At 43.9% G+C, this 144179-nt stretch overlaps 4 protein-coding genes across 4 annotated transcripts; all 4 read left to right on the top strand.

Annotated features, from left to right (window-relative positions):
• Positions 1-49476: 49476 nt before the first annotated feature.
• On the top strand, positions 49477-113152 carry LOC107194143. Its single transcript, XM_015583709.1, has 6 exons — positions 49477-49500; positions 106562-106723; positions 108272-108312; positions 109868-109966; positions 112641-112715; positions 112870-113152. Exons 2-6 carry the CDS (start codon positions 106573-106575, stop codon positions 113074-113076), a joined length of 573 nt encoding a protein of 190 aa, XP_015439195.1. The 5' UTR covers positions 49477-49500; positions 106562-106572; the 3' UTR covers positions 113077-113152.
• Positions 113153-116750: 3598 nt separating this feature from the next.
• LOC107194048 (glycylpeptide N-tetradecanoyltransferase 1) lies at positions 116751-119962 on the top strand. The gene is made up of 8 exons (XM_015583613.1): positions 116751-116854; positions 117380-117615; positions 117693-117903; positions 118129-118245; positions 118307-118477; positions 118559-118739; positions 118822-119085; positions 119150-119962. Exons 1-8 carry the CDS (start codon positions 116751-116753, stop codon positions 119306-119308), a joined length of 1443 nt encoding a protein of 480 aa, XP_015439099.1. The 3' UTR covers positions 119309-119962.
• A 2127-nt stretch (positions 119963-122089) lies between these two features.
• Positions 122090-124325, top strand: LOC107193947 (hyaluronidase-like). The gene is made up of 5 exons (XM_015583487.1): positions 122090-122151; positions 122393-122613; positions 122694-123120; positions 123529-123733; positions 123842-124325. Exons 1-5 carry the CDS (start codon positions 122090-122092, stop codon positions 124073-124075), a joined length of 1149 nt encoding a protein of 382 aa, XP_015438973.1. The 3' UTR covers positions 124076-124325.
• Positions 124326-125203: 878 nt separating this feature from the next.
• Positions 125204-135518, top strand: LOC107194064 (cyclin-dependent kinase 8-like). The gene is made up of 4 exons (XM_015583629.1): positions 125204-125320; positions 134317-134404; positions 134497-134721; positions 134851-135518. The coding sequence occupies exons 2-4, from the start codon at positions 134324-134326 to the stop codon at positions 135511-135513; spliced, it is 969 nt and encodes a 322-aa protein (XP_015439115.1). The 5' UTR covers positions 125204-125320; positions 134317-134323; the 3' UTR covers positions 135514-135518.
• The last annotated feature ends 8661 nt before the right edge of the window (positions 135519-144179 follow it).

Genomic DNA, 144179 nt, shown 5'->3' with positions numbered 1-144179 from the left:
GCATCTGCAACGCAAATCCGGATTTGAAATTTCAAAAATCGCGCCCGCCCCTTCAGCTCCCCCGTCCTGCCCAACCGCCGCCTCCTCTCACTCCTCCCTCTACGCTTCCTCCGCCCCTCCCCCTCTGCTCTGTGGCCCGTACGGGGGTGCAAGATCGCGGATCGTGGTCAATTAGAGAAGGTGGAGGTGGCCGCCGGTGATACCGGTGGCCACCGGCCGATCCTGGAAACGAAAAGAAACCAGAATGATCGCGGGCCCGTTTGACGTTCGCAGCGTGCCCCGTTTAATGGATTTATTTAAATACCGATCGATCGATCGGGCCCGCTTCGTGATCGACCCAGAAGTAACTGACGGGAGAAATTTCCTTGGCCCTTGAAAATAGGATGAAGTTCAGGAAGGTTTTGTTAGTAGAACCGGCGATTAATTAAAGAGATGATTAACCCTTAAATCGTTGCTTCAAAATTATGAGACTGATATGTATGATTTTTCTTGTTATTCTGAAGTTGAAAATACGGATATTGAATCGATCTATTTTTTTCAATTTTGTATTTACTTTTGGAAGAAGTACTTGAATTTTCACAACTGAAATCAAGTTTGAATTCAATCATCCACTTAAAATTCTACTTAAAAATGTAAAATGTCGTACTTCAATTATGCTTCAAATTCCACTACGTCTCTTAAAATTTATTATAGAAGCTCCGATTTTCACTCAAAATACCTACCAACAACTGTGTCATCGTTCTGAATTAAAATACACGAAGAACACCGTTAGTTCACGTCAGAAAAATCCCGAGGAAACAACTATTTATCGTATTCGATGAAAGGAAAGACGCGTAACACTGATCAACAACAGTGATAATCGTTCCGTGATCGCAGTTTACTAGGATAAAAAGAGTCGCTTTCGGAGCGTGACACCGAACAGAGCCGTTTACACGTAGCTATATCACGCGCGCAGTCATGCATTTCGGAACTTTTGAAATGTAGTCATGATCTCCGCGTCGCGTTTACGGAGGAGCACGTACGTTCCTTGAATGGGCCACGGTTCGATTCGTAAACGTTATCCGACTCCCCCAACTCGATGTCCACCGACGAGAACCTTAAACAGTTCGGCCGCCGTGTAAACACACGATCAATTCTGCGTATCGATTGGTAAATCGTCGGCCGAAAATCGGGGGGCAAGGAAACGCGCTCGTGCTCATCGAGCGGAAAAATCGACGCTCGTGGAATGGATTAATAAAGAAATCATCGGTCGACCATAAGTAAACGACTGTACTCTACATTTTGTACGCAAGTGTCCAATTACTGGACGGTTTTTTTTAATGAGTTAATGAAATATTGTGGAGGTTACAGACTGAAGTGACTGCGAAATTGTTAAATTTGTTTCTAGTATTTCTTCAGATAAAAAGGGACTCTGTTCTTCAGAGGGAGAATGGGTGAAAAAATTTCCAAATTTTTGAACAGTGTAAGCTAAGAAATTATTTATTTTTCCAGCAGTGAAGATTCGGTGATTTTCCTATCAATTCTAAAATATCGCCTCGAATAGATTTCTGTTCCGAACGTCAGCCAGTCAAAAGTGCATTTCTTTTTAAAACACAAATAGCATTATTTCGCCGGGCCACGATGGGCCAAAGTCTACTGCATCGATAAGGTGTATACCCACCGGGGTCAAAGACAAACAAACGATTCCAATAAACGAAACAGGCGAACGGTCTCGTGAGTCGAAGCTCGCCGACGTGCTGTGACGTCACTTCCGTTTCCTGGTACGCCGGAGACCGCGTACACAGGGAACACTGTCGCTCATTTTAATCGTGAAAACGGGGCGCGATTCGACGAACCGTGCCGAGAAATATATATATATCGATATTTATCGGATCGGTGGATCGTTTCGATCGCGGCGGTTTGTGATCATGGAGCAATCGCCGCCGTCGAAATTAAAATTGTTACGAATTTATGCCACTACCATCGACTATGTTCGTGGTGGTTTATGATCGGTAATGCAGACCGTGGACCACCAATTTGTAGTCACTGATTCTCCGTGACCAGGAAAAATTGTAACACGAGGCGTTTTATCCAGACGTCCTGGGGATAGTTACGGGTTAATCGATCCTGTTAATTGATCGGTCGATCGTGAAACAGGTTGCTGTGTAGAACATGGTGAACGACTGACTAGATGCTCCAATGAACGGGCGAAGCGTTATAATTAATAGGAACACTGACTGGTCTATGAAGATAGTCTAGTATTATAGTAATATCAAATGAATGGGGTATTACGGAATGGGATGGTGGAATGTCGTTTGTGAATATGTATAGTAACGAAAATTGTGATTGTTAAGTGATTTACAACTCTTTATGATCGAACAGTTTTTGTACTGTCTGTGGTTGCAGAATATTCAAGTGTGGCGATATTTTATAATGTGTTGGACTGTTCTTGACTCTGTCATACACTGCGTGGCATAACTATAGAAGCACTCTGAAATTTTGTATTCTAATGTATTGTGGTTAATATGAAAACAAACCATTCTTTTTATAGGAAATAGAATCTATACTTTTTTGGAGAAACATTATTTCTCAACACGATTTCAGTCATGGCATACGTGGTTTTATAAAATTTAGGGTGGTTTTATAGTTATGCCACACAGTGTACTGTTTGATCTTGGAAAAGATGTACCGAAGAAGAAGATCTGAAAGTCTGTCGGGTGAAGAATTTACCTTGAAGAGAAGAATATATCCTAAAAGTCTTACGAAGAAAGAAAACAAGAAGAATATATTGGGAAAGAATTCTTGAAGGTGTTTCAAAAAGAAGAAAATTATACCAAAGAAGAATATCCCAAAGGTCTTTTATAAAAGAAAGAGGAGTATTCGATGGTGTTTCAAAAAGAGAAAAAGAATTCATCGGAATCGTCCCTACAAGAGTAAGAACACACTGTACCTTGATTTCAGTCATTACCACCGTCGATCGCGATCGTTCCTTGTACAATGTACAAGTTGACCGTATCCGAACCGTATCGCGGAGCAATGCATACATAACAGACTGTCATAATTAATGAGGCGGTCGATTAATCAAGGGGGTTGCAGAGGGGACGAGGCGGATATAAATAACAGAGTACCACGCTGGTGGTGGGGGAAAGTTGAGGATTTGCATTTTGCTCGCGGGCCACCGCAAAAATTCCGAGCATTGTTCGAGCAGCGAAGTTTTTAAAGCCGTCAAGGTCGCCGGTGAAAAACCATCCTGTTGGATATTACGTGGGTTAACTGAGATATACAGATATACGTCCGCGAGGATATTCAAAAACGGCTTGCACACGTGGATCGGAATGACGGATCGGTGGCCTCTCGTGATGAATCGCCCCGTTATAATTCCTGACTTGGACTGATGATGAATTCGCCCCCCCTACCCTCTTTCCCCACCCCCTCACCTCGCTCCCACCCTCCTACCTTTACTCCCGTGACCCCCTCCTTCTACTTCATCCTGGTGACCCTACCCTCCTCCCATTCGTGGCGGTCTGTTCGAGCACCTTTCGTGGTTTAACGTAATTCCCCCAGACGCTCGATGGTCCCACGAATATATGGGCACGTACGTTAAACAGAACGGAAATAATTGAGCTCTTTCAGAGGTGGATTCATATTAGCCTCGTTCTTGGTATCTGGTTGTTTTAACAATTTATGTATTACTTGAAAATTCTGCTGCTTGTCTACTACAACGGTCCTTTTAATTATGATAAAGTTCTCTAAAATTCCGCTTCCTGTCTACTTCACTTTCTTGCCGAAGCTCGAACATCGGTCGAAAGACGAATTTCCGAGGGTCTAAAGCATTTTCACCTACAAGATTATTGTTCCGGACGGTAGTCGAGAGGAGTCTGTAGTACATTCTAAAGAATACACAGTTACCTTCAAAATCACCCTAGTTGCCCCATCGTGACAAAATCGATACTAATAGAATCGTCCCAGTAAAAACAGTAAAATCTCAACCAGACAAGATGGTCCGCCTCGACTATAATACCAACCGCTCCACATATACGTATACACCATCGTACATTTGAATAAGCGAATAGCGAAGCTGTCGATCGAACCCTGAAGAAGCCGTCTCTCTAACGAACGCCGTTTTAATCCCCCTCCTCAGTTTCTTTGGCGCCGGCTATCTCCGCGGCGCGGATCGCGCGGTCTCGTGTAAAAAAATTTTATTGGCAGTTTCAAGGCGCACGACGTCCAGCCATACGGAGCTTGGGGGCGCAAGAAACAAGGTCGGGCGACTCCTAAATCGTCGCGTCGCGCTCGCGCGCACGCTGATCCGCGAGACGGGGCCCTTCTAACCCCCTCCCACCCCCGATGATCCACCCGCGCCTGTCAGCCGCGTCATTCACGGCGGAATATCGCCCGGCGTGTCGTGTTTCGTTCGATCGTCGTCTCGGATTGTTATTTGCGGTTATCGTTGCCCCCGATGGATTTTTAAACACGTCGAATTCCAGGCCTGGTTACGCTTATAAACACACCGAACGGCTCCGTTTTCTCTTCGTTCCGGACGAACAGAGAGGGCCGATATGGAAAGGGAGGATCGAGACGGGGGATCGACGAGGTTTATTATGCCAGTAAGCAAATTACGATCGAAACGAGTCGACCGAGTGGAGTGACTAATTGATTAAGCCCGTACACGTATATAGGTACACTTAGACTGCTCTCTATTTCGTGACCGTTGCAGCGGAACTAATCACTAGCCTGCGGAAGTTTATGCAAAATCGAAATTTTCGATAATTCTATCTAAACGTGGAGCTGAATTATTGAATTCTGTACTAGAGACGTTACTACGTCAATAATAATATATAAATAGTGTGGAATTGGATTGAAACGTTTATTTTGGTGAAAATTTACCGAGTTAAGAAATGCTAAATCGTATAAATATCTGCAGTGTATTATTGACCATGGGATTATTGGTACCTCGAGGATAATTTTTCTGATTTTACTATAAATATGGGTCTCGTGGGGATTTTTAGGAAATGATTGAAAAGTAACGGAAACGTTGAAATAGATGCAAGCTTTGGGTTTTTTTGAGGTGTGGGTAACTTACACGATATATCTGACTATGATGATCTGATCTACTAACCATTTACACTCGGGATCGCCTAATTCTCCCTACATTTTATTCCTTCAGACGGGACAATCGAGTGCAAAGAGTTAAAAACAGATGTTCTTCAGGATTTTTAATAAGATGATTGTTTGAAATAAAAAAAACGAAGTACCTATAGAATTTCCACAGGTACCGTAAGAAATGAAGATGTTACGAGAAACAAACGAACAAGGAAATAGAAACTGTGGTCGAAGACGAATGGCGAAACACGGATGATCGCCAGACACCTGGGACACCTGAAGAAAACGTCCACCTACGCGAACTCGGGACTCATTGTCCGCGGCCTGCCGGCTGTTGGCCGAGTCGGCGGAGTGACAACTAGAGAAATGATGAATGTTAGCCTCCGCGCCACAGAACAAGTGTGCGAACCCCGTCCCGTGGACGGTTTTCGTGGAACCGACTTCCCAGTACCGAAAAATTACATAATTATGTTACATTCTGAGTCGCGAATTCGGATGCAACACTTTTAAAAAAATCACACAATTAATACACGTAACAGAGTGTGGAAAGAATCTACAGTAAATCATCGATGAGTGTTTGAAGATTCTTCGGCACTTAACAATAAATATTTCATCAACCAATGGCCATATGAGCTTGAAAGAAATATCATTGGCTTCAGAATTCATTAAAAAGTGAACGTTAAAAAATGCCCAATTTCGCGTGGAATGTCCCAGAGTGAATCGAAGTCAATAGGTATCTACGTTGGTCATCCAACAATTACCCCAAATAACAAATGGATTCCACGGATCTCATGAAGCGATCACCAGATTTGACATCTCTAGGTCCAGCTGGAGATTGGACAGGCCCCGAAATATTTTTGAACGTCTCGCAATCAGGCGACGTGACCGAAGGGGACACAGGAGGAGTCAGCGGTCTCTATTTCCTCGCCGAGATCCGATCGATAAGACGGTGATCTCAGCCACGTAGAAATCGTGAGAATTTCCGGAGGGTCATCCGTTTCTGTTCGATGCATACCAGAAAGCGGAGATAACCGAAGTGGGATAGCCGTAGGATCGAATAAGAAGTCATTACAATGGCTGTCAGGGCAAAAGGGAAGACCCTGGTTATTAACATCGAAACTTCGACTCATCCTTCATTCCTTTTTTCGTTTTTCTCGAACACCATAGATCGAAGATTCAGAACAATAGTAATAACGTTTCGGAGAGGAAATATGGAGGACGATGGAACGAAGCGAAGCTTTGAATAATCTGGAATGAAAAATTGCCAATATGGTGTCTTTTGTAGCTTTCTGCTACCACAGGTTTTATACTCATAATCGAATTCTGATCATTCCTGTCTGAAACTGTGAATTCGCACAAACTTTCGTAGCCTACTGATCACCCTAAAACTCCATAGTATTACTACCATCTATGGTTTCCACTTGCTACATCCAACCTACACTAAGAACAAGTAAATCTGTATTTAATTCCAGCTTCCACGGATCACAAATCCCGTAAACACCCCTGTTCCATCGAGCCCTGCACCCATTTCACCGACTTCTCCAGACAGCCACCTTTCTCCCTCACACGTCCTCCCATCCTTCGAAACGCTTACGACGCGGATTCGGCGTGTCTACGGTTTAGAACAATGGTAATAACAACGCCAGGGCCCAGAAAATGAGAGGGATAGGAGTTGGAACGTCGGGATGATCCGGGCACGAAAAATTGGCAACTCGGTGGAACGAGGCGATACCGGAGACGGGGTGGGAGGGAGGAAGAACGAAAGCGGTTCCAAGAGGGAAACGGCGAAAGGGGTGATGGTGGTAGGAGGAACGGTTCGGCAGGGGGGGGGGAGGGGAGGCAAATTCGTAACGAATTCTTTTGTTTCGAGCACCCCGAAGAAAAGGAGCAACTGAAGAGTAAAACGATCCGGGACTGCTACTCGGTGGTGGTGGTGTACGGGCCCACGATGAGAAAGAGGGAGAGGGAACGTTAGTTCGGGGGCCCTCGGTTAGCCGCGTCTGCGAAAGCCTTTTGCTGCAGCCGTGCATGCAGCCTCTTGCCAAGAGTCACAAACCCGTGGCGGCGGCGGCCCGCACACCTGTGTTAAACCCACGTGAATCGCTTTCGTTCGCGGTGTGTATGTGTATGTGCACAAACGCCTCCACGTGTATAGAGAAACAGCGCACGGGCGCGCGCGCGAGCCCTCGCGCTCGCGTCTCGGGAATATAAGGTTTTATTTTCGAAATTTATGATTGTCAATAAATTTTAAAAGCGTTCCGTCTGGAGCCCTAAGGGCTGGCAGGGCTGGCCAGACCGAAAGTAGTCGTCGAGAGGGCCAGATCCCTGTCTCCCTTTCTCTCTTTATTCCTTTCTCTTTCTTCTTTCTCCTCGGTCCCCCCCTCACCGTCACTGTGCGACGATGCTCTCTTTCCTCTTTCTTCGTTTCTTCTTTTACTTCGTCTGCCGTCCTTACTCCACCGTTGTTCCCTTCTTCTTCTTCTTCTTCGAGCGGTCCTCTCCACCTATATTCTCGAGCGTATCCCGGGCCCCTATGGGGATTCGGGTTTAGCGGTTAATTGCGTTTGGTGCAACCCGCGTGGATTTTACAACCGCGATTTTCATCCTCTTTTTTTTTCTTCTTTCTCTATCCCACTCTGGAGACTTTCGGTTGGTCTGCAACCTCCTACTATTACCCTTCGTTTCTTCTGCTTCGTCCAGAGGTACGCGCTTTATATTCCCTCTTTCCTACCCTCTTGACTTCCATTTCACCTCCTACGGTTCCGTTTTCGACCGAGGCGATGTTTAATTGTTCCCGAGTTCGTCTCTCGAAATCGCTTTCTTTCTCACCGTCTAAGTTATTTTTCGGCCATTCCCACTGGTATTACCCAGATCCGTGAAGAATTTTCTTCTTGCGCACGCGCGAGGCTCGATCGAGATTCCCCGCGAAAAATGAATCCGCCCCGGAGATGAATTAATGAGCGTAGATTAGCGGCCAGGCGGTTATTTATGGGCGGCTGGCTGGAAGCCCGAACGATGCGAATCCGAGGTTTTATATTCCGTGGCGTGCGATCCACCGATGCCCACGGACGGTCTTGCTCCATTTTTCGTCGCGGGGATCCGCTCGCTGCTTGGATCCTGCCCCGTTCGGCGCGTGTAATTTCTTCGTATACGAAAACCGATATTTCACGGCTAATCACCAACATTTCGGAGGCGTGGAAAAGACGTTCGTTATTCATCGGGTGTCCCCCCGGGACATGCGTGTGAACCAGGGGGTGGAGGGGGGAGTATCGGGGATCCAGGATCGAGGGTGGACTGGAGAACTCCTCGATTTTGATTGCTCTTTCTTTTGTTTTCGGAGATTATGAATAGTAATTAACGATCTGTTCGTGCCTGGACCGGGACAGATTTGGATTTCGATTTTGACTCTTTGTTGCATATAACTGGACTGCGGATTGTTGCGCATTTATAGCATCCCTTGACTCGATGAACGCATTAAATTTTGGATATTAACACCTTGCTTTATAACAACGAGTCAGACACGTGGTGACGATTTCAATCTGGATTTAATAAACATGCATACCATTCATTTTCTTTGAGTCGAAGTGAAAGTCTGTTTCATTGGTATTAATATTTAAGATTTAAAGTAAACGATACACTTGCCCTAAGAATAAAATTCTTTTTGTATCCAGGTGCTATGATTTTGAAGCAGAATTTCAGTTGTTCCTTAAGTTCTCTAATATCTCCAGTTGTTTAGAGTGCAGATTATTCTATACTTTACGTTGCAATTTAATTAACAATCGTAAATGATGCGAATCTTCACTGCGACTTTAAACAATTTCAACCTAAGCATTATCGGAACCCCCGTTCCATAATTTCACATTACTATGCCTCTCTGTCGCTATATCTATCGCTATAACTCTTTACTACCGAGCCTCCATAATCATAATTGAATTCCGCCATATTACTCTGTTGCTATAACACGGCATCGCTGTATCCTCCTCCCACTATAACTCCTTAGTATCATACCTCTATCATCATAATTGAATTCCGCCGTAGTGCGCCTAGAGCAACCGCTTCCGATTCTTTTATCTTTCCGCTGTAACAAATCGCGTGAGCCTGTGCGTCAGTTTCTCTATCTTTTAATCGCTACAATTTTTCACTAATTTATCTATCAAAATCTCTGCTCTATTACTTCCTTGTTTAGCAATCTTGTCTTTCTTCCTCCATCAATCTTTATTAGACATTTCTGCTCCAGTATATCTTCTTTTTCGTTGAATTCTTTCTCCTATGCAATCTTCTATTCTGAATTTTTTTGAATAATCGATTCTTATAGTATCACCCTATAGATTAAATTTCTAATCTTCCAACTATTACCTTCAAATTAATCTCTTCTACCACTTTCACCGAAATTACCTCATAGAAAACATTGCACAGCTCAATTGCTAGCATTTACACCCGTTCGTATGCAGATCTTTTCGAAAAGGTGGAGAAGATCGAGAGACAACTCCGATCAATCTCTGAGTTCGACGCGTTCGCCGTGCCGGCGATGTGTATCTCGATCGAGGCAATGATCAAAGATCGCCGGCCTCGTTACCAGACGTTATAAGGACGTACGAAACCGTGCAGTAAGAATAATTACTCGTAATCAAGCTCAATCTAATGCTTCGTAGGATGACTTACGTCATTTTTTTTCTCATCTCTCTCTCTCTCTCTTTCTCTCGTTCCACCCCACGTTTCCCTTTACTCCTAACACGCGCGCATTAATTACAAATCGTCTCTCCTCCCTTTGTCGATCTACTCGTTTACGTTCCTTTTTTAATTTCATCTCCATCTCAATAGCGTCGTTAATGCCTTTTGTCGGTAAAGGCGCAAACGTTCGCCAATCATCCCGTGAAAATGTTTGAAAGAAAACCGTCTTTGCTTCTCGCTGTTTAATCTTGATCGCGGCGTCCGTGCGCGGGAAACTCTACAGGGTGTCGTCGTGGAATTTCCAAACGAAAATGACATTCGATCTTTCAATTCTAGATGAAGTTGATAGAGTCTATCTTTCTAGGGGGTCATTTTTAACATCCTTAATCCCTTGCCTTACGATTTTTACGATTGCTTTATCGTTAATAATTTCCTAGATACAAAAGGAATTTTATTCTTAGGGCAAGTATAAGTGTGTTTATCAAATCCAGTTTGAAATCGTCATCACATGTCTGACTCAATGTTATAAAGCAAGAGGTTAAAATTCGTCAGATATTTGTGACGATTTGTAATTTTTCATTTCTATAAAAAAAACATAATGTTTAGATAATCAATGAGATCTCGTTGTTGCATAATTTTTTATTATTTCAGTGCCTCAAACGGACAACGGTAGCGAACCTGTTAAACAGAACTAATTTCAACGTCTCCAGATCTTCTGCCCCTTTCTCCGATTACAGAACCCAAGAGATTAATGTTCAATTCGATGGAATTTCAAGGAATCGACGAGCAAGTTGTTTGTTAAAGGTTTCTAAGAAAACACAAGCCCAGGTTTCAGGCCCACCATTTTCGGGTTCTCCGATTCTAGATAAAGGGAAGTCCCCATCATCTCCGCGCGCTCTATCTGTCTCTCCGCGGCGTGTAGATGAAGAAGACGAAGAGGACGAGAAAAGGAACAGGACGAGACCTGGTCCGACGTCTTCCTAACCGATTTTTGTTCCCACAATATTGAAAGGCGTCGAGTCATCATTTCGAGTTCAGAGAGATGAAAGAACATTATTATTCCAATTTTAAAGGATGCCCCGGACCCCGAGGACCTCAGCGCCCCGGGACGATGGATCTCTCGGTTCCATCTTGCCACCCCTTTAAGACTTCGATCTCCGTCGACTCCCCCCATCCTCGATCTCTTCTTCATGGTCCATCAGAACCGTTTAAAATTTCGAATGCGCGGTTACTTGACTTTTCTTCTCCCCTTCGCGGTTCTTCTTTTTATTTGTTCTTTTTTTTCTTTTCATACAGTTGTCATTCCATCGCTCGACGATCAGGGGTCTGCGGCTCTGACACAGCGGATTCGAGGATATCGGTATTGTTAATGGTCAATTAGATAAACGTTTCTGGCGAATCGCTTGTTTGCCTACTCGACGATGCTGACCTCGTGCATCGTTCGATGGAGTTTCTTAACTGGGGAATGGAAAATACTGTCCACATTGTTTTCGATTGCTTTTAATGAACAGGCCGATTAGGAATTAAGTTTCTTCTTGTTCGATAAAGTTTCCTAACCCTCTAAATAAGGTCTTGGACGTTTCCGACACAAATTATAGTTCTTCTTGTGCTGTCACCACTCTTTATTTAATATTTATTTATTACTCAATTATTATTACTTATTGTAGAAATATATAAAAATCAAAGTACAAGATTATAACTTTTTTTACCAATCTGAGAACAGCAGAAAAATGCTTATGTCGGATCCGACCTCATCTTAAAACTCATCTTACCATTCTAGGGTTAACTGGAGAAATAGAAAACACTGTCGACATTGTTTCAGATTTCTTCGAATGTTTAACACTAGCACTACCGATAATAAAAGCATATTTGCTTCGATCGATGGATAAACTTGAAAATTTAGAAATTTAAAAATTGACTAATTTCTTCACTTTCGTATCGTAATAAAAGGTGCAAAAAATCTGAGAAAATGTATTGTCACATTTTAATCGTCGTTGTAAGAGTGTACTCACAAATCATTTTGATTTGCTTGGTAGTTCTAGTGTTAAGTTTCTCCTTGTGGAACGGAGCATGTAATTGGCTCTTTGAACCGATACTGACTGAGCACGACTGTCAGAATATTTCCTAAAGATCTTCAGAATACAATAATGGAATTTCGAAAATGATCATTTCCCCCCAATAGTAAGCCAGAATGATAGTTTCACTTAATCTAAAAAAAAATCGTCTGTTCCCAGAAGAAAGTTCCTCCAGATGAAAGTAATCTTTCCGAAAGAGAAGGACATGTCTGGTGAACGAAAGGAGCAGATCGTCGAAGTGCGCGGAGCCATTCGGCCGTTTTTCTCTCGTCCCACACAGAGGCTCTCCTCGTTTCCTCCGCTCCCTCTTCTTCTTCATCTTCGGAGCGCTAGCAGCCGCGCGCGGTTGCTTATTAATTTCTCCCGATGGTTTGCTCTCTTTGTACGACGTTATGGAATCTTTCCGCTGCGTTTCTCGAATCGCTCGTCGATTCTCGATCCCTCCACCCCTCCTTTAGCTCCTCGATCCACCCCGTCCTCCCCTGCATCTGCCTTCCCTTTCTTCGTCTTCTTCTTCTTGATCTTCTTCTACTGCGTGGGCAGACTCGACACCGTGGCACAGAAAGGGAGCAGAGAAAGATGGACGAAGAGTGAGACAGAGAAGTCCAAGAACGAAGGGGAAGACGAACGAGAGAAGAGTTTTTGTATTCCAGGAACGCTCGTTCGAATATGAATATGCATTGATTGACTCGTAATTGCGAGCTACTTCTCCGGGGCTTGGCATTGTTCACCGGGTTATTTATTATCCGGATGGACATTGTTTAAACGCGGTAACGAAGTATTCAACGGGGCCCACGGATATTTATTCGTCGAAGAGCACCGCGAGAGCCGTTTGACAGCCCTTCCCCCCACCCTCCTCTTGGAGCCGCGCACCGATTTATCTTGCCGGTGCTTCGAGCTGCTCTCTTGAAAATCTGCTCGTTCGGTTTCTCGTGCATCGACACGAAATCTTCCAGTTATATTAACCCTTGCACGGCGGTGCTTGGATCTGTATGGACCTGAGTTCTTTATGGACTTTATTTTATGGACTGTATTTAAGCTATTCGTTGTTCAGATTAACCCTTTTGGTACCTTAGAGCCGATATATCGGTTTTGTAGGTTTCCGAAAAATACGTTGAGTCAACATACAGATACTTCTCGATTATCGTCTGACTTGTTCTACACGATTATTGTCCAGGCGTTATCCTCACCACTGGGAAAGAGGCCCTGGAACCTGTCAAGCGCATACTTTATTGCTCCTCCGCATACAGTTCATGTTTTCTTCTCCGACGACAATAGGAAGGACAATGTGGTCTAATTAAACTGTTAATAGAAATGTGTTACAGTTTTAATGTCTTCGTTTTTACGGTTCCTTGATAGTTCTGTCCCCTCCCAAGGGACATATTTGCGTCAGTTTTTACGACAAAACGACGGACCGGTTGGTATGCGTGTCTCGTCTAGGAGAACGAATACGAGACACAGGGGACGATCAATCATAGTCAGGTGGTTTCATCGAGAGCCTCGGTTCCGAACGGGGCAGAATGAACAGGGTGATTTCTCATAGGCCCAGCGAACGAATGATCCACCCTGCGGCCCCGTTCACGAAATCCACGAAAGGACACGTGAATTCGTACGTAATTGGGCTAATATACTGAATATGTAAATCTTCGTCTAATCTTCAGAAATTCCTCGAGTCAATCGGCTTCAATGGAAGCGGAGACTTTTTTAAACAAAACGGTCTTGTATTTAGGGTTGCCAACTTTTTCTGATACAATTCCTGGACATATCATTGTTTGGACACATTATGTACAAAAAATATGTAAAAAATTATAATACAGTTTTTTTTTATGTTTTTCTTTATTTTAATTATTTTGGAGTGTATGTGATATTGGTCGAAAGTTTTCTCTGAAATTCCGGGACATTTTGATATTCAATCTGGATTCTGTACAACAACCCTATCTGGCAACCCTATTTGTATTAGGGAATGATAATTATTCGAGTCTATCCACGGTGCTCCGTTTCGTGAATGTCTCGCGGCCACGATGAACGATGGGAACGGGTTCCAGTGACGTCAACCGGCTGGAAAGTAATATAGACAGTCGGTTTCACTTTCCCGTGTGTCATCAAGTTTGACGGCCGGGATGAAATCGGAGTTGATTCCCGGTAATCCGGCCGATAAATCGGCGGCCGGTTCGTCGTTCGATAAACCATCAGCCCCCTTGTATTTACTAAATACAAGGAGATACGAGCTCCTTTTATTTTAACAGCTCGGACACGCTTCCCCGTAACCGACTTGGCTTTGGGGTCGTACGGAAACTCCGGCTTCATTGCTCCGAATTCTTTGAATATCGTTTCATCGACGGATATCACGCTGATAAATAGTTGAAAATTCATAAACTATTGTAAGCATTTTTTTTGACATTGATTTCATATATTTTCGTTGACAAATACTGGGTTTTTGCAATTTAACTCACTGAGGATGGTTGGTTTTGTAATTCTTGAATGGTAACATGGATTTTAAGATCGTACTTGGTCAGGTGGGGTTGGATCCGACCCAAGCTCTTTTTCGCGATTTCGTATTAAATGTTTACTAATAAAAATAGAGTGGAGACAATATAAGGAACCGGAAAAATATAGGACCCGGAACTTATGCCACGCAGTAGATAGAAGTACCAAAATGTCCCTTTATCTCCGACAAATTGCTGAGAATCGTGTAGTCAACGAACCGGGTAATTAGTATCCTTAAATTTCCTTAGCCTTAATTTTCCAAAATAAATCATCACTCATTCAAATTATCAATATTCCAGTATCAACTAGAAATTTATCTTGTCCATCGTTCGCCGAGTTCCTCCGTCCACCATCTTCGCGGAGCAAACCTCGACGGTCGAAAACAACGGGAATGGATTACATCCCCCTCGATATCTGGCCCAAGAAGGAATAATTCACCTGGATGAAAAATTATCGACTCGCGCGGTTCCCGTGGCCGTGATGGAAAAGAAAAAAAAAAAACGTTCCCCCATTTTTTCGTTACTCGGTGAATAAACCGAGTTCGGGGCCCCACGGCTTCTCTTTTTGCCTGGGCCGTTGCCCGCCTCGAGGAGTCCTCTTTCATTGCTCGGTCCTCGGGGCATTATCGTGATTATGATTATTTAAATTTGTTCCTTTTTGCCGTGGCGGAGTCGAGAGCGGCGTTTGAGCGGCAGGGCCCATTGTTCGATTATTTGAATATCGAACGTACACGCGGACGGACGGGAATCGATTCGTGGGGCCTAATGGGGATTACACGGCCAATCAGCCTTTGCCGAGGCCCTTGCTCCTTCTCCCTCTTCATCTGGCCGCGCGCGTCTTTTATCCTTCTCTCACGTTCGATCTATTGCCATGCTTTTCTCTCTCTCTCTTTGTGTTCCACTCGCTTTCTAAAACATCTCTCTTTCTCCGTCTTGGTATTCACCGATTAACTCGCTCATGACTCTCTAACGACTGGTCGACGGAGAGAGATAAAAACTGGCCATTTGGAGCGGAAGAGATGTAACAAAAGTTAGAAAATGGAGTCTGTGGAATCTGATACGTGTTACTGTTGCGTTTTACTTTTTCCTTTTTTCGATTTAGCTGGATGGATATGTCGAGACCAGAGGAAGTATATTAACTGTAAATTGTCGATTTATCTTGCTCCTTCTTAGACGTGCTTTTATATAGTTCCTTGTACATCTCTTATTTGGGGTTAATTACTAGTTAACAAAGTAGTTACACCAGAATTGGACACAATGTTATTCGAATAATACATGGTATCTAAAATCATAATCCTGACTCTTTCACCCGTTAACAAGATTAAATAATCGTCTTGCCATGTGTCTACTCATTCTTGAAGAAATATTATTTGATTACAAAAATTAGAATTTCCACATTTAATCAATTAGAAATAGCGAAGTACTTGTTTTTATCTTTTAAACACAATCGTCAAAAAAAAAGTGTGATCTCCATCCACCAGCTAGCTCAAACCACAATTTTAACGACGACAATAGCTACAAGAATAATAATTAAACATTAATCTCATGTAGACCAGAATGGGCCCAACAGTAATTTCACGGTGTACGTTCCGCGGGAGCGTCTTATAAAACGCAGAAGACCAGAGGCACCAACGATTACTAATAACTTAATAACTCTCCTCGCCGGACACGGCCATAAAGTCCGAATAATAATAACAACTCGAGTGGTCCAAAGGGAGAGGAGGGGGGGGGGGGAGAGAAGATGTTCTCCGGGCACAGTCCGTGGGGCTTGTTTTCAAGGAAAATAAAAATCCAACGAAACCGAGTGATTTTCGGGGAACAGACGGGAAGAATAGGATACACACAGACGAAGGATTCCCTGTGGAATCGTGGCGCATAGGTGGAGGATTTCGAGCCTTCCAGGTCTCTGTCCCTCTCTCTATCTCTATCTCTCTCGTGCCTTACCGCCCACCGAAAAACCCGGGGCCCCCGTTCGGTTACACGTCAGTTTGAAGAATTCTTCACGAGTCAGAAAAATGAGCATCGTCATGATTTTTGAAAGTAAAAAATGAACGACTGCTGGAGCGAGAACGAAGCGTAGGCAGAGTGAGAGAGAACGCGATAAAGAGATAGAGAGAGAGATGCTCGGGGGCCCCTGGACCCTTTTTCGAGCTGGTCTCTCCCCCGTTTCCCTCCCCCTCCCCGCCACCCAGGCCCGTTCCATCGCTCCGTTGTTCACACACGCGGCCGATATGAGTACACGCACGTTGATTTAATCTCCTCGCGCGCGCACGTCCCTTATATGTATGTTAATGTAACATAGACGGGAATCGGGATTAGGTCGCCGTCAAGCTGGTCGGCCGGCCACGGGTAAAACGATATTTCGAATGAAAAGTGAGATCACCGGTGTGTTTTGTGGATTTCCAGACGCCGTGGAATTTCTGTTGCGGCCTCTGAAATAGATAGTAGCCGCACCCGGGGGACTTGTGATTTTCGTTCTTCTTTTTTACGTCCCTTTGAACAAAAAATCTCCATGGCAATTCTCTGGGCGACGAATCGTGAGTTGGAGAATATAGAATCTAGGAACTTAATCTGAATTTCCGTTCCGAGGCAATGAAAGTTGCGAAATTTCGTCTATTTCACGTTTAACAAATCGACCAAGGTGAGTGTCAACGATTATCCACTATCCATGCATCACATTTAAAAAAAACTTCGATTTGGGGAATATGGAAGCTACAAATTAAATAAGAATTTTTATTAAAATGCAATGGAGGTAGTAAAATTTCGTCTATTTCACGTTTAATAAACCGACCAAGATGCGTTTCAACGATTATCCACCGCCTATGCATCACAATTAAATCGTGAGTGTTCACAGACAACGATTAAATACCGCGCTAGCCGGGGGGTTGATGTAAGCCACACGAAAAAGTAATTCCCCGTGGAAGCACCGTGGCCGAATAAAGCGTAAAAGTCCCGTGGAATCCTTAATTTTCAATCTAAATTCTAATAACACCGACCATGGGGGGGTACACGCCTACCATCGGTACGCTTCATTCTCTCCGGTAGTATCGGTGAAATTACACCCGGCTCCCTCGGTTCTTGCAACAATAAGAAGGAATACCACTGCAACGCACGATCAGAATGTCGTTTCGAAGCTTCTCGCGGGGTAAAGTGATTACACACACCGGGGCCCTGGTAAGTCCCCGGGGGCCCACTGGCGGGCAGAGAGAGAGAGGGAGATAGGGAGGGGAGGCAGGGCCCATCGGCGCGGCGTTTTACGCGTGCACACGCGACCATCCGCGGAAAATAAAAGACGGGACCGTGCCGGCTGACGTTTATAGCTTGTAATACACGATCATCTATTATTATTATCTCGTCCAACGTCCCACGATCCTCTCTCTAGTCACTTTACGCCCCCACCCCACCCCACCCCGCTTTCCTCACGTCGCTGTCGCGCGCTTCTTGCAACATCCGTCCAATACATAAACGTCCCTTTGCTCTGGTTTATTGAACGGTTCAGGATCGATGTCGTCGCCATGGAATTCGACGGACGATTGCCCGCCATTCTGCGGGGATTTCGCGACGATTCTTCGAGGGGAATCTGATGTCTCTATTACTTGGTCCGGTCGACTGACTGAAATGATCTTATTTGGGAGGCTTGAATGTTTTTAATGGGAGTTTCTTTGGGTTCGTGTTTGGGAAATCGACTGACCAAGTTTTATAAAAGGGGGAGAGTTTAACCCTAGATTCATAAACTATAACTTTTTCCCTTTATTCCATTGCTACCTAGAATCATTTATAGATCTGGTTTGCGAATTAGAATTTACATCCTTTCAATTTGAAATATCTTGTAATTACGACAGGAATTTAGAGATTAGAGGTTTTTGAATTATTTCTTTACAATAGTCTCGGTATATCTTTCAATCCCTGATGAACCAACGGACAACCTCTTGGAACAGAACAAGAACAAAAAATGCATAGCATCGTTTCACATAAAATGTGCTCATCAGTATCATCAGAAAAGAAGCGACTGTTACGAAGGGGAGAGAAACACGTTGAAGCTGGAAACTCCAAGTGTTAATTAATCACACCTTTGGATCCTTCTGGGAGGACGGTCGAAACGGCAACGAAAATGGGGAGTGAGAGATGGAGTTGCTCTGTGGTAATGCTGGCATTCGGTTTGGCAGCAGGGTGAGCGAAGTGTGGGCTGGCGCGGAGGGGGGAATAAGAAGAAACGACCGGAGAAAGGAGTAAAAGAAGGGAACAGTGGGGGAGAGACTGGAGCAAAAGGCCGAACAGAGGGAACGAGAGGGAGAGAAACCAACGTCGGCCGCGCTTATAATATAATATTCATATTTCGAACGAAAGATCTTATCTCTTAAATGAATCGAACGCGCTCCGATTCGAGATATCTCGAACTGGAGAACTCCTCGACGCATTGTAATGGCCACGAGGCCGGAACGATTCTCTCTGTATGCGTTGAAACTAATACATCACGCCGCAGAAAGTCCCTCCGCACCCCTTTACCCTCTTGCACTCTTCGCTCCCCCTTTTTTTCGAATCACCCCCACCCCTCTGTAATCGTTGTTCTTATTTCTTGTTCCACCTTCTTTCTCTTTCCTACGACTTCGACATCCACTACACGCACGAAGTTATTGCCTTCTTCCTTGGTATTGGGCTTTCTATCCGAAGGTACACTCTCGATGACTTCTTCACTTTTGAAATGTTTTAGGTCAGAGGAAGACAAGTTACTTCTGAGTAAGAAGGTAATTTTCAATGTTTTAAGGGTAGTTTCATCGCTTGGGATTGGTACATCTCAAAAATGGAGTGATCATGGAGGGAAATATTAAAATGATCTAACGTCTGACAAGTTATCTTTATACCGAATTAATAGTTATAGAAATCACTACAAGCAAAGTTAAACTTCTTTTCCAAAGGGTGGAGAAGATAGTCACGTCAGGAAATGTCGATAATAACCTGCGAACGGAGGCAACAAATTATTAAAAGAATAACCCAGGAATTTGGAAACTCAATCGGCTGTGAAACTCAACCGGCTCGAAGGGTGAACTTATCATTTCTTTTCTTCTTCCCCCGTTCCCCAACCGAGACTCGGAATGTATTCAAGAAAAAAGAAAGGCGGGGCGAGGGGGTGGGGGAGGAAGAGAGACAGCGTCGAAAAAAACAGACGAAGGAGAAAGATTCCGTAGAGAGAAAGAGCTTTGCTCGGTCAAACACCCTGCGCGTATAGTGGCTCCCTATGACTCTGAAGTTTCGAGGAGCTCTCGGGGGCTCTATCTGCCCGGCCAGATCTCAGCGGCGGGAATGATTTTCGAAATATGATTAATTGCCCGGCCGTGGCATTTCTTCCAGAGCTGGACTTCTCAAAGCGCGGCCTCTCTCGCCCAGAGATTTTTCTGCCCGTAACGATCCACGTCTAGCGACGAACAAGATTACGAATTCCTGGTTTCTTCGACGACCGTTCCTTGGCCCTCGTCGTTTATTATTCTGGTCGTTCGATGAAACGTTCAGACCCATTTTCGAGATACTTTTGCCTTCGAATATTTATAACTTGTGTGATTGTAGAACTTAATTGTAACACTTGTATCTTTTTGCAATTCCAAGTCAAATTTAAAGCACCAATGGCTATGAGATTCGAAAGCATTTTGTGCTTTCTGGTTGATGGAGTTAATCGGTTTAACTTTTTCGGTGGTATAACAGACATCTGAACACTTAGAGGACGGTTAGATTTTTTCATTACTTTTTATGTTTCAGTTACAACTTTTATTTATTTGTCAGTGTTACACTACGGAAAATAAGTGACCTCTCTGGAGCCCAAAAATAGGCTTCCCGCCCTTACAGGCTAACAATCAGTAGCAAGAATCAATATTCAAAAATTCCAATTTCTCATTGTATCTACATTAGCCCAATTATTATCCCCCGATTCCCAAAGAATAACAATTTCCAATTCATAAAATCCAATCTACATCTCCGTTCATTGATCGCAAGAGGCTACATTGCATAAATGAGATCTACATCGAGAAAAGGAAAAAAAAAAACGACGACACCTCCGCGCGAGCGTAATAGTCACGCGACAAAATGGCGGACGCGGCGTGGCAAATAGGCCCCGTTGGGACCGCGGGGGGAGGGGAAAAAGGAAGGCGAGGCCGTTCGACGAACGTCAAAGGCGAGAGCGTGATGAGAGGACGAAAAAGGCGTACCTATGAATTCTGGAGACAAAGGAGGAATGTAATCAAGAAATCAGAGAACCAACTTGGCCAGGGGAGGGGTGGTACGGGTGAGGTGGGGTAGGATGGAGGGAAGGGAGAGAGGAGGACAAGATCGGCATTGGCAAAAGGCATAGGTACTGGTCGGCCGAGATCGCAACAAATGACTGTGTTTAAACTTGAACGTGACAAAATTTAAAAATCCCGCCCGAGGCTCGCAAGGACTTGGCGGAGGGGGTGGAGGGGGTAGACGGGGCCAGCACGGAGCATGGCGGGCCAGAGGGAGGGAAGATAAAGGTCTCTTCTCTTTCTCCTCTTCGTCCCGTTGCTCCGCTTTTACGTTGCTTCGCGTTTCTCTCCTTTTGTTCATCGGCAGACGCGCGTTCGTTCGCGATTCGAATTTCTTTCCTCTTGCTCGCGTGCTCATTGGAGACCTTCCTTCGTCGGTAATCGACGCCAAAGGGGGTTGGATTGGGGTGCGCGTCGATTCGTAACGCCTGGGGCCCTCGACTGAAATTCTAATCAATTCCGAGTAATCCACTCTGGCTATCGTTACTTTCTGTTTCCTTTCGATTCCGTTCGCGGATGCACCGGATCTTGCTGCTTGTTTCTTTATTACACGGTTTCTTTGTAATTGGTTCGGTAGAAATTAGACCCTCTGTGGAATTATGGCGACAAGTAATGAGAAACGGGGTCAGTTTATCGTTGCTTCGAGTTCGAATAATATAATCGACGATCGGGAACGGGGATTGGGTTGGACCGATACGGAATAGAGTGCTGGGGACTGATTAATTTAATTCAGCGAGCGTTCTGATTAACGGAACAGTGGTGGGAGGGGCGGATGACTCTAAACCGCGGAGGTCTTTCGTATTCCAACTACCAAGTTACTCATAATCCAACAAGATATTTAAAGAAAGAAATTCCTACTTTTGTTCTTGTCTTTATGAATCGCTTCACAAAATGTTATTTTGCATAAAAATCCGTAATCTATTCATGAATCGCACTGTCCAATAAGTAGACACATAAACGAGCAAATATTTGTTTTATAGAAAAAAACATCAATGTAAATATAATGTGGTCGTAGGATAAAGCTGTATTTCTCTCCGTTTTTAATTCTTCTCGTTTTATCGTCTATTGACGACAGCCGAAAAAATCGCTATCTTCCTCCATGTAAAGATAGACAGATAAAAACTAAGTAGTATTTTCTAAATATTTTTAGAACACCCAAAGTTGTATATTTGCAAAGCGGTAAAAACGAGAGAAAAAAATCTATAATAAATCTCTCTCCAATTCCTGGCCAACGTTGCTCCTTTACAATTGCCCCCTAATGAATCCTCATTTGCGTACGTTTTTCCCCCATAATGATAGACCGTTCCCGTTTCCGTCGCAATCTCCCTCTCCCGCCACGATCATTACAATTTCTCCGATTCTTGTCATTGGCCGGAACGCGATACCTGAGCCTCGATAACCCCTTTCCGTCCTTCCTGATCCTTCGTTTTTTCTCATTCGTTCCCCTCCCCGATTTAAAGTCGATCTTCTAGAGCGCTGATCCGGAGATTATGCTATTTCGAAATTATAACATCTGCAACCAGGGGCGGATGCAGCCGGGTCCGAGTCCGAATCAGAGGGGGAAGAGCATACCAATGGGGGGACCATTGTTTTTCTGGGCCGGGTAATGACGCTCGAATCGATCCCCGAAAATGCATTTCGTTCCCTGGCCCCGATCGTGAGCGAAGATTAGCTAATCGCAACTCGGGGAATCGCCACGCGTGGCCCCCGCCCAGATATTCGTTTCTATCGTGAACCATCGGACCAGATAAAGCTCTCGATTGTCAGGCGATAATTCGTAGGTATCTTCCGAAAATATGGCAAAAACTAACGGAGAAGATAATTAAAAAATATGTATGTGTTCTCATTCTCGATGACGTGTCAGTGATCTAATCTAATCTATCTTCTTTGGAACGATACGATTCAAGATCATCTATTTCTTTTCAATATAATGTAAATTCAAGCCTTCTTGTCTAATTAGTTCAAATATTGTAGAGGAAGGATTGTTATTAAATTAGGACATGTACCCCATTTTCTTAACCTGTAATAGGCACAATAATACGAATACGTAATCAGCAAAAATTTCAAGTTTTTAGTATTTCCAAAATTTTACTTTCGTTAATTAATATTTATGGATAATGTGAAAACTGCCACGGAATGTGAGTATCATTCTAAACGGTTATAAGTAGACTGAGGATGTTTATGCATTTATAGTGAATTATAATATACAAAATGCAGTAAAATATAGACTCTCATAAACTTAACGGTACAATAACTTCTTATCTCATATTTATACTCATAAATTAATGTGTAAAATTGTAAATTTGCATAAACATCAACAATCTAATTATAAGATATTAAAGTTTAAAAATCTCGATTTGCACCAGCACGCTGGAAAGAAGTGTGTCTACCACGAGTTAAGAATAAAATCTACTTTGAGTAAATATAGAGGAGAACGTGATAATAAATGAAACTAAATGAAAATTTTTGATTATTTCAAACCTAGTTTGAAACGTGGTCGATTCACCAGTTGAAAAACTGTAGTCGATTTTCAAAAGCTCGCTGGGTGCCCAGCTCGAAGGTGGCGAGGAGACTGCAAACCGAACAAAACGAGGCGGCGGATAAAAGAGCGGGATGGGGCAGAGAGGGAAGAAAAAGTCGTAAAAGAAGGGAGAAAAGGGATCGAAGGTTCGAGGAGGAGGAGGAATCGCGATACCATAATATCGCGGTTATACCAGGGTCTGTCTCTTTTCAAATAATTCAAAAACCGGCCGATCGAACATATATTCCTGGGCCGACTCGCAGCTCGCACCGTGTAATTATCGTAGAAGGGCCCCAACAGACCCTGAATCGCTGAATGCCCGCAGTGGTGGTCAACCTTCCGACAAATCGAGCATCGTTCGATCGCCTACGCCGCTGCTGAATTGCTTAAACGGCGAACCCAATTGTCTGTATCCGTGCTAATAGATCAATTATCCTGCCTGGAAACGAACGAATGAAAAGATTTTCCGCCATTTTCAATCGATTTCGAACTTCGAATCCGTACATTTCTACATTGCACGCGCAATTCAAAGTTCCGTCAGATAAAGTATCAAAACGTGAATTCCTTTAAAGGAAACCAATCACCATTTATCATTTTAATACAAATCCAGTTTAGTATCTCTCGTTCCAAACGAATATATTAATCGAACAATTTCGAATTTGTCATCTGGACTGTAAAAAGAGTTCCAGTGCAATTTCCAGAAGATGCAATTATTCCAAGGAAAAGAAATATTAAACAATATAACCGGCTTACGAAGCACAGAACAATGGAAGCCTAGGCGTGCAAGCGATAAAATTTCAAGATCAGCCCAGACTGTGAACGGTGGAGGGGGTAAGGTGGAACGAACCGGAGAGGATCTATGGATCGAGATTTCGCGATTCGCACGAGACCGCGCCGCTGCGATCTGTTAGATCATATTATACGTTTGTCCTTTACCTTCTCGACGGGGCGGTGCAAGGATGCAGCTGCGGCTCCCTTCAAGGTCCTCCACCGGCGATGTATACACGTGTAGCCGACTAGATTACCGGTTTACTCTCTCCCCCGAACGATCGATCGATCGATCGAATCGTACGGCGAACGACAAACTCCCGAATCTCGAGCCGGCGCGCACGATTCGCACGAAAACGAACGACGATTAAAGAGGTGGAGGCAAAGAATGTCCATGGAATGTTCATTCGACAAATGTCTTTTTAATTGAAACGATCGGGACGAACGATCTCGGAACGGGTTATCGATCGTCGCGGTGGAACGCGAGATATTAACATTTCTGGTAATGTCGTGTCTCCTTTTTCTGTTTTTCGTAATATTTTTTTCTTTCCTCGATATCTTATCGACAGGCGAATACTAATCTATGCTGCGGAAAGATACTTTGCGATTTCTTTTATCGTTTGTATCGATCGACCCAGTAGCGATTAGGATCAATCGTTTGCGATCAGATTCCATGAAGTATTTGGGGTACTTAGGATTTCTGATTGGAATAACAGATCCTTCGGTGTGTTACGATCATAATTAACTGGAATCATAATTCAGTGTACATTGAAGTGTATAATAAGTTTTATGTTTGTTCCGATGCTATTTACCGCAAGTTTTATAACATGCTTGTTTGTGCCATAAATTCTTTCTTTCTTCTTTTTTCTAGTTTTAATCTTAATTATGATTAAGTTCAGTTTTACTATAATATGTTCTTCCTGTTATTTGAATTTAGATGAATTTACGCCCGTTACAATAAATTGTCAGTACTATTTTTAATATAAATGAGCATAAAAAGCATATACTAGTGATAAAGTACAGGCGAAGGTAGCCTGAAATGTGAGGCATTAGAGTGAAAGGTATGGTTTTCGATGGGTTTCTTGTAAAAGCGTCTGCTTCCACCAGACGATATTTAAATATAGTCCACTAATCTTTACCGACCGGCATGGTTAGGTTGAATCACGACCACGGCTTTTCCGTCCCGTTCCCACGACAATATGGCGTGTATTTGGGAGAAAGACAAAAAAATCCGTGAAGGGTTACGGGCAGATCGTTCCTCGTGGGCTCGGGCAGAGTGGAGTCGGATCAGGACTTCCGGCGCGACAAAAACTGCCTTTCCTCGCGGGGATGCGTTTCCACGGGAAGGGAGGACGCCGAACAGGCAGATGGAATTAACACGAAATCAGGTACCGAATGTATGCGCCTCGTCATTGTGTAGTAAAAAAAGGCAGCGACTCCCCCGAAACGGGAATATTACGTGGGAAAGGAAAGAAAAAATATCGAAAGTGCACCAATTTGTCTTGTTCCTCGTGTACAGTGATCGACTGCATCCGAAATTGTGACGGCGAAAATATAGTTGCTTGGGATTTTATAGTGGGCTGAACTTTGGGCTGTACTTTGACCCATTACTTACTTAAGTGATAACAAATAACACGAATATCAAGAATAAACAGGGACCCTCTATATTCACAATTGCTCGTGGATATTCCCTCAGTCAGTTAAAATTACACGAGCAACGGTTTTCCAAGCGAATCGTCGATCAAAAACCGCGAGAATCCCGGAAACGATTAAGAACGTTCTCATGCCGTTCGATCATTAGAATTTTCACGCTGCCATGGAACTCTTTCACGTGTCCCTGATCGATTGATCTGGGCGTAAAAAAAAGAAGAAAGAGAGAAGGAGAGAAGGAAACCCCTTCACGATGAAAAATCTCGCGAGGGTGAGTGTAAAAAAAAACACGATCGAAGAATTTGTGAAACGAAGGAATCTTGAAAAGGGCGGTCGAGAGAAGAAGGAAGGGGGAAAAAAAACACGAAACGATCAGGTACGAAGGTAAATAGAAACGGGGGATGATTAATCGATCGGTGGATCGGCTGGCCCCCTGCAGTTTCCCCGATCTCGTCGGAACCCTCTTTCGTGCCCCATGCAGCCTGTTTGTCTTTTTTCTCCCTGTCTTTTCTGGATGCTGCCGCGACCACGGAAGTGCAGACGCAAATTACCAAAACAGAATTCCAAAAATATTCTCTCCGCCTCCCCTCGGTCCGGAAATTGGTACTCGCAACCCTTGAGAAGACTGTGACGCGCGGGTGGGTCGCACCAACGAAATTAGCCTGTTTCCCACAACCTGTCACGCCCTCGATTTCCAATTTCAGGGAGGACGGGGAGGAAAGAAACGTATTTGAACAAAAAATCCACCCCCCGAGGCGCGTTTGCTTATGGGAATCGGCTGGCTGACAAATAGAAGGAAATTCGGAATTTATTTTGACTCTCTGGTGCTGGATGTGGAACATCTACCAGTGGCGTGTATGTATAAATATGTACACAGTGAATATGACAAGTATTTGCACAGTTAAGTTCCTTTTTATAAATAAATCGAATGGGGGAGAAATATATAATGGTAAAGGAAACATTATTTGGAAACACTTCTAGCATTATATCAAGAGGGGAATTAATTATGTGCTCTAAGACTCGTGTAATCTGATATTTGCAACACTATATAATTCACATTAAATAATTTAACGCTTTAACTCCCAGTCATCGATGCAACACGCATTTTAAAAGTACGTGAAAGTCTGTCGTCTATTACCGTAGTTTCACTGATATGAATTAGATATCAACGTTTTCGAGTGAGAATATTCAAGTATTCCCTCCAATAATTAATAAAAAAAGAAAAGAAACGGGTCCATTTAATATCGACATTTTCGACTTCAAGATAAGAACTCAGAATTTTGAAATAACGATTTAAGTGTCTGGGCGTTGAAGGGTTAAGAACCTAATGTGTAAATTATTCCTAAATGCAATCGATATCGTGGAGTTACAAGAAGAATTCGAAGAACTCAAGTGTTACCCTCCCAAAAAAGTTGTTCGAGCTACAGAGCAAAAATATTCAATCTCCGGCAGATATTTAATCGCATCCGTCTCTTTTTGCCAGGCATCGACGTCATACCACGTCGAGCACGAATCACGGTGTATTCCGAAATCTAAAATTATAAAGGCGACCGATAAGTGGCGGCAAAGCGGGCCATGTGCGCGTTCCTTTCTTAGGAATCGACGCAGAGCCACCCGAGGGAAAAGGGGATGATGCTTCGTGTGTGCCTGCTGTTTCTCAACTCCCTATCTCATCGACTTTTCGTTTCTGTACGCCACCCAAAAATGACGAATACGACGATGAGGATGGTTCTGGTTTGATGATAATGGTCCCCGCACCAGCGTAGCCAGAATCACGTGTCCTCGACGACGGATATTTATAAACAGGCAAATTCACTTCCTAAATCAGTTCTCCACGAATTCCTCACTTATCTCTAACTATCCCCTAATCCTCAACAAAAATAGCGTACTTTCTAGAATACACGTGTACAGTAATAATTTCTTACAGGGCTCCTTCAGAAGTTCGCCAAAATGAGCATCGTATGACAGCAATTTCTGATTTTCAAAGTGTTCGAGATCCCACTGATGCTATATTTAAACCTACCAATTGCTTCACAAAACAACAGAACCTAAATTAATCCTGTTTCCCAGCGGCGAACCGCTAAACGAAACGTTCCAGGACGTCCCGCAACGTTAATTGAAGTCATCGAACAGGCTTCTACGCCATTGAACGTAGGCTTCGAGTGGCTCCGGATGAGAAACTTAGCGGGTGGATCGCACACGGCCGGTACGATTTCTCGAATCGAAAGAGCCACTAGACCGTACGAAGTGAGAAGTTGGGGGTGCTCGAGAGGGGCGACGCCTCGGCGTGGAATTTAAAGGGAGAGACGGGGTGCAACGAACTCTACGAAGGCTCGAGTGTGACTTTCGTACGAATTCGGGGGACGATCAATTTTCGTACCGTGAGACGATCTCGATGATCGGTTACGAACACTTCAACTCCACCTTGAAACCGATAAAACCATCAATATCTGGTGCAAAATCAAAGGAAAACTAAAACAGTCGCCTTGAGGATCACACGATTTAATAAAAATCATTGACGAGGAAAGAAATCCACGGAGATTTCTCCTCTTTCTATCCGCGAGAGACACGTGTATACATATATCCAGCATTCAACGGTTTCCATTATCTCGAGCTATTTTTACAGTGACTCCTTTCCTTTTAAAGCGGGCCGGATCCGTTCGTCGTTTCATACACGGTTAGATCCATAGACGACGCTAAGCCGATCCACGATCCCCGAAACAGGATTTTTTTTTTCTTTCATCTCCGACGTCCTCTCCTCTTTTCTCGGTCCGTGGGCCCCCGTAAGATCTGAAGAATTTCACGCGAGTCACGTTTCGAGCGGGGGATCACGCCTCGGGCAGCTCCGACTCGAGATTTTTCAGACGCCGTTCGGCGAGCAGCCCAGGTCTCGGCCACTCGAAGCTGTCCCGAATTCAATTACCCAAACAACAACAAGCCGACGAGTGGACACGGAACAGGCCGTCTTCTAAACAGTCACCCCCTCTGATAATTGTCGTCGCGTGAGAAATTTCGCGTGAGTACTCGCGGGAGACACTCGACGACCGAGGAGGATCCTGCGGGATCTCGTTTATTTAGAATATATCTTTCTTTACGAAGAGTCTTCTCGGGGGGAAAGTGTCGTGAGAATTGGAATTTTTCGAGGTCTCTGCTTCGAAACGATTTTTTTTTTGTGGTAATTGTCGTGTGAAGGCCTCTGAGTGATCTGAACGATCCCGAAGGATCATACTTCGAAGAGTCTATGGGGGATCTTGTGGAGAACTGTCCTGGGAAGTAGTTGGAAAATTGCAGAACAGTGTCTTCTAAACACGGTTATTATATACAAGTGGGTTTTTCTAAGATGTGATGAATGTACTTTGAAGGAACTATGAAGGCTCTTTTGGTGAACTGTGCTAGGAACTGTAAATTATAGGACAGTTTTATTTTAAACACGTTTCAAATGTCGTATTTAAATACAGGTGGTGTAAAAAGGTGTACAAAGTAAAAAAGAAAGTGTTCGTTAACCCCTTCGGCCGTGTCGAACAATAATTCTCCAGGCAATCAACCCTCCGTCCAAACATCCGATCTCGAAACATCAACGAACAATACACCCCGCCGAAATTCCATCCCCCTGATTCTCGAAAAACTACCAACCGAAACAGACTCGAAAAAATCCCATAAACCCGTACAATGGTAGCCGTAGCCACCCCCTTCCGCGGTGTTGAAAATCGTTGCTCGATGCGACCAGCGATAAGACGTCCTCTGCGCGGATAATATCGAGTGCCGAAGCAACGGAACGCACAGTTCACGCGTTGCGCGCACGTACAAGCGCGCAAACACACGTGCAAAGCGTACAAAGAGTAGGACTACTCGCTAGCGCACACACGAGGAGAGGACTCGGGGGCTTGGTCCCGGGCGTATACAGCTGTTGCGCGGCAGCTGACGGGAAAAAAAGGGGTTAAGAACCCCGGATAGCGGTGGAAGAAAGGAGAAAACGCGCCAAGAAGGAAGGGGCCCACACGACGAAGAAGGACCTTTGGGCTGGCACGTAAAAGGGGTGGAGAGTGGGAGAGATCGAGAGAAACGTACGATCAACAGAGAAAGATCAAACTACCACGTCGTCCATTGAATCGTTCCACGAGGGAGAGAAAAAGGTCTCTGGGCGCGCTTCGCGATTTCTGGATTTCCGCGTCTTTAGTAACCCGAGAAGCGAAAACAGTAGGGCAGGTAGCTGTTCCGTCAGAAAGGGGAAACACTGCGTAGAGGTGAGTTCAAGGAGGAGGAGGAAATCGAATACCCCTACGGTGAACCCTTTCAATCTCTCTTTCGTTTGAATGAGGGGCCAGTTTTAGGGAAGACGTGGCTGACAGAAAGAGACCCGAAATGACGACAGAGAGGAAGCAAAAAAAAAATTGCGCAAGATGTCATCTCTGGTCGTTCTTTTCTACGCAACGATTCTAGGTTCCCCGAACCTCTTGGTTCTTCCAGATTGACGGAACCCTCGCGCGTTACCTGCTCACCAGCTGTGTTTTCTCAAAGGATTTCGAATTTTTGGACATAGTCCTCTCCACCCCATTCTTGGATATGCTTCGATGTACCACCTTCGGTTCCTTTTTACCTCGTTCGCCCGAGCCGGTTCTTCTCGGCCGGCCTCGGGATCCCACCAGTGGCTTTTGATCGAGTTTGACGCTAGATCCTGATACTGTCTGCGCGAAACGGGGGATCCTGAGATCCCGCGGCCAGAGTGAGTATCCTGGACCTCGGGGCCGGTGTCGGTTTCGGTCGCGGTGATCGCGTTCCAGGAGATCGAGGGACCCGTACTCCCCTTTGTCCTTGTCCCTCCCCGATGAATAATCCGTTCCATTATTTCAGTCTCGGGAATTCCTTGCGGGAAGATTGTCTTGGGATTTTTGTTCCCTCGAAGATCGGAGATAGGCCGTACCAGCCGTGTTTCGTAGAAATTAACCAGCCTGATAGAAAGCAAATAAGTTCGTTCTGCCTCTTTTTGTTAATTTCGGAATAGGGGATGTTCAAGTAAGGATTCCCTATTATCGCGAACCCTCTACATACACGCTGCATTAAATCCCCATATGCTTGAGAATATATGTATAAAAAAAAAAAAAAACAGAGAAGAAACGATTGAAAAGTTGAAAAAGTCCTTTAGGCCTTTTTCCCATGACTCAGGTAGACGCGGTAGGTACTGGAGGATCCAAGGGGGGTTCTTTCCTCTCTCAAATCCAGGATCTTGTCTTTCTATTTGAATAAGATTCACCCTGTTTATCATTTTCTACGATTCTCACCCCTCTCGCCCGTTCTCTCATCACCCTTTCGCATTCGCCAGGATACCCCCGCGCATAATACGTAAAAATCCTTTCCCAAGGGGTGAAATGAGCCTCCCCGCTTTTTATTTTTCACCCCTTTTTGCTCGTCAGTTTCTAACGTCAAATTAGAATTTTGTACGGACCGGCTGGATCAAAAATTCGTTTTTCACCTGGGGCCCTTCTCCTTTTACCCTTTCACCGCCGCACTGTTCACCCTCCCGTTTCGACCCCCCGTTCACGATCTCGCGAATTTTAGGGCCTCTAATGGAGGCTTTAAAAACTGCTCTTCGACCTTGCTGACGGCCCCTGGAACTTACTTTTTGTATTCGTCTAAGAAGAAAACTGTAAGAAATTGTTGGTTTAATACGCGTCTGTCGCAACAATCCCAACTACTTTTCCAGCAGGTTATTAATGTTTAAAAATACAACTTCAGGCGTTCTAAAAATATTTAAAAATATTTATAAACTACTACTTAACTTTAATATTCTTCCCTATTTTCTACTATTCTATTTCCAATTTAAGAAATCCATACTACGAAGTCAACAGCTCTCAGCTTTTGTTTCCGAAAAGACGTGCTACTACATCACCCGACCTCGAGCTACTAAAACGAAACATTGAATATAAAAACAGTTGGCGGAAAACTCACCATCCAAGAAACGAAAAGGTGTTCATCCCCCTTCTCAATACCCAATCATTACCAGCCACCTTTCTCAGACACCAAATCGACAGTAGCAACGGATTCATCAATTTCCTCCAAAAAAAAAACGGCGAAAACACGAAGTAAAAAGCGTTAGAAGGGAGATTCTTGGCGCTGGAATCGCGTGAAAAAGGAAAAGGGTCGGTTTTCTCCCAAGGACCAGGCTAAAACCCTCCGGGCGATAGAATGACAAATGGTTCTCTGGACTCGATTATATCCGCTAAAAATCCACGTCCTGTAGATTTGATGGATGGAGAGGCGCGATCATGTGTGGAAAATTCGCGCCGCGAATCGTGCAATCGGCCCGAACGATCACGATGCTTTTCGAACGCGTTTAGAAACCGTGTCCGTAGACGAATCTGCGCGAATCGACGTCGACCAGAGCAAAGGAGCTACCCCTTTTTTCTTTCTCTCTCTCCTCTTGGCTCTCTCTTTGCACATCCTCTCTCTTTCTCTATTCCCTCTCTCGACGCTGTGTCTCTGTCCACTACGGTGTCTCGGATCGGCCGGACTATTTATTTTCGGCGTGTCAAAACGAGTGACTGATGACGGCACGATGCTAATTCCACCATGTGGGAACCGATCGTTACCAGATCTCACCGCGACCCGCGGAATAACAAAAAACTCCGGCCGATTCGGCCACGAGATACGGAATATAGGCCGGAAAAAAAGAGCTGCGTGTCGCCTCGCGAGGCCTACGACTTCTTCGAATGTATTGTTAAGCAGACCACTTTGGCGGCTCGCCGTCGATTAATTAGTAATGGTAATCAGGGTCTCTTATTCGGACGACTTTGAGGATGCAAAAGTAAATGAATTTTATTCTGGTAGCCTGTTAGTGAAGCGAAATACAGAATTTAAACTTTTAGCGATAAATTGTACTTCCGAATGGGTAGAATAAATATTGTGGACTACAGATGTTTATGCAAATATAGATTTTTATGGATTAGTTTGTGGAAATTGAAGTCAAGAAGTTTTCTTGTTATTAAATGTTTTGTTTTGTGGTTTAAGTCCCTGGTTTTTGGACACACGGTAGCTCGATCGCGTTTATCAGTTTTAAGGTCTTTAATGAGGCAGCGGATTGGTAATCCACCAAATCTGTGGCGGATAACATTCCAAATGGAACCGTTAACTTCCAACAATAATGAATATATCACAACTTTTATGCATTTATAAAAAGCTTAAAGAGTGTGTCAGACGTGCGGTAAAAAGACTCACCGAAGAAGAATCACGGCGTATAAGTACACGATGATAAACACATTGGCCGAAACCGACAAATTGGCCGACACGGCTGGGGCTCGTGTTCGAAGGAAACGTCCGAAGGGAGCGTGACCGGTCCCTCGGGAGCGTCGATCGCGTGGCGTCTGAAACAGAGAGGTAAAAAATAAAAGGAAAGGAAAGAAAGAACGAAACGGCCCGGTCAATTTCCCGGTGAGCAGTTAAAATACACGTTATTCTCGTAAAGTGGCGTCTATCCGCAAAAACATACCGATTCCATCCTGTTTACCAGTTGCGACCAACGGCGGGATAGAGAGAGAGAGGGACAGAGTATAAAGAGGAAAAAAAAATCACGACGGAGTGGAGGATGCGCGCGGCAGAAAGCTCGAAATCAAATATTGATTCTCAGTTATGCGCGTGTTGAGGGTCACGCGATGCCGGGCCGCCTTTATTAAGTGATTACTCTCATTAGCCTGCACGCGATGCGCTTTGTGCCGGTCGTTACAAGCCGATGAGACACAAAATGGCGTCCCCCCCTCCCCATCCCCGCCAAGTCACTGCTCTTTTCTGACAGAGATGGGCAAATTCATCATCTGGATATAAAGTTTCGAATAACGAATAAAAGATAGAAAAAAGTATTTCGCCGTGTTTAATTGATGAAACGTGGAAATTCCAGTTTCGATAACAAAAGTAATAGTTCTTGAACGAGTAGACGGCAAACAATTATGTACTTAATCTGATTAATTGTTTAAACATCAGTCTGACGATCTTAGATACTGTTATTATTTCACTGTGAATTTTTCGAATAAAATTTCGCCCAATTGTGATCGATTTGTATTTCCGAACCCTGGGATTTCAGTGAATCTTCTTCAGGTTGTGCGATACCGAAAATTAACCATCGTCGACAGTCAACCGTCGATCAAACGGAGCCCCGTGTGTTTGATATACGATCCCGGTTACGTTCTCATGAAAAGTAATTCACCCAACCCTTCAGAGAGCTATGCAAAATTGATCTTTCGAATGGAAGAACAGACGCTGGTTGCTGCAATTGCGGATCCCTTGTCACCCCGTGCGCGCGCACGCTCGCCAGGGACCTATGGGGCATCATTAATATTCCGATTTCGAACCGGGAGATTGCACTCGATGCTCTGTACCGTGAATTTGGTTCTTGGTGGGATGTAAGTATCGATAATTTAGAATAATAATAGTATTTTAATGGAAAATCCGTTGGACTGTATCGCACCCCGATGACAATACCGCCATAAATCAAACAATATGAATTTCTAGTTTTATGTGTGGATGGATTGTTAATACGGGCTTCTGCATGCTGCGAAACTGGCACAATTCTACTATCTATCTTTCTACAGTAGGAAGCTGTTGATTGACATTTGTTTCAGATGCTTTAATTTTGTGTTAAAACTTGGACAAGCTATAGAATCATCCATTTTTTATTTGTGGAGGTACTGCAACTGGTTATGAATTTAGGGGGTCTCTGAACCTATAAAACTTAGTGTGATGGAGGTTTTTAATAAACTAGATGTATCGTGTAACTTTGATTTCTCAACCACCTTTAGTTCACGTGTGAAAAACACCAAAATTAAAGAGCGAAATACAAACTAAACTCTTCTTTAGTCCTAACGTCACAGGATCACATAACAGACATCTTAAAATTCCTAAAGTACAAAAATCTATATCAAGAAATAACATAAACACCCAAGAAAAGAAGAGAGAAAAAAGCTTTGATTTCTGGACATTAGTGTGTAAACCTGAAGAATAAGAAATTGTTTCGATCACTTCTCAAAGAAACACGGACATAACGAATAAGAGTATGTTTATATTAATACTAAATAAAACGTTCTCCACTTTCCATCCACAGTAATCCATCTAATAAACGTCTCAAGCACCAACCGAACAATCCGATTCCCCCACCTCCGTCTAGCCACTGCGACGGGATCACCGTATTAAGACAAATTAGTCTATCCGACTGGACTGGTCTGGCCTATAAATAAACCGATTCCGATGGGTCCACGATCGAGCCACAGGGAGAAACCGAATTACGTAAGGACTATTAGCAGTTTCGCCCGCGGTGGAGACACAGCCGGCGGCCGGGGGTCGCGGTGTCCGCGTGCGCAACGACCAGAAAAGAGAGAAAAATAGGCACGGAAAGACAAACAAAATAAAAAAAAAAAAACAGTAGTAGTAGAAACGATGGGTATCGAGGAGGGTTCATCGATCGACCCGCGAACTGATTAGCCCGTGAGGTTCGATGTAGGCAAAAGAAGGGGGAGGGGGGGGGGGGGGGGGGGGGAGACAAGAGCCGATGACTCGCGATCGCCTTTTTGCGTCGCGATTTTCACCGCTGGTTATTTTGCCTGTCCCTTTCTTTCTCGGTTTCACGCAGCCCCACGGCGTCCACTACCCCTCCACTCTTTCTCTCTCTCGTCCCCCGCCGCGCCTTGTTCCACGATCGAGCGACGCACTCACGGGGCTCTCTTGTCCATTTGCTCGTCATGGTTTGAATTCTTACCGACCGTCCGACCGGACGACGAACCAGCCATTTGGAATTCGATCAGAAATACTTAAGGTGGCGTCTGCTCTCCACTGCGTCGTCTCTCTTTCTCTCTAACCCCTTCTTACTCCTCCATTCGTCTCCACCATCCCCCCTTTTCCACGGTCAGTCTCCGTCTCTCCTCTCCCCGTAAGTCCCCAATCAGCCCCCCTCCGCCCCTCCCCACTCATGGGGCCCCGCGGATCGTTCGACATCGGCGCGGAGACGACGACGACGCGGTTTTAGTCCTCGTCGTCCTCTCTATCGGCACCGAACCGATTCCCAAAGGCTTCCCGAAAGAATTTAAATTAAGCCGATGGGGCCCCACGGCACATATCGAACTGGGGCTAAAATTAATTGATTTATGGACAGCGCGCGGGTTGAGGCCCTCCGACTGGGACGTTCTAGCCGCGCGACGGACGGACGAGCGCCTCGACGGTTCCGGATGACGGCCAATTACCGGGGCCTCTCGAACTGCTACGGACCCACGCAAGAAAAATCGGACGGTCACGGTGAACGACGTGTCCTACCCGCTGACTGCTACCAATGACGCGCACGCGAGCGAGCCGAGGGGTGGACACGGTGATCGAGGGAATTCCTGTTTCTTGTCGCGATCGACTCTTTAATTCTTCCGTGGTCTCTGGTCGGTTTATTTACCGATGAATCGGATAGAATCGTTCACGGAGAAAATCAGTTTCTCTCCGTTTTCGAAGATCGATCTAGAAAAAACTCTATGTTCCCTAAAACTAGTATTATAGAATGTCTACACCTAAAAATGTGAATTTTCCTGAACATCCCCTATCTATTGATAACGGAGATATATTCCGTGCCGAAAGATTCAATGTGGAATTTACCAGTATTCTCAGTAGACGTGTTTGTCCTATAGAATTGTGAGATTATTATTTTTTTAAATCGACACGTAAAAATGTGAATTTTCGTTAGCATCCCCTATCTAATAATAACGGACATAATTAAAAGATTTAATGTGTAATTTACCAATATTCTCAGTAGACGTGTTTATCTTATAAAATTGTGAGATCATTGTCATTTGAATGGAATAAAGGTACTAAACACGCTTACAATGTCGTTAAGTGAAGATTCATTAAGCATACTGCTTTCTAATGACGAAGTGGCGGCTTAGACCGAAGGAGAACGCGATTTTAAGGTTCGTCCTGGAAACAAAGAGGCGACACGATGGAACGGAACGGATACTTTCGGTGAACCTCAACGAATACTGATTGTTTCTCGTCAAAAAGTACCCGTGAACTTTCAATGAAAGGTGGAAGCTCATCAATAAGTTATGCACGCGTGCACATTGCCCTTTGAAGTGCCGCTTGTCCGGGCTTTTAACCTCGCTCAATACAATTCGACGAGTTGAACGATCGTCGGAAGGGGAATCCATCGATACGAACGCCCAGAAATTCTCGATAAGCTTCGGCTGTCCTAACGTTTTACTGGCAATACGTGATTCTAGTTTATAATGGACAGACTCGAGATGAATGAATAACCGCATATTTGTGAAGCGGAAGCAGCGACCCAGAAACGTGAAAGAACTAAACATTCGATGAGACACGTACATTCTTATTTCATACGACAAATCATACCTATATTATGAAACTGTCCCAGAATATGCTTCCACGTTCTTAAATATTTTTTTTTGTATTAATAAGTTTTCGTATACATTAGAGGGATAAAATTGTTGCATAATGATAGGTGACTCTAAGTTAAGATGGAGTAAGTTTTCACAATTAAAATTTATCTTTCTTGCACTAATGATATAACGTTTTGAGTACGCCTTATTTTCTGGGGCACTTTATCAATAATTTTATGTTTCCTCTCATCGTTTAACATATTAACAATTTTTCATTCATTTGTGAATTAAAATGGAAAAGAAGCAGGCATGAATATGTAAAGACAATTTGTATGAGAATGCTTCAGTACTTACTAGTGACATCTAGACGATTGAAGCTCTCGGTTGAATTTCTGCTACATCGACGTACCACAGGCAAAATAGTTTACACTTCGTACATGTCACTTACAGAGTTTTACCGGTAAAACGTAACATTGGTTGGGTAGATATGATCACAGACGAGATACATATGTGTATGATAAATAAACTAATATTTTACAGGATTTAGAAGGAATTTATAGTACCGGCACAGCAATGTTTATATTCAACTCAACTCGAACTTACGTGGCAAAAATATGACATGAAATATCATGAAAACATGTATGGAAAAATAACCTATTAACACTCGACTCCATGTTGTACATGAACAAACATGAATTGTATTCATGCGCGTCTGGACAAATAAATATATTGCATGCTAGGTGTGTCCTGTATCTCGTCTGTGGTGGAAATCACAAATAACACGAATGTTCAGACAGTTTGCACTAAACAATACACTTCACTAGCCGGTTGTTGATTTACTGACCTTACACAGGTATTAAGCCATAAAACCCGCCGGAACCAAAATACTGAACGACTGCGCCATCTGATGGTTTAGTTCACCGGATGTCAGGAATTTCGCGCGAAATAGTGAATGGTGGCGCCACCACTAGTGAATTTCTGGTACTACTCTGCTGGTGCTTCAAATATTTCGACATATTATCTACATATTTTGCAAACAATAAATTTTTGTTTCATAAATAAATAACGATAAAAACAGAAGTGGCGAGGCTCCAGCATTTGGCGCGTAATTCAAATATTAAAATTAGTGAAATTGCATACGACAGGACGGTAGAGCGAACGATGGTGTTGCCATGTGTCGTCACTAAATAATGAATGGTAGCGCAATCTATCAGGAGACATTTGGTATTAATTGGCTAGCAGTTTCAGCATTTTGCCGTGGATGGCGCTATAACCCCTTCTCAGTACCAATTTTAAAAACGTAAGATTATTTGATTACTTTGCATTACCACGACTTTAAAAACTGAAACTATCACTCTAAAATATTAATTTAATTTCCTTTCTTTCCAAGTACATCATCGAACAGTATATAAAACAGTACAGAATAACAAGAATCATAACAGAACGACACGATACACTATTAATCTCACATACTTAATCAACCACTTAACACCAATGACCAATACAAATTTCCCAAAGAAACTCTATCAATCCAAACAAACAGACGCTACTAAACGGTACAAAGGTAGGTACTCTCGGAATTGTTCCAAAAACATAGGAGAGACGGATTAAGCCCATTTATCCGTATAATCCTCAGATCAACCCATTTGCAAACGTCTTGATTCCCCGTCCCACGAGACTCGGCCCATCTGGCAGGGAACTTGTCAGGGACAAGTTTGTCAGGGGACTTCAGCTCGCAGACTCCGCCCGGTAATTGCAGTTAACGCGATTCCCAAGATAGTTTGGACGTCTTCCGCGTAAGTTCGTCAACGAACGGGTTGAAACCAGACAGAGACCGGCAGGCAGACGGGTCCTTGAATAAACAAGACACGCCTGGAACACAAAAGATCACCGCCGTATACCGGGTCTCGAGAGCCCGTGATGTTCTGCGGGCTGAACAAGTTTCCGAGACGAGGGATCGGACCTCGGTGTGTGTCACGGTTTCACGCTGTCGTCGCGGCCCTCTGTGGCTGTCGAATGGGGAAAACACGAGAGGACAGCACGACGAAACTGTGATTTTATTTATGCAACTGGACAAAACAGAAACAGATTAATTTCGTATTAATTACTGGGATTCATTTAATCCTTCGTGTAAATAGAGAATGCATAGGTGATGAATGATTGGTAGATGGATGTCACATCATGATGATGGACAGATCGATAATATTTATATAGACGACAATGGTTAGAGATAAAGCAATTAATTATAGTAACGTGATTACGGTTGGGAAGTTAAACTCTCCTGTAATTGGATGTAAACATGGGAGGACAGGAAGGATGAAGGTATGTCCTGGAGAGCTTGCCTTCGAATATAAATGAACATTTATTTTTAAATAATAATAGTAAAGTAGTGTAGAATTCAGTGAAGCTCAAATCCTATTTAATGTTCCACGGTGAAACTACCGGTAACAACGACTTTATCAGGTATTATAAAGCCGGATCATCTCGAATGTCGTCTAAAACAAATGTATTATTCTTCCGAAACAATTTCTTATGCGATGCAGGTGTATCTATTCCACCTGTACAGAGCAGTCTGGATCCCCGCAATGAACAAAGCGTCGAGATACAGCGCCGCGGCACTCGTGGACGAATCCGAGGCTGCGAAATAGGGGGTGGATGGTGTGCGTGGGAGGGTAGCCTGGATAGCTTTCCCCGCGAATCGATTTGCTCCCACGCTCGAGCTAATTCGGCTCGTCCCGCCGATTCAAATTCTGTGTTCGATTCCCCAAAGTATCCAACACCGCGAAACATCGTGATAAACACGCGACCCCCTCCGATCGGTTTAATTTCATCTCATTCGAGGTGTGTTTGGTCGACCGTGACCGGGGGAGAACTCTGATAGGCTGCAATGGAGAACGCTCGGGCAGCGTAGGAACGGGCAATTGGATCCCGTTTCTGACATCGCTCATTTCTAGTGGCTTACTTTCGGACGTGATGATCTTTTCCGATCTGCGCTCGATCGGACGGACGAGAAATAGGGAACTGGCGAACGATCTGTCGGTGATGATTCGCGGCTGATTGGACTACGAGTCTTTGTAATTTGGTATCATTGAACCACGTTCGTTGCGATAGATCTTGAATGTTTTTTTCTTTTATTTGTCTTTAGTTGGTTTAACTTTTAAGGGGGTATTCTACTGTGATTATATTTAATCAAAATTTACGGAAGCCACCTTAAGGGCTCGACTAACACCAGTTAAACGATGAAAATAACAAAGATACCTTTTTGGTGCAGGAACTAAAGTGGAAGGTAATTTGGATCTCACAAGAATACGTGAAAATAGTGGAAATACCTTCGTCTAGCGTCGATCGAACGGAATTCCCGAAGAACTCAACGGTAGAAGAGATCAATCCTCTATCATGCTTGCGATTTCGGTTAAGTAAATATTCCCCGGATGGCTCTTTTTCCCACCGTTTCGAAGGAATCATCGAGCAAACGCTCCCTCGCTGCCGAGAAGAAAATAGCCGTGTTGTTTGGAATTCACGAGTCGTAAGAGGGAAGATCAAGGGCTGTTTGCTCTGAACGTAATAAAGGACTGTGTACATGTTGGCTGTCTACGTTCTCATACCTGCTCGCAGTTGCTTACAGAGTTTGCGCTTTGTAACACGAACACATCGAGTCTTGTGTTTTCCACAGAATAGTCGGGAACAAAAGGCAACGTTTATTTACAAAAGAAGAACTGTAATCGTACGAAACACATTGGTGCTCTGTAAATTGAACAGTGAGGAATACTCCCATATCCAAACATCTTGGTAATCCCAGTTAAAATTGACTAATTTCACAGTTCTAATTCGATCCACGATCATACTTTACTCGATGAACATTATTATATTAATCATTCCACGGATGCAGGCACATTTATAGACACCTTGTAGAAGGTATGAAGGAAAATGGGACAGCTTACAACCGGGACGCGATAATTGTATGCAACCGCCGGTTAAGATAGACGTCAGCAGTCGACGGTGGATACGGAACAACTGGTTAGCCGCATTATTCTCGAGGCAACGTGGAAATTATCGTTCTGGCACTTAACATACACACCTGTATATCACCGTCTGGCTATCAAGATCGAGCGGAGAGGGGCTGCAAGCCGTAAGTCACGGCCGTTCCTCGGGGATCCAGACGCCAACTAGGCATGATAAGGGGGTAGCTATAATGTCGGATGTTTTCGTCGACCGGGAAGGGAAAAAGAAGCTGCAGGTAATTTAAGTTTCTTGCGTCGAACCTCGCCCGACTCCAGATATCGGTGGCTGCGGAGAGTGATTGTGCACAGAGAGCTCGAAAGTATAAGTACTCGAAGAGCGTGACGACATATATCACGGGGCAAATAGTGACTTATCGAATGATAAGAAAAGGTCCTTTCGACACTCCACGTGGGGGTAGCGAAAGAGGAATAATCCTGAAATCAATTTCGCTCGAAACTAACACTTAAAGTGGATGAAAATAGGTCGTTACAGAGGGAATTTCTGGTTGTTGAAGATATTTTTATGAAGTGTATATTTCTAGGTATGGAATATTCCTCTCGCGTACCACGATTGATCGAGATTGTTATTTATCGAAGAACTCAATTTACTTTCTAGAATTAACTCGACTGAAGGGTGGCCACAGGATACGACGTTTCCGTCAGATGGAAAGAAACCGCAGGGAATTTCGTTTCAAAGGGCTCGCATCCACCTCGTAACTTCCCACGTCAAATGCGGTCTCTGGATCGTAACTTGTCCGCCCATTCTATTTTCCCGGATCCCCTTTTCTAGGTAGGAAACTTCCTAGGCGGGAGCAAATGTCTTCCAGTTGCGTCACAGATTATCGCTAAGCCAGGCACATACTTAGAAACAATGTTCGTGGAGGACATACGATAGCAAATTAGAAAACTGATCCTCTGAGGACGCTCAAATTCTATCGTAAAGTAATCTGGTTAAAGTATATACAAGTTTATATTTTATACTTATTCTTTATTAGTTATTTACTTGAATTATGATATGTTACATAACTGAATTATGATTCCTTACTATATAAATAAATAAATAAACAAAAATCCAAAGTCAAGATAATATTTTTAACTCGTCTGAAAATAGCAAAAAAGAGCTCGGGTCGAATCCGATTCCACCTTACCAAGTACGACCTTAAAACCGATCCTACTATTCGAAGTATAAAAATATTGAAATATTAAATAAAGCCAGGAGCGTTTCATTATTCGTATCAATAGAGGAAGAGCTGCCTGTTCGTTTAACTCATCATCAAGAACCTATCCAACGCGTCTTCATCCAAGGGAAGCTCCCCTGTTAAACACCTCTCCGGCGTTCAAGCTCTACCAGTGTAAATCGTGAAATCCGTTTACACGAAGTAATCGGTTAATTACTTTACAGCAGGTGCACGTTATGCTACAACCTAGTCCACGTGTGCAGCGTCCCCGTATCCGAAGCCCGTAACTGTAATGGCTTCGAATGTTATGGGACGTGATTGAATCGCGTGTGGCACGAGCAACGTATACGCAATGCCATACTATAACGCAAATCCGTACTGTACACAGATCTTCGGTAACCGTAAGTCTACCGTGGCCCGTTTCGTCCAACTTTCGCCATCCTCCCACGTCTCTTTCGCTGCCTCGAGCAAACCGAGCAATATGGGATGGGGCCACGCGAGTACTAGCGATGAACCGATACCAGTAAATACAAGTAAATAGTCGATATTTTCGTTTCGATGCCGAGTATTTTTAGTATCGATACTTTTGCTTGCGATATGTACTTGGTATCGAAATAAAGTACTTGTATCGAATGCAGCGAGTAATCGATACGAAAGCTAATGAACGTGAAGGTGGTTGTGAGCCAGCTACATTACTTAGTTAATAAACGTTCGTCGACAAAATATATCTTCGTTAAAAACCAGAGATGGGCAAATTCATTATCTGGATAAAGAGTTTCGAATAACGAATAAAAGATAGAAAAGTACTTCCTCATTTTTAATCGTTTAAACGTGGAAATTCCAATTTTTAGAACAAAATAATACTTCTTCCTGAATAAGTCGGCGAACAATTACTCGATCTCATTAACTGTTTAAAACACAGAATCATGTCCTTAGATACATCAACTCTTCACTATGTATTATTCCAAAAAAATTCTGTTCAACTCTGCTCAAAATGTATTATATTAAAAAAAAGAACTTTCCATTAATTCCCTTCGATACAAGTAGATATCGATACTTCTGATGCGATACTAAATAGATACTTCTTTCCGATACAAGTTATGAGTAAAAGTATCGTCACCCTGACGATGTCGGGTTATCCCTAGGGGCTGTCTTTATAGGGTTCCCATCGTAGGTCCAGGGTCACTAAATGGGACATGGGTATATTGATCTTCTTCGTTCTTCTTCGATGTTCCCTCGATCCCGGCCATCCTCTCGTCACCGACACCAGTCTTCTTTCCGATGGAATCGATCGGACCGGGGAGTTCCAGGAGTGTAGACCCGTCGACACGGGGAGGGCGAAATGTCGCCGGGTCGGAATACAATCTAGAAAATATGGAACACGAGTCGGTTGCCTCGAGACCCTGCATCGATCCGATCACTGTGATATTGCTCCTCGACGGAATCGCGGGAGATGCGTGTTTGTTTCGTCTCCGACGTTTGTAGCGTTGGGATTAATTCAATCACTGCTGCCCCTTTGTGGAGACGCAACGATCGGGAGTGGAGACGCGATTATAGGGAGCCGGGGGTCGCGATTCTGCAGTCGCGTTTCACGTTCGATTGCTTTTGACGTGTTCCTTGCTCGCTGTCGATAGATTCACCGCGTATCACGTTGTACGTTCGCTGCCAAACAGAGACAATGTCATCTCCAAAGTATCTGGACACTTGGGATGTTAGAGTACATAGTTTATTATCAGTGGACTGCAGATTTTTATGCAAAATAAAATTTTATAAAGTAATGCTCGAAGACAAGAACAGCAGTAGGAATTTAGAGCTCTGCTATTCGATAAATAAAATTTCCAAACAAATAATCAATGCATTGACTGACCTTCCACCAATGTTACGTCGAAGTTTCGAGTCGACACGTAGCACGAATGTTCCATGACTTATGAACGACACCGTCTACGAATTCCCTAGAAAGCCCACGATTCCAGATTTCTACTCTACCAATAGGAACCTTCCAGCCTAGGCCTCTCCTCTCATTTCCCTGAGTGGACAAGCAAGAAGCGTGGGGTTATCAACCGAAAACCCCGTTGTGCTTTCCCTAACATGTTATTCATATTATTCGAGTCACGTGGCGGGCATTCCGGGCCCGGGTCACGAAACACAATTCCCTCGGAATCGAACGATGCAACCGTAATAAAAATATCTTGATTACTGTTTGACAATCCCTTCTGAATAGAGCAGCGAGATTCTGTTCAGGGATGGACCGCTGTAAATCTCACTCGAGGCATTCGTCGAGCCAAGAAGGAGAGGTGCTCGAGATTTGTACCGTGGAGAGGTCGTCCGGTTGGGGTTAGACGCGTTCAAGCTCCTCCTCGCTCTGATTGGATTCCCTTGGGATATACTTCGTGGGGCAGTCTTTTCTACCCCGGTCGTTCCTGAGAGTTTCGGGTCCTCCCTCCCACCAACCCTCTTCCCTAGTGTCCAGTGGGTTGGGTGAACCGGGAGCTCGAGCTGTTTTGGTTCTCCGAATGGACGGAGACCGAACAGCCCCCAGACCATTGTTCCCCAATGTCAAAGCGACTTATAGGAGTCTTTCTTTTTTCCGGTGCGGCTCTTTTGGACGGAGTTCACCTGGTAATTAAGTCTCCTCGAGTTTCCCACCCCTACCCAGCGGAGTTTCCGAGCGACAAAGGGCGGACTGACAGCCCTACTACCGTCGCTTATCATAATTAGTTCTCGAGACGGAACGCTTCTGGGCCGCGTTAAAGGTCGATGATTGAACACCCAAGCCGAGGGAGGAATCCCATTGTTGTTTCGTTTCTACGCCGATTAATCTTCGATCCTATTGTACGCGCGTATTTAGTTCACCACTCGGAGACACTTGTCCTCTACGATGTTCCTCTTGGTCTTTGGCCATTGAAATCATTAGTGAGGTAGAGTAATGAGTTACCTTCGAAGATCCTTGGATAATTGTGCACGTTATCTCCTGACAGATAGTGATGATTTTTAAGGTAAATTTACAATTTTCGATAGTAGTGTACGAAGATCGAAATTACACGGTACAGTAAATCATCGATGAGTGTTCCCAAGGTGTAACGCTGACTTAGCACAGTGATAGAACTTGGAATCCTGAAGCCAATGATATTTGTTTCAGCCACATATGCCCATTAGTTTATGGTGAAAAATTCGTTGGAAGAATCGATGGTTGATCCGGATACACCAACAGAGGGGGTCGCGATTAAATATCAAGAATGGAATATCGAAGGGTTAAGGCGTGTCGACGGGAAGAATTAATATCGTATTCGCCGAAATCCGACGGTGGAATTCGCTGGGCGATAAATTCAATATCACGTCGGTGTCAGGGCATGTAGCGACATCGTGGGCGGTCGACATTTTGAAATGCAGATTCAGCTGCACACACACACACAATTTTGCTTCCTGTTCCCGCCCGTTTTCGTTACAACACTTCTCGAGAACGTAGCATTCGTCGAAACGTTCCCCCATCCATATTCCCCTCGATTATTTTATTTACGTTCTGACAAAAAAAGAGGCACAACCGTATTTCGTTTGGTACGTACGATCCCATCGATCTGAAAATTCTATATTAATCTGTTATGTTATATTCATGCGTGGGCAAAGGGACTGATATAAATTCCAAGCGCGCCCGATGACGCAGGTGGCACGTCCAAAGATCGAGGCTTCCTTAGAATATCCAAAGAGATTTGCATTACACAACTGTTACGTTATTTCGGCCAGATATTCGTGCGACATAAAATATCGACGTCTCGACAACGATAGAACGTTTTTACCTATAACCCCCGTCTAATAATTCATCCGTAATGTTTTAACGAACCGACGTTGCATTTCCTGACGCGTGGGGAAATATTCTCGGGAAGGCCCAGAACGTGAGTCTACTCCGATATATCCGTAAATAGTTGAATTTTTCTGCCCTAGAAATCATAAATCCGGGGAAATTGAATTTTTCAAACGTGTTTCCTTTGACGGCTATGCATTATCCACCGACGCGTTCACTTGTTTAGCACCCTGATTTTTCTATGAGCTTTCTGTAACGGCTTCGTTGCAACTTGCATACAGCCAACGTGATTTTGAGGGAAAAACAAACGTTTATTAGAGGTGTAACGAGCCGACGTTGAAAGATTTTCAGATCGTTTCTGGGGTTTCTTTGCAGCTGATTTACAGGAATTTCAGGTCTACGTGAATTGGGAAATTGAGTACCACGTTCTTCCTTTCATAATATAAAAATTTTCGGAAAGGTGTGTATAAATTTTGCTTCACTTTGTATTTAATGAAATCTTCAATAAAGGAAGGAAATTTATTACTAATTTCCAAGTGTTGATAGCATTAATTTGCTCTTCGGGGAACGTAATTCACGAGATACTCCAATTAATAATCCTAGTGAATATCATCGCAACAGGTTTAAGCAGATATCTCATTTCCAAATCGATCGATTGAATTTGTACCTACTCTGACTCACAAGTTTGTTCACGAAACGCTATTATTTGCACCAATGGGAATTCTACTTCAAAATTAAGAAAAATTGACCAGAAAAGGATGATAAAAGCAATGATAAGAAAAATATGTAAATGGAAGTTGCATAAAACCTTTTACACCTATTGTTGTTTCAAAAGTATGTGAACAAATGTGTAAGTCACTGCATTAAATTGCAACAGTATCTATTCTGTAGTTAAGATTCCAGTAATCTTCCATTTTATTTTTCGCTAATTTCTGAATATCTTGTTCCCGATGCGCGACACAACGGTGAGCAAGGATAGTCAAAATGGGAAAATTTAGATAATCCAGCGAGTTGGCGGCGTGCCTATTAAGTCTCCGCTTCCGCAATTTAACACCGAAGATCAGTGTCCGACTAAATCACGAAGATACACGGTTATGTTTGCTGAAAGGATTACTGCGAAGATCAAGAATCCAGTTGCTGGCTCGTGTTTGATCGTCTTAGCGGCGCGGATCTGAAGAGACGGGAGCATATTTGTGAATATCAGACGGCAAACAGCGGGAAACTGTTCCGTTGCATGCCACTGATTCGCGCGGGGGAACGATGTTTACGGAACGGAACGTTCAATTTTGTAGTAATGGAAAAAAGAGACTGTGGATTGTTGCGACTACGTTAACTTGATGTGTGCTCGATAAGATTAAAGTTAATGGCTATTAAAAAAGGTAAATCAAGATACAGAATGAATGGGATCTGGATAACATTACTCCAAATGGATCGGCCATTTCGTTGGCCTGTTTCCCTTGAACCATGAAACGAAGTAGATTCGTCCTGTCCATGGTCAGACGGGACGTCCAAGAAGGTAGACCGTTCTGCTTTGAGCGGTATCAATTATATTACCAGGGTAATTTTTAGAGTAAGAATCAATCTGTCATAAACTGATGACAATTTATTGTAAGTCAGAATCCTTCTTTTTACAATGGAAATTTTTCTTAAACTATTTTTCAATATAATCCCTGTTGACGTCCAAGCATTTTTGAGATTGAGAAAGAAACTAGACGATTTCTATATTGGAGAACTCTCCGTCTGTTCTTAACAGATTATCTATTCCAGAAATGATTAAAGGAATTTTTGAACGGAATTAAGTTAATAGTGATTTAAATGTCTGCCCAACAGACATTTGATTCCAGTTACTCCGAATATATTAATGCCACATTGTTGTTGTATCTGTAGTTCGTGAACTGTGGTTCGAAGTAGATTATCCTGTACACGGCCAGACAATTCGAGAGTGCACTTCAACGGCCACAAGTTTCTCGATTATCAAGCGTTCCGGGTAAACGTGAATTACCACTGCTCTATACACACCAAGAACATCCAAGTGACATTACCAGGGAGCAAAATTTTTCTTCGAAAACCATGCACCAAAACGGAAACCAAACGACAACCAAACCAAACGTGAATTAACACTATTCTGAACACACCAAGAACATCCAAGTGACATTACCAGAGAGTAAAATATTTCCCCAAAAATCTTACACCAAAACGATCATGTCCTACATTGTCAGGATACACCAGGAACTAGATTCATTAATCCACGATCAGAAATTAACTTCAACCATTCACTCTTCGAACAAAACCCCGGACATACGCGAACCGTAATCACCAAAAAACATATTAAAACCATTCGAGCAGGACAAACAAAAATGAACAACCAGACGCTACATCAGCACGCTGAAAAATCGGATAACGATTAAAATCTCCCCCCCTAAAAAAAAATAAAAATTTCCGACGAGTGACCAAAAAGATACGATCTCACGGAAACGGATTGGCCGTTTCAATTTCACGCATCGTTTCATCAAACCATACGGAAATGTATCTGTCCCTCTTTTTTTTCCCCCTCCTGGCTATATACAAAGTGTCCAGGCGGAAAGGGGTGTCTCGGCAGGCTCGACCGACGTCGACGGCCTCGAGGAAGGCTGAGGGGAAGTGGGAAAAGCGACCGTCTCTCGGCGGGTCGTGCACGACCCCCGAAGAGAGCGGTATCGAATCGAGGATCTTCGCAGATTTTCGGGGAGCTTCGTTCGCCCACGGGTTCTCCCGGGCAGCCGGCACGGCTCAGTATACTGCGTGGCAGCCTGGACCGCAGGCGCCTCCAGTCGAGGACACGTAGTCGCGTTAGTTGCGTGTCTGGCTGCGCGGACGCACATCGCTTCTGGTGTGTACCATTCCAGGCGATACTTGCGATTTTTTGAGACAACGTACTGTGACTGGGATCTTGGAAAATTACAACGTCGGACTAAATGAAAAGAAAAGAAAAAACAAACACGAGAAATTACCAGTTGAAACGAACATAATTATCGTTAATCCAGGAACATATTTGAACTTGGTATCACCTGCTACCCAGCAGCAGCTGATTCCTGACCTACTGGGACCAAGGTCCACAGGATTCTATCCGTAAATGGAATATCAACAAGATTCTGTTGTTAAACGACCTTCCACAGACTATAGTTCACGTTGAATCGATTAATAGGATCGATAGTGTTCAACAGGATCATGGTCGTAGCTGTTTAGCTCCGTCGAAACGTCCGGACTGATAGGTCCGGCCGTTTAAGCCTCGCACGTACCGTTTGCACGCGGCCTACTGGTGTGTGTGTCCACGGTGTTCGTGGTGCAGAACGCGCGTGGCTGTTCGTGTATGTGTTTGTGAAGATGCACGACGTCGACCACACACAAGGGTCGTCGCTGTGATCGTTCAGTGTCCCAGCGCGCGCGTTGCCTTTGCCACGAACGGTTCGGTACACACGTTGTTTGTGGCCGAAAGAGTACTAAACTTGCGTGTGTGTGTGGGTGATAGACGAGGGGATAGAGTGTGCGATATTTCGGGGGTGAGGGAACGGAAGAAAAGCCTTGAAAAGTGAGGGACAGAGTAATGATCGTGACGACGGTCGTGCGGACAAATGAACACCTCGGAACAGCGTTTGGGATATTCCAAGTGAGTACACGTCTACTATTACATTTCTTCCACGTTGAACTTCATTCTCCATCGAACCAATTTTACTTTTCTTTCTGATCGTATAAATCGTTTCTCAGAAATGATCACCTCAATACACTTTCCAGTTTACGCAGCATAGGGGGGCTAACCGAGGATCAAGATAGATCCTTTCCGGGTCTCGCCAAGTCGACTTCATTCGCAGACCCCTGTTCGTCGAGCAGAAAGGGATCATTCGAACCGAAAATTGAGATAGAGACCATTTGCTAAACTGCTTCCACCAATCCCCCAGGGAAATTCGATGAATTTTCCCAATGCTGTTTCTCACGCTGCGCGTTGGTGATCGTCGCGTAGCAATTTTCCTTTCGCTCGACTCCACCCCGTCTGTCGAGACCTCTTTGAATACGCGATAAGGAATCGGTCGTGGATAGCATGTAGATTCGGCTGGTTGGTTTGGCGCGAAATCCAACGTGTGGCACCGTGTGTGCACCGACCAATCGCCACGCACCCTCCCCGGCCTGGTTCGTGCTTAACGAGAATTTCACAGTGTCTAACCCACCTCCTCCAGTCGGAAAAATCTTTCTGCCACGGTTTACCCTTCCACCGACGAAACTTGGCCGCGTTTAGCCGCAACAACGCCGCGACCTTCCCGGCCGGGGGATCGAGCGACTCGTCGTTCCTTGAAATAGCTTCCAGACGGGTCGGGTAGAGCTTTTCGTCGAGCCATTTCGGCGTTTCGAAATGCTGCCCTCTAACCCCTTCCACCCCCGTTTCTCCTCTTCCACCGTTCGTGGATGATGCTCGGAGTATATAGCGTCGTTTCGCGGAAAGTTCGAAGGGAATTTCGGGGAGAAACAATCCCGATAGAAACTCGGAGATATCAACCTCCCACCCCATCCAGTCGGCGTTATCAGGCCGGAGGGAAAGCTGCTGGAAGATAGGAATTGAAAACCGGGGATGTGGGGATGCTGCGGCCTGGAGGGATGACGATGTACGATAAGACTGATTCCGGGGTTATACTAGCCTGTTTCTTTTTTATATTGTTGGGAATGTCTGGTGTGTTGTACTGAAAGCCATTTAGCTTTGGACTCTCAGGGTTTTGGGGGGTTATTTTGGGACACAGAATACGTTACATACTTTCAGTGTACCTGTACAAAGTTCTAACCTGACCTGTTACATTCGCTAAACCACCAACTAAAATTAGACTTCGATGAAATCTCATTGGACGCTTAATATCCGAGCGATAAATCCTGAGTCTCGATCACCGACGTCTCTCATCCACCGATAGTCGGTTGAAAAGGGTGAGGGAACAGGGTAGCGGCGAGTTTTTCCCTGATCCAACGGGGGATTCGTCTTACAGAAATGTGCACTTTAGAACGATGATAAAAACCAAGTCGGCTATCCTCGCCTCGTCCCGTTAGGAACCCACTTCCGTCGCATTTTCATCCTTTTTTTTGCTTTCCTCCGCCTCTGCTCGCGACACATCTCTCCATTTCGTATCGGATCGCCTGTCTGGATTTCGACGTCGACGTCCACTGGTCCCCCCTCTTCCGCCATATAAATGGTAATCTTACACGAGTTGCCACGGATAAAATTTCGTTCGGGGAAAACGAGCCTGCGGCTGCGAAATTCCAACCGTGTATCCGTTAACCGTGACCGCGCGAGGAAGAACAATTTCTCTTTAATCTATGTGATACTGATAACTCGAACAATTCCAGAGATACCAGCAGCAATCGGTTAACAATAGTATTGCATAGTCGGTTAAGTTCTGTCACAAATCGACGAATGGCTACAAAGATTAAGAGCTTGTATAAAAGGAGGTATAATTATTATATAAGTATAATTATTCATTTTGAATAATTTATATAAAGAAACATAAAGGAATTATAGAAAAGATGTAATTTCCGCACGTATCCAGACTTTAACCACCCCTGGTCACTATACGTCGTCCCCAGAAATCGTTTCTCGCGTTTTCCTCAAGTGGCTACCACGGCTTAAATGCTCAGCGGTCCGTCGATCGGGACTTATTTCTTTGGTTTACGAGGAAGTCTCCTTTCATACGGGACAAATTCTTGCGATCAGAAAGGACCAAAGGCCTTCTGCCCGAGGGTCGGTCTGTGCACGCCCGAGCGGAAACGGCATTAGCATTTAAATGGCGTCGGAAGAAGGAGCCGTAGAGGGTGGGTTCTAAGTTACTCGGCAGCGGTGTCGCGGATTTTACGCGAGGTCGTACGTGCGAACGAAATCCTAGACGGTTCAGGCGGGGGAGGAACGACAGGCACACGCTAAGTGGCCGACGTGGGAAAAAGATAGAGGTCGCAAAATAACCTTTACGACGTTTTTAGAGACGGCCGTTACGAGTATCCAGTTACACCGTTCCACGGGGATCGTTGTCGACCGTATTAGCATTTACAACGGAGTTAATTGGCATTATCGCGGGACGTGAGCGCGAAAGATAAAAAAAAAAATATACAGTGGGGGCCGGAAATCGTAGTACAACCGGGCAGGGGGTAATTCTGCGTTAAAAAAGAAGAAAATATGTTGGTATAACATTTTCTTATCTGGGGTTCCGTTTTCGAAGAATGGGACTCGATGCCAGGACCTCCGATTTACCAATCAAACAACCTTATACTTGGATAAGTTTGTCATAAATGCTGAAGAAGTTTGTAATAAATAGTCACTCGAAGGGCATGTTTTGTGGGAGTTGTTAAACACAACGTTTCAACTGCGATTTCTTAAAGTAAACTGACGTATTACCGACAGTGTTTAGGGTATATACCTAAGAAGGGTCGGGCTATTTAATAGTATAAAATAAATTTTTGGAAATTATATAACAACCTATATAAGTAGACAGAGAGGGATTCAGAGTTTACGAGCGATCGAAAAGAACATCGAGAATCACACTATCGGTGGCTCGTAATTTTCGGTGCTCATTGAACTTCCGGTCCCTCGATATCGTCATTTGGAGTCGAGTTACTGGCGCACCCCCCCCCCCCCCGTCGCGATTCGTGGTAACCTGGAAGGAGGTTAAAATGAAATCTAGATCCGGATAAGGGCGAATGACGGCGGGGGCACGGTGTCGAGTGGACGCTGAGGAAGCGAGGTTAGCGATGGGATCAACTTTAGTACGTGGCCCGGGGTATCAATCAATTCGAGACGATAACACGTGGAGGTGTGGTTTTCTATTTGCACATTATTCGATTTTAGAAGCTATTTTGCCGTGGATACAGAGACTTGCAGCATTAGATTTGGCCGTATCGAACGGGTTAAACTGTCTAATCCTCCGTCTATACTTACTTTAAAACAAGCTAAAGAAGGTTCCAATATAATCACACCTTGATCCATCGAAATGTCCTCCAAAATAATTCTCATCAAAGAACAAACTTCGAGTTGTTGCTCGTCTACTATCTCTACCCAATCCAAAACTCACATCCCTGAAACACTTTGTACCATTTCTTCACTATCCACCCCGTATTCGCGACACCACGAACCGAATTCCAGCATCTATTAAGAAAACCAGGTCTCGATCGCGTCACCGGAAGCTCCAATTACCACTTCCCGCAGGAGCCATCCAAACTTCAGCCCCTGTTCACCGGAGTTTCAATTACCCCTCCAAGCTCAATTCCTTACCGTGGTGTAGCGACCACGCCGTATTCCACGGTATCGAGAGCCTCGATGGCTCGCTGCTCGGTTGATCCCATCGCTGGGAAAAGTGGCGAACGGTAGGGGGTCACAAATGGTAGCCGAGAGGATCAGGTGGGGAAACACCGGATAAGACAAAAAGGAAAGCCGAAGGGGGGATGGGAAAGACATCAAGGATATATATGTGTGTGTAACTGGTCTTATTTCTTCCCGCTGCCACGATGGTCCTACCCAGGAACAAAAGGCGATCCGACATCAAACATTCAAATTAGAAAACTCTCCCCCCTCGGTCCACGTACGGATTACACCCCCCCCCTTTACAGTTACCCAAAGCATCAAGGCTCTTCTTCTCTTTTACCCCTTTCAGCCCCTGTCGACGCACCGTTAAATCCTCCGTTTCTACTTTCCACGAAGCCACATACGATTCCGCCGCCGGTTGTCGGAGTTGCTGGAGCCTCGCGTTTAAGCCCCCACAGCCTACTTTCGTAAACCCTCTCGCGATTTTCGGGGCTGGTGGATCGTCAGGAAGAGAAGGGAACTCGCTGTTTGACCTCGCTACACTGGGATACACAGTTTCGCTCGACACACACACACGGACACATATACATATTTGCCCGTGGTTGGTGGCGTGGGTGGCCGCGTTAAAGCAAGGAAACACCGGCGCAACCACCGCGGCCCCCAAACCACCCCCACGCGCGCGATCAAACACCGCCGAGGGGTATTAGCGGCGGGTATATCTTCGTTGAAATTGCAAACGGGGGCGGAAGAATGCGGTCCGATAACCACTCGGCCTGTTGGTCCAGGAGGGTCGTTCGAACGTTATTTCTTTGTATACCCAGCAACGCCAGAGAAGCTTATGTTCGGGGGATCTGTGAATAGGAAAGTTTGAGGGTGGTTTCTTGGTACTGTGGGAAAAGAAACGGAAGGGAGTCGAATTTTCTTTAGCTATGGATTTGTGTATGGGAACGATGAATTAAAGGGGTGTATCGTAATGCCAGGTGAATAGTTGTAATGAATATACAGGGTGTTAATTTTAACTCGAGCACCTAAATTATTTCCGCTACTGTTGAAAGTAAGAAAAAAACTCAACGAGATACTTAACGGAGGAAATAAGTATCAAATTTCGTTTTTATGTATATGAATTACTGCGTAAAATTTCAGTTTGCCAAAAAATCCGCAGTCTACTTACAATCCATCTGAACATAGGGGTGGTTTAAGTCTTCATTCCGCCGATTTTTACAATGTTTAAAAAATACAGAGCCTAAAAATTGACAATTTTTATTCAAATAAAAGGAAAACCAGTTTACAACAAAATGTAGAAGGAACGATGTTTGAGGGTCCAAAAGGACCCACTCCATAGCAATCTCCGGAGAATTAACGAAAGTCTTATGTTATCCGACTTTTGATATTCTTCGTTCGGTTCAAGTCATTAGTAGAGAAGAATAGATTGGGAAAGGGAAATGGAAGGTCAAGGGGGGGTAGGGTATAGGTCAATTTCTGGGACGACAAACCACGAGGAAATGATGCGCCGTCTATTCGAGGCAAGCACGGACGACAAGTGTGGTTTCCATCTTGGATTCCTTTTAATTACTGCCACCACGCCGGATATTTGTATCGCCGTGCGACGCTAGTCTTTGTCCGAGGCGTGCGCGCGAGAATGAAGCCTCGACCGAGGGTTGGAAACAATGGCGAGGTGGGGGACAGTGGAAGGAAGGGAGGGGGGTAAATGAAGGGTGGGAAAAATTGCGAGCAGACAACACACGCTTCCTTCTCGAATTTCGTCCGAAACTATGCGATTTCTCGCGTACAGTGAAACAGGATCGATCGCTAGAAACTGTTATCGAGCCGTGAATGGTCTGTTATTAGATAGACAATAATACCTTTGTCTCCATCCGTCAGTTTTTATCCTCTCCGAAACTTGATTTAAACCGGTCGTTAAGCGTTAAATGCGAGCGAACTTTGGAAATGGACAGAGAGAGGAAAGTAAAACAAATTTACAGACCTGATAGAGGAAACTTCTGAAAACCAACCGACTCCTTATCGTGGCACCGTGTACTCCCAGGTAACCCAAATATTTTTTTAACCGCGGATCATAGAGCCAATCTAAAAATATCGCCAGTGAACTTCTGCCCTGGAGTTTCGTTTAAGGGGTTAAATACCTTTGAGCTGTTAAATAAGTGGGAGAATTAAAAATTCATTTCTGAAAAATTGAGCTGTAGATGTACAGCTCAATGTTATATGTTGAACTTTAAATAAACAACAATTCTACATATACAATAATTTGAAAAAAATGTTTTCTCTTATTTAACAGCTCAACGGTGTGTAACCGTTTAAACTACGGGGAATGTAGGAACGCGTATCGAGTCGTCGAGTTTCTCGTTTTTTTTTCACGGGCTCTTCGTCACCGTCACCAGAAACGTGTCAGACTCAGCGGAACTAATTACCGACACGTCTCTGCGAAGTCGGGTTCGGTTTACACGTAACGTTCACGTTTTGCCCGAGGAATGGCTTTATTTTTTCTGTTTTCTTTTTATGTTTTCATTCTACATCTTGTTCCTCCTTGAAGGAATTCAAAGGTCCGTCGTGGAACCGCAACGTCGTACGCCCGACAAATTATCGACTGCAACCCACCGACGACGCCCCTGGCCGGGGCTCAAAAGTGAAACTGTATGAAGGGGGAATTCGAGCCGCGGAGAATTTATGGTGTGCCCCGGCCAAAAGTCGTTCCACTTTAACTGCCCGGGGTATTTCGAATTTCGGGTGAAACGAGGCCACCAGCGAGTAGTATGGCCCTGTGCACGGTCAGACAAGCGGTAATACCAGTCGCAAAGATGTACTGGTTTCCTTATTGATTTTTCGGGGAACGTTGTTACATTCTTTTGGTATGCTGTTTGTAGACTATAGATGGTGTACAAATTAATTCATGGATGTCATAATTAATTATTGACTGAAAACCACCATCGATTTTTCGACAGGGAATTCCTCAATTGTCCGAGAACTGTTCCAAGACTGGATTGAATCTTAGTTTTTTGTGAAAATGAAGAAATCTATGAACAGAGGGCCATGAATTAATTTGTACACCTAATATAAAGATTGCAGTTATATTTTTCGAAATGGAGAATTTAAATATGTAGCAGATTTTGAGGGACTTAATATGTGTAGGTAGAAAGCACCGAAACGTTGACGTGTTTAATCCTCATATGACCTGTTTTTTTTATCTAAACTCGCGATTGCAGTGAGATTAAGTTAAGCTTAAAATGCATGTGTTAATTATTTACGAATATATCCAATCATAATTAATCTGGCGAGATGGAACCCATGTTAAATAGCACGTCGTGTTCATCCAGAATTTATCTATGGTGTCCATTTATTATGGAAATTTTTTACCTTCTATACTTTCGATAGTCTTAACTTTTTAATGGCAACGCCCGGGCCGTATCCGATCTAAGTTATAATTCCTCTCGTGCTCTTCCTACTGCATATTCTTTATTAATTTTTTATTATTCGCGTTCTAAAATATTTTTTATTATTTGGTACACATTTAATATTTACATTATTGTAATCACTTTTTTTGCCTATATAAAAATGGCACATAGAGCACGGGTCGGATCCGACCACATCTTACCAAGTACGACCTTAAAACCCACCTTACCATTCGAAGGTTTAGTACTCTTAAAACCTCTACAAGTAGAACAGGTACGAACGTGGTCAGACGTTGGGATAAAATGTACGAATAAAAAAGTCTCCCCCATTTCTCATCAATTTTTAACAAATGTATTAAGAACTCAAAGACCATGGCCAATCTATCCCAGACCAATTTACCCATAATTCACCTATCCCCAACGTCCCCTTTTACGTGAAACATTCACCGGTACCGAGAATTTTGTATCGGTATACCCCTCCAGAATTCACACGGCTCTCTGAAACAAACATCAGCCTCGTTGCTCTCGTTCAGCGTAGAATTTACGAGTTCGTGGGGCTACTCATAAAACAGTGAACCGAGGAGGGAACGTGTTCATCGAGCAGTTTACCTGTGTGCACGAATTTGAAGAAACATTTCCTCGAAGGACCAAAGGGCCTAATAAAAAATTTCACGCCTGTTCATCGGGAAACGGAGGTCACCCAAGTGATAAATGAGAGTTACAGGACATCGTTAAATAACATATATATACATATACAAATTACGAACGTTTTTATTCGTGGTTCGAAAATCAGCAGACTATTCCGTTCACGTAGGCTTCTCTCAAAGGAGAGAACGACAGGGGAAAAGGTTTCACCGGGAACGGGTTCTTTTCCGCTGAAGACGCGAAAACTTTCCGTGGGACGCGTTGTCCCCGTATACGACGAGCATCTGGAACACACAGATTTATTTCTCATACGGGGATGATATACAGGGTGAGCCGGCTAAGCGACCCTGAATTCTGAAGCCTCCCTTTCGCGTCCTTAAAATATTCGTCCGGGTCGAAAGTTTTGCTATTTCGCAAGATGTAAAGTATTCACGAGCGTCTGATTTCTTTCCATCCCGCCCCATCCCATCGTTTTCCACGGGACACGCCAGGATCACTCGTATTTCTCTTTGTATTCAGGCACTACAGTTTATTGTTGTGAAGTTTCTGACTGCTACCGTTACTCGCTCCGCGGAAGAATATTTTATTCGGTCGAGTACTGAGACGAATGGATCGAAATAATTCGCAATTCTAACGTTGCGGAAGAATCTTGCGAAATATATTTCCTTGGAATTGATAGTGTCAAGGTAAATGATTCTCTGCTCTAGACTACGCTGTAAACTGTCCAAGTATACACAATGTTTTCGAAATCGTAGTACGACAAAAAAAGAAGTGATTCTGGAATGAAAAATAAGTAGAAAATATACAACATAATTTTTTCATATAGAGCTCTGTTTTCGAGAAAATTGAGTTTGAAGGTTCATTTAAAACGCGTGTATTCGTGCAGGAAATAAGTAGAAACAGAATATTATGAACAGACTTACCAGCCAGATTTTCTAATTCGATTATCTTGGAAACGAAGCATCACACGAAAAAAGTTTATTCTATATTTTTGACTTACTTTTACACGAGAAATCACCTCCTTTCCGGTTGTACCGTAATTTCGGAAATAATCTGTATGTAGTAAATTCTCACGACGTTAATTTCATATTATCCGATTTTACTTCAGCGAACGAAATTGACGCCCCAGTAACCGGGCACAGAAGAAACGAACACGGAGCCACGCTATCCAAAAAGCTCACACGAAGGTTTTTCCAACACGAAAAAGTGTGGGCATGAGGATTCCACGGTGACACCCTGTACGCATTCGGAGGGAAACAAAACCTGGGCTTCGGAGTCGCTCGAGTGAGTTATGCCCCACGATCGCCCGGCAAGACGCGTCTCTACGGCTGTCTGGAAGAGTAATGAAACTTTTTACGTGCTTATAAGCTTCTTATGAATGTTTCACTATCTCTGCTGCGCAACCACGATCGTTCGATGTGCCCTTCCATAGCTCATCCCCAGTTTCGAGGTTAAGAAATCGTACAGATTTCACGGCAAAAAGGATACTTACCATTGTATCCGTCCGATGGCGATTATTAACCGTACGAATAACATGATAAATTAACCGTACGAATAACGTGATAAATTAACCGTACGTATACCACGATAAATTAACCGTACACTGGTTTTTGCGGGGGTTTAACTACCGTCAGTTCGGAGAAAAACGCTGAGCCGGTCAGAGATTCACGTCGGTTCGGTTAAATTGCGTAGAATTATTTCCTGCTCGTCGATAATCCCGTGGCGCAGGGAATTTCTTTTTTTTTCTTGGTTCCTTTACACAACAACGGTGCGCTGGTCATTTCGCTGACGCTGTGACGGCCGAAAAAGTTTCCCAAAGTTCGAACGGTGGAGAGCGCGGAGGGTTGAACGTGATAATGAAGGGAAATGGAATTCAACAAAGAGGAAGTTGTAAGTAGATCGTTGGTGCTTATGCAGATTTAAATTTCTCTGGATTAAATAGAAATTTCCACGAGGACGGATTCTGAATCCTATTAAGACTCGTTAATTTCGTCGAATGAACTGAAAGGAAATTATGATCGCGTAAACAAGTGAGTCGGGAATCTAGGATGAAATTATTCATATTACCCGTTGGTTCGTATGATATGAATGTTTAGATGATTAAAATTTGGTATACACATGTGCACTTGAATTCCACTTAGTGTGTGATTATTTCGGGTTATTTCCAGTTACGTTAATGCTTCGAAACGTTTGGAATGTTATCCAGTTATTGGCTATCTGCAAGTAGTAATACTCAGTAATAGTCAGACACAGTCTGACCAGTATCCCAAATCACGAGTACTCGATGGAATTTCGAACTTAATCCTTTGGAGAAGGAATTTTTTTATCCAAAATTATTATTCTATGGCATCCTTTCATTTTTCATCTACGATCATCCCCTTTCGAGTTGTACCACCAGATCACTGCCTCCCTATATGTTTAATGTTGTTTAACATTATGACCTTCGCTTGAAGGTCAGATCAAATGATTAAATGACTAAATGTACTTTAAGGGACAATTTCGTAGGAACTTCTGTTACAATGTTTCTCCTCAAACACAGCCAGCAGGTTCCGTCCCCCATTTAAATTATCGCTCGTTCCCGTGAACTTTCGCTATTTTTGCGTCCCGCCCCCACAACCAGTCCCTTATTTTAAATTCGGTTTTTTTCCGACCCGAAGTTTCAAAGAACTCTCGCCTGACGAATATTCCTGCGCGTATATATATGTACGTCTGGCGAGGTTCAGAGCAGAGCGGCGACATTCAATATTTCGCACGTTTGATACCGTCGTGGAATTAATCGACGGGGCCAGAAATGAAAAATAAATAGATCACCGTGCTCGCTCGTTATTTCGGTGGGATCCACGATCGATCTTTTCCTCGACCAACACTTGTCTTCCTCGGTTATTTCGAATTCAATTTCATCCTAGCCGAGAGTCTGCTCCCGAGATAAATGCAATCAAATTCCAGACGAAGAAATATTACCAGCTAGTACATATGTATGTGTATATACAGGTATGTACATATAATATTCCGCAATGGTTACTTCGCTAATTCTGCTTCGGCGGTGGTTACGCCGCGATAGCGTGAAATATATTACAGGCACGAAGTAATGGAACGTAGAATTTAACGGTTTACCTGATTGGAATGAAAGATCTTAGGGAGGAGCGGTAGAAAAGTGGAGGAGCTGTTGGATCAGACTGGAGGACGAAACTTTTCCATCCTTCAGGCTCTTTGTAGCATTCGCTTGGACTTACTTAATGGTTTTTACATTCTTTGAGAGCCCTGATTTCCAATTCTATGCCCTCTGAGTGTATATAATTACGAAATTTATTAAGAGTACGGTACTTCTTTAATTACTGGAATGAGGGTTGAACTTGGAACTATCACCTGAAGGTCTTTGAAGATATCATTTAAGGTCCCTAGATTATTCTATCATAAGTTGAGTTTTTCTGAATAGAGTAATCAACAGATTACTAGAATACACTACTCAAAACAGTTATTTCGATCAGAGCAATTCGTGAAAAGCTCCACTCGCTCGATCAGTCATGACCAAGTGACAGCACAGAATTCACCCGCAAGGATATAATTCATCGCTCTAGTTCTTAATTGTTCTGTCTCCACGAGTTTCTAAATTGAGAAAACTGGGTTGCAAGTTTACGAAGTTCAGCATTATAGAAGCAGGAAAGTGGTGAAATAATCAAACACACTATAACATCATCAACTGAACAGCTATTTATTACAATATTTAACACAATCATACCTCATTTTCAACATAAAGTTTTAATTGTTGTTAGTATCAGGGGATACAATCATTAAAAGAAAAGAACTATCAAAGTTTCGTAGTTGGGACTTGAAACAATATTTATCGTTTTCTAGGTCGAATTTTCTATACGTTGAATTTTACTTTGGGCCAATGAAACGCACGTAGATTGATTAACCAAATTTACTTAAAAAACGGAGTTAGAACAATTAAGAACTGGGCGATGAATTATATCCTTAACGTTCATACTCCGTAAAAGGCTTACCCCAAGTACTACTTCGGTTTCACCTAATCTCTAACATCTCATAATAGCTTCTCTCTTGCTCTCGACTAGCCTAACTTGCATAGAGTCCCATGACGCTAAAACATTTCCGAAATTCCTATCCCCTTTAATACACACACACACACACACACAGACACTTTTCCCCCGCGAACAGAATATTTTATGCTACACGAAACATCTGCTGCGTGCGCGTGGATCTATCCCGTGGGGAGGAAACTCTGCTCCGACTGCGTTCTCTAAATAACAAGAACGCAGCCGGAAGTTGTCGGAACTTCGCGAATGAAAATTTCACCGGCGATTCCCGCGGAAAATGGTTCGATAGAGAGGATCGCAACCGAATAGTTCGCTTCTCTACACGAAATATTCCAGCAATGAGAAACGCGTATCTATTTTCGATCCTGGACGATGATTTGCTGTATCGTTAGTCTCCGGACGCGCCAGCCGCGTCAGCATCGCCGCGCGGCCCTTTAGTAGCGCTGATAAAGGGACGAAAAGCCAGGGAATTTCTCCGCGCAATTGAGATGCAGAGGAACGCCCGCGTAGCCGGAATCCTATCAGCCTGATTCCCTTCGCGACTCCATGGTTCCGTTTTAAATTATCTTTTCTCCCAGGTTTTGTCCTCGGTTTCTGTGATTCTCTGCTGTTTTCTGGACTTTTTTAACCAGGAATTCCGTGAACGACGAACATTTTCATCCTTTGTGATTGCAATTAACGGATATTATAACTGGATTGAGGATGTTTTATGCAGAAATGTAAAATATTAGGACACTTATCGAATATATGCAGAACAAAAAGTTGCAGACTCAAAAAGACAAATCGTTACCTAGTTTCCCCTACTTGCGAGAGGTAATGTACATTTTTCTAGATAAATTTAGTACGGAATTTTAAGAATTCTGTATATATATCCGCAGAAGAATATCTATATAAATTCGAAAATAGAATCTATCATATACATTCTATTTTCGTTGACACAATAAATAGAGAAAGAATCCGGTACATCTTCGAGACGGCTGTTATTCTGTGCCTGACCATAGTTGGACTCATTCTACTGTGCACAGTTTCGTTCTATGCCATCTTCTTTCGAGTTTCTTTCCGTATCCTCTCGCTGTTGTCGCAGATCTTTCCAGATTCCTTCAGTCTCAGCAATTCCACGACTGCATGACCCGAATCTCAATTCTATGTTCGAGTGGCCTTATCATTAAAATGTAATTTGATCTTTTCACGGATACTCCGCGAGGAGTAGGGATTCTGGAGTCTTCCGTTCGCCTTCCGTTCGTCGGTATTATCCAAGCTTTTAAACCGCCTTCGTCTTTCAATTACGCTCGAGGGCCCGGTAATCGGAATAATTATCCAGGTTTCTCGGGCCGTGTTCGCAAACATGATCCCGTTTTATCGCACTTCGCCGGATATTCGAGTGGAAAAACCGGGCCTCTTCCTGTTTGCCGTGCAATCTTCGGATTCTGGTACCTACGATCCTTTCGCGACCGTACGCAATCTCGCTGGTCCAGATCCTACTCTAATATTCATTACGAATCCCGCACGATGAATTCCGACGAGACACTCAGAGACCATCCTGTACTTCGTGCATCCCCTAGATTTCTCCCCATCGTTATTCATTCCACTCCCACATTTTTTTATCATCGCCGTAACACTTTTTGCTCGTGTATCAAACCTCAGACCAACGTTTGCAACGAGCTCTGCTAATCTGAAGTTCCCATAGATCCCAGAAAACACACAACGCCCGCGAACTTTATCATTGTCGTAAAGCCTGACGCGTGCACCAGGGCCCCAGTTGGATTTAACTTCAGCTCTGGTACCGAGGATTTCATCAAGCATACGTCAGGCGTGAAAATTATTCGTATGGTCTACGTAAAAAGTCTTATCCTAACATTTATGAATTATAGGTATACAGAACACTTTTTGAGTATAATACATACAGAGTTTAGTACACGAAATAGAGAGAACGGTTTTTTCGATCCAACGATGTGACCATAGATTTGAACGTCAAATTTTCCGCAGTTCAGTATACAGGGGAAGACAATAAGAACTATTATCTGAAATAACTAATCGATACGATTTTACTGCATAGCAAGCAACAAGAAGGGTTGGTTTTTTTTCAAGTAGATAGTCATGTGTAATTTCGGAACGTCGACTTTTCAAGATAATACTTCTTATTGGCTTACCGTGCATCACAAAACATGGGCCACTATCGTACCATTTCGCGTATAGTAACAATATTCTGCCTGTTATCATTATCTTCTCATGCCATACAAGATCCGTGACCCGTGCTCCGTATTCAATCCCCGTTCGACGTCCGCCGACTCGTGTCCCCGAGAAATACGACAATATCGTAGCCGAATCGTCCCATTGCTCCAGACTCCCAACCCCCGTTTTATGCCCGTATCGGGTCTAATTGATTCACGAATATCGAATGGATGAACGCCGCGAATCGGCCTCGTTGAAAGAAAACACGGTCGACTAGGGGGGGTTGTCTCCTAGGCGAGAGGCTCTGTAATCGATCCCTTTGTGCCACTTTTTCGCCGTGTCTCGTTCCCTTTGCATCCACTTTCATTCGCCCACCCCCATATCGAAGAGCAAAGTGCAATCGACAGAGCCCGCGTCTAAATGGACCCTGACTTTCGTGGATCAACTTGTTCCGAATCCCATCGAGAGACGAAAAAAGAAAGGAATAAAATGCACCGAAGAAACTACCCCCATCTTCCCCTCTCTACGTTCGTCCCTCGAGCCTCGAATTATCGGACTTTCCTCATCTTCCGTCTTTCAACCCCTCGACGAACCAACCCCCTCACGGCTGGTCGAATTATCGGCGTGGAACAAGGGAATCGAACCCTCGGCGCCCAGAACTCGTTCCTTACCATACGTTTGATTTAATTCGATCCGTTGTTCGCGACCCACCCTCTTGCAACCCCCGAGGCGATCCTGACGAATCGATGGACGTTGGTTTCTTCTTCGATCGCTCGTAACGACTGATCACTCTGATTGACGGCGAGTCACGTCGATTCCTGGATTAACGAGGGATCTCCGTGGATGTGATTAGATTTCCGTCTTCGAAATGCGATCGGTGTGCCAGGGTGTTGTTCTGTTTGATTAAGATACTGGGACGGTGTTTTTCTTTGGAACGACAGAAGACGGAAGATTTTGTTGATGTTTCGTAATGCTAAGGGTAAAGATCGAGAATCTGAGGTTGGTCCGGTAACTTGAACATCCGTAGAATTGCTGTTCAGAAATATGAAGTTGTAAGTAAATAAGTGGTATTTTTAATTTACTCTTCATATTTTAGTAGCATCTACGGTAATGTTGACACTCGACGGTAAAATTAAGGGATTGCTAAATTTTCACCGAAAAATTGTCGACATTTGAACTGTTATAACTACCAATGTTTATGCAAAATGATAGCTTCTAAAATAATTCATTCAAACTTCAACGTCATTAAACCGATATCCCCAAAGAATTGAAGGCAAAAATAATATCAAACAAGCGACGAGTCCAAAATCGACAAATTTTTCGGTGAAAATTCAATGATCCTTTTCCTGCCGAGTGTATACACAAAACTCCGACGATCTAACCACAAAAAACTCACACTCGCCTGAATTCCCAGCCGTCAACGAAAACTTGCGGAAATTCTCAAAAGAACAGAATAACGGCAACAGTGGCGAGAAGTGCGAAACTCCAAAAGCCCCTGGTTACAGAGGACCCGTGCCGAGACACTTTTAAGAAGAAAGGGGATGGCCACGGACAAAGTGGTCCAATTCAGTCAGGGCCTCCTCAACAGGCTTCTTCCTCTCGAGGAAAACTTTTCGCGTTCGAGACAAGGTTCCCCGGGGCTGAAACGACCGGTAGCTCGTGTCCCAGACGAGGTGTATAACCAAAACCGACACCTCCGGTTCCGCTCCACGAAGTAGTTTAACGAGAACGAACCAACCACCCCCGTTTAATTAATCCGAGAAATTGGATTAACGGTCACCGTGGCCCTGTGGCTTAGGCATTTTGTTCGATGCTGGATGGAGTGGGGTGGCTCGTGACGCAACCCCCTATTGGGCGTAGACAGCACCTCATTTCGAGCTACCCGCTCGATCATTCTCGTAGATCTCGATTCCGTTTTCGGTCGCATTCACAGCTCGATGGCCGAGGGGCTGCTGCGTTGAATCGATTCCCCTTTGGAAAAATAATCTCCCACTCCTCGCAGAATAGGGGAAGCGATTCTTTCACCGTTCGCCGGGGGTTGATCGGTAATTTTCCTCGCAACGTACATACGTCTTCGGGAATGGACCGAGGGAGGGAGGGTGGGGTTTATTCGAGCTTCGATCCGTAATTTTGTAGTAGGATTCCATCGTGTTCTTCTGCGGATACCACGGAATAAGGTGGTCTCGTGAGGGGCGGGGGTTGATCGAGTTTCTGCGGAGGACGGGCGTCGAGTGAATTTCCGCGAGCTATATATCTCGACGGAAGATCCCGCGGAATTCGATTCGCTGTTTGTTGCGGGGCTGTTTGGTTTGTCGAATATTTAGGTGCACTTTTTTTTTCCCGAGAGTTAAATGGAAATTTCAGTTTCGCGGTTGAACGATACACGCACGATGGAATCGTATGTTTTTGTTTGAAATTATTTACCCTTTAATTGGCAATATTGCATCGGTGCAATACTCATTTTAAATTCTGTGGCCGGTTAATATTTAATTTTTGTAGATTTTCACGTTTTCAGTTGTGGAATCCAAGTATTCCCTTCGAGTATAAATAAGAAAGGAAAAAATGAAAGATAATAGGTTTGTTTAATACCGATATTTACAACATATAATCTTGCTTTCATAATTTTGAAATAACGATCTAAGGTTTTAAAGGGTTAATTACTGATCTTTGCTGTGAAATGTTAGGTAAGACTAGTTTTATCGAGGTTTCATAAAATTCGATAATGTACGGGGAGGATAAACGTGTCCACATGTTTCCGGTTTTTAAACAGAAGGGGCTCGCGATTCACAGAGGAATATCATGAATATGTATCGGTCCGACAGCGAACAACGAACAATGTAACAATCCATCATATCCAGTAAACTTTCTATCCCGTTATAATTCCTCGGATCCAGTTTTCAGGATGTCCAGAGTTTTCATTCATACTACCTACAGATTCAATCCTCATAATCACCGCTTCAATCATATAATTTCCAAATACTAAAATCCCCCGTTTCATCACACATTTAATATCCATGCAACGATCGACTATTCACGCACACCCAATTCACACTCGAATGCTCACCAATTAATACAATACTCCACTGATCTCATAATAAATCATCAAAGTCCTAATTACGATTCACACGCTCTCGAAGGGAATCCAAACAATGTAATCCCTCCTCCCTAGGATCCCGTTCACGGAGCTTATTCTGTCCCCCGTATGAAGAAGCTCTCAAAAGGGCCGCAGGTGGTCCAAAATCGTGGAGGCAGCCACCTTCAGCCACCTCCGTCGTTGCATCCGTGAACAGGAAGTGTCTTTGGCCACCGATTAGCGAGCAATCAGCGTCCCAAGAGATAAAGAGGCCGTTCGCGTGTACGTGAAATGGCAACTGTGCCGTTGGACGATAAGGGGGAAAACAGGACCGAATGGCTTCCACCCGGAGGGGTATGAAGGGGTGGTGGAGGTGGGTTGGAGAGGGTGGCGAGAGACAGAGAGGCACGGGAGTTACAGATTATTCGTGCACGCTTACGCGACAGCCATTTCCAAGGGTGTTTCGCGGAGCGGTGAACGCGGCCCGAATTCGAGCCGTACCACTATAATTTCGGGAGTTAAGAGGATGACGGCGTGGGGGTCGAGAAGGAAGGGGATGGAGGGTGCACCACGGTTGAACGGGGTGCAGAATTGTCGGCGCGAGACGAGTTCGGTAGACGCTGCCTGGATGGTGGTGGTGGGATGGGAACACTTTTGGCCCAGGGGAACTTTGCTCGTATATTATGGGCGCTGGTGGTAATTGATTTTGCGGAATCGTGTTAAACTCGAAGTAGGTTTCGTTCCCCCGGAAATCACGGTATTGTAACGCGTGTTCGTGACTCCCGACCCGGCACCCATCCCCTACCTTGTACACATCTTTTCTTTGAAACGGTTCGGAAATACGTACAGGAGGTGTTATTGGCAATTGGTTATTGCCTCGCATTTCTTCGTGTCCCGACGTTTCCCTTATTTATACTGGGAACGTTTCGCCATTTTGCACCTGTCCCCCTTGGCTGCCTTTGGGGGGGGGGGGTTGTAACTGTGGAACAATGGAAGTGGATCGTCTCTTGATTTATCGTTGGTGTGTTTGTATAGGGTGCTTCCTAGTTGGGGAAATGGGTTGAATAGGAGGATGTCAAGGAGGATACTACGTGCTTTTAGGCTGTTTGTTCACTGGAATTTTTATTTTATTGTTCATAGGAATAAAGTGACCTTGAATCAAGGATGGAACAGAATTTTATGAATGCTCTGAATGGGCAATACTTGTTTAAGAAGATTTTTATATAAAAAGAAGTTGAGTAGAATAATGTACGGTTGGATTATGGACGTTTCTGCACATTTATATTTTTCATATTCTACAGAATAATTAACAGGGAATTCTCAAACACGAGCTCTTCTTTCACCTCGATAACCAGCATCGATGTGAATTCATTCGAGCTCACTGTAGCATCTGTTTCAATGTTACCGATATCATCTACTATATGAGCTTTCATATCGGTTTAATAGCAACACACAACTCAGCAAAACGTAACGCACGATAATTGGAATATCAAGCTAATTAACAAGGATACCTTATAGCATACAGGCAGAGAAAAGTACGCGAATTCGCTTGAATCCAAACTGGTATAATACATTACGAACTGAGAAACAATTCTTCGTTAAAATATTGCTCATACATTTATCTCAATTACTTATACAATGTACTGTTAAATATTGCACAATACATTTACATCGTCGTCGTATTTGATCTTAAAAACATGTTCCAATTATTAAAACAGCTTTGTAAATTATCGGAGCAAAGAACGAGATGAAAATCATTTTTTTTGGAGATGAACACAACAAAGCAATTCCCACAATTTCGCCAATCAATCATTGAAAAATTATTATCCAACGAGTGCAATTTATCATCGAAATAATCACTCCAAAATAATTTCGTTCGAACGATGGGACCGACGCGCTCTGGCAGTCAGCCCCTTAAACGGGCGAGCGACCATCGCTCCAGCGAAATCGTTGTGCATTAGTCAGCCACACAACTGCATCAGTCTCCTTCGCTCGAGAATCATGGAATTTCGCGCGAATGCACCGAAATGCATAAAAGGCACGGTCCATTTTCCACAGGGAATACTATTTCGCGAACTGTGCGGTTTAACCGTGACAACGACATCCCTGGGTGCTTTTAACCAAAAAAAGAAAAAAAAAAAAAGAAACCAGAAATAGGGATAGAAGAAAGTAGAAAGGTAAAAAAACGAGAAAGGATTCGAGAACTGATATTCGCTACGTTGTCCTCGTCCCGGAACGAAATTGAGCAGCGGGATTATTCGAATTCCGCGCCGATCCCCCAGCCCGAGGGGTTGGGTTTCCATCCATGAATTTTAAGTGAATCGAAGGGCACGTCTATGAATGAAAAAAGCAATACAGGATGTTTTCCACGTCCACGTGATCGGAATTCAGGTGGTTTCTAGGTAAACAATGATTGTTAAAGGGTGTGTAATTGCGTCTGCCTTCGACAGTGTAATATTTTTGTTGTCGAGATACACGAGATGTTAAATAGTTCCAGGTAATTAGTACAATGGACAGGGTGGTCGTTTAACGAGGGTTGGAATTGTTGGTTGAAACGTGGCTATGAATGGACGACAATTAGAAACGGTAATGACGTCAACGAGGGGGGAAGGTCGTCTGGAATTATGTATATACGAGATAGAGAGAGGTGTTCGCTTCGAGAATTTCCGCCGCTCATTTATTTGTTATTTCGTCTCGGCTCGAGTTTATTGCTCGAAACGGAAGTTCCCATTGTTCGTGTTTCCATTAAAACTTGGTCGTTCCGCGAGCGGGCGTTCTCTCTCCGAGCAATCATAAACGTATCAACGATGCACACGGGTTTCTATGAATTGTTTCCTTACCGTGGACGCCCGGTTGGGTTTCTTTATATCCTCGTAATAGTCCAGGGTTACAGTTTACTCGTGGCCATAGTTACACAAGGATTAATTGAGCTCTCTTATGTTTAGGTCCTTTGGATGTTTTTCTTCTTAGGTGTACCGATTCATCGCTTTTCTTTTTCTTCGGTCGGTCGACGATGTAATTTCAATTAAAAGAACTTTCCACGGAGCTTTTCCTTAACGAGGAAGCTTAAACTCACGGCTTTCTAAGGAATTAATCCTGTATTCACGATGAAGTTACTGGAAACTCGGTGAAAATTAAAGAATATACGAAACAATTTCTCGTAGAACTAGATTCTACCGGTTGCAATTAACCAAGAAAGCAGTCGTTACGGTAAGCAGCGTTATCGTGGGCCTTTGGACCAAGCTTCTGTCGAGGGAAAATGGTAGAGAACGGCGATAAACGCGATAAAATCCAGCAACGTTCGAATTTTGTTGGCATCGTTCCTCCACTGGCGAGAATTATGAGATTCGGAAGTTAAAGAGGAGAATATGCCTCGTGTCTTAGGTTCAATTTTTTTGCTGATTGGCGAAGCAACCTATACGACTCGTCAGCATCCATATTTGATAAGGATGGCGTGTTCTTGCTGATCATATATTTCTTGGCCACCAGCGAAAAGTCTTGTCGGGGTCCGAGCAAGTTTTCCGCGTTCCTCGCGCGACCTCGCTGGGCTTTTACTTTAAACTTTGTCCTCGGTCTTCGTTACTTTGCCATCGGTCTCACTCTTGCTCCCAGCACGTGGTGCGCCACTTACCCTAACTCCTCGTTCCTCTGTACCCCTTTTTGCTTCTTTTCACGTTCGAGTTGCTTGAACGAGGGCTCGGAGGGGGTAGGACGCGAGACATATTTTAATATCGGCCGAAACGTGTCCGCCGCCCTCTTAACGTTCCCCTGCTCCGTTAAAAGTTGGGAGTTATACCGTGGACGAGGTAACTATCGGTTGAACGCGCACGGTATGATTCTACTTGGGAAATATAAGGCGAGGACATGGACTTGTACTTTTGCAAAATATTGTAATGTACAGTCATATTAATATGACCAGATGCCTACATTAAACAAAATCTAACTAACCCAGCTTTCTGAAGGATAATTGTTATTCTGGTTCTTTTTTAGTTTAACCACAATATATAGGAGTCGAATATTTAAGGTGGTTTTATATTTACGTCAGTGTACTGTTTTAGACTCAATTGTTCTACATAGTTTATTGTGTAATAATCGTGCATTTTCCCTTTACTTTACTCTTAGAATAAGGACAATACACCTTTTTAAATTCTCTCGCAGTCACGATTCATTGTCTGACCATATACTGACTCGTTCTACTTAGAAACGTACCTATTATGCTTGCGTAATTTCCATACTTTAATTTGTCATTCTATATTTTTAAACAGTAATTTACCAAAGAAGGTACAAGACAAAGCTAATTTACCAAGTATAATTTATTATTAAACATTAACTCGGTCCAATCATCCCAAAGTCGTACGTTCTCGGCAGTACATGTCACCGGAATTTCCGACCCTACGAAATTTAAAAAATGCAATAGACGGGCCGGCTCGGTAAAACGATAGGTGCGTGACTTCTTTCTTTTTCATTATGTAATCCCTCTTCCTGGAAAAAGGGGAGAGAGAGAGAGAAGTAGCGAGTCCGGATTTAATAATTTTTATCGCGGACAGGGTCTCGTTAAAAAGTTGCGGGGGAAATTTTTATCGTGGCCCCTGAGTATAGGTGTATATATATATCGACCGACTACGGTGCCGGAATTAAGGGCGAAGGTTAAAAAACAAAAAAAAAAGTTCGACCCCCCCGTTGACTCCTCGAAACTTCTTTCGCGCCGTGTTCGTCCTCTCTTCGTCTTCGTTCCCGTGTGCTCCTTCACGGATGGCTAAGTTTCTTTTTTCTTTTTTTTTCATAAATTAAAGGAGGAAACAGCCGGAAGATAAAGGTTGTTTCACGAGCTGCCTGAATAAAAATTGAGATTTATCGGACGAGACCCTGTCCGCTTCTGGAGATAGCCGGGACCGATACGGCCGTGGAATACGTAAAAAGATTTGCACGGAGGATCCCACGATGAAGGAATACCAAGAACGCGGGGGAGAACACGTTTTTGGCTAATGTTAAAATATGTCTGCAGTGACCTGCTTCGTCGAGGGACGGGTGTAACCGTTGTAACGAGGCTAGCGCGAAAGAATTTTATCAGAAACGTTTAAATTACATTTTCAATTTAATTTCAGGTAAAAGGATCGTCCTAATGCAATTCTACTTGATCGATTTTCTTAACATTCATGTCAATTATCAACGAAGTATTACGGATGTAGAGAATGAGCAAGATAAAAATGGCAATGGAGGTTAGCAATTGACAATGGCGGTTGGTATTATTAGTACAAAAGAAATGCCTAAGGCGTAAAATTACAATGTTTAATACCAAGTGACACTGTCCATTCCATACCTGGACGGCCTAGCTAAGTTGAAGGAATGAACCCTCAAAGACTATATTATACTACAGATTCGATCACATATGGGTTGGTTTGTCCCAGATTGTTCTTTTGCTTACATCTAAAATGTATAAGTAATTTAGTAATAAATGTTTTGATGAAATACCACAGCCCTAACTTTGCACCCTTTACCGTTCAGAAATGCCAAATGGCCTTCGGACGGACTGGGTTAAACCCAGTGTGGTCTTTGAGGATTAATTACACGTGGCCTGTGTGCTCGTTCAAAGTGCAGTAGATGGAATTCAATCGAGGGCTATGCATATGAGAGATCTTAAGGCTATTATCCACCAGTGTGGACCATAATGGTCAAAAGCATTTTTTATATAATCGCTAATTTCACCCAAGAAATTCATCCTAAAGTAGTTACTTCGTTATCCAATTAATAATTTAATATTTCAAATTTGCAAACAGTAAGCTACATTAAATATTTCATCTCATGTTCCAAATATTTTTAGGGCACCTGAAGTCGTATATTTACAAATACAAAAACCCTCCCGCCAGCAAAGTGTTAATATTCGAAAATTTCTGGAACGCAATCCTCAGTCGTTTTATGTAGCTGGGAAGAATTTATGATCCGATCATTTTGAACGTCCTGTATAAATTGAGACACTGCGCTACCTGGCTCGACCCCTATCTCCCGCACACACGGCCAGTTTCGCCGCGGAATTCTGGGAACGTCTCCAACCCGTGGTCGAATAAATAACAGGAAAGGAATCCTCCACGGCTCTTGACCCGAAACTCTATATCCGGCTGAAAAAGTGGCGCAAGACGGAGGAAGGGGGATTGATAGAAGAGAAAGAAAGAGAAAGAAAAGACCACGGACGACCGAGCGAAGAAACAACATCGGTAATAATAGGGGAAAGCATTTTACCTGGTCGCTTTGATGGATTCCTCCCCGAACAAGATTTTCCTTCGACGCCCCGGGAACGCTTTATTTCTCGTTAGTGTTGCGGCCACAACGCGCGGTGATTCTTCTGGACCCAAATAAGCGAGAAAGAACGTCGTGAAAAGTGGTTGATCCTATGAAGCTCGCATCTTGCTCAACAATATATTCAACGCTGGATCGCTTGGTTTCGTGGGATTTTCGGCTGCGATGAATATATTTCCCCGAAATTCTAATTTATTTTCATCGTGCAGTGAATTATTATTATTGATACGTTTCAGTGGATTATTAAATTTATCGTGTGTTTGAGTGTTCTGGTCTTCGAAATTTCGATTGAGTTCAAACTGTGTTGTTTTAGTAATCAGTGCAGGTGGATCACATGCAGAAATATATCGACAGCGTCTATTTACAGTACCAAAAATAGATTCCGTAAATAAAATCAAGGTGACCTTGAAACCTCTGAAATGCCTCCACCCACAAAAAAAGCACATACCTTATAATATGTGCTCCTTGATGCCGTTTAAGTTCGACGCCTCAAAATTTTCATAAAGTGTACCGTTGAGTCATTATTCGAGGTGATCAAGTTAGCTGAGACACCCTGTAATATGAAGTTATCTTGCATATTATTGAATGCGATATCCCCGAACAATAGGCGACGGTAGGCCGATAAATACCGAATCTAAATTACCCTATCGTTGACACGAAAGTTCAGAGAGGGCTCAGAGAAGGGGGATGATAAAACGCAATTACTATTTGGGGGGTGCCAACAGCAAAAACAGCGTTTAAATTATTCCCACGGATTAATGCGACGACGGAAGGGGTGGGAACGTGGGTGTTCTCGTATTACTCGCCGGTTACTCGTTTCCTCCATTATCAGAAACGATCGGTAACCGTTTGTCCTGTCCCGTGAAAACAGCCCTCCTCTCCCCTTTAATGGATCGGGTTAATTGCGAGCCCCGCGGTTCCACTTGGATTATGAGTAACGGGCGGGATCGTAAAGCGGCTCGTCGCGACGATGCGTCGAACGTAACCCCTCGTGGCCACGGTGCGTCCTTGCTTAATGCAATCTCGTTCACGCGGGCGTAATTGGGGGACGGGTACAACAACGTTACTGGGAATAATTCTTGTCCACAGGGTGGTCCGAATAGGAAGACCATTTGTGGGACTTCGAGGCAGAAATTGGAACTGTATAGGATCGATTCAAGCGAATGTTTCTGTGAAGTGCAGAGGGTGTTCCAAATAAGAGACGTGGATATGTTTGTGAAGTGTTGGGTTAGCAGGAAATGGGAGTGTCTACATGGTGTAAACTTTGAGTCTATAGGGTTGATCCGATGAAATTGAGTGTCCCTTGAACCTTGCACACCTGTGCTGGGTCGAATTTGGTTCACGTTTCCGTGAGCTTCGTCGGACACTGCAACTGACGATTACTAGACTGGGGCAGTTTATGCAAATTCACAATTTCAGGTAGTATCTACAAATCAGAGTGAAACAGAAATTTCAATTCTGTATTAGAGTTGTATATGCATTTATGAAGGAACGACTTATTCGCACGGTTCGAATTTGTAGATATACGAGTAGAAGAATTGTACTGCATAATAGAAATAAAGTCTAGACTATCAGTAGATAATAAAATCCTGCTATACAAGACCGTTATTGTACCGATCTGGGTATATGGAATAGAGCTTTGGGGATGTGCCAGCGAATCAAATATAGCTATCATGGTACGTGGTGAAGCAAACTCTACACAAAGATCTATAAGTATCATATGTCGAATGTATGAAAGTACAATCTATCGAAACGACTGCACGAGGGTCATTATCATGGAAGCGTAGGTATACGCGTATCCACTTTATAAAACAATTAGTCTAGATTGTTTAAATCGATGAAATATTACGTTTCTTACACTATCTGCAATATTTGTAAGTAATCTAAATAAAAAAGATTTCCTGTTAAGGGGCTATTTTTAATTTTTTTCAAATGATGCAAATAGGTTAAGAAATATGAAATGCACAAGAGAGTAGACGTAAAATTTAAGTATGTACGTTGGATACTAAAAACAAATATTTAAAACCATTAATATCTAATGAAATATAATCTTCATTTCTTGTCACGTAGACCCAAAAAGAACACCAGGGTTAAAACGAAAAAAAATGACATCCCAATTTAACGTTTCGAAATCCTCATCCAATCATACACTGTAAATACAAGAAGAGAAGCTCCGATACATGCAGCGAGAAAAGTTTAACCAGAAAAATTACGGAATCGCGAGCGATGGGACGGCGAAATCCGCAGCCGCGAGAGGAATAAGCAATTCCAGCGCGGGGAGCGTTCACTGTGGCGAAACTTTGTCGAAGGTTCGCCAGAAAACGGTCCTCTGATTAAAACGATCCGAAATCCGGATCGTCCTCCCCCACCACTCCCACCCCATCCCCCAATTTCAATTCGGCGCCATGAACGAAAATATCCCAGAACATAAAATCCAGAGACGTTTCCCGTTTCGCTTCTCCCCTCGTTCTCGCCAACGGTGTTTCGACGAGTTCGTTCGACTGACGAGGCGCGGTAATCCCGCGGATGAACCGTGAAGAGGCAAAGAAGGAAGGTAAAAAAAAAAAGAAAAAGAAACGAAGGAGGGAAGAAAATGGTGAAAAGAGTAGTAGTCGTGGAAAAATACGAGCGGGGCCTTTGTCTCTATAAAAGAACAAATGTGCCATAAAGGGGAGGTGCCTACAGGCCGTGCAAATAGTATTGGCAGCCAGTGGCAAGCCAATATTGGCAACCCGCGGATGAAGCCGAATCGAAGATGCGCGGCTCGGCTCCTGCGGAGCAATTCCATAGTCGCCGCTCGGAAAATCTTGCCAACCGTGAAACACGATTTCTTCGAAATATTTCCTCCGCAAATGCATTCGGCTTTCGTAACGTTTCCCCTACCCCCGTCCATCGTTTCTACCTTCCCCTTCTGATTCGACGTCGTTTATTTTCCGGTAGGAAGTCTCGCACGAGAGCATTCTCATCGAGGCACAAGTTCGTTTAATATTTCAGCCTGGACTCCGTTTTATTTTTCTGAGAGAAAGGACGCCTTTTAATTCGCTTCGTGGACCACTGTTTATTCATAAGCCGCGACGGGGAATTATTCATTACTTTCTCTCTCTCCTGTCCGTCACCTGTGGTCCTCGCGAGACGTTTTTTTCACCCACGTGGCGAACGTCTGTTTCGAGATTGTGGGGAGAAAAGTTGGAAACTCGCAGATGGACCTTCTGAGGAGAACCTTTTCAATTCTGTCGGAAACGAGGCGCCCGTTGTTTTGTTACATCATTTCGGAAACCCTTTACAATGGTGGATTTTGCGAAAAGAAAGTGTCTAGAGAGATGTTTTTGGTTTGATTGTAACGAGATCATGTTTTTGGTCTTTGTAGCTTTTCACGTAGGTGAATTTGATTTGTAGAGGGAAATGTACTCGGAGAATTTCGATGTTTGTAACGAAACTTTGATCTTTGTGTTTTTTGAATCTTGTTAAGGGGAAATAATGTGGAGAGAAATTTTTTGGTGCGACCGCACACCGTGAGCTTTGGAAGGAATTCTGTTCGTTGAACGAAATGGACGATGATTTATAAACTGACCTGATAATTTTATCGGATCTTAGAAACCAATTTTCGCCGACGACGGTTCCTGAATGATGGAAGACACACGAATTAGAGCAGAAAGTTCACGGTGAAACGTATTTGAACCAGGTATTATGAAAGTCTAGTTAATTCTTCAAAGTCTCCTTAAACGATAAAATGATCCCGTAATATCATTACTGTAATCGCTGTTTTTAACGAAGTAGAGAGGAAAATGAATCTGTCGAAAAACGTTTACTAATGGTAATTAAATTTTTTCTTTTACTTCTGCCTGGTCGTCTTCTATACGAAATTGCCTCCAATATAAACACTGAAATATTTTTTCAAACGAAACCGGTGGAGTTCATTAATCAGTGACTTATTACCCTACGTTTAATTAGATTAACGATACTTAATTAACATTCTTCAAATATTAGAATACTGTGATGTGAATTAATAAGCTATCATATTGTTCAAAAGTGTTTAAACTATGAAATTAAACAAATAATGGCCTAATTAGAATTACTTAATTAAATAAAGGAACATGCAAATATCACTCGCAAATTTCCATCGAACAAGCCAATTTATTACTGAAACAATCATCTCAAAACTAGGAATGGTTCATTATATGGATTAATAGAAAGTAATGATATGGTTTAAAACGAAACATTCTTCTTACAAAACAAAATCAGCGTTTCAACCAATTTCAAGATTCGAATGTCTGGATAGTTTCGAAATCTTACAAAGTTTCAGATTCAACTTTCGGAATTGTCGACAGTTTCGAAATCTTACAATGTTACAGAATCGAGTTTCGAGAATTCCATAATTAGTATCAAACCCACCCTTACTCGAAACAGTTTCGGTCAGACAATATTCCCACCTAACAGAACCATGTTCGCGCTATAAACGGAACACTAGACGACATTAATTACGGAACGACCTGTTAATATTAAACGATACAATTATCGTTAAAGGACAACGATTATTTTCCAACGGCCCCAATTGGCGAAGCAACCGCGCGGCCGAACATTACCAGAAACGGAAAAACATTTCCTCGGGGTGCAAGAAAAGACTCACCTAAATTGACTAGATTCCGTCGTTCTTGCCCGCTGAAATGCAAGTCTGCTCGCGAGTTTGTCGAGAATTTAGCGTCGTCGTTCGTCGAGTTTTCGAAATTATTCAGCCGTGGTATCCGCTGGGAAACGGGAACGGAGAAAAACCGTCAGGAGAGAGAAGATGTCTTGCACCGCGTGGGAGGCGAACCATAAGGCTCATTTCCAATGAAAATGAGACCCAAGATCACGCAGCGACACTCGTCAGGCCTTTCGAACTTCCGTCTCGAACTGTCAGGCGAAATACTTTATCGGATACCAGCTACGTGGCTTCCCGTCGTGCCAGTTCGCGTGTACACGCGTGAAATTGCGTTAATTTGCAAACTGCTGAGAGAGCGAGCCCCCGGAAAATGACTTGCTTTAATTCGCCTACCTTGGCCCCGATTGTTTTTAGTCCGCTCGATGGCGACGTTTGCTTCGCTGAAACGGTCCTTGGATCGTTTGTATTTCCGGCTGCAGGGAATACTTCCGCCGTGAGAATATCCTCTCGACAATCTGTTACAAGATGAAACTGTATTTTACTGAGACAGATTTATCTTTGGTCGGGACGTAGCGAGATGCAGAAGAGAAATTAACCTTTTAACCTTACTGTTCTCCTTGGGTCTATACATACAAGTTGAAATGAACATTATATTTTAATTGGTATTATGTTTTTAATTATTTATTTTTTGTATTTAATGTACTTAAATTTTACTGTGTTCCATTTCTTAAGAACAAATCATTTTAATGTTCAGAAATAACTTTTTATTCGAAGGAATAAAAAGGTAAGAATTAGTGAGGGGAATTGTAAGGTTAATTACGGGTATACATATATTCATGAAACTTAGTCGTTCAAACGTAAAACAGAAAGTAGGTCAATAATTAATACTAATGAAACTAGTAACTAGGTCATAATAATAGTATATAATAAATATTGTACATTCCTTATCAATATCAATAGTATTTGAACTAGAGTCTATTTTCCTACCAACAATTTCACTCTACGAGCATGTTTCTTCCTCATCGTTCATCGACAGCCGTAGTTAAAGTAGATAACGTGTAACTTTGAAGTTTGGGGGATGCCATTCGTTCCGAAAACCGAACAGTGAGTTCTAATAGGATGAAAATTGTGATATCGATCCTCAGTGGCTTCAGACACACTTCCAAACACTAACAACCACAACGGTAATTAACATTCCAACTTGCAATCGAAATATACAATCACTCACAAAATTCTTCACAAAATGTTGCCACCTTTAATTGACCGAATTATGTACCAATTCCGAATTTAATAAAAGATACGATAAGAAGATTATATAAACAGAAATTGCATAAAAGTTTTGGCACCTAATTGTCATTTCCGAAGTTTATCAACGAACATATCAGTCACTATAGTTCACCAGCTTATCAGAAGATAAAGAAATTGTTCGTCGATACCCAGAATAAACGAGCAACCACAGACCTCCAAACATTTCTAAAGGAATCCTCCATAAAAAGGTGGCACAGGTCGTCGAACAAATCCGCCCAGCGGTACCAGCGATCGATGTGTGTGGCGAGAGGGGGTAGGGTGGCTGTGTGCAAAGTCCACGACAAATGATTAACTAACGGCAAAATCACACTCCGCCAAGGAAGAAACAGACCGTGGAAAGTGGTAAAGAGTTCGTGCGTTCCTGCATACACAACCGTCGGGTGAAACCGAATGAAAGGGCCTCAGGGGGTGGAAAGCATTCGGCGGAGCTCGGTTTCGCCAAGAGGGGCGGGGAGGCGGTAGCGAGTTTATCGGAGCGGTGTGCCTTTTTTTCGAGGAGGCTCATCGAAATCCGTGCACACAGACAGGGCCCCGGGCTTTACTGATTAAAAATTACCGGTCGTCAAACCCTCGACCGGGTATCATTCAGCGGCATCGAGGCAAGTCGAACTATCCACCAGCGATCCTCATTTTTCTCTCCTTTCGCGGCGTTATTTAAGCTCTGTCCTCGTCTCTGTCTCTCCCTTTCGATCCCCTATCTTTCTTCACCACGTCCCCTTCCATTCCCCCGTATCAAGGCTCTTTCAACTTTTTTCCCTTGGTATTTCTCTCTTGCTCTTTCTCTGTGAAGCTTGCGTATCACCGACTCGCGACCCTCTCTTTTCGCCATTAACAGAAAAAATAGCTGCACCGGCAGCCAGCTAGAGCCTCTCTCCACAAGCCTCTGTACTCCTTTCATCCGCGCTGTTTCCCCCCACGGCCAGTCATCCAAACCCGGAAGAGACATTTCGTGGTATTTAATTCGCTTCTGAGTATGGCGCTGGGGCGAGTCCATCGGTCTACCTACCACCCCATCCTTTGTCCTACCTTTGATGAAGGAACCCACAGGGGCCCGATGATGAAACCGGCCAAAGAACCTAAGATTGATAATGATTGCTCGGAACGATTCGTGGATAATATGGAGGAAGAGGGTTCTTTTTTCCTTGTACTTTTTGTCGAAGTATAGTCGAAATGTAAATTATGTTCGTTTAGAATTAATTATGAATTTGCTTCATTTGAAAATACTGGTAATTTAATGGAAGTAAATGAAGGATGGGAAAGGTGGAAAGATTGTCATGATGGTTTTATAATTATGCCACGCAGCGTATTCACCAAGTGTCGGTGAAATGAATAATATCGCTTCGAAATGGTAGTTACAACGTTGCAGATTGGGATACTGAATTTTTGATAATTAAGAAGTAGAAGAGAATAAAAGCAAATTGAACTGACAACATATTTTGTTGCAAAAGTGAGAAATAATTTTGTAACTATGAAATTTGTTATAAAAAAATGGTAAATTTTCAGATGAACAGACCAAACAACGTTTCGCTGATGCAAATATATTCTAGTGTGGTGTCTGAGGGTTAATAGAAAAATAAATTCAAGCAGTGCTGAATACACTTTACAGCGAAAGAAAATTATTCATCCAAGTAGATTTATCCAGCGTCTGAGCAGCCACCAGTAACTTCCCATCACCTCTGGTCACGCAACGCGATCTCGAACACTTTCGCGAAATTCCTCCCGCAAAATCGTTTAAATCTCCAGGAAAATTCACGTCGTAACCCCGCGGCGAGTATTATATAACAGGCCCCATTATTTATGGAACGTATTTTAATCGCAATCGTTCGCCAGGAAAAATCCACCCGGCAGAGGGGACACGGTTTACGATCCATTAATCCTCGGCAGCGCGTTCCGCGGGAATTCATTTTCATCCGAAATAAATGTCAGCAATTTATACCGAGCGTCCAGTATACGAATTCGCGTCTGATCTCTCGCCCGCTCGCTTGGTCGTTATTGCCTTTGTTCGTCGACGACGCCCGCCGGCCATTTGACAGGATTTAATACACGTCGCGTGCCAAACGCCTCTTTGTCGCAGCGGCGGCACTGAATTACGTCTGATGGCCGGGAGGACGGAAAAGCGAAAAAAGAACATCGTTGGACGATCGTCGCGCTCGTTCTCTAACAAAACTAAAAAGAAATTCATTATTTTCGTCCATCCATTAGGATAATCCCGAACGTCGACTGAGCGGAGGGGGCAAGGCGGGGTAGCGAGGTAAAATGGGGTGTCGTACCTAAACGCTGCAGTGTCACTGTAACTGAAAGATGCTAGACATGTGATGAATACAAGAATAGGGAACTATTATGTCGTAACAATTGGGTCGCCTGTAACAAGGAATGGGGTAGCACTGGTCTTTTGTTTGTAGTTCTGAAAGTCGTGAAACTGTTTGAGTGGTACATCGATCTTATTTTGAGTGACAAGAATTCCTGTAGACCCTAAAATGTATATTTCCATAAACGACCAAATATCACTTTATTTGCATGCATCTTTAGCTTCCCCGTCATGGCCCCCTTCCCCTATTCGCTTCGATCGCAATTGAAGCTCTTGCGAGCGTTTGACGATCGTTCGAAGAGAAAAACGAAAAAAGCATGGAGCTGAAGGATCGATGATGAGAGGGGGCGCTTTGATACCGCGATTAAATTTGTTTTTCGTGCGGTCACATCGTTCCGTCGTCAAAGGGGATCCGTTCGGTTACTCCACCTTTGCGACCACGTCATCCTGATAAACGAGCAGAAAAGGGGGCAGGGGTGAGGCTTCTCACCTAAAATATCGTGCAAAGGACACGAGCACAATAGTATTTTCCAAGGTGCGCGCTGGGCTCAAAAGCGATCCTTTACGAAACACCAAGGCCGCGGGATTCGCGGTTCCTGGGGTTCCTTTATGGTAGCAGCCGCAGGAAGGCCAACCACCAACGAAAAGAAGAAACCGAGCTGGGTTTTGTTGACGAAGTTACGCTTGATATTGTGTTCTCTTCTCGCCCCGTGTAAACTGTTTCGCCTGGTTCATCGTCAGACGCGAACGAATTGCTAGGGAAATACAGAATCTTAGCCTGGGCGTGCTGGAGCATTTTTTTTTCCTTTTTGCCTGTCGAGAGGATAGACGGTCCTTGCATCGATTCGACTTCACGATAAATACTCTGCTGATGCCGGGAGAAACGACAGGAAATTACTGGAAAAGTATCATAGCTGGTTGAACGATGCTTTTTTTTTGGTTGTTCTGAAAAGGAATTACGCGCCTTTGTGCATCGATCTTCGTCCCGTTTGAATAATTCGGGCGATGAAGCCGTGAAAAATTACTGGGATGCATAGTGCGTCGTAAATTGCTAGGGTACTAGCGAGCTGGAGGCGATACTTTATGGGAAAGTAGGGTAAAAATGGGTTGTTGGTGGCGGTAAGTAGTAAAGGCAAGCGATGGTCAGACATATTGATAATTTAATGTCGTTTTTTTCAAGAGAAATGGTCTCTGTCTCATTTATATTACCATTTTCGATACATATTATCGGGAGTTCGGACGTTTCCATTTTTGCCAGAGAAATCGAAATCGAAGCTGGTTGAATTTCAATGACTAGAAACGTCGAATTGGAATTTCGCTGGCGGAGATTGCCCTTTTTTTTTAATCAGGGGCTCTATTCGAGAGACACGTGCTGAATTTTACATGAACGACAATTGGGAATAATTAATGGAAAATATAGAACTGTAACGCGGTCGTTCGCGTAACGTATTATCGAGAGATAAATATTACAACGGAATTAAGCAAATACGCTCGATACTCTATTTCCTGACAGACGGTGGAAAATGTATCGATACGCTGCCAGAAATCGAAATATAAATCTACCAACCAACCATTAAAGCCATCTACAAATCACCAGCCCTTAATCACTTCCTTCAAGAAAAATACAAATTGAAGTATTTCCTCGCTGTCGCAAACAGGACAATATTCACACTTCGATCGGTCCTTTAAATCTGCCAAAAAGGTATTCTCCTCTACGCCCCAATCAAGAATTCTGTCTACAGTATCAAGCTCTTATTAATAGGGCAAGACACTGCAGGCGTGTCCCCTCTGATGAAATCCCTCAGGAGTTCAGTAATAGCACAACCCCAAAGCAAGTGGAACCTACTGAACCAACGAACAATTAATTCTACCGCAACGTTACCGTTCCCTGTTGCATCCTTTGCCAAGCCCAACCTACCAAAGACACTCTCTCCCAATTAACAACGTAGAAACAAGCGGCGCTGATCGCATAGCGTTAAGATCCCCTAGGTTACCTTTCGATCATTACCGTTCCATGGTGTCCCGTTGGCGGCGGTCTCGCGAGTCTAAGTCTCCTTTCTACGGACCACCGAGCAGCGTCCTTGCCTTTTGTCTCAAAATTCACGAGCCTTGAATAATGCGCAAGGGGATAGAAATGGGGGAATGGGGGATGGGCGAAGGATCGCTCGAGGAACGGAGAAAAGAGGCCTGAAAGAATAGGGCGGCGTCGGAGACGGTGAAAGAATAGAGAGAGTGTTAAAGGGTCCGCCACCGAGAACTTTTCCACCGCGATATTCGGTCGCATCCGCAATGCAGCGTGAGCGCAGGAGCAAAAGAGAAAGAGGAGGGGTTGGAGAAGGAGAATAGAGAAGGTGGAGGCCTCTTATTTTGTTGCGGGCGAGGCGCGACGACGAGGAAAATGAGTGCCTCTGATAATTAAACCCTCCCGCCGTCGTGGAAAGAGAACAGGTCGGCTGGTTTTTGTTGGGAATTTTGATTAATCGTACACAGGAAATTAAACGTGTGCTGGTCGCGCTACAAACGGCCACGCACGTGTTGTAACGAGCGGCTGCCCTGAAGTATACACTTCAATAAAGCTACTTCATTTCCGGGGCGAAATATATTATTCGCTGGTCGGAGGTAAAAACCGTCCGCTTCGCTATTCCCTTCCCCTCGTCTCTATTCCTTTTCTTTTTTTGCTTTATTATCCTGTTGTTTTACTTTCTTTTGCCACGCGCGAATTTATAGTTCCGTCCTCCCCCTAGGAAAACCGCCCGCTCATTTAGATGCTTTATGCACTTCTCGGAGGGGTGTTCGAAAAAGGGTATTAACGTTTCGCTGATGGTCCGCGCTACGGTTCAGCTCTTGAGAAAGTTTCGAGGAGTGTTTGGAGGACTGTTAACGAGAATTTGGAGAAGGAGAAGTTGGTATCGAGTGCTCTGTTAATTACGATTTAACGCCATCGACGGTGGCTTGATAAGGTTCTTCGCGAATTCTCGGATTTTAGGTAACTTGACTGTGCTGTTTGCGGGAAAACTCGTGCACGCACGTTGATAAGTATTAGGATGGTAATCGAATACACAGTGAAGTTTACAGGGAATTATGAAATTCCTAAAAGTCTAAAAGAAGTATTGTTTAGAACATATTAAAGTGCAAATTCTTGTCTAGATGAACAGTTTCTACTATCGAACCTCGGCAGAAGTGTCGCTAATACTTGTGCTCTGCCTGATCAAATACGTTCTTATACTACTTACTACAGAAATTAATAGTTACCGTTATCGAGTGACTAATTAAGTGATGCAACAGCCTAATCAATTAATCAACGCACTATCTCCGTGTTTTCTCTACTCACTGTTACCACAAAAAATCGCGTGTCGAGGATCAACAGAACTTATCCAAAGATAGACACAACGTGTTTCCACCAGTGGATGCGCCATCTGATCGACGCCCGAAATGTGTGCACCGCCTGAATAATTCGTGGCTAATGCCCGTCGATCTAACGAGAGGCCGTTAAATACTAGAGCTTGCCTCTGGTACTTTAATTTATCATGGTATTAAAGCAGGAATAATGCTCCCTGCGGCTTGTTTTGCGAAATTACGCGTGGCATAAATCGGCCCGATAAGCTTGTTTGCCTTAGAAACGATTTCGATCCCTTCCAAGCCAGGTGAATTTCGCATGCGCGAGCTTTGTTACCGCGAACAGCAACGTTTACCATATATTTGACAACAGATGAAAAAATTCTTCAATCCGACTGGTTATTCCACGCTCGGTTTCTCGGTTCACGAAACAACCGTGAAATTTTCGGGGCAACGTTCTCTCTGACGCTCGAGGGCTGGAGATTCGCTCGAACACGGACGCGTTCCCAAGAACCGCGGAACTTTTAACGAACCTGTTGATAGCCACCCGAGAAAGTATTTCCCGTCGAGAGGGCGGTGATGTATGGAAGCGTGAACGACAAGTGTTTCATAGATGAACGAGTTTTTCTCGCGCGCTGGGCGCGTGAACGCCGACGATAGAAGCGACAGGTAGGTATCTGTGATCGACGGGGAAATCGAATGATCATTTAACAGGCGACAAGTCAGACTTTTACGTACCATTTCATTTCGATTCGAAGGAAATGGAAGCTTTTATTCGAATATATATTACTTTTCAAGGGTTTCGAATCCTGTTGGAATTTTAACACTATCAATGGCTATTATTAAATTCCTTGACATATAACACGTTTTCGTCATGAATATAATTACGTGGGTTGTTCCATCATTACGGCCCTGGTAGAAAGGGCAGAAAAATTTTCGTTAGACCATTGAATAGCCGACCCTTTTCAGGCATATTCAGAATATCTTCATCTCCAATGTTATTAATATATTTAAAAAATCAGAAATAATAGATTTGGTAAGGATATACTTGAATTATGGGGAATCAATCAAACCAGAGTAAACAGAAGCTAAGCAGAGGCTCGGATGAGACCGACTACGTCGCACTTATCGAGACATTACTGTACTAGGTATTTTGTGAAAATATATATTTTTTTTTTCTTAATGGAAGCCGGTTGCTTCAAGCCCGTGAAAACAATGGAGCATCCTCGGTATTCGTTAACACCGTCGTACCGAATGAATTATTGTCATCGGGATCCTAAGATCTTCAGCCTCTCGTGGACGCTACCCCCGTCCATTTCTCATCGTTCGCGACCAGCCAGCCGAGACTCGAGGCCGCGAAGCGGGCACTTTACGAGCGCGCTTAATGATAATGGAGCGACGGGAATAATTTTAGCGAGCCGCCTTCAAGGGGGTATTCTTTCAGTATTTATTCCACGGCAGGCAAGAGGGGGCGAGGGGGTTGGTTGGCCCAAGGATCGATGCACCACGAGCCACCCAAAGGCAGGTGCTTTCGATGGTCGTTAGTCGGTCGAGAGTTTCCCGCTGGAAAACTTTCTCCGTTCATCCCCACGCGGCTAAATCCTCTCCGCTCCTGTCTCTTACTTTTTTTTTTGTCTATTTTCCATTTCTCAGCGTCGAAACAATTCCAGTTTTCCACCTTTATTCATCTCCCACCCCTGTTGCGCCCCTTTTGTTCGTCTATCCCCGTTCGTCTGTGGGTCTGTTCGCCGACTCTAGCTCCCCTCTTTATGCATCGATTTGGAAACAACCGCCCACGCTCGATACTATTTTCTATTTTTCACCACCCCCACCCCCCTCCTCCACTTCTTCCTACTCCTCCGCCATCCGTTTTAGCTCACTGCTCTTTCCATTCCTGTACTCCTACTGCTACTCCTGTTCCTTTTTTTTTTGCGCTGGGAATCGCACGTTCCATCGAGCCGTTAAGCCTCCAACGACAATGAGGGACAGAAGAGAGTAAAGGGGAATGAGTGCGTTCGTAGTCAGACACCGCGGATAGATGGCTGGTCGTTTTACGGTTTCAATGGGCAAGCAACGCCGGTTATACGAGAAAATAAGGGACCAGCCTCGGTGCTTTCGACGGTCTTTACCCCCGTTCCGAAACGCTGGAAACTACCTACCTACCCCCCACCCTCACAGAAATTTTCCGCTGCAAGGTTCCGCGGTTTTCGCTGCGAACGATTCCGTTATCGTTTCCCTCGTTTTCCCGAATTATTCTTTCTGCGTTCTGTCGTCGATTTTTCCCACCCCCCATTACGAATTCCATGACCGAACGACCGTCGACCAACTCAAGAAAAACCGAGCACTTTCGATGGTCGTTAAGCTGACGTGGAGCCCGCGTGACGGGACTGTCGTCGTCGCAAAGGATCGATTCGTCTTCTTTTATTGTGCTTCCGCGTCAGGCGGCACGAGCCTTTCGAAACAATCGTTCCTCGCGTTCGATTTCCTCGTGTCCCGGGGAAAATTTATCGAGTGAAATGTATTTGTCGCGGCTCTCTTCTGCTCTCTTTTCCATCGTTCACTCTCGACGGCGCGCGTGAACGTTGAGTCGGTTTCACGGTTGGACTATCGGAATTTATCTCCTTTCACTCTATGAGAATAAGAATATTGAAACACATGCGAAGAAAAGAAGAAGCAACCGAACACTCGAGCTTTGTTTGTATTTATTGGGGAGAAGGAGGACCTGAGGCTTGACTCAAGCTCGTGGATCTAGATTTCTTTCCATTTTTTTCATTGTTTATTTATTTTTGGACGGAATACTTGAAGTTCTCAACTGAGAATGTGGCGATCTACTTTACATCAGTGAAACTATGGATTTTTGCTGACAAAAGTTACATATTAACCGGACGATGTGCGACGGTGTTCGAAGATTCCTTGATACTGACAAGGAAAGGTCCCCAGGTTTAACACTGACTTTTTAATGAGATTTAGCAGAGTGATAGAGCTTGGAATTCTGAAGCCAATGATATTTATGAAATATTTAATGTTCAATACCGAGGAACCTCCGAAAACTCATCGAGGATTTACTGTAGTAAGACCCGTATATTCTACTCACGCATTCTTTAGACAACTTTGTACTCTATTTCAACGGGGTAAAAACAGGGGCTCGCATAAATTTCCGTCAAATAGAACAGCGAAAGTTGAACCGATATATCACAGCGGGGGTGGAAGTGTATCCGCGGCTTAACCAGTCGCTGGACGCAGCAACTGCGGGCCGAAAAGGAGAAAATTACGTGCATGGTCGGGCAACGAGAATGGATGGCCCACGGCTCGTTGGCTTCCTCTCCCATTCATTCGGAGAAAGAACTTTGACACGAGACAGATGCTCCTGGCCAGGTACACCCCAATTTTGTCAGACAGTGTTTTGCATAAACCGACCATCACCTACAATTCGTTGGATCGCGGGTCACAATTGGAATATTTACGAGACCACACAGAGAGTACGTGGCCGCGTTTCAGAGACGTTTAATATCCATCCGTGTTCAAAAGGGGACGCAGGTTTTCCCTCTTGGTTGACTTATACGATTCTACGAACAAGATTCTCGAGGCTCGTTTGCTTTCTTTATCGTCTCCGTGAACAACTGCTTTTTCCAAATCGCCAAATACCAGCCCGCCAGACACCTTTACGGTTCCACGGAGTTCCGATGGGGGTTATTGCGAAACTTCGGGACGTGGGAAACGCGGACGGCTCGGCGTTTCCAAGTTGAAACTGATTCGATGAAACGCCTTTTCATGAATTTTATGTTAAATCATCCCTCCCTCGCTGCGTCGAAACTTTCGCCCGGCGTTTCATGATCAGATTTAATCCTTCGCACTTTCGCGACGGCTGTGCCACCCTTTATTGCACGAGAACCCCGACTATAATCGGAGGGGACGGTTGGCGACGAATGAATCGTGTCTTGCGAGTTGGTACCGCCCGATAGTATCTGTTATGCGAACTTTAACGCGGTCGGGGAGAGCCTCGTAGGGATAGTTCGTTGTAAGAACATAGCGAATGCGCTTGAGATTATCCAGTAATGTGGGATTGTAGGTTAGTACTATGGTATTGTTCAGATTCACTGATGGGGATGACGTCTGAACACTCAGTGCCGAGAAGTCTTCGACCACTCATCGATGATTTACTGTACATCCAAATGAGGGACAGAGAAATTCACTGTACCGATAGTACGAGACTTTTATAGAATAAGAATCTATTTCCTGATGGATCTGATCGTAGAGAATACAAGTCTAAGCTGTCTAACGAGTGGAAAACCGAGGAAGGTAATAGAGATCCAGCGGGAAAGTCGCCCGTTTCTTATATGAACGAAATTTCCGACGAGACAAGACAAAGGGGTTGGATATAGCGCGGACAATCGACCGTTCCCGGGGTTCTCCGTGTCCGAAAGTTCATGAATAAGTAGACCACGGATAAAAGCAAAGTTGGTAAGTGTATAATTAACAAGAACGAAGGCTAGGGGCGGGGGTTGAAACTCGGCTGACGGTTCCGAAGCGAAGAAAAGGGGGCTGTTGCGCAACGAACACGGGGCTCGCCCACCTGGGACAGATCCCTTCCTCATACCCTCTCCTTCGAAGTGGGTGGACACGAGGGAAAAAATATAGAAGGGAAATCGTGTAATGCCTTTCAACTCCGGGACAACTGGAAAAGTAACGCTGGAGGCAAACCAAAGGGGATGAGGGACAAGCGGTCGAAGATACTCATTTTTCTTCCGACAAGGACTATTTATCTCGGCAGCGTGGAGAGGTAATTAGCTTTCGACCGTAAACGATATTTCCCATCGCTGGGCTCTCGCGCAACTTTTAATTACGATTTCGCCCACGATCGGGAGGCCGAGATCCGGACTGAGGAGGCTGAATCGAACTTAATAACGGAAGTAACGACGTTATCGACTCACTTTATCGCGAATGGTAGAGGCACACTGGGACCAGCCGATTAGTAACGTCGTTAAGGGGCGGAATAAACACGCGGACGATATCGATCATCGAAATGCGTGAACTGTTCAGGGAGAACATTGGATAGGAGAGGAACTGAGCCGGAGAAGTTTAGGGAAGTTTGATGATTCGATTCTGAGGTAATGCTAAATATTCTCAACTTGCTCGCGTATTATACACTTTCACGAACCAAAGTGCAGCAGTTTAATTTTTAAGCTTAATTTATAATTATTTAAACACGTTGAAGAATTTCTTTAATGTCATCAGCTTAATTCAATAATTTTATACAACATTGTATTCTTACACAATTTCATTACGACGTTATGGCTGAACCATAAAATAATCCTACAGTATTCAACGTGTGAAACGAATTACACTTAAAACGTTTATACCGTAAGGAAGGTACGATTACGCTCGATGTCACCCGTTAGACGAGATCCACAGCTCAGGCGGTAGTAAACGTGGGTAGATAAAAAAAGAAGCGTGTTTCAACGTTTCTGCGGGGAAACCGTGTCGCCGGGAAAGGAGTGGAAACGATATCTTTCCGCGGCGGCAGGCCCCTAATGACGTTCGAGCGGCGTTGGTGCGCGATACACCGGCGAACGGATGCGGCGCGATGAAAAATTGGATGATGGCTTCCCCGGCCGTTGGTTGAGCTTGTAGCGACGTGTACATACAGACTTCGTCTACATCATCGTTCCCTGTCGGCTGTGGCGTCGTCGTTCGCGGAAATGCTACGGCGAAAAAGCCTTTCTCTTTCAACGAGAGCGAGCGTGTGATCGCAACGGAGAAGGAGAGAGAGAAAAGAGGCGGGCGGTGAAAGAACGAGCCGACTACAGTGGAATTCACGAGTGATTTTCAGCGAGGGACGCCGCCGCGCCAGTGAAAAGCGCCGGTGGATCTAGAGGCTTGCCAACCGCCTCATATTTTATGACCGAGATCCCCCAACCCACTCATTTCGACGATGCTTTCACGCGTAGCCTGTATTCAAGTAACACGCTAGACGACAACGCTCCCTCCCTTCAGCCCCGGAAGAATTTCTAATTCCTCCGATCGGGAGCTTCCTTTTTGCACTCGTCGGAAGCCAATTTGTCCGGAATTGTGTACCCAGGGTGGCTACAGGAAAGCCTGATTTGCTATCGTGATGAAAGGCTTGGATCGAATGAAAATGCGAGGAGGGTCGATACTCAGCCCGTTCGAGAAAAACGGGACGTGCAGTCTACATCACGCTTCATACTACGTTTCACTACGTTTCACGAGGTCATCAATCGAGCCCGTCTATATCCAGCAGTACAATCATACATTCAACAATTTATAACTCAGAAACGAAGCTTCGCACTTAATTTCCTCTTACCTTCGTGCATAAAATCCACCTCCTATGAAACTATTCCACATTTCTATCAGCACCCTGTACATTACCCCGCATTCGCGGTGTCCCTGGGCGGATAAGTGGAAATATGAGTTCGGGGGGAAAAAAACTCACTGCGACAGAAAGTGTCACGGGCAATTTAAATATTTCCCGGGCACAGGGGTTCACGCGTCCGGCGACAGGACCCGGGCGAAAACGCGCGCGTTAACGCGTTTCAACCGTGTCTCCAGGCGAGCTAAATCCCCGGGAGTTGTTTATGGAAATCACGCGTCCGTTCGCGCGCGTTGTTGTTGTGTCCGGGACGAGCGTTGGCGGGGATTTTGCCGGCCGGTTAATGCCGTATTTACGAGAAAGATCACTTATGGAAATTTGTGCAATGGGTCTGTGCACCCCCCGACAAAGTGTCTACCATCTGCCTCTGTCTGAGTCCTATCCGCTACCGTTTGAATAATAAATCAAAGCGAAGCGGTCGGTCGCCGCGTAACTGCTCGCGTTACGTCTACGCGGGTATTCTCTCTATACCTACACGTCTAAATATTATATTCCACGCGGCAGTAGAGGGTTGGTTGCACGATGGCGTAAACTGCACCCTGGCAATATCGCGAGTTTATAATAATTCAGGCGAGCGTTAATTTCGTATTCCGGACGAGTATGCCCAGGCGCAAGAGACGGGGTCCCTTTGGGCAGATTAGCTTAATACGTTATACACCTTGTTATATTAACGTTCTTCTAACGTGTAGCCAAGCACAGTTGGCCATAGCTCACCGTTCTTTGAGTTTGACGATCTCATTGATTCATCTCTGATTTTCTTTCGTATCAAATACAGTTGAGAGCACCGTTGCTACAGGGTTATTATCTCTGTTGGACAGTTCTGCGTCGCTTCTTGTGCACCCTTGTATAATGTATGAGTATTTTAACAGTAATTTGGGAGCATAGTAGTTATTACTATGTATGATCGTGTTTCATCTTTCGGACAGTCTGTCGGTGTCACTTGCATGCAGATTCACCCATTTCGCGAGTAAAACGTGGATTGACGACCGGTAGAAGCTTCTGGGAAACATAATTGGGAGACTGGTAATTTCGCGATATATTGTGTACCTAACGTTGATCATTTTGTATCTTTAATGTCGTTAATAATATACTCTTCCTGTATTTTTCCACTGCTGACCACTATGAGCTATATTTGACGGAAGTTTTAACAGTATATATTTAATTATCAAGATTTTATATAATTTATTATTCTATCACCACGTGCCTCGAGTAAACGCCGTTTTTACGCACGCATACACTGGCGCTGCTTAGCGACAGGGTCTTTGTTCCCCCTTCCAATCATTCTTTCAAAAGAACGTCCATCATAGTTTATCATTTCCGTTATCACAAAAGCACAGAAGCTAACCGTTTCATATTAAATTGTTACAACCAGAATTAATATTCTTTATACGAACGAAACTAATATCCATTCCTTCAGGACCTAAGAGTAACGATGTGTACCCGCCCCTTTAAAGGAAAGTTTGAATATCGTCCATCGAAATGGACAGTTTCGTGCAAAATTTACTTAGTATTCCGAGTTGGCCGGCTAGTTTTACGGCGAACTATATACACAGAATTGAAATGATTAACTACCGACCTTAACTCGGCCAGGCCTGCGACCTACGCGCCATATTTTATGGGGCATCCTCCATTTGCCGATCCTTTCACTCCCTGTGGCGGCCATATTTGAGGCCATACGCTAGACACCGTAAATTCGTGGCCGTGTCGTAAATTCCGCTCAACATACTTTTACCCTGTCCGTTGCACGTGATTGGTCTTCGTGGATCTCCCACGCACTATAAATATTTTCAATTCGTGCGCCGCAACAGTTTTAATATTAATAACCCGATTCGGCTCCGGGCCAAAACCGAATGTTTTATGCCATCCCTATTGCGCTCGGAACCCCTGCGATCCCGACATCCATTATACGTGTCGATATCAACGGGAACCAGTGCTGGCTGGTGCAACATGTAAACAATGTAATGTGTTCCTGAGACACGTCGTGCCTCGTTACGCCGGAAGATCCGGTAATCTTCAAGAATTTATTGCCTTATACTGTATAATACATTGTAATCGATCGAACAATTATATTCTTCGTGGGAGAAAAATTGTCCACCTTCCAATTTTTCTAGAAAATATAATTTGTCAAATGAACCATAACTCGTCTCTATAATGTCTACGTGATTTAAATTACGCATAATCTAGTTTGTAGTATCAAATACGATAATCCAGGTAACACGATATTATCCAGGTAAGTCAGTAAAACATCATAGAATTTCAATAATCCTAATTACAGGGATTATCAACGGACAATAATTCGATCTCTGATCTGTATATAGTTTCTATGGCTTAGGTAATGATTTAGATAGTTTCCTCTTGGGTCACACTACAAGTCAGATTATGGTGTTGTTTAGATGATGGTCCTCTAATGATTACACGAATATCAGTGCGAATAGCATATAATCCCAGATAACCGTGCAGGTGTCCCAGACGATAGAGATTCGAAATCATACATCGAAAAGTTAAGTGGATCAGATCGCTGGTATTGATACTATTAATAGGACCAAACGATATAGATCAGGGGCGCACCTGGGTTCGTTCGAAAACCGTACGTTCTACAGGTCATGTAACGATTTCAAATTATGTTGCAACCCTGATAATATGCTCCATAACATTATCCAAACAACTAATCACAAATGCGTCTAGTTACGTCCACAAGTTTAACAATCCAGCATACGAAATAATTCCTATTCAGCTCATAAATTATTATTCACGATAGCTCATGAAGACTATACATAGACCACCTGACATTAGAACTCACAATAGCCTATGAAACGCTTCTAGATGAACAACGCAAACACACTGACCGCCACGTAAACCGTACTAAACACCTCGAGTCATTAATGAACCCAATTGTGAGCTAATACAACAGCAATCAGCTTCGAAATGATGCCAGATAATTCGTCAAAATTTTCAAATGCATGTTCGCAGTTCGTCCAATCGAAACTAATGGATTCAACGTTCAACCAGATCTCCGTCGTACCGTCCTGCGAAACGCAAGGCTTTCGTTGACAAAACAACGCCAGGAAATCATAAAACCAGCCTGGGCGCGAATTTATGCGTGCGCACGTACCGCCACGGCGAAGAACGTGGGGAACGTCGAGCGCGGAACGACAGAGAAACGTTGAATTAAAGTTTTACAAGGGACCCTAGCGTAAAAGTTTCGCCGTGCCACTCGACGCACCGGCTAATGCGTTTCAATTAAGCAACAACGACCATCTTGTCGCATACAGGGTGTAACAAAAATGTTGGTGGACCCGGAAATGGGAGACTCGTGAGGTGATTTGAAACAAGTTTTTCTTTAGTAAAAATATTATACGAGGTTTAGTTAACGAGATATTAACAAAAAACTACGACCAATCAGAGCGCGAGTCTGCCAAATCACCTCACAAGTCTTCCATTTCAGGGTCCTCCAACATTTTTGTTACACCCTGTATATCCACGCCTCGATGAATTTTTATTGACATCTTGGAAAGGTTGCGTGATTAAACGAATTACCTGATTATACCTACCCCGTCCTGAATCAAGACGCAAAAAATACAATGGAAGGGTGGTGGGACACAGGTGGAGAGAACAAAACGAACGAAAGAAGCGGTAAATCGATTTACGTGCCCGGTCGTTTATTCTCATCGAGGGATTAAATGGTAAATTGGCCTTGGCAAGCGCCAATTACCCCACCGATGGGCCAGCCAGGAAACATTGTTTTAAAAGTTGCACGAGCCATAGGGATGCTGAACGAATTCGTGGAGGTGGGTTGGTACAGGCGTAATCGGAACGAATTCATTTTCGATGCCGTCGAACGCAAATCGTGTGGCGTACCCTAAATTTACCCGTTGCCTCAACACCTGGAAATAGTCAATTAAGAAAACGAACGTGGTCTGGTGTTGCCTCTTTTCTACCGAATTAAACGACTCGCGTGTACCACGGCGTGATAAAATGTCTCTGGGGTTCTTTATCCGGACGTCGTCGTGGACAACGCCTTCCGTTTCTGTCCCTACGTTTACGCGATTTAATTTTCGCTCCTCTATTGTTCCCTGTCCCACAGGCTGTAACTTGAGGATTCCAAAGGTAATCTCACGACGATCGTTCATTCGGAGCTCCCGACGATCACGGTTTAATACGTTTCGCGACTAATTTCGGGGAGGTATTAATTTTTTTTTCTCTTGGACGGCAAAGAATTACCACGAAGAAATAGTGCTCTGAAGTTGTTAGTGACGAGATATAAAGTTGGAGCTTTTAGCGAAGGAACAAGTGAATCTTTGGTTTTACGATTGTGATGTGTACATTGCGTGGCGTAACTATAAAGCGACCCTAAAGTTTGCAAGTCTTGTGTACTGTGGTTGAAATAAAAACGAACCAAGTGTGCTATGTCTGAAATTGTGCCGAGTAATAATGTTTATCCAGAGGAGGATAAATTATATTCCTTAGAGGAAAAGTGGTTCGTTTTTATTTTAACCGTAATACATGAAAATTTTAGGATGGTTTTATAGCACACTGTGTATGTGCAGTAAAAATTGGATTATTTCGTGTCTGCTCCTCGATAAATAATTTAATACTCTTACAAAATATAGAGCATCCTTAATTATCCAATTGTTCAGAAACATTAACAATATTTTAAGTCTTTCCGTTCACAGACACTTTATACACGCATGTAATATAACGCAAGAAAAACAGAAACGCTAAAGATGCAAAGTACTCCAGTATATCATCTTCCTGTTCCTGTTTTCATTCATGAACCGTAAAAATTGCAACCGGTCCAAAACTTTTGAGCACTGCCGTAAAAGCACGTCCTTTTTGCGAGGGGCAAAACAAAAATGGGAGAAATGCTTTTCCTGGCCATTTGCTCCTCCCCTGGATAATATTTTGCTTTGTAGATGCGTCTTTCCGGATGGACGGTGTAATCAACGCTCTTATGAATACAGGACTTTGCTAATTGTGAGTCCTTTTTGCGTGGGAACTCTGCCACCAGGCATACACAGTAGGATGAAACCGGCCACAAATTTACAATTACACAAAACTCTTTTGAATATATCTTGCTCTGTAAATTTCCTTCTCTCTTTTAGAGGTTTGAAGATTATCGAACTGTAAACTCGAGTGTTTCCATTTGAGCTATGCATTCTGTGACAAAACATATTATAATCTGAACGTGTTAAGTAAAACAGTCTAGAATGACAGTAGTTTGGTAGGTGGCAGGGAATGGGTCTTTCACCCTAGTACGACTTTCGAAAATATTTGTAGAAGCATATTTTATCGTCTATTAATTTCTTAAATACCGTATGGTATTCTCCTTCTTACTTTCTGTTTTCTGGAAACATATTACAACCGTTAGCAAGAAATAAAAAGACTGACGTTTTAACAAGTCTCTGACGTGACGTCGACGTTCCTCATAGTATGAATCGACATTTATCGTTATCGGGAGAGCGAAACAAAAATGGCGCAACAGAAATAGTCGGGGAACGATAACCATAAACGGATTACGAAGCGACACCTACACCTGTAGATACCCGTAAAGAATACCATATCTGAGAAAATATTACTCCGATGAAAAACCCATGTGTATTCCCGGAACTGCATGAATCCCGTGTCCATGAAAGTACCTTATTTACGACCGTGGGATATCTATGTATGTATGGAAATGTGCGGCAGAAATCTAGAGGAATACCGTATTTATGAGCGCCAGCCGTATCCACGTGAGTGTTACACACCTATGGGACCCGTTACGTCTGCTCGAAAACCGACCGAGCGCAAAAACTCTATAAAATTCGAGAGTAGATAATTCCACGGTGAAAAAAAAAGAATATCGGAACCGTAGAGATAAATTCTCCACGCGTACACGGGGGTTTCGAATTGGAAATAATAAATATCGCATTAAATCGTTTCCCATGTGGAAAGTCTCATTCCACCCCCCTCGTCCCCCGATTCGTTTTTATTCTCTCGTTAATTAAAAGTCACCACGAAAACACGCCTGTTCGCGAGTTCGTTGCGCGTTTCGTCGTCGGATAAAATGGATCTCCGGTGTATCTGCGTCGGGCATCGCTCAAAAAATGAACTCAACCACCCCTGTCCAACCGCCCCCTTTGGGTTGAATGCTACAAACGAGCCTATCCGGGGTGGTTGTAAAAAAAAAAAAAACGAGTGGTCGGATAAAAAGTCGAAAGCTTATCTCGCCAGGGGAGGGATAGGAGCTTTTTCTCATCCGGCCTTTTCACTTTTTACCGCTCGACGTAAAGCCGAGGAGACGCGCACGGGACTATCTCCCTGAACTTTCCATTTCGTACGGAGAAACGCTGGTAAAAAAGGCTACACGCGGAATTACAGAGCCACCGACTCTGTGTTTGTACGTGTGTGTCCTGCCGTTCAGGATTTCACTCTGTGAGGTCAGTCAGCGAGATTTACATTATGCGCATCCCCTCCTTTCAACCCCCATCCCGTTTCCAGAGGCTGTGTGCAACCGTCGGTGCAGCGCGATTAAATGGCACATGCGCGTCCTTAGCGTGCATAAAGTCCCGGAAAGTAATGAAAAGCTGGTTACGCCCGACGATAAAAGGACAACGGTGCCTACTGATTACGAGCCGACGCGATGGCGGAATTGAGTCAGACAATTGGGAGGGTTGGGAATTGGTTCATCGAGACTACGCGCGGAGTTCATCATCTCTGTTCTTCTTGGAGGGCCATTGAATAGCTGAAATTCTAGGGGTGAGGGCGGCGCAAGATGTCGGGGAAACGAAAAAGATGTGGTAAGTAAGGAAACCTTGAAAATGGTAAAAGATGTCGGGGAAACGTGAAAGATGTACTAACAATGGAAAACGTAAAAGTAAGAAAAGATGTCGAGGAAGCTGGACTGAGGTAGATTCTATAACAGGATAATCACTTCACTAATTTGTCAAAATAAAATAGTGGAATACCTGTTGCTACTTCTAATAATATATTTTGCGTGAACTCACATTGGAAAACGCGAATCAACGATGTTTCCACAGAAACGTTCACCCATAAACTTCCAACTAAAAATTGCAAGAATACAAAAAGAGTTTAATGATCGTTGCCAAAATGATATTCGAACGAAATCATACGAACTGTTCTGTGTATTCAATTACCGTTTAATTACCGGTCATCATAATTTGCTCTTCCCGTATCCACGGGCAATTAAAGGGTAATTATAAAAAATTCTCCCTTTATCCAACGATAATTCGACCAATTAATTCGGTTTGGGCAGCTTGCCGCGGCGATTCATTTTAATCTTCCCTGGTAATTATTTTCAAACGAAACCACCCCTTCCAGTTGCGTTTAACCGAATCCATTAAAAGTCTCGATCGCGCCTTCGTCTGCTTCAATTCGCGACGGCAGAATTCCTAGATCACGGCCTTCCCCCAGATGTCGTTTAGATAACGACGGATTTATCCACGGCTAGAAAACTTCCATTACCTCCGTTAAGCCACCGAATTCCTCGCTATAATGGGGAACTTGCGGCCCTCCATCCCCTTCTACCCACCCCCCTTCAGTCTCGCCGCAACACTTTAATGAATAACAGTATCGACACTTCCGGCGGTGACTCCGCTAGTTTCCGGATCTACGAAACCTCCAGAGAGGATAGGGGGTGAGAAATTTCGGAAAACCTGTCCGAGAAGTTCGACGTCTGACAAGTTTCGGCCAAGTATAAAGTTCATGGAATTGCTTCTAACCCGATTTCGGAGGGGTTGGAATAGCGATTCCGTCTATGGCGGACATCCTTACGCTGAAAAGACCCCATGAAGATATATTCTAGCGGAGAGAGGATTCTTTGGACAATTTCCGGTTGTACTCCACCTGCAGAAAGCCCGCGGGCGTGCAGTGTCGAGATTAATCTCGGCGACGCCCTTAATTTCGGGGGTAGCACAACGCTGGCAGTCCTGTTGCTCGACTTGTGCTCAGAGTTCACCAAAATCTGGTGTTTACGGGGGACTGGTAATGAACCAGGGGAGAAATTTCCAGGTTCACGCGTAGCTGGAGGTGCTACGGGTCCTTCCTAATCGTTCCACGTTAAACATCTATTATGGTCGTTAACTGTTTGTCGGGGGTGAAATAACAAACAAATGATCTGAGATTACGGTGGATAGCATTTCGAGAATAATTTCGGTGCTTCTCGTTGCGTTTCATGTTAAATGGATTGAGTTGATGCAACTTTGATTACGATGTTATTGATGTTACGATGCCATTGAGGTAACTCCGTCCCGTTAACACACTGACAAACGGTAAACGTTCTGGTCCGCCACATGGTTTATTTTGGCACCACTATTTGGAGTATTCATTTTCTTTTATTACACCACGCTGACACAAATATGTAGTATTTGCTCCTTCTAACCAAATAATACTTCCCCCTCACATTTCTTAATATCATCAAAATCAAATTACATATTGAAGCTGATCACGTTAGGTGGGACACCCTGAAAACAACGAAGAATTCATCTACTAAGTGCAACCCAACGAATTAAATCTCCACCTTCGAGTGCAGAGTGAGAGTCACAAAAATAATACGTCGCCGTATGGGATACGGTGGATGAAATTGAAAAGCAAGACGACGTCGGGGCGAGAGCTGTCCGTCGTAAATATCATGGAACGCGAACACGGTGTAAATTTCCCGGGTGTAATGGCGGAAATGTCCGTGCACGCGACACAACCGAGGGTGGAGGGCTCGTCGAGCAACGCTTTAATAACGAAATTCCGCGGGCCCGATTTGAAAAGCTGTCGCTGAAGCCCTGCTGCGAACGCACTCACGCCGGGGTATAAAGAATAACGTTTAACCAGGCAAATATAACGGTTTCGCGGTGCGTTCGACACGCGGAACAGTGGAAAACAAGCGGATAAGAGGGGTAGGGGTAGGTAGAAGCATTTTAGAATTGAGTTACTCCCGGCCATTGGGAAGCAATGAAGCATCCAGCTAGCGAATCTGCACCGAGTTTGCGCCCGCTTTTGCTATGCCGTTCCCTCTCCAACCCGTTCTCCCTGTACCGTGCACGTTAAAGGATCGCGTACACATGTGACCTGATGGGAAATATCATTTTTATTTTTTTCTTCTATCAACTTCGACCATTTTTCGAACTGTTTCCCGGCCATTGAACGCTGGTAACGATGCAAATACAAGCGCAGTTGAGGTGTAAAAACATCGATGATCGAATTTTTCTTGGTTTGCTTTCGATCTGCATGCCATGGAAAATCGAGAACGAGGGAGAACACAGAGAGACAGTTTTTTTATATAAACCGTCAGAGCGGACGGGTATGCGCGACAAAAACAGTGGAACAGAGGGAAAATTGTGTTGTGTCTGACCGTTAATCGACTTCATCTACTGGCGGAATAAACGATCAAACGAGCCGAAGTACTGAGCAACGAATGATGAAAATCAAACGCAATGGGAAAAATTTATCAGGACCTGGTGACAATTTCCACCCACCCTAATGTGTTTTCCAGGTAAGCTAGACGATGCCGAATCGATATTAAAGACCATTGGAAAGTCGGGCATTGTTTGGCGAAACCAGCGAATATACAGTGATCGTCGCGATCACCGCCGTGGGGAAACGAATTTTAATTGCGACAGACATTTCAATATTTACCTACCATCCCTCCCCTTCGGAACGAACCGTTCGAAAATTCGTTGCAAAATTTTCACCGTCGATATCGATCGCGACGTAGTCGGATTTCATCCAGTGACACCACTGACAGCCGATAAATTGGGATTTGATCGATGACCTTCGCCGTAGTAATAACTGCACGTCGGATGTTTGCTCACGGCAGTCCCAGAATTCCGTACGGGCTCGAGGCTACTAAAACCCGAGAACCGTTTTCCACACGAGCGAAGAGAGCAACCTAATTCTCCGAACCGAGAGGGGGGGCTCGCCTCGGGTAGGGAAATAAAAAGTCCGTTTAATCCGCGGGGGAAAAGAGAGAAAGAGACGAGGGGAAGAGAGAGCGGCGTAGAGCAAGAACAAAGGACGTCTCCTGTTACGCTGGATAAAAAGTGAAGATTGCCTAGTGAACACGATGTAATCACTATTGATTGCGCGAAATTAACTTTCATTATACTTTCGCGCGACGAAAAGTGGCTCCGAATGTGGCCCCCTCCCACGAAAAAAATCGGAGAATCTGATTCTCCGTGCTTGAACATCGATCGGGTCTGCTTTCAACGTTTCCTTTAATCACGGAATAGAATATAGAATATTGGAATATACAGGGAAGGCAAAAATTGATTATATTGTCTAGGGAAATGTACAGACATGGGTGGTTTGTTAACATCTTCAACTGGTTGTTTAAAAAACTTAGCTCTGGGAGCGCAACATGAAATTTCCTTTCAAAAATCCGCAGTCTACTCATTACCTGTCGTATCAAAAAACGTTTTGATGGATTATGTAGCATTTTTTTTATTGGATTGATACATTCTTTTTAATAACGTACAAGTAATTTAATATGATATAAGTAAGTCGTTTCTAAAATATTTAGGTCCGTAAACCTAGTATTAATCGCGTTACCAGACTTTACGCAAGGCTCTCTTTAAGAAGGTCACCCATGTTTCTGCAAGAGCCCAGTTGAAGGATCCTTGATCTCGGAAACCACATAACCCGAGACATCCCCAAACTCGCCCGGAACAGTATTCTATAAACCCAGAAAAGACTCCTGGAACTTCGTGGCTGTATACCCACACCGAAACGTTTCGTAGAACGATCGGAGTCAAACCAGTATATTCCAGGTCAGACTTATCAAACAGTATCCTTTTCCCCACGTTATTCCGTAAACTTCGTCGACCAGCGATAAACTATTAAACACCCGGTGTGTCTCCCCGATCCGAACTGTCATAAAACGTGAACGATCCTAATCCACGGAGTTGTCCAACTTTTATTACAGTCGCAATCTTCAAAGTTTACGTTTCCAGGGAACTGTCGGCTACCTCCGTTGACGGATATAATAGCATGCAATCATGACGAACCATGATAATAATGATCAGGTGACCCTAGAACGCAATGGCCTTGAATCTCTGTGTTAGGGGATCAGTCGTTTAATCGTTTCGTTGAGGAGAAGAGCCAGGTGTGTTGCGAAACGACGACTTTTCACGTGGATCGCGACAAAATCAAACGGTCCGTACTTGCCTGCCTCTAGGGGGACTTGGCTCTTAGACCTTATCTGCGAAAGGGGGTGCCTGGACGTTTGCGATTCGTCGAAAGCCCCGATAGGAGACACGGGTCTGGCAGTGATAGGTCAACCGACCCGTAGTATTGAACCTTGATCTACGCCCGAGGAATGAAGGCACACATCGCTGGCTTCGAACTGGGGGATATCCATCGGTTGACATGTCCAACGGTCGAGTGGATCAGTTTACCCGCGACCGATTCACGTGGACGACATGTTCGACCAGGATTTAAACCGACGGGGGGGATTAATCCTCCGCTCGCTGGGATGCGACGAAACTCGACCGGGGCTACGTTGTCGTCGTCGTCGCAGTCTACGGATGTTCGTTTGGTTATCCAATTAATTGGCTCTCCGGCCACTGGCTTGTTAAAACCGACGGCGTTGCAAGACTGGTCGTGCGTGAACGGCGCACCGTGGTTGCTGTTGGACTTCAATTCACAACGTTCTACGGTCAAGGAGAAGCTTGGTCCTCGCGTAAATGGTTGATCTGGAGGTAGCTGGTGGTCGTGTCTGATCAATGGTACACTCAATCCACTTGTACCGATGAAATGATTTTCAGGACGGTTTGGAGAATTTTCAATTCATTAACCCTTTATTTCTCAAGGTATTTAAAAAGTAACGAAGGAATATTTTGTTGTATTTTTGTGTATATTACATGACATAAATGATTCACGAGAACATTTTAACGTTTTGAAACCATCTAATACTCAATACTTGAGTTCCATTAAGTGAACGAGACAGATATGAAAAAATACATGATATCAACATTTTATTTCGTAATCTAGAGTACGTCGCCATATGGCAACAATGGGAACGAAAGGGTTACCCGAGCCACGCCTAATGGAACTACTTTACTCAATTAACTCAGCGATTCTGTGACCACGTACCCCTACATGGACACAGTTAATAATAAATACAATCTAAGTGGGTCTACCGCAGGTATTCTGTAAGAGTCAATTACCAGAATGCTTCAGACAGGCAGTCAAGAAACGTGAAAAACTTCCTGCTCCCTTGACGTGCGACAACTATTTTCCTGCTCGCAGACAGCCGAACTCTTTTCACAACATCGCTGAGTATCTATATAACTCCGTGACAAAACTTCTGTATCGCGACACGATTGAATGGAACGTAAAAGCGACTCCGTGGCCCCGCGATAAAGGATCGATCCATAGTCGACTATCGACACTTTGCAAGCCACAACAACCGTTACCATCGCGGCGATCAATGATCAGAACAGAACGGTAGAATAGAATGCTGTACGGGATTCGGTGGGATCTAAGAAATACGAGGATACTTTCGGGTAATGGCCATTACCATTCGTCATCCCCAAAAGAGATTAAAGTTAGCTCGTGTTCGAGCCACCGATCGTGGGACGATAAAGGGTGAAGGGGAGACAATTCGGAGGGGTGGAGCGGGGTGGACTGGTGAATTTCTTGGCGGTCGTACACGCGCTTTACTACGCTCGAGGTAATCGTGTTCCTCCGACCGTGATCTAACCCCCCTCCAGGCAGTATTCACCTGGAAATTCGGAGTATCGATCCGCGACGAATATAATCCTGGCGTCGCTGTCCGTGGGATAGGTAGGTAACGTTCCGTGAGGCTGCGCCAGACAATCGTTAACAGAAGTGTATTGAAAGGATCAGCCTTATCAAATCTGGTGATTGACGGTTCGTATCAAAGAACAGGGGAAGTACCGGGGAGGAGAGAGACGGAGAGTGCGCGCAACCGTTCGTAACGACGTATCCATCGGTCCGTTATACCATTGATTAAGTGGAGCGCTCGTGTACGCCGCGAGATTCTCCACCGACCATATCGCGCGGCACGATTTTAATCGATCGGATTATTCCGCGCCACGCTCGAACTCACCAATCCCGTCTACGATTGCTCGTCCGCGGGGGTGAACCTCCCATCCCGCACCCTCCCCTACTGATCTGATTTCGGCCACCGTTTTTCCGATCGACCGTTGCCAAGCGATCGTTAACCGTAACGAGGGAGAGAGATCCGAACGGTAATCAGTAACGAGGAGCTACGCGCGAGAAATAATGATTGCCTCCCCCTGCCACCCCCCCGAGTTTTCCCTCTAATCTGATCTTCTGGCGGTTACACGGCTCGTATCCGAAAATTCTGCGAAAACCCATCTGCGGTGAATATCATAGTACACTGTGGTTTATTGGTTTGGGGACGCTCCTTCGGGCTTTAAAATGGTTACCTTCCTTGGGGAATATTTATGATACTCGAGCAATTCTCCTTTCATACTAGAACTAACTGGTGAGTATATTTATTTTTATCCGATCAATGAGTAAAACAACCTTTTGAAAGTATTCAAATTTATTAATTTAGCTAGTTTCTTCATTATTGTACTGCAATAAAAGTTGTGACGGATCAGGGAAAATGCGTTGTAGTAACATTTTCAACATTTTTATAAGTTTAATATTTTTAATTAAAGAGGCGTATGTAATATTTTTAATAGAAGAGATACGTGTACACAGAAAATCTTTTTATCTAAAGATCGAATAAACTTCCCAACGGCAGCGTATTTGTTTTGCTAGTGTACACCGGCCAATATTCTGATAGCGAACTATAGAACGCTACTGAACCTCGAAGAGAAGAGATTCGACACATTTCTATGTTTTCACGGATCCCGAATCCAATTTTCTTTTTTCGAGCATCCTGATCCTCCAGGGCCTCCCGTGATAGAACATTAAAGGGGATCGACCGACGAAGAAACGGGCCAAGTCCAATATGTACTCCCGTATATCAGTTGATTTGACGCGTAAAACTCGATCTGTTCGATTTAATACTCAACAAAATAAAAACAAATAGTTTCGAGCACTTTTACAACACTTGATATCGATACGCTAATTGAACATTTCAACCAGCTATTTGTTCAATTAAAGCCCACTATATTATTGTATATTCCAGTAATATTAACGCGTTATGATCAATATTCATTCCCGCGTATAAATATTAGGACATTTATCGAATAAGCAGCAAAATGTTGCAAGACATTACGAAATAACTGAATGTCTGAATTAAATGTAGGGGGTATCAAAACTCGATGGAAAGCGCTTTTGCTTCTATAAAGTACTAAAAGTGGCCTAAAATATATTATTTTTACGAAACATAACATTTCCTTCATACAGACCAGATGTAATACTTACGGTAATGTAAGTGTATACGCGTTGCCTTGAATATATTTATTATACTGCTAATTATATTCAGAAAATGTTACATGTGCCTGGTTAGAAATTCAATATTTCGTCGTCTAATTTAGTGACACCAGTCATCCGATGACAACCATGTTAGTCAAACGTATTAAAGTAGTGGTTTTCCTTTAAAACACCATTACGATCGTCTTTCGATATTCTTGGCAACGAGCTCGATCCCATCGCCGGCTACAAAGTTTCCGCTCAAACTGCATTATCTCTAGCCAACAAGAGTCGAAGGTAGCTATCCAGGGACCGAACCATCCGGTTCCCGTGTTCTATGAGGATTTAAACTAGACGTCCCCCTTTTGTAATTCCTGATCCGGATTTGAATTCTCCCGTATCCGTCGACCACGCCGGGCTTCCCCGTTGAAAGACGTTCCCTTTCAAATCGGCTGCTCTCGTAAGTAATTTTCATTCCCTATAAGACGATAAATCCTCCGATCTAACGATGCGAATTGAAACTTTCCCTCGATATCCCTTGGTCGAAAGTAAGTGCATACATCTACAGGTCGAGAATCATTTTTTGATTGTTTCATCGGCGATCCTTCGACCAATTTTTTTAATCGAACCAACTTGCATGGGACCAGAACCCATCGATGCAGCGATAGGTAATGCATCCAAGCATGATAATTAATAATATACAGTGTCCACAGCGATAATTCTCCAATGTACGATTTCATTTTTGTTTGTTTTTGTATCACTGGTCGGACCAATATCGACACGAACTACAATACCTCTGAAAATCGACGATTCGAGAATTACCGTGAGCTTTATGGCGACTGTTTGCTTAATTGGATGGTTTACATTGTATTGACATACTGTTACGGACCCAGTTCCCGTTCAATTAAAAGTAACTATGGAGGGTTTTTTAACATAAAAATAGAAAATTAACTGGTCACTAGACTGCGGATTTTTATGCAAAATGACATTTTATGACGATACTTACAAAAACGAGGACAAAAGTGGGAACTTCTTTCTTACCTGAAGTACCTTATTCGGTCAAGAATAAAATAGAAAACTTGTTGCATCTGATTAAACTATTGTATTTTATTGTATTTGACAAAGCTCTCGAGCCTATAATTGCATAAAATCCGCAGTCTACTGATCACTTAAAGCATATATCTGTACCTCACTCCGAGCTATCAACTTTTACGTATGAATTTCAAAATAGTTACTAATTATTTAGTACCTTTCTGGAAAAAAACCTTAATTATAAGAAACATCTTATGCGGTGTCTATCCACTAAACTGCTCAGGAATTGGGTCCGTGACGGTGTTATCTCGCGCGTAGCTCGAACCGGTCGATTCTCAGGGGTCGACCGCGTCAGATACGTTTGGCGGTCAATTACGTAACACGCAGCCCCATTTCTGTCATTCCAGAGATGTGAGGAATGATCACGTGGGTGATGGTCGGGCTGCTCCTGGCTGCGGAAACTTGTGGCAGAAACGTTCTATCCGGGAACGGTAACGGGAAGGAGGAGACGGACCAGAAGGACGGTCTGAAAGGAGTCACCGCTGCCACCGACGAGGAGGAGGTCTACCGTGGGTATCGGTGACGTTAAACGTCATCGTGAAATCTCTTTTCCCTCCCTTGAGAGATGAAGAACGAAAGGAGAAGAGAAGAAAGTGGCCGAGAATTCGGGGGCGGCAAAGGGAGGCAAACAGGATCTATGATTTAGCTCCGAGTAACTCGAGTAGCTTATCCAGGGCCCTCTCGAATCCTGCAATTGAGCTCCACTAATCCTACCCCTGCCTCTTTTGGCCGCCCACAGCTTACAGATCTCTCGCCTACCCCCATCCCGGGCCACTTCAACTTTTACCGCTCGAACGACCGGGCCACAAATCATTCCCTTGATCCATACACAGACACCCACCCACCCAACCTAGGTCTGTAACATATTGTCTTGAAATATCGCTAGCGCCGACCGCCACCGAAAAGCTTCTTAAAGTGTCGACTGACCCGTAAGCAGTCGAAGTCGTGCGCGAAACGAACGTTGGACTCGCGTCGTCAGGCTGACCGCGTGAACGTGAGATCTATGGGGATATATGGTCGAACTGTTACGAAAAAGGATCTATGTAATATCCTGCGCTTTGTAACGGTTGAAGTGAAATCACTGGTTCTTGTGCTCCTTACGGATATTTATTTGCTTCTATGGAATTTCGGTTTTCTAGTATCTCAGCTGGGCAGAGTCCTTCTGATTCGTGCTGAAGGTGTATTAAATGGTACTAAATTATTCAGTATATTGATTCGAGTCTTGTATTTCAAACGGGTATTAATTTCATGCGTATGGAATTTCGTTTTCTTAGTATTTCAAATCTGCAGAGTCCTGATTCATATTAAAAGTGTACAGTAAATCATCGATGAGTGTTTCTTGAAAAGCCAGTATTCGATCAAAAAAGCAGCATTTCATAAAGGCGCCCGGTTTCTCAGTGTACCACTTTGATTCTTGCCAATCTAAAATAACGAATCTCCTTCACGTGAAAAAGTCAGCCAGTGTTCCAACGAGGCGTGTAACGTATCAAAGGCGGGTCTTTGAGAGGCACGATTGCAAATAAAATACGTAGTTCCGCGTACGCCAACCTAATAGAGCCTTGAAAACGTCTATTCCGTTTATTCGGCCGAGATCGAGGTGGAGCGTTCTTAACGAGGGAAAACGAACCAGTGACGGGACCAGGTAAGTGGTTGGTGGAAAATCGGCCAGCTAGGAACTACTTGAATTTCACTGTCGTCGAAAGTATTAATTACGACAGCAACGGTGGAGAATACACAATTTGCCTCGGCGGCCTGCCGTGCGCTGGTTAACGATGCGTTTCGAAGGAGAGAACGCTTTGTCGCACCCCCTGCGATTCCACGGGACTGTACCCTGTGAGTTCCAATTCGACGGGACAATCCATTCTACTCCGTGCTCGCGAGCGTTAAGTACGTGGAATTCTATCGAACGAACGCCTAAGCGTGTTTAATTGTTGCTTCTCTGTCTGCCTGGCCGCCCTTTGTCTCCCACTTGAATCGACACGGCAGTCCTGGCCGTCTCCGCAACTCTATTACTCACTCCAACGTCACCCACCCCTCTCTTCTGTGTTGTGTTGCAGGTCTAACGTGCTACACTTGCGTCAACGTCAGCGATAACCAGGTATCGACGAGTCCATTAAACGATCTCCTTAGGAATCTGTAATGCCTGTATCGTGCCCGGTCCAGCCCGCAATTTCGTTTAGCCCCAAGGATCGTTCCCCATCCTCCCCACTGTTCCTCTCCACCCCCGTGCCATCGATCTTCCCTTATTTTCACAAACTCTCCGCTTCCGCGTGCCTGACGCCCAATCGTTTCTCTTTCCCATCCCCAAACGTTCTTCGCCGCCTCGCCTACGCTCGATCGCCTCCGGGGAATTACCAATTTCTAGCGATGGGACTGACGGCTGTTTTGATACTTTCAATCACGGCCACCTCGTACCGGTATGCGCACCCGTGCTTCACTGTTTCGAGGCTCGAGGAGGCCGAGATAGGTAATAAAAGAGATTGGAATTCTACGGATGAAGAGGGGAGTGTTGCCTTGACTGTTACTTTTGAATGATCGATACCGACAACGTTTCGAGGAGGGAAACTGTGTTGAGTGTTACTCTGTGGAATAAATGCCCTAGTTTTTTTTCGTCGACTGGTCTATCATTTTAGTCTATCACTGCACGATGGAGAGCGTGGCTCAAGAGTTTATTAACTCTTTGCTTTGTAATGTTTAGTCAAGGATTTAACGAGCCTGAATATTATTCGTTTTCTTTTGGTCGACGTGAAATACTATTTTGTTGGTAATAACATTTATATTTTAGAGTAAATGCACACTTTCCATAAGTATAGAATTCCTTTTGTTCCCAGGAAATTATTAACATAATTCTGGAGACTGAAGTCGTCAAAAAAATTGTAAAGCAAAATTAAGTAAATTTAGCCTTGAGAATTAATTTATTTAATTGGCTCCAATACTGATATGCATCTATTAGAAGTAATACACCCCTATTCATATCTCTATGGTTTTTGGGACAATGCACCGTAATAAAGAACACGAATATTATCGTGTGTATATCTGTTTAGCACCGTAACACGTAGCTCGGAAATTGATACGTATCAGAATTAATGAACGTGTCATTGGATTAGTCCCATCGCTACCAATATCCGTCCAGTCGCTTGTTCCACCATCGAACTAGGAACTGGAGAAACAAGAACAGTCCGATTTGATCGAGGTATCTTTTATTCTTCGGGAAATTTATATCTGGTCCACGGTTTGGCCAGCAGCTTTCTACCCTTCTTTTTTTCTTTCGTTTCCTCGAAGTTCGATACCCAGCGCGCAGCCTCGGAAGTTTGTTACGGCGATACAGTTGTCGCGAGCGTTCGGCTGGAAGAAACGAGCTTTTCAGTTATATACGGATTTTCGAGAACTCCGATGGATCTCGTGTTCCCTTGATCAAGTCAAGAAAAGTTTTTCTCCCTCTTTAACGGACCGTGTTTCGTATCGAACTTTTTGTTCCCTCTCTATCCTTTTTCCCTTTTCTTTCTATCCGTCTTTGATCAATTCCCTCACCTGGGACCGCCACGTATATGTATAGACGACTCACACAAATTCGAAAAGAACGTCGAACTGGACATCACACGTTGTCCACTTAAATTTCCGGCCAAGCCACTTATTTTTCTTTCTGTTCGCAGATGTGCAACGAATGGGCCATAGACACGCCGTGTCCGGCGGCCGGCCGGGACTTCTGCAGATCGCTGCACATTTTGGACAGCAAAGGAAACAGCGTCTTGGCAAGCAAATTTTTTTATTCCCACCCCTGTGACTTGACCCCTTCCCTTTATCGGATTCGAGCACCGTACCGAACGGCACGATAAGCTCTATCGTTGCCAAGAAATATTAGGAACGTCGCATAACGGCTGATCGTGTCCGATTCGAGGCCCCAGACTCTGCCCCCGTTCGTTTCGTAATCTTCGTCTACCACCGGATTACGTAAATGACGAGCGATTAATTAGCAACGTAATTCCCGGATAAACGGAAATTATCGAACCTCGGTCCCGTCTGTGTGTCTTGAATTTTAACGAGGGACCGTTAATTGGAGAGACTTTCGTACGGTTCGAGGAGGAAATGTCTCTTCGAGGTTCGATCAAAGTGTGCAATATCGATGGTAAAGTTTGGAGATGTTTTTTGTTTGTTTAAATTGGTAAATGGTTTCTGTTTACATTCGAACATTTGATTTTCGTTAGACTCTAGGTCAGTGTTTCCCAACGTGGGGCGTACGTCCCATCAAGAAAAGCAATTTGAATATTTTAGGGGACAATTAGCAATTCATTCATATTCTTCAACTAATTGGCATCAGTTTTACCTATGTGGCTTTTTTGTTTGTAGTAGATAATAATTTTAAAGTTTTTCAGAACTTGGTTTACTATTATGCTAGAGAGGCATCGAGATCTTCGAGGCGTTAAGGTGGGACGTGATCTATAAAAGGTGAGGAAACATTGTTCTAGACGAAGGGGTGGAGCACTTTTAAGTTAGACACTGTATAGAGACATCGTAGATGCAACAGGGAGTTAGGTGATTGTAAAAAGTGTACATTGTAGCAAAAGGCAAGGAACTACCTGTTGAGCAACGTGTACAGGTATATACACACTAAGAGAAGAAGAATATTCAATGAGGGAAATGTAGAGGGAACCTGGTGTTTTATCATCCGGGACGTTTTATTATACGAATTACCCGAAATCTACCACTGCTTCCCAAACTTTCAGTCGTTGACCGTACATTTTACACTAATATTGAATTACAGGTAGTAATCGTGGTAATTCAGGTTCTAATACAGTTTTACATTGTCCGAAACGATCTTCTACAGAATCAAGAATACAAAAGGATACTCAATTACGATTTCCATAGCTATCAACGGTAAAAATAAAATATTTCCTGAAATATACGATATCTGAGAACGATTTAAAAATGTTGAAATTAAATTCTAGAGTAATTACTGTCCACCATATCAAATAATTAATTTAACCATTCGTATTGCACAGAAGTCACCTGTACCTCGATAAAACGCAAGAAATTACCGTTCCACCGTCGGCTGATCTGTCTCCTTCGAAGGAATTTTCGTTTAATCCATTATAGTCCGAGTGATTGTACGTACTCGAGGCTTACCCGACGTTCCACGCGCAAGTTTTTCGTTCTCGCTGGAATCCGATAGTTTCCAGAGTTGAACGACAAGCGAACCGTGGTGGGAGGGGGAAAGGAACGAGCAGAATCTGTATTCCAAAGCGAGGTTCACGATGATCGCGTTCCTTCGTGCTGGTCTCGTTTCACGGCACTCGATTTAATCGTGTCAGGTCGCAGTGATAAAATCAACACGATACAGTATTATATCGAGTCGCTGTACACACGCATCGTGCACGCACGCCCGACGAAAATCAATCGCAGATTTCGCCCGTGTCACGCTAATCTGGTCTTTCCACCCCCCATCCTCTTGCATCAAACGCGTTCCATCGATTCCCATCTGGTTGTTAATGGACGAAGTTACGGGAAAAGATTTCACGCCGGAACAGCAACGTTGCAAGCCGGATCCCACCTTCAAGAGCTTCTCCTCAACCCTCTTCAGCACCTTCCGTGAACTCTTTCAATTATGAACATCAGGATCAATTAGATCCCCCCGTTCCTGACGGGCTTTTCATTCGTGAGTCGCTTTGCACGTTGATCGGTTAATTAATGCCTGGATACTGTGCCCGTCCGTGGGAAGATCGACAGATGACGCGAGAGAAGAGAACTCTCCTCTGCAACCGTGATCTATCGGTTTTTCAAGCGGCGATTGTGCCGTAGGTTGAATCACGAAATTTCAAAATTAAAATCCTCTTTTGATCGAACACTTTCATTGTTGTTTATGAAAGGGTTATTAATAGAACCATTGAATTTCGAAAGATTCGATATCATTCACGACGAGTAAAAGGAATGAATCGTATTTATAAAATAAGGGTGTTCCGATGAAAAATCCGCAATCGATTGCCATAGAACGTCCTCCCACCCTTTCTTTTCCTCCCCCAGTCAGACAAAAAAAAGGAATAACACTTCCGTGAGCGAGTATTGTGGCTTCCCATTCACCCCCAGAAAAGCTCCACCAATTTCCCTCAAAAGATGGTACCGGAATCCTTGTAAAACCGGCTGCAATCATAACGATGAACATCCCACGCGTACCTGCAGGAAATCGAAGAATCTATGAATTAAACAGACGAACAGCCGGTAGCTTCTAACGACGACGGGAATCAATAGCCGATGGGGCGAGGGGGAGGAGAGAGGCCGTGGATAGTCGATGAAAAAGCATTCCCCCGTGAAAGATTGAGAACGGACGAACCGTACGAACGAAACGAACGAACGAACGAGCGCACACGAGACAAAAGACCGCCCTCCCCCACGTGCAAACCGTCGACGACAACACGGCGTTTCCGTTTTCAGGTGAGCAAGAGCTGCGCGAGCAACGATGAATGCGGTCCAGCCTCGGTCGGTTGCATCCCGGTGGACACGCAGCAGGTGCGAAATAGCGAATTTTTTCCAGACACCTGGCATTCCTCCATTTCTCTATTTCTGATTCTCGAAGTACACCATTTAACAAAAAGAAATAGGACAGCAGAAAGAGACCGAGGCATTACGATCGGGTGAAATAAATTCGGTTATTTCGTTCCAGATCTGCATCAGCTGCTGCGACCTGAGCTACTGCAACATCGAGTCGCCGACGAACGCGACGAACGCGATATTCTCGCGTAAACGTCGCGCCAAGTCGAAGTCGAAGCGCAAACGACCAGGTAGAAACGGGGTCGAGGGCAGCTCCCGATCGTACGGGACCGGCGCCCTGTGGATCCTTGCCTCACTGTTCTATGCATATCATTGCTGAGGAAGCAGCAACGCGGAAGCACCCGGCAGCACAGAAGACGCCAGACAGCAGCATCCGGGATTTCGTTCTCCAGAGAGAGAGAGAGAGAGAGAGAGAGAGAGAGAGAGAGAGAGAGAGTCTGAATATGTGTCCCTCCCCACGGGATGGGTTAGAGCCCGGATTCGCCGGTCCGTGAAACTTTCGTCTGTTCGTGGCCTCTCTTGAGGATCCGACCGACTGATCAACGTTTATCCTACTCCCGTACTCTTGTTTCCACCTTTAATCGCCTGTGTACATTTTCCATGTTTCCATTGTTGAATCCACCACGGAGACTCGTGATCCGAACCATATATATATCACGAATAAAGATCCTGCGCGTGGTTCTATCTCCTTTTTGCGTGGAATTTCGCGACTCGCAAACTTCTCCACCTCCTACGGGCCGTCTCTCTATCCGCGTTCCGTGATAAATGGCCGAATAGCTGGGCGGAGCGGGGTAGCGTAATTATTACGCGACGGTGATGTATTTTGGCGGCGTGTAAGGTAGCCGAGCTAAGAAACCTCTTCTCGTCTTTCTCCATGTTAATGAGAACTCGACTCTCGGGGGCCGAACGGACGCGAGAAATTGATGACTTTTTAGGGCGGGGGAATTTGACAACGACGCGGACCTGGAGGCGCTGTCTGGGGGTACCTAGTTGTGGCCGATGATTCGAAAATGGCCGTTCCGATGTCTTCTTTCTGGTGATGGGGAAAAAAAAGGAATTGTTCTCTTCTAGTAGTAGCGTAGTTGCCTATGCCTTGTTCGTTATGAATACCAGAATCTATGGTGTTAACTCGGGTTTTGAGGATCAAACGACCGATGGGACCCGCGCCCAATCGAGCCTACGGTGTCCAGACGGAATGATAAAACGAAACGTCGTCGGTTTTCCCATATTTATCATTTTCAGAGAAACGTTCCATCCTCCCCTCTCCCACCTTACCACGTTCGTTCGATCGAGTTTCTTTTTCAAATCGAAACAACTGATAAATCCGTGCCATTTCTCTGTTCAGATGACCCGATTCCGACGGAGTTTCATTTCGACGAAACGAACGAACGAGACGCGCGCGAGAAATGAAAACGTTTCGGCTCGTGTTCTCCGCTGATTCATTCAGAATTCCGGCGTACCTCGCCGGGGAAACGATCGATCGTTATCCTCGAGGCACTTGTTAAGCGAAAACCCCGCGAAGTCTCCCCGTGTATGATTCGCGAATAATTCATTCGGCGGATAACGTAACTACCATCGTTCGCCATTCCGTTCCCATGCATAATACAATAACCATCGATTCGATGATCCTTTTCGTTTCTATGAGATACAAGATCCGCGGACACACTATAGACTTCGAGGAATCGATGAAATATCGCACCTTTGTCCCTCGGTTCTATTGTAATCGTGCGCAATAAATATTTCTTCGTTTCAATGGACTCTGGATTATTGTTATATCTAATGTATTGCTTAAAATCACGTGAAAATTCTACGGAACTTGATGGCCGATCCGTTATTCAACGCCGTGAAAATGGGTAACGAACACCTGGCTACTCAAGTTTTATGTAAATTACTTCCAAATAAATGTATCCTAGATTATGTAAGTCCCGCTTACTTTCGTACCTAAACAACAACTAAAAAAATCATAAAAGTACACTAAGGCTTTTTCATTCACCGTTTTCTATCTCCCAGTGGAAAAAAATTATTAATAAATTATGCTTTCGACTGTACTATCGGAAGCTTTTCGAGCACCATAATTCTCGTTCGAACGAACTCTTGCTCAACTTGGTCGCGGGTTTATTTAAAACTATGTCTTAGAGCTCATCTCGCAACCCCACCTCTTGGAGGCACTCGATCCTCCGCGAAACTTCAAAAGGAGAACAGCCGCGCGCCGAAAAGCAACGTTTCACCGAGATCAATTTTCCGCTCGTATCTTATCGTTCGAGCAGAAACGAGGACGTTCGGTTATTGTCGGTAACGAGTCTCACGAGACGGGGAAAAAGAGTTCGCGCGCAGCCGAGTCACGAGTTCGCTCCTATTGCGGAAGTTTCGCAAACAGATATGCAAATCGCGAATCAGGCGAGCACGACGCGCGAACATTGGTTTGAATTATCGATAAACTGGAATTACGCGTACCTAAAAGCTGTTTACATACCTACGGACTCGCCTACTACAGACTATTTATTGCTATTACGATCACTAACAATTATATACACGTTTAAACGAATAAATGAATGAAATGGATATATTATGATATAGAAACTATACATTGTTTCGGCAGGATGATGTAAGAACATTGTTGGTAATGAAATAAAGAAAACTATACTTGTCAGACTGCCATTTCATGGATTTTCTTCTGATCTTAAGATCTGTGATTATTACCGGACTGCGAATGTTTATGTAGGTTGACAAATAAAGCTTTTATCTTCTAAGAATATTATTAAGTTGAAGATACAGTGAAAGATTTGTTAGTAATTATTCAAGATACTTCAATGTTATTCGTATTCTAGTATATGCTATGCGTACCTACATACAATTTATTTCTTCTATGGATGTTTTTATTATAGTTTTTATTGTGATATATTTTCCACAGTTGAGCGTTCTATAAGTGCATAAACATACGCAGTCTAATTGCATACGTAAGACCCTTTTCCAATATTTAAATTATACTCCAAATCATTTACCAATGCAAGTTGATGATAATAATTATGTTATGTATAATAATTTTTTACGATATTAACTGCATTAATATGTCGAAATTGTCGTTGTTGGTCATTCCACGACATCAAAATAAAAATGCGCTAAAGTTTCTTCAAATATCAATAATCAAATAATTAATGATAAGTAGCTCTACTTTATAATTGAAATATTAAACTTCGTTTGCTTTTATATCTTTCATTCGCTATTTATGTATTTCTTACCAAAATCATGTTGCTAACCTCAGAATTAAAATTATGAACAAATGTTATATAATAACAGAGATTTTCGTATAACTTTTGACAGAAAAAGATATTTCGTATGTTATATTAGCCTCAAAATACATTGACAAATATAAAGCATGCAATTTCATAACAAAAATAAATTATATTATCCATTCTTACTTACTTTGATGCCCCTTGGCCACGACATTTTTAAAAACGATGACCGCCAATATCACCCACGAAGTACGTTCCGCCATTTTTCTGCCGCCTCCTTTTCAAACTTTCGGTGGAGCACAAAATTTCCTGAAAAGTTTTTCGTGAAGAACCATGCACCCACGACCTAGAATGCATAATTTCTTTACAACACCCATAAAGGAACATTTATTTAACAATTTATGTGCTCAGCAGTTACAATTTACGACTGAAAAACGTTTTAACATTAATGACCTAAGACGCTCTACGCGCGTTTCTCGAACGGTTCTAACGGTAACGGACCACCGTGAACATTTGTTAAAAATTCTTTGCCAAATTACTTTGATCATCGAAAACTTTAATTGCTTTGTGTTCTTTGTTGTATAAAGAAACCATCCCACATGATCAATAACATAATAAACCGATTATTACTATAAAATTCTATAAAATTGTACTCACCGACGCAGAGACACCTTTTCGAAGCAATGGCCATCAGCTCACGGTCACGTGACCAATCATCTTTCCGTTTAAATTTGCCAGACGGAGCCACCATGTCCGGCGCATGCGCTTTGTCAAAATCTATATTAAAATGGAGGAAAAGAGTCAAGTCGTGGAACGAGAGGCTAAGAAGGATGAGATTCACGAAAAAGATGGGAAGTCAAAAAGGTATGTGAATATTTCTTCAATAGACAGTGAACATTTGCTGTTCAGTTTTCTATCGGTACGAGTGGAAAATGTTTTTTCTCTGATACACTATCTGTGGGAGTGATGGACGGCCGGCAGTTCTGTAGGCACGACTCGTGATCGTTTCTCTGTGTTCGTTTCGTAATTGTCAATGGTTGTGTGCTTCTATGAACTTGAATTAAATAAAGGGTCTAGTGTGTTTGTGTCTAAACATTGTAAAATACGTCAGGAGTATAAAATCACGTTTCTGCATTTTAGTAACCTACTGTGCATGCACTTCAAACTGCAATACCTTCATAAATAATTTAGGAGACATTTGGTTATGTATTTGTTAACATCATTCGTTTCTGTTGCCTTTAAACCTTGTCTGTTTTAAATACCTAAACTGTACTCTTCTTCGCTTGCATTATCATTTCTTGTTGTGCTGTCAGCATGTCTGTGTGCATGTGTTAAACTTCTTTTATTGTTACTATGTAAAGTAGTAATAATAAATTGTTTACAATGCAGTTCAAAAAAGAGAAATCGTAAGAAGAAGAATGAGGTGGTACATGCCACTAGTGAAAACCATGACCACGCAGGTCATAGGGACGAGCATGAAATGCATAGCACATGTAATATTTCGATAAAAGATATACAAATGGCTATGGAAGTGTTCAATATGCAACAGAAGCCTGCCAAGACTCAGGAGGAAGCTATGCAAAAGCCTTATCAATTTTGGAGCACACAGCCAGTACCAAAAATGGGTAAATGAGTCGGCATAATTTATTTTAGCACTAAGATCATTTGATACTCATATGGTTGTGTTGTCAATTCTACACAGATGAAAAGATTGTAAAAAATGAACCTATTGAACCTGATAAAACATCTATAAGGGCAGAGCCTTATTCATTGCCAGCTGATTTTCAGTGGGACACTCTAAATCTGGATGATCCTTTAGTTTTATCTGAATTATACACTTTGTTGGCTGAAAATTACGTGGAGGATGACGATGCTATGTTTAGATTTGATTATCCACCAAACTTTTTGAAGTGGTAAATAAAATAGACGATAGATAAACATAGGAATTAACACATTCGAGACCGATAACCCAGGAGAATAGACATGTAATATCTTACCCATCTAGTAGAGGACTTAGCACGTGGGTCACGTACTGACATCGTGAATCCTATCCGCTGCCGGAAATTATTAGTCTCTTAACAATACGTCAGTCTCGAATGTGATTTTAGGACCATAGACTGTATATAACAATATTTTAGGGCATTGCAACCCCCTGGATGGTGCAAAGAATGGCACTGTGGGGTACGAGTCACTAAAAGCGGACGTCTAGTCGGTTTTATTTCCGCTATTCCAGCTAATCTACGTGTCTACAACCAGTAGGTTTTGGATATTTTGTAATAATGTATTCCCCGTGGTCTAACACAAGCAATATTTTAGCACTCAGAAAATGGTGGAAATTAACTTCCTGTGCGTGCATAAGAAGTTGAGATCGAAAAGGGTCGCGCCAGTCTTAATACGTGAAATAACTAGGAGAGTTAATCTGCAAGGTATATTTCAGGCTGTGTATACTGCTGGTGTTGTATTGCCAAAACCAATAGCAACATGCAGGTGTGTAGCTGTATCGACTAGTCAAGTCGCGTAACAGGTGCCAATACTTTCACTTATTTAACATTCGAATCATTGCTATAGGTATTGGCATCGTTCTCTTAATCCAAAGAAACTAATTGACATCAAGTTCTCCCACTTGTCTCGTAACATGACAATGCAGAGAACCTTAAAACTATACAAACTGCCAGAAAATACGAAAGTACCAGGATTTAGGAAACTGGTCGAAGCAGACATACCGCAGGCTCACAAAATATTGACTGAAGTAATAATCATTGCAGGAGTGTAATAACAGAAATAGAAAGTAGAAAGGCTCAAGTATACAATTGACGTAACTCTACTTTCAGTATCTGGAAAAGTTTGATTTGGCACCAATCTTTTCAATCGAAGAATTCCGACACTGGTTCCTCCCGCAAAACGGGATTATTAACAGTTTTGTAGTGGAGAACGATGGTAAAATCACTGACATGGTTAGTTACTACACATTGCCAAGTTCTGTAATGCATCACTTAATCCACAAGACTCTAAGGGCTGCGTACAGTTTCTACAACGTGTCCACTGTAACTCCATGGCTAGATCTCATGACAGACGCTTTGATATCGGCGCGTAATGTAAGTAGCACGTCTTTCGTTTACCATTATACAGAAGTAAACATTGTATACCTGATCTTTTCAGCTCGGCTTCGACGTGTTTAACGCGTTGGACCTCATGGATAACAAGGAATTCCTAGAACCCCTGAAGTTCGGCATAGGTGACGGGAATCTCCAATATTACTTGTACAACTGGCGTTGCCCCAGCATGACACCCGGGAAGATCGGTTTGGTGCTCCAGTAGAGGTCTAGTTCAACGAATCGTTGTCTCGAAATAAAACACAATTTCGCACGTGCAAGCTTACCAAATGGGTAAATGGTATAACAAAAAAAAAATGGGGACGAACGATACGGGACTAATTAGGAAAGAAGATGAATGACGCTGAAACGGGAGCAAGTACAACCACGACGTTTCCATCGATGGAGTGTCCGGTGTACAATTCGACGCACAAGGGGGAAATCGATAACTCCTTGAATCAAACCGGGATTCGCCATTGGATCCGCCGGTTCTGCGGAACTCATCCTTGTCTCCGCCATCACTCGGGCTCATGACGTTAGGTCAAGGTCGAGATCGGAATATGCTTGCGCAGCGCGCGTGTATATACGTATGTGCGTGACTCGAGCAATGTAGATAAATATCGTACATTAGTAATTTGCAGAACCCACGCAGCTGAGGGAAGTTTTCTCTCCTGTTGGTGGTGCATCGGCCGCGAAAGGCATTCACAGTTTTCAATAAACGCTCCTGGAAGCTATTGTACGTAACCCCTGGATTATTCCCAGGCTATCCCTTCAGCATCTTCTTGATTAAATAGGTCGCAAAAGTATGCCGAAGTGAGAGTGGAAGAGTTTAAATAAAGCGAGGTCGAAAGTAAGCCTGTGTTTGTTTACCCTCCTGGTTCACCCCTGATTCACAAGTTCGCCAATAAGTTTTACTTTCACTTTGTAACCGTCGTTCCGAATAAAGTTCCGACTGATTGTGTTTCACGCGTCCCTCACCAACGACCAAAAGAGTAACCATCCCGTTCCTGAGATCAGTCGTTTTAACGCCACCTTTCCTTTCCGGTACTTTCGAAAGTCGTTGCGTAACAAGGGTCCCGCTTCCGGCGCCGATTAGATAGCGATGGGACCAAAAAGACACAGAAATAAACCTGTTTCTAAGGACTGTCATTAAGGGAAGCACCGTTGTTCTGACTTTAGTATCAACAGTAATTTACGATTATGTGACGGTCGTTTCTTCTTTGAGGTGTACGCTCGACAAAAGATTGTATGTTTCAGATTGTTCACGTTCTTCCGGAAGACAATCTCGACTGGATTTTTACGGCTGATTTCCCTCGACGAACATCACGCACGGCATACCATACCTTCGGTAGGTCCAATGGTACGCATTTAATGCGAGTCGAGGTCTTCGTAACCGTTGCTGCAGATCAATATTTAACACACAATACACGCACCAGCGACATGCAAGGCCTCCGCAAGATAACAGCCGCGAAACGATGGCCCTGTAGCGATTAAAACAGCAGATATTTCCATACTTCGTCTAAGTATAGGGGCTGAATGTGGATCAGTGCTTTTAACAAACGATTTAATCGATCAATAAGTTCTATTAACATTTAGTACACGACCATACCTGTTTCAGTCTCATCCCTTCGAGGAAAAGTCCAGATTTTGTGGTTTCTCGTAGATACAGTACGGACGAGCGTAAAGCCCCTGAAAGTGTTTATCTATAATTCCCAGCGTAAGTATGATTAACGGCGAAAAGTCGAGTTTATTGTCACCTTGGTCGGTATCGGCCTGTTATCTTAAAGCGTGAAATAGAAGCTCACGAAAGGTTGTTAAAGCACCCTTGTAAAAGTGTTTCACCTAATCAATTCGGTCGTTAAGATTAAAAGGGTACAATTCATTACCGACGGGGCTCGATAGATTGCCGCTCGGTTTCGTGCGGTACATTAATCATTCTCAAATGCAGATCGGCCGTGGAACAATTACAAAATTGGCGGGCAGTTAGAATGCACTTTCCGAGAACTTTACGCAAGATCATTTATCTCGTGATATCGGAACACGTCCTTCGGAAAATACGCATACGATTTTTTCCTACTTCGATAATAACTAATTACCTGGTGCTGGCATTGGGCAAGCCAGCAGACAACGTTGAATTAAGAAGTCAATAATAAAAATATGGCTCATCCGTGTACAAAACACTTATCCATGGCTCTCAATTATACCTAATTACGCAAGATCCATCGATGGATAGAACCTGTTCAAATACAACAGAAATGTCCAACGTATCGATATTCCACAAATCATCGAAATGACGAAGTACCAGGAACAGACACTCCAGGGAAACGTGTATATCCATCCAACTGGAAACACACCGCAGAAACCGCATTTTATCCTTGAGGAAGTTTCGTCAGCTCACAGATACGGGCGATCGTGACTGCGTTGCCAGGTGAAGCTCCTCCGTTTTAAAAGGTACATATACACACCATTGTCAGTCATCCTCGACGGGAGACCCTCGGATCAAGGTGATCCTTTGGTCCAGGCAGCTGTATCGATTTCCCAACTTGCTTCACCCGCGTTTGCGGGCCCAATGCACTCCGATCGTCTCTCGGGAAGATTGATCGCTAACGCGTGATGCCCTTTTACGCGAGGCAATAGGAGAAAAAAAAGATGAGGAAGAAAAAACGGAAACGAGAAATCACCGAACAATACCCGGAGCAAGATAACAGCACGAAGCGCTGACGAGCACGTAGGTGGGGAACACGAGACACACGATGTGGAATAAATAGTGGCCTGAAATCGAGCGGAATTCAGTCGCACCGCTGTTGTACCCATCGTCGTCGGCGTCTATTCAACGAGGAACTGGCGTCGGGGGTGATCGTGAACGTGAAATCATCCGGTCCTAACAACCAGAAGGGATCAATAATAAACCGGCCGGGTGACCAGTTCGTGTTACTTCGTCGTCGGACAGTTGTCAGTGAAAACTACCCTCTCGGTTCATGTTCCTATTAGTCGAGACGACAAAAAAATGGTACTTTTGGTGTTGTTCCTGCTGGCCCCTGTGCCTTTCGTCAATGGCTTCCTATTTGGGTAGTTAACAGATTCTTCATTCTTATTTCTTCCTTCTCTGTCTGGAAACGTAAATCAATCGTAAAACATTGTACACAGTTCTCGAAGACAACGACGAACGTGTTGGCAACCGTTGCCCGCTGGGTCCTGAAATACCCATAAAGCGTTCAAGTTCAGGAACTGAAAATATCTTATCTAATTCGTGTCATTGGCCGCGCTCACACGACTCGGCCGGCTAACACCTCGTGTTTCTCCTTGTCAGCTTCCGTCCAGTCACCACCACCCCGAGAAACGAGGAACGACAGGGGTTCTACGTATACTGGAACGTGCCCACGTTCATGTGTCACAAGTACGGGCTACGGTTCGAAGAGGTGTCCCAGAAGTATGGAATTCTTCAGAACGCGATGGACGAGTTTCGTGGCGATAAGATCGCGATTCTCTACGATCCAGGGATGTTCCCGGCGTTGCTGAAAGATTCGAACGGTAAAACAAATATTGGTTTATCTTACCTATGATTTATATAGACAATAAAGAAAGACACAGAGCTTTGAATAATTCTTCAGGGAACGTGGTACCGAGAAACGGCGGTGTTCCCCAAGAAGGTAACCTCACCAAGCATCTCGAGGTCTTTCGGGAGCATTTAATCAATCAGATCCCGGACGAATCGTTTCACGGTGTGGGGGTGATCGATTTCGAGAGTTGGCGACCAATCTTTCGTCAGAATTGGGCTTCCCTCCAGCTGTACAAAGACTTCTCTATAGAGATCGTACGGAAACAGCATCCGTTCTGGAACAGTCGGAGCGTGGAGCAGGAGGCGAAACGGAGCTTCGAGAAGTACGGGAAACTTTTCATGGAAGACACACTGAAAGCTGCCAAGCAGATCAGACCATTCGCCAGTTGGGGTTACTACGCTTATCCCTATTGCTACAATCTGACACCGAACCAGCCGAGTTCCCAGTGCGACGAGACGGCGATGCTGGAGAACGATAAGTATGGCGATCATGAGAGTTTAATGTCCCATTTCGAATCGCTTTTCCCAGGGGGGTTAGAATATTCGTGGCATATCGTTGATAGATTTATGTAGGCTTTCCACATCGAAGCAAGCCTGATCGATAGCCCTTAGATGATCGATCTACCAAAATCAATTGTACCGTTTCACTTTCATCCGCGTGGATAACACCTTCCACGAAGTAACCGCTATGCTCCGGTTCCATCATCGAGGTACCTCGAGAACCGTGCGTAACGAGATTACGAATCACTTGTCAAGATCAATTTTAACTCGGTCAATGTCATGGATCTCGTTGAAAATTTAAATTATTTCCAGTTTCATCCGACTTATCTAATCTGTCCCGATAAGCAAACAACAATGCAGTTAGCATCCTTGTTCCTCTGCCTCAGAATGTCGTGGCTGTTCGAGTTGGAGGACGTGCTACTGCCATCGGTGTACTTGCGTCAGAGCCTGGCCAACAGTCAAAGAGTCGGCCTCGTCGGTGGCCGGGTGAAAGAGGCTCTCAGAATAGCGAAAGAGACGACACCCAGGAAAAGGGTCCTACCCTATTACTGGTACAAGTACCAGGATCACAGGGATACCTATTTGAATAAGGTTAGTCCGTTTCGTTTTGAGAAGAGGATAGAAAGAAAGGAAAAAAGAAGATGCGTCACCTGATAACGTTCTCGGCGCTGGTGCCTCAAAATGGATTTATCTTCGCAGGCTGATCTTGAGGCCACTCTCCGGAAGATCTTGGATCTCGGCGCGGACGGTCTCATCATTTGGGGGAGCTCTAACGATATCAACACCAAGGAGAAGTGCCTGCGGTTCAGGGAATACCTGAACAATGATCTCGGCCCTATTGTCGCTGGTGTCAGGCAAACTGTCCCAGGGTTGACCCACTACGAGGCCAATCCTGCGGAAAATCGTTTCGATGTCAGCGTCGATCAAGTCTGACGACGACGCTAGGACAATGATCTGAAGACTTGGTGTGTTAAAACGGAAAATCCGAAAGGACCTTATAGTGTCTAATGCTTACGTGCGCGATTACCATAAACGTGACGTACGTGGCGGTGACGTTGTTCGACCTTCGACGGAGAAAGATGTTCTGGGTGTATTTGTCGCTGAAACCAAAGCCGACTGGACGAGAGACACGGTACTCCTGAAACGTCGCTCGAATATTGAGTAACGATCGAAATAAATTTGCTACAGAACTATCGCTTCTACTTTCATTCTTCATCCTGGAACGCTTGTCAACGTAACAGCAGTCGGTAATATTCTCCTCTTCCAGCTTCCACAGGGCATTTGTAGTCGACGATAACGATTCCTTGTGGATTGCCGATAACTGGGCCAGATTTCCTCCTCCGGGTATGCCCCCCGAAATCCTTTCTATCATCGTGGTATCGAGGTGACGGTTACGGCGGCGGCGAAAACTGGCCAGAGAGGAGGCAGAGAGCTCGCGACCAGCGCACTTCAGCAGTAACGTACGACAAGTTTTACTGGTTCGAGGTGTAAGGCCTCGGGCGATCTTGCTTTTTACAGTACACGCGACGTCGTCGTCGTCGTCGTTGTAGAGGTAGTCAAAGATCTCTCTTGCTTACCGTTGATCTCCCTCCCCCTCACCCCCTTCCCCATCATCGTTGCTTGTTCGGTGAGTGATCCTTTCTCTTTCTGTTTCCACGAGGATACCTGGAGAAACTGGGAGACGGAGAAAGAGAGAGAACGGAACGGGAACGGTGCGGAACCGAACGTACCGAGTAGAAGGAGGAGCTGAAGGAGACTCCGGTGTGGTGGTGGTGGAGGTGGAGCAAGAGGAGGAGGAGGAGGAGGAGAACGGAACACGAGAGATCGGCAGCACAGTTTCGTGTTCAGCTCAGCTCGGTTCGGCTCAGCCTCATATCGGATCCCCGTGTTTTCGAGGCAAAACCGTTCGTCATATTTGTCGCGCGCAGATCGATCCCCCCCGCCGTCGCCCTGGATCCCCTTCCCCCGAGGTAGTCTCCGCTGCCGGGACAGCGGAAGAGATCCATCCGGAAGGCTGGGCACCGGAGTGAAGTCCGCGGCCGAGCGAGACGATACACACAACGTCGTCGGCGAAGAAATCGCGTTACGTTCGTCCAATCGTACTTGTTTTACTTGTTTTCGTTCCACGGCATATTCTAGAGTGGTGCGTAGTTCGCGACGTCGCTGACGTACACGGAGGTGAGTGACAGTTTCTTCAGAAAAGCCAAGGCTGCCGCCGTACGCTGGATCGGCGGCTCGAGATCTGCCGCCAGAGTTGCCAGACCGTGATACATACGTGTACAGTAACAAGCCTTCCACATTGCCCGAGATTCGATCACGAATCATCGACATTCTCGCGTGGATTTTCTACCGAGGATACACCACGTAACCGTAGATACGAGACGATAGTAATTATTCTGGACCCATGGACTTTGACAGTGCCTTCGACGATGATAGGTTTGCCCCTGGATGATGTAGCTACTTTTTGACCGATAGAGTTTGCATCCATGATCCATCAGGAAGCGATTTCTGGTCTGTAGGAAAGTGATGATGGTCGCAAGACTAGTGAGTACAGAGACATTGTTTGGTTTCCAAGTTCATTGTTCGAACACCCGAAGGGGGGTCATTTTCCCCGGTGGTCCACCTCAAAGCGAACGAAAGTTTACACCAGCTGAGCCGAGTCGCGACGATGATCACAGGGCCTCTTAGAAAGTGGCGGACAGACGACCGGTGGGGGCCAAGGGGACAGGGACTACGCGGCTAAATAGTTCAGAAGCACCCTATCCAAAACGTTTTGCCCCACCAATCCTAATATACCCAGACCCTATTCTTCGAGTTAATGATAGCTCTTCTTAGACTCTTAACAGTTAACCTCCATGGTGAAACCGTTGCGCGGTAGCCGACTCGCCATCGGGTTCCTTTCTAATGAAGACCTTTCGCGACTGGGTCCGACTTGTGGCCACTGTGCGCGCGGTTAATTGGCTAATCCGAGAAATATCCGACGAAAATATGCATATCCATCCCGTCTCGGAGGGGAATCACGCGAGATCCGACACACCAAGACGCTTCTTCTTTTTTTCCCAACGGAGGATTTATATATTTAACTGACTAATCACGATGGTTTTGCGAAGGAATACTCCCTGGGCATACTGAAACTCCGAGTAACCATTGTTGAACAGGTTACTTCATCCTGTAAACATCCCGTAATATCATTAACCGGTCTCATTTCTCCCCACCGAAAGAGAACGGGGTCCGCCACTTAATTGCATCTTACGGTGCGCTTGCTTTTTAATGCTGCAGGTAGTCCGCGTTACCGAACCGAGACTTGGAACCAACTCCCCGCTAATGCGACCATGTTCGCGCCTCCCGTGTAATTGGACCGCAGAAAATGGACAATAATACCACCGAGGTTTAATTGGTGTCTTCAACCTTTCATTAAGTCGTTTGGTTACCTCTCTCTCTCTCTCTCTCTCTCTGCTCCCTTCTGTCTCTCTCTGCGCACCATTGAAAAAGTAACATTTAAAAAAAAGAACAAACAAGCAAATTTGACACGTTGTCCGAACGGCGGCGACCTCAGTTCGTGTTTAACATCAACGTCGTCGCTTGGACCGTTCTTCCCCTCCCTTCTGGGAACATTCCTCGACCGGTGTGTGGCCTGTAACGAACTATGAAAAATTGAGGCGTTCCAAAGGGGGTCCATGACACTTGATACCGATATCCGTGAGGTCAACACCGGTCCCGAAGTAGCTGTGTCATCTCGCGGCCGTTGTGTGTATAGCGTTCGCGGCGGCTCGTTCAGGTAACGGGGTTATCGTTTGCTAGAAAAGATCATTAAAAGAACCAAGTACAAATTGCCCGACTCTTCCGTCCGGTGAGAAAGACACCTAGCGACCGTATAGGTTGTGAAATCGGTCGAGATAAAGGGCCCCCGTGAGTGGTTCCCCTCTATTCGATTCGTTTTTGCTTCTCGATCGATTTCTTTCTGTCACGGATCTTCGAGAGGAGGGGATTCGCTTTTCAAAAGGGGAAGGACGAGAAAATCGGATCAAAGAAGACGGAGGGGGGTAGAGCTCGCGGTTGCCTTCCTTTCTTTCTTCCTTTTTTTTCCTCTTCTCTCGTTAGAGGACAGGGAAGATATAGGGAAGAGAGAATGAGAAAGCTAGTAGCGTCTGAAGTAGCGGCCAGGCTCGAGGAAGACGAAAGGGCCCGTTTTAAAGAGGCGAGCATTAAAAACAACAATGTCATTACATTTTAACGACCTGTTCTTGGGCTCTGCCCTCCCTTTTAAGAACGTTCGTTTGCAGGTATGTGGTCCGCGGCTGTTGGCGGGGCAACCACACCGGGAGAGAATTCTTAAAGCAGTGTACACACCAGCTCCCTACTCCTTTTTGCCCCCTCCAGCCTCGCCGGTATGTTTAATTTTGATTCGGGGGGTATTCGATTGAAAAAAAATTTGAGACCGTCCCGAACCACGGCGGATTTTCTGATTTGTAACATTCTCGTTGCATCGAATTTTTGAACACACATATTCCTTCACACGACCGTTATCAAAGACTTAAACATTTCGTATTTCTCGATTTCTTGGTAGCAGAGCAAACATTATTTATACGCGAATGTGTTGACTTTATATTCCGATAGATCGGGACGAAATATGGTAACGTTTCTCAATAAAAAATTAAGAACATATGTTGCCTAAGAATCGAAATATTGAAAGGTATGACGATTTCGCAAAAGAAACAATCTTAATCACCGATTCAATTTCACGGACCCCTGGTGTCTCGATTACACCAGTTGTGCAGTCGCGGATGATCGAGGGTCCGAAAACGTCGAACCACTCGGTCACGCGGGGCCGGTGTCGAAATTTCGGCGGGCTTAAAATCGCGATCTAATCGTGGAACGAAGAGAGGGTGCGAAAGCAGCTTAATCCGACACTGCCCGATGCACAAGGGCCCCTTCCAGCTCCTCCGGGGCCCGTGCCCCCCTCCACGCCGGCTGATTTCTCCCCACGCACTCCGGGCACGCCGTGCAGCTCGCGAAGAATTAGTATGGGCGAAGTAACAAAAGCACGAGGAACAAGTACGGGGGGTGTGCGGAGAGTGGCGGTGAAGGAGGAAGAAAAAAAAGGAGCCGAGATGGCGCCACACGTCCAGCGTGTTTTCGGGGCATCCTCCGGTGCTGTTGGCAAACTCCTTTTTTTTCTCTCTATCTTTCTCTTCGTCTTCTTCTTCTTCTTCTTCTTTTCTTGGACCCTCTCGATCTTTCATTTCGCTTCATCTCGCCCGCGGGGCCCCATCCGTCCGTTCCCCTGTCTTGCTTCTGGGCGCGTTCTGCGCACCCTATCCCCTTTAGGCGATTCCTCTCTCTTTTATTTTGCTCCCCTTCCTGGACCCTCACCCTGCCCGGGCCCCCTATTAGTTCGGCCACGGCACCGTATTGCCAGGAACAAAATAAAAAGGGAAGAAAAGAGGAGCAAAGGACGGTCGCAAAATACGAAATTGGGCTAGACCAAATCGAGAGATAGGGGATTTCTCATTAAAATAGGGGAGAATGTATTGCGCTCGCGAAAATGATCCCTCTAATCTAGAATGGCGATCGGTCATCCTTTGGGCCCTCCTACTCCTCGTCATGACCTTCGTCAGCGTCGGGATGCGTGACGGAGAATTTCACGGTATAAAACGATTTTGCCAGGCGCGCGGATACTCGAAGACATCAGGTTCTCTCGTTTATATGTACATACGTACCGACCCGATTATATCAATGGTACTTGCTGTTAAATTTTTCAAAAGTAATGTCATACGAATGATCTGTTTTATTCCTGCAGTAACATACCGAATTTTTCTCTTGGAACATAAGAAATAATCATCGAGTTCTCTTCGTGTACCACACCGTTCTTACCCACGTCTCGAATGGAATTTCAAAAAGGAACAACGATCGTGCTGTGCACCACAGACGATTCTAGCCAGATATGGTTACGCGTAGATAAAGCACGGCGAAGGTGATCGAGCGAGGAGAAACTAGTACACAGCTGCGGGTACCACGTGCTCGAACCAGTACCTATTCACCGACGCTACCATTGGTCGAGAACCTCGAACCATCTAGCCGTTTCTTCTTCTTCCTCTCGGTTTCTACCTCCTCGGTGTTCCTTTTCTTCCCTTTCCCTCGGCGTCTAAGTACACCGGCGAAAGAGATCATGAACGTATCTCATGCACCCGAGCGCGTCAGGGCCGTATGAACTCCGGTTCAAACATACCTTGAACTTTCATATATTCTTCCTACCTTTATCCTTCTTCATTATCATTCAACCCTGGTCTTCTTTAATCATCGGAACAGTCTCCTCCAATATAATCTTTTCCAAATCAGGATCGTTAAATCATTTTCCAGCCTAATTGATCGTAGTCAAAAGAGGCTGGCACCAGCCAGTCAGAATGGTCCCTAAATCACTGGAAGGTACGGTTCCTTTAGACTCTCTGCACGTTCTTCCTCCCACCCCTGTCGTCCAGTTTCGCCATACATAATTCTCTCTCTTTCTCGCCATAGGTAAAAGTCCCGTGGTGAAATATGAATTCCTATTAGCTGGCTTCCTGGAACCGCCACGACGTCGACGCGTCACGTCCGCGGGGACCCTCACGGCGAGGTGTTAAGCTCTCCTCTCTTTGGTCCCGGGGTGGACGGATTTTAATTCCGCGCCTTTTTTAAATGGTCCCGTGGGGGTTGGGCAGCGGCGACCAAACGAACGGATTCCGTTCCGTGGCGTGCACACAGATCGCCGGCGCCCTTTGTGCCGGCCCGCCTAGGCTCGGGGGCGCGTCAAATTTGGTTGAAAATCAAATTAATCTCGCGGCTGGGCGCAGGACCCTTTACCATCTCGCTCTTTGAACGCTTTCTGTCTTTCCCTCTGTCTCTCTCGCGCCCGCTACCTCGGCCCCGTCGAGCAGCATCTCTGTCTTCGTCTCTCGTTCACGGACGACACGAGCAAATCGAAGGAAAGGGACTGAGAGAGGAAGAAGGTAAGAGAAGGAGGTGGACCGGAGGTCCTCCACGCCACCGACACGGACCCAGAGGCGAGAAGAGAAGGTGGCGCAGCAACAAAGAGCTTTGGACTTCTGGCTGCGACCCCACCAGGGCCGTATCCATTCGGTACAACGTTAAACGGTTCCACTATGCCTCACCTGATCCATCGTTCAGAGAAATTGAAGGTGTTTTCGATAATATTCTGATCGCGCCGTGCGAAACTGTTAAACAGATATTACGAATTTAAATGAGAATATCTTCCCGCCACTGTGGTCCGTACATATAACCTCTTTGGTAGAACAACAGAAATTATTTTTAGGGGGTCACTGTGTATAATAGTATCAATAGTACCAAATTTACGTTTATATAGACAGGTGGAGGATGTTTCTAAATAAAATGAAGAATTGATAATCGGTTTACCGGAAATTTCAGCTTGACATTTTATTAATCCTTTCTCTGCTCGTTCAGAGGGTGATGAAGCCAGGGGATCGTCGGTTTAGATAGCAAGGATGAAGTGGTACTTATTGTAAGTCGTGAGACTCATCCGGATTAAGTACGTCCCTGTAGTGTCCTACTCGGTCATTCAAATCTCCGCTCGTGGAAATGAGATGGGCGGTCGGGGCCGGTGTAGTCACGCACACCCCTTCCCCCCCTAGCTGGCACGTACAGGGTGATTCAACAAGAATCGGCCGAGAGCACTAATTTTCAGACTATCCTGTGTTTACGCTAATTTGCCGTGTGGTTGTAAGAAGCTATTAGTGAAACGTCAATGTTTTTTTCGTACATATTAGTCCTCTCCAAAACTGAAATTAAAATATCGTTGATCCTTCTTCGTTACCCAGGATCATTCTATAAATATCGTTATCGTTCTCCAACTTTGAATACTTATAATTTGGATAAGACTAGAAACACCACGTGTGGAAGGATAGTTTTACACCTCTAGAGAAGTAGCTGACTCAAACCATTAATGAATCGTCCCACCATTTTTCCCTGAGTTCCGCGTAATTCGATCGAGCTGCAAAGCACGCGTCTGTCCCTTATCTACGCGCGAGCGTGCCTTTGTTTCACAACGAGTCTCTCGCCACGCGCTTCCCCGCTATCGTCCTCCGAGTTATCATCGGTATCACTGGAGCAATTTCGCAAAAAAAAAAAAAAAAAAAACAGATCCGCCCCGATATCATTTTTCGATTTGTGATCGGATTTCTTCTCGCGGGGAACGACGGCTTCCGTGCTTCTTGGAACAGTCGGAATAAGAAACGAAGAAGGGAGGGCTCGACCGCGTGAGAATAAAGTCGAACGAAAGCCACCGGCCATCGAAGAAAAAGGTTCCACGAATGAAGTGGCGGATGAAGGAGAGGATACGACGACGACGTGGACGACGACGACGAAGAAGAAGAAGAAGAAAAGGGCCCAGGGAGATCGGAATTGAAATGCATCGGAGGGGAACGAAAAGTTGATCCTCTCCTGGAAATACCGGGGACCAATTGTCCGGGGAGGGACGAGATTCCTTCTGTTGTCAGGAATTCAACTCGCGAGTCCAAACGACAAAGTGAATTCCTAAAGGACTGAAAGGAAGGATGCACGGAGGGTTCCCGATGCTCCGCAGTTAAACGGATCCGGAGGATTTTTAGGCCCACCCCACCCCCCCGAAAAAAGGGCCCGGAGCTCTCGTAATTGGACCTGCACATCCTTTTACCTTGTCGTTTCGTGCCACTTGTTCAGCGGTGATCTCCGAAGGATCAAGAAAGATCGTACGATGAGATTGACGCTTTTTTCCGTCGCCATCGATCCGACCGGTCCTGTATATGTATACTAACCTCCCTTCGGTCCTTTTCCCTCGCTGTTGCGGTATTATTGCTTCATTACCGATTGCATCGTCAACGTAAACGAACATGTTCCACTTGGACACGCTAATTGAGAAGATATTATGCACTCCGTCCATGGATATGTAAATAGTTGAGGGGGTCGATGAATCTTTTTTTAAATCTATAAATCTTTTCATTAATTTGTGAAGAAAACACAAATTTTATTTAATGTAATCGTACAACCAGTATTATTTGAGGAGGCCAGTGCAAGAGGGAACTATACTACAACAGTAGAGGTAGTCTAAATATAGGCTAGCAGTTTTACTTCAGGACTTATTGCCATACCTGTTGAGGATTTTTAAGATGTAACACTTCAATGTATCTAAAACATGTTTGTTTTTTTTTCTTAAGTTGTAGTTACACTATTCTTGCTAGGGGTGAAGCACCTAATATGACCCTGTACTTTCAACTAGTCCATATTCAGACCCTAGCCTGTATTTGAACCACCTTTTCTAGCTAGACACCAAGATGTGCCAGAATTAACAAAAATCTAATTTCTCAATATATCTTGGTATAGTTCCTTCCTGCACTGGATTCCTCCTTTCATTTAATAATTTTCCAACATTTCTCTACAGACAACTCCTCCTGAATATTAATCCCAACAATTACATATGCCCTGAACAATTCCAAATTTAAATTGCCAACCGGATGAATCCACGTAATAATACATTCCCGTCATGAATTATTCCCGATTCGTGACGATCGTGTTCCCGAAACCAGCAAGAACACAACTTTCGTTCTATCCACGATGTGAAAAATCCTCAGGTTCTTTACACTCCGACCCCGAAGTAGCTTCGTATATACCGCCGGAAGAGGAGTGCATCCCGTATTCAAGCCTCGTACCCTAAATCCGCCGCTATTTATGACCGTGGGGACATCCACCGTGAAAGTCTCTCCTCTCTCCTGTGATCCCGAGAGAGGGCCACGCGGGAATTCCGTTATCTCGAAATCTTGGGACGACTTTAAAACTCGAGCATCCCGGTTTCTCGTCGAGGAATCGGGGAATCGGGCTGACGATTTATGAATGAAGTCCACCACCGGTCGCGTCGTCGCCGATACTCTGGGCCTAACCCCCCCCCCTTCCCATCCCTCTGTCTCGCTCTATTAACCCCGTGTTAGCTCGAGGACACAAGACCGTTCGGGCCCCGTCGCGTTTACGAGCCCCTTTATACATACGGCGGGCTCGCCTTAAACAAAATTCACGCGACGAAACGCGAGAGAGAGAAAAAAGAAAGGAAAGAAAAGAGGTGCCCCGAGAGAAGAGCGGCACCACGACAAATCTCGGTGACGTAATTTCAGACGGTCGTCGAACCGGAGACCTCGAGGCGCACACCTCGAGACCCAACGCTAGCGATGGGACCAACTCCAATATGTACTTATGAATATCAATCGAGTTCATTGCCGAACCTAGTCCCGTCCGATTTCACGAATACCATGAGAAGGAAATGATTCGTTCACTTCTGGGATTTACTGAAGGTTTGGTGTTCGAGTAGATACCATTTGACTATGATATTTTCTGAAAATTACATATTTCCCGACGATTCGTTATCACGGATGGAACCTTGTAATTTGTAACTATTTTTACGGGGAAATAATTGTTTGATTTTGGAGCATGTAATGCGGGATCAGCTAAAATTATGGTGAACAAATGGGTAAGTCAGGGGTTGGGGCAAAATTGATCTCAAAGCAAATTCCGTAATACTATTTTAAATGAATCTTAGATTTAATTTTACATACAAAATATCAGTTAATATAATATTGTTCTCCTTTGAAGGGCTGGATCCATTTTTTCCCCCTAGGATAGGGCAAATGCCATTTTTCTCCCTCTAGGGAGGAGCAAGAAGCAAGTGACCCTGCCCCCTGGCTACGCTCATGTCAATATCGAATTACTTACATTTGACAACTATAAATACAATTTTTCATACAGGTGTTAACGTGACGTTAAAAATTCCTGCATATTCTATATCAGGAACAGTAGATGTATCATAAAGATTTCACGATGTCTTATAATGTAACTTGGACCCATCGCTACCCACGACTTTCATTCATGCAGGGTGGGGACTGGCGAGTACGCGTTGCACACGTGCACACCGTACACGCCGCGCCTCGAATCGCAATCGCGAAATTCTTCCAACGTACTCCACTTGTCCCCCCTCCCCCTGCAACACCCCCTGTACACCTGAACTGAAGAGAAAGTTTTTGGTCCCGCGGTTAGACGGCATTGGCTTTTCTTACCTGAGACTATTTCATAGCGATCGTCGATCAGTTGGAAAGATTTGGATACCCTCTCTCTCTCTCCGTCTCCTTGTATTGTTTCAGGGGGATCATGGGATCGACGTGTCATCTGACGGTGGCGATCCTGCTGCTAGTCCAGTCGACCCTTCTTCTTGCGCACCGAGAGCACAAGGTTAATCGATCTTTACCTCGACACTGTCACACTTTCCCTAGCTGTTCGGTTTTCCTCCTGGAATGACGTTGCCCGTGATTTCGTTCTTCAAGGTCCACAACATCGTACTGTACCCGGACAAGCACAGCTGGTGCAAGACAACCCCCATCAAGCAGGTGGTCGCCTGGCCCCAGTGTTCCTCGCAGGAATTGGACAACAACGTTTGCGTCGGGGCTTGTTTCTCGTATATGGTGCCGCACAGCGAACCGTCCGCGCCTGGTGACCTGATCAGACCGTACTGCGACTCCTGTCAACCCCTCGACAGCGTCTGGCACACGGTAAATTGATGCGGTGGTGTCTAAATCCGTATATCGTGATGATTCACTATTTAGATCCCACGAGTTGATGAAGAAAAACGAGCAAAGTGTTCAACGTTCCTTTGCTCATTGATTACTCAAACGTTCCAGGTGACGCTGGACTGCAAGGACGAAGAGAACAATCCGATCACCGTGCAGAAGAAGGTCCAAATAATCACCAACTGTTCATGCAGCTCCTGCATGGAAACATCCAGGATCAAACCGGACTACAACACCCTGCTTCAATCCCTGACAAAGGAGAACCTGGACAAGAACGTGAATATCGTCCACGAAACGCCAGATCTATTGTTGAATCCCAATTTGAACGCCTCGAAGAACACTACCAGGGATGGAGTACAGGCGAACGAAAGGTTCATGCAGCTCTACCAGAAGCTAAAGGACACCGAGCAGCTCACGGAATCGGGTGCCAAGGAGCTGTTCTCCAAGTTCGAAGAAGACATCAACCTGGACAATCTGAGGGACCTGTTGAAGAAGTACAGCCAGGAAGAGGAGAGACAGCAATCGCATCAGCACCAACATCAGCATCAACATCAGCCTAATGGGAAGCAACAGCAGCAACAACAACAGCAACAACAGCATCATCCAACGACGACGGTGCTACATCGAGGACCCCATCATTCGATGGTTCTGGACTCCGATGTGAAAGAGAAGATCGACGTGGAGCCGCATTATCTTCACCCGGCGGTCGCCGGCCAGGAGATTAGCTATCACGACAACGGTCTCGTGGACAAGGATAAGAAGAAAGATTTCTGATCAGTCGGAAGACGTTTTCTCTCGCGGAAGGAAACGCGTGTGGCTGACTGACATTTTTCGATGGTCAGCCTGGTCAGGGTTAATAGAAGACATTATTTGGTTTATATGAGAACCTCTGTCGGCATCGTACGAGACCGTTTCTTTTGTCGTTTGATCATTCAATTCAGCCTAGTCCAGTCTGTAGTTTGATCGTTTCCGTTCAGTTCGGTGACTGAGATACATGAACCACTTGTAAATAGAGACGATTCGTACGTTTTCTCATTTGCTTTGGATGAAAAGAAATAAGAAAGGATGATGCTTCTGTTTCGTATTGTTCTATGAAAAATGTTATAATATATGTTATTGTCGAGGAGCTGCGGTGGAAATTGTTCGATTGGTTTCACTCGGATTGGACGCAAGGATAAAAAACGGATGCGTCAGGGAGATATTGACTTCTTAATGGAAGAGAGAGAGAAAGAGAGAGAGATGAAATTCTAATATATATTTAATTATTATTATTATTAATTAATTATTTAAGTTACTCGCGCGTCTAATAAAGGAATTTACGTCCATTTATAACCACTCCTTAACTCTCGCAAACTATTATCAAACGTCCGCAGGCGTTTTATTTTTTCTTTTATCTTGTTGACTGCTTTAAAGTATACACTGTGTATCCATTGTCTCGTAGAGAATAAATGAAGAGTCGGCACGATACCTTCGAAATGCACTTACGGAATAGATTTCTGTATCACTACGGCTCCAAACGATTCCTCGATCCTAGGATTCCAATAAATTGTCCACGATCTTTACAAAATTATTCAAATATCTACACTCAGGTACACAAAACATACTTTGAAATACTTGGACACTTGTCAAACGCTTAGATTAAGGCACCCAACATGCTTGGAAATACTTTGACACCTGTCAGACACTGACGCATACGTTGATTAATTATACACAGCCTGTGATAAACAAACAATTGGATTTTCTCGATCTCAGGAATGAACGATCATTCTACAAATATGTGACAGAGATTAGATAAACACGTCCTAGTTGACATACATGCCCTGACTAATTTCAAACGGTTTTTATGGATTCTTTTAATTGCGTTACACGTACACTACCATGATCAGCGAACGACAAGAATAGCAGGTAAAATTACTACCTAATTCGAATTTTTATGATCACTCGTAAAAGAGCGTAGTGCATCAAAAGATGAATCATCTTCACACGTGCTAGATGTCCCTGATCCTAGGATTCCTTTCATTCTACCACAGTTCACAATCAGCGCTGTTTATCACTAATAATAGAAAATCTGTACAACAGCCAGATAATCCGTAGTAGCAAACAGACACTTGGACGCATCATCGCGCCGATTTCCTTCGACCGTGAATCGAAAACGTGCCTAAAAGAGAAAGGAACTCGTCGATGAACGTAGACATTCATCAAGCGTCCGATTCGCGGACTTGGCAAATCGTGCCATAGGTGTACAAGGTGGAATGCAAATAAAGCAATTAAGAGCACGGTCAACCTGAAGTGAAAACAGGAAAGATCGCGAGAAGAGGACTGACGGAACGCAGTGGGCGGCGATTGGAAGCAACGAGACTACCGCAATACTTTCTCCTTTAATAAAGACGCAACAGTGAAACCTACAACTATACGAAGGTAATAAACAGTGCAGAAAATTCTATTTTCAAAAGACAATTAAAAAAATACTACAATGGCGGCCATATCGGATGTTCAGCCGTGAAACGATGTTCTACCTGTAAGTATCTATGTTTTGGAAACAAATGAATTTTGAACTCGTGCTTATTGGAACTTTTTCTCTAAGAAAAGTTGTGGCTGTTGATTTTGTAACCCTAATTCAGTATCACCCTGTATTTCAGTTTCATTTATTCACCTGAAAAGTCATTAGTTTCTGCTTACACTGAAACAGTTCTCGTATAACTCATTCCACACCGTATAATAACGATTTCAGATAAGCCAGTCCCCAGACATCAGTGTGTCAGACTTTTCCAGAAAATTTCGGGATTCGAACCAATTTTACCTCATTCCATGGGACACCCAGACGTTCACCCTAATCGATAGAAATCGATCGGAAAGTATTCAGAAATGTAAGCTTAAATTTTCAACTAGGGAAACCCTCTTGCAATTCAGCTTTATCATAGAATCCTATCAACGCACTAGTTTCGCTGTTCAATCATCCGCATCTATCTAGATGACTCCCGACTGTATCGCCAGTAGACTCAGTCACTGATCCCGTCATTAATTATTAACCATACAGCCAATTATCCATCCTCAAGATACCACGCCACATCGATCTATTACAGAAATCGAAATTGATCAATTACAGAATCGATTCACTTCCTCAACTCAGGAAACCGGGCCTGTTCGTTACATACAGCCACTTATGAATACTCCATGCTGAACTGTCTCCGTTCTAGAAATCGCCGATTCCCGTTGGAAAATCGGTCAAATCGATATGAACGTAGTGTTCCATAGCTCCGCCACAGATCGGTATATCGTGTCTACAAATGAATTCTGATAGTTTCTAATCTTTTACAGGCAACGTATATACATCCAACCTCGACCATATCTATCCCACAAATCACCGATTCCCATTTGGAAATCAGTCAAATCGATATGGAACTACCTAGTCCTCAAGAGCTCCGCCGAAAATCAGTAAATCGTGCCGATAATTGAATTCTAACTGTCCCTTATCTTTCACAGGCAACGTATACACTCCATACTGAACAAATTCAGTTCCAGAAATCGTCGATTCCCATTTGAAAATCATTCAAATCGATATGAACGTACTGTTTCCAGAGTTCCGCCGGAGATCGGTAGATCGTGCCGATAACCGGGGTCGTCGGTTCGCGACAACGAGGATTGATTCCCGCGGACGGAATCGTCGGCTGATAAGAAAACGGTTTCGGCCAATCAGCTTGCGGCGGTTCCGAGCGGATCGCCGGTACACGAAAGCGATTACGTAGCCTCTCGTGAACGAACGGGGCCGAAGAACTCACGATCGTGTACCAGAGACAGTGTTACTCGGCGCTCCGTTGCGCGTCCCGGCTGCTTTTCTGCGCGGTGGTCGGGTAACGTTTTCCCATCAACGACGGCGCAGCTGCGCGTGCCTCCACGGTCCCGCGTGTACGGGGGCCCCCCACCACCCCCGCCGACGGGAATAAGGCCGAAAATGCTGGCCCGTTGCTGCTGAGCGAGGAGGGGACAACCGTGGGACCAAGGCCCCGGTGACACACGCGATGCACGCGGAACCCCCTGGTGTTCGATCGCACCTGAACCACCACCGACGCGAGGATACCACGGGGGGATTGCGACAGATATAGGAATACGAGCCTCCTACAACCCGAGGATACACACATATACATCATGGACATCATGGACGGTAGGTTCGTGTTATTTTTAACAATCAGGGGTGAGCTGGATTTTCGGTGCGATAATGGGACAGAAACTTAAGTGTACTTTGGAGTGGTATTTTTTGTTTCTTCAGATTGGAATATTGTTTTGCTTGCATGATCAATTGTAGAGAATGATTTGCCAGGTGTATGTTCACTTCTCTGGTTTGGAAGTGGAGCACTGGCAAAGTATAGACGAGGTCTAGGAAAATTGATTTTCATGGACAAATGTGTGAGTCACTGTGTATACTTGTAGCTGTTAATTGACTTCTAAGTAGACCACGGATTTTATGCATTTATCGCGCAGACGATTGTCTGGAACACAGTACCGTTATAATTTTGATAATATTTACCGAGGTTCTTCTGTTGAATCTTATAGAAACCTTGACAAGGCAAAGAAAAAATTTCATTTCATTCTTGTCTTTGTTATTTAGTCAACAAAAATCTATATTTGCGTAAACATCCGCAGTATACTTGTAAGCTTTATTGAATAATGGTCCTTTCAAGAGAGTTTGTAATAGCGTGTAACAATGGAAATTTAAACTCAAACAGCTTATATCACTTCGTGGTTGAGAAACACTACGGTAGAGCCAAGTTTGGGTCACATAAGTCGAGTGTCTACAGAACACACGGATCAATGGATATTCGCGATACTGTCATAGACGAGGTCTGTTTACGTGCAGCCGGTTCTATGTTTAAAAGTAACAGTGAAACTTTCTTCTCTGTTAGTCATTCACCAATCTCCGGTTACTCGAGGTTGGAATAACGGCAAATACATAAATCGCTGATCCAATATTAAGATATGAAATTCTGAAATGAACATTCTAAAACTGAGAAAGTTCATATATATCAGAATTATTATTACACGTATAAATAATCAGGAACCATTTACTGCCTTCACGAACATATTATATACACTGTAGTTATCAATAATTACTGATCTAACAATCACGTTTCCATTATTTCGCGATAGTCAACTACGCTGATAATAGAAACGATCTATCCCAATCTTCATAAATGTGAACGTTATCTTTTCATTAATTGTGCATCTCTCGAATTTACCCGAGATTATTCCAAGAACTTCGTGGACACTCTGCACTAATCGAATCAAAATCTACTTTATCATTTAGCTACCAATGGTTTTAATAAGAATTTAATCGATTCATAATCGACAAAACCGTCTGGAAACATGATAGATTTTTACGTCGCAAATTAACATCGATTTCTGACATTCTCCCAGACAAATTCTATATTTGACGTATGAACAATGACCCTCTAATTGGTATGTTTAATGGTACTTGTTCGCGCGGCGCCTCTCGATCGAGAATTTTCAACGCGGTCCATCGATCACGGCGGCGAATTAATTTTCAACAGCTGCCGTTCGTGAATTCGACTGCGTAATTGATAAGTTCGATCGCGCCGGCAACAGCTGGCGAAAAACGATGGTTCGTGTGCTCCACGATTTCTTCGGGGTTCTATTTTCTTTTCCCCCGACGCGTCCGTCCGAAAATTCTCAGGCCCGTGGCGATAGACCGGCTTGCAACGACGGCTTTTAACGAACGAATTTATCGAGTCGCGTCCTCGACCCACGGATATTTAATACAATAATTTAAAAAATTGCCCTAATAGCGACGCAACACGGGACGGCCATCTTGTCGGGGTCGATGCTTGGCGATTTCAGCCACAGAATGGTCTGGATCAGATGTCACTATGGACTATTTAAATTAGCTACATTCTTCAATTATTCTGTTTCTCAAGTTCTCAGACTGTAGACACATCGGCAAAGTGACATTTTTGTGGAGTCATTTATAGAGACAAGAATTAAGTGAAGTTTATGACCTCAACTAGTTAAAGGAAAAAATATACTACATTACATTTTTTTTCTTTATTTCTTTAATGGATAATATTCTTGCTTGATACAAGTGACAGTAATAAGTAGACTGCCAATTTTTATGCAAAATAACATTTCACAAAGTGATTCATAAATACAACAGCAAACGTAGGAATTTCTTTCTGTCTTGAGTATCATATTGGGTTAAGAATAAAATAGAAAATTCATTGCATTTTTTAATATATTTCACAGAACCCACACGCTAAAATATTGTGGTTCTAGAAGATACAAAGATCCAGAAACTAAATCAAAATATAGAAAGATGTAATTCATTCATCTGTTCCAATATTTCATCAGAATTTTTACACCAGAGCTTTATCCAATCACGGTCGTCACGAATGCGCACGATAAAATCGTTGGTCAATTAACAAAATCCTATCGTAATTCATTTTGCCATTTCGAACGATTCGTATCCAGCCAGGCGTTTCTATGAAACTTATCGGACGGAATTCAGCACAATAAACTCGTCGCGAAAGTCATCGGTCTGTGTCTGGTCGACTGTTTTCACTGTTGCGAGCCGTGCCTGGAATTAAGCAAGATCTCTTTATCGTTGGGAAAACTGTGACGTACGGCCTGTACGACGACTCGACGGTGTCGTCGACATCACTGACTACCAGACCCGTCCGTTTCCACGGAATCGGTTTTATCGGTCGAGTTGATCCGATATAAATACGCGTGTATATATCGGGTGGCCTCGTGTGATCAGTGGCATCTGAATGGAACAGACAGCCAGCTCCACAAATAACAAGCCTTGTTCGCGAATGATTACAGGGTTCGTTATCGTCCAAAAAAAAAAAAAAAAACAATTAGACCGTTCGAATCGAAACGACGCAATTTCGTATCTTCTCTATGAATCGTGTATCCGTGTGATGCGTGAAGCACATGGAGTTCCGACTACCGATAACCCCGAAGGTCAGACAGTGTGCAATCGAGCATCTTTCATTGATCAAGTAGTTTTCCTTCGGGGAACCGTAACACACCTATAACATTCGATCGAATCGGCATACCTGTGCATCGTATAAGGATACAATTCGTCTTATATGGCTGATTGAATTCGATGGTAACGCGACAGAATTTTAATATTTGCTAGATTGTTGTTCAATAATCCACAACACGTTAACCTTCGAGCGTCCATGAACCCAGGACGGAATAATTTCTGCGATTCGATGACAGATCTTTTTTTGTAAAAAAGTATACGAAATGTAATTTTAGTACGTTCACGGATTAGTGATGGAGTAAATACGATTTTCGACTTCAGATTACTTCTCTGTTGTAAAAAGTTTTGAGACATGTCTTTGGGTTGATTGTAGTCTTCTTGTCCTGTTATTACAAATAAGCATAAGTAAATTGTAGTTTTACCGTTTTTACTGGCATCGCGATATGATTAAGCTGTAGATAACGGAAAGTCTATTTTTAGGCTTCAGAGGGTTAACTTCTTTTTCGTAATACAATACTATGACAGTTACAGTGATTCACAGATTCGTTCACGAAAGGCTGTGTACCTTTATTTGACAAAAATACGCACAAAATCGCAAATTTCATTTCAAGATTAAAAAAAATTTTCCCCTAAAGTATGATAAAAGTAAAAATAACGAAGACACACAAACAGAAATTTGATATAAACTTCCAAATTTAATTGCTACTTCTACATTTAGTAGCAATATTTAGTACTCTAAAAGGTTAAGAACTTTTTACAAGTATTCCATATAATTCCATTGATAATTTTATAAATAGATCTTCATCATTCATCACGAGATATATTCCCCCTCTCCGTATGGATTCTATTAACGGTGAATTATTGAAAAATAATGTGTCACTAATAATGCCACCCCGGAAACACTGACGATCTCGTCACTGGACCGTTATAGACCCGGAATAGTTCAAACGTGGCGTTCTAAATGCAGGGAGACGGAGTCAGATGGACGGTTACGTCGTTGTAAGTAGAATATGAGACGATTTTCATCGGAATCGGCCGACGCAGCGGACCGTTCGAAAATAGCACGGAGGTCGCGTCCCGTCTGTGTTCCGCGTGGCGCGCATTCGAATTCGCGGATCGGAGCAGTCCTCGGGAACCGATCGACGTCACGACAATTACGATAATTACAAAATCCAAATCACAATTACAACGTAATTTCAAGACAATTACAATTACATTGCAATTAACAACACTAAGTTTGCAATAAAAAGTACAATGTAATTGTAATTGTCTTGAAATTATATTGTAATTGCAATTTAGATTTTGTAATTAGATTACATTTTGTCCAACTCTGACGACGATTTATCGTCGCTGAAATCGTGACGATCGTCGGGCAAGAAACGGTTGAAAAAACACATCGATAACGAACGAAAACGTCGCGCGATGTACTTGATCAATCGAAACACATCTCGATAACATTTTGGATAAAAAAAGAGACTTCAGATTCGGACCCGAGAAAGTCAGGGTCGTGGTTTTTTGGGTGACATTTTAATTGCTATTCGTGGTGATTTTTGCGAGTCCTCTCGAGCTGCAGTTCGACACCGCGATCGGGGAGTCGATAAGATCGATATCTTTTGTATTTTCGTATCGATGAAATGGAATCCATATCTGTTCGCGAAGAAACATTGGAGGAAAATGTGGGGAAAATTTCTCTTCATTCTCGGCTAAAGCACACAATGTTTTCTCATGCGAGATAAATCTTCGCGAGGATACAGAAAGGAATTATGGAATAACGTTCGTTTTCGAGGAAATTTATTTTGAAATTGCGTGGAACGATCTTCTTGGAATTCGCGAACTCGCGACTCTCGTATTAAAAACAGAACCATAAGAATTTCTTTTTCCATTATAAGAAAAATTTGATTCTAGGCTTTTCGGTCATTTTTTTCCACATTTTCATCATTTCCAATTTTGAATCACATGAACTCGAATGGTTAGGTGGATTTTAAGATATTATAATTATCATTACTTTTATCATCCTTTTGTGATAAATTTTTCTTAATATTGAAGTAAAATTCGCATTTTAGTACGAGTCACTGTAAGTATTAAACGTTCACTAAATAATAGAAAATATTTTAAAACAAAGATAATAAAACATAGAATTGGACAGCACAAGACCAATTAGAACTTGTGTTGGATACGACTCGTACGTTACCATTAACGTACAACACTGAAATACAATGCGATTAGCTCGAAACGTTTACAGTAAATTACACGCAATTGTTAATGTTTCCACACATTCGATTGTGAAACCGTTAATTGAACGCCAGGATCAGATTACAAAACGAGCGACATAGTCCCCCTCTTTGCTGTTGCACACTCCAACGAGCCTTTCGACACGAAACACGCTGCTCGTGTCGCGGTTGCACTTATTAAATCGTCGCCTGTGGCATTGAAGAAAGCG

Source organism: Dufourea novaeangliae, unplaced genomic scaffold (assembly GCF_001272555.1).
Source record: "Dufourea novaeangliae isolate 0120121106 unplaced genomic scaffold, ASM127255v1 scaffold21, whole genome shotgun sequence".
Lineage (NCBI taxonomy): Eukaryota > Metazoa > Arthropoda > Insecta > Hymenoptera > Halictidae > Dufourea > Dufourea novaeangliae.
The sequence above is the reverse complement of the archived record's forward strand: the minus strand, read 5'-3'. Positions and strand labels throughout refer to the sequence as shown.

What these genes read in the sequence shown, in the direction of transcription:
- LOC107194048 (XM_015583613.1), top strand. Translation starts at nt 116,751, where the DNA reads ATGCGCTTTGTCAAAATCTATATTAAAATGGAGGAAAAGAGTCAAGTC. An exon ending in CCACCAAACTTTTTGAAGTG is followed by an intron (nt 117,904 to 118,128) that starts GTAAATAAAATA and finishes ACAATATTTTAG; the next exon opens with GGCATTGCAACCCCCTGGAT. An exon ending in CTCACAAAATATTGACTGAA is followed by an intron (nt 118,740 to 118,821) that starts GTAATAATCATT and finishes CTCTACTTTCAG; the next exon opens with TATCTGGAAAAGTTTGATTT.
- LOC107194064 (XM_015583629.1), top strand. Translation starts at nt 134,324, where the DNA reads ATGGGATCGACGTGTCATCTGACGGTGGCGATCCTGCTGCTAGTCCAG. An exon ending in TTGCGCACCGAGAGCACAAG is followed by an intron (nt 134,405 to 134,496) that starts GTTAATCGATCT and finishes TCGTTCTTCAAG; the next exon opens with GTCCACAACATCGTACTGTA. An exon ending in TCGACAGCGTCTGGCACACG is followed by an intron (nt 134,722 to 134,850) that starts GTAAATTGATGC and finishes CAAACGTTCCAG; the next exon opens with GTGACGCTGGACTGCAAGGA.
- LOC107193947 (XM_015583487.1), top strand. Translation starts at nt 122,090, where the DNA reads ATGGTACTTTTGGTGTTGTTCCTGCTGGCCCCTGTGCCTTTCGTCAAT. An exon ending in GTTGCTGAAAGATTCGAACG is followed by an intron (nt 122,614 to 122,693) that starts GTAAAACAAATA and finishes ATAATTCTTCAG; the next exon opens with GGAACGTGGTACCGAGAAAC. An exon ending in GCGATGCTGGAGAACGATAA is followed by an intron (nt 123,121 to 123,528) that starts GTATGGCGATCA and finishes CCTCTGCCTCAG; the next exon opens with AATGTCGTGGCTGTTCGAGT.
- LOC107194143 (XM_015583709.1), top strand. Translation starts at nt 106,573, where the DNA reads ATGATCACGTGGGTGATGGTCGGGCTGCTCCTGGCTGCGGAAACTTGT. An exon ending in TCAACGTCAGCGATAACCAG is followed by an intron (nt 108,313 to 109,867) that starts GTATCGACGAGT and finishes TTCTGTTCGCAG; the next exon opens with ATGTGCAACGAATGGGCCAT. An exon ending in GCAAAGGAAACAGCGTCTTG is followed by an intron (nt 109,967 to 112,640) that starts GCAAGCAAATTT and finishes TTCCGTTTTCAG; the next exon opens with GTGAGCAAGAGCTGCGCGAG.